Below are 121,896 nucleotides of genomic sequence, written 5' to 3'. Positions count from 1 at the left end.
GACCCCGCGATTCCCCCTCAGGTGGCGGCGTGGAAAGGGGGGCGACCGCCGCGCACCGACACCGTCCGGGGGCCGGCGGGCTCAACCGCCGCTCGTCTCAGCGGCGTGGGGCGAGCGGCCGGGGCCGGCAGCGGCGCCCGCCTCTGCCTCCTCCCCCTCGGTGCCCTGCCTCCTCCCTCCGCCGGGCGGCCGGCTGCGCGGGGAGGGAGGGAGAGAGGGAGCGCGGCCGAAAGGTGTTGCTGCAAGGGAAGTTTGAAGAAGGTCGTCGGGTTCCTGGGCGCTCTGACAGCATCATGGCGGAGCAGGGCGAGTCGCCGGTCCACGTCCAGCAGCCCCAGCCGGCGCCCGCGCCCGCTGCCCCGGCCGTCGGCTGGCCCATCTGCAGGGATGCCTACGAGCTGCAGGAGGTTATCGGTCAGTGGAGCTGGAGAGCGGGGAGGGCGGCGGGGGGGGGTGCCGCGGGGCGGAGGCAGGGGATGCCGCGGCGACTAACCGGCCGGCCGGCTCCGGGCCTACCGGCGTTCATCCTCCGGCAGGCTGGTGCTCGCTCACTGCGGCGGATGCGGCCGGCACTGCAGTGGCGCCGCTGCCGGCTGCTGCAAACTTTATCCGCCCGGCAGCGGGCGGGCGGGCGGCGCGGCCCCGGGGGGCGGCGGCTCCTTCTAGAACCCGCCGCGCCCCGCCCGGTGCGGTGCGGCCCGGCCCGGCCGAGGGTGCCGCGCCGCCGCTGCCGCTCCGCAGCCCTGCAGCGCACCGTCAGCCGCTGCATCGGTGGCAGCCGCCGCCCGAGCCCTGACCGGCTGGTGTATGCTGGGACCCCGGCAACTCCGCCAGTGCGCTCCCGGTGCTTTGTGTGTGTGTGTGTGTGTGGGGGTCCGCCTGTGGATGCGCACATGTGCGTGCATCCGCTTAGATTACTCTGCATTTTTCCGGTGGTTTCATGGGGGAGGTAAATCTCACCCCTAGATCTGCTACTATCGTGGTGACTTCCTTTTAAATTACTTTATATATAATCTATATTAAACCCTTTTCTTCTTCTCCCTCACTGTTTAATCTTGCCCCCCATCTCCTTGAGCCCCGCGGCCCAGCATCCTGTGCCCGCCGGTGGCACATAAGGCCAGCAGAGGATTACAGCTTCGTTTCACCCCAGGCGACCTGCTTTTCTCCTGGTTTGCCGTGTGGGGTTCAACCCGCCTGCCGCCCCCCTCCCCACGGCCCTGCATGTCAGGGGCTTTCGGGTAGTGCACTTCAGCGCTGTTCACGTGTCCGGCTAATGCAGATCAGATGTCTTCAGTCTCCATCCCCTATGCTTGGATTGGATTATTTTGAATTTTACTGTGTGAAAAGGTGACTGTCGTTAACAGTATGTGCGATGGAAAGTTTTTGGTCCCCTGTCCCAGGTGTTGCTTGTTGCTAATGAACTACTTTGGGAAAACTTGCTGTTATTTGTGTGTAACATTTTAAATCTCCAGCAAATACTGCAGATGGCAAAGGCCAGCTCTAAGACTGTGATTGCTATTCCTTGTGAACAAAAAAAATCCAGGAGTCTTGCCTGCTGATGCTGTTGGCTGTCTTCAGTATTACACGTTATTGCTAATTGTTCTCAGGATGATGACAGCCAGAACTATGTGTTATTGATCTGGGTTGCAAAGTTGTGTGTACTCAGCTTTGTCATTAAGCTTTTTATTTTCCGCAGGCAGAAACAAAATAGTTGAGAAAAGCAGTTCTTCCTTAAAATGGGGTGGCTCTGTGTTGACCCAGGTGGTGCCTTTGTGTTTCTGTTTGCACTTCCTAGTCTGTGAGAAGGAGGGATGAGGGTTCAGGTGTTCAGGTCCCTGGAGGTGGCTGGCCTGGACCAGACCGGTGCTCAGCATCAAGCAAGTGCTGCCAGTGAAGGGCCCCCACGTGGGCTGGATTTATGGAATCACGGAATTGTCAGAACTGGAAGGGACCTCTAGAGATCATCTAGTCCAACTTTCCTGCTAAAGGCCAGAGGACTTTGTCTTACTACATCTGGGGAATGGATCTAAATTAGCCAAGTGGAAGTGACTCTGTTAGCATAAGGTATATCTTTCCTGAGGAGTAAATCATCCTTCTAAGGTAAAAAAGGCGTCAAAGGTGTTGGATTAATCCTTGTCTAGGGTGTGACATGAGTCATATGAGTTATTTAAGTAGTAGTTATTTGCTGTTGCGGTACCTGTGCAATGCCTGGGTCAGAGTTTCATTTAGAAACTCCTCTCCACTTTCTATTTTCCACTTAAAAGCTTGTATCTTTTGATATGTAAAACGTATTTCTAATCATTTATATATAAGCATATATCCATTGTACAGGTGGATGCTAAATTGGAGTAGCAAATACCTATCTGTAGAGAAACCTACTAGTCCTATCTGTAGAGTTACCTACTAATGCCATTAAATGTTGATATTATTTCTTTAAAGTGCATGCCTAGTGAGGAAATTGAGGTCAGTTTGTATTGAATCAGATTCTTGGACACACTGAACTTGCCTGACTTCGGTTGACCTTTCACTAAGCTTAGGTTGCTTACATGACTTTCTCTCAAACTCACTGAGATTTATTTTGTACCACTTGACTTAAAAATATTGTGCTTAGTCAAATATGTCTTTTTTCATGAACACTTTATATTTGTTGTCTTAACTTTTAGGACACCCACTATGAGATTAAATTTAATTTCGATACTATTCAAAATAGTGAAAAAACTAAGCAAACACATGCCATCCCACCTCCTCAAAAAAAAAAGCCTTTATAAATTCTATGTATTTGATGAAATGTGGCCATAATTTTGGAGATGTTGGATGAATATTGTTGCTTTTAATAAACCTAGTAAGGGATGCTTAAAGCATCTTTTTTATACCTGAGGGGGGGGAGAATGATACAGTCTGAACTTGGTTCAGCAGCAGTTTATATCCCTTTCCATCAGCCATGCCAGGGTTAATTGCATTGTGAACGTGAGTAGTTCCCACTTGCTGAAACAGAGCCCTTCACCTCTGGAAAGCACTACATACCACTCCCTGAGGAGCTGGGTGGCATCTTAAGGGATGGATTCAGTTACAATAGCCCTTTGCCAGTTAAATGAGAAAAATAACAACATATTGAAGCATCTTTGTGGGCTTTGTGGGAGGAAAGGTGCACAGGGTAAGGTACACCAGAATGGTTTATCACACCACTTCCCAACTGAATAGGCTTTATATCGTATTGTAACTAAAACACAGATGCAGAATTACTTCAATGGCCCATTTTCAGGAGCATTTAGAAGTTTTGGTGGTGATCATAAAGTGAAATTAATTGTTGGTCACGTGGGCTGTCTTCAGCCTGTGACTTTAGCAAGTCAGAGAAGTTCTGCTCTTTTTCTGTGTGAGAACATGAACTTTTCTTATTGCTCATCTGTGTCTAGTCAAATGTTATTTTGAAAACTAAGGCCACATTATGGATTTCAAATGATACAGCTTTTTTTTTTTTTTTTTCTCCATCTCTGTTGCTTCCTTCATGATGGTTGACAGATTCAAGTGCCTGTTAAAGAGAAAATGCTGGCTTTAAGGAGTGCTTCTTATGAGATGTTATTCCATGTTTGCTTTATTTTTAAGGTGGCTAGCCAGTTCTTTGTAAACTCTTGGTGTGCGGTTTCATGATACATTTAATCTGCTCTAACAGGCAGCTGTTGAAAGGATCACATTGATCTGGCAGAGAACTAGTTCTTTCGCTGGGTTAGTTTTCTGTTGGATCAGGTTCCCTGTTTGACTTGCTGCATGGCTGCGTGATTGATAGATCTGATGCAAGGAAGAGGCTCTTCCTATTATTGCCTCTTTTCTGGAGCAGAAAGAAACAGTTCTGATTGCTGTCTGTAAATGTGTAGGTTAGAGAATGAAGAGGAAGTTCTTACATTAATTCAAATTGATACAGGCTGTCCATACATGTACCCGTTTGGAAGTTAGAAGGGGATTTCTAACTTAGGACATCCAAAGCAACCTTCCGGTAGGGGTTAGAGATAAGGACTGTGATTGCTTTTAAGGGAGAGCCAGATTTAATTTAGTGAAGACCTGGGAGATGTCCTTCTATGATTTTAATGTATTAAGTTAAAATGTGCAGTGGATTTTAATGTATGTGCTGAGGTTTTTTGTAAGCTGGGTATGACTTAGATTTTTAAAAAAGCTAATAAGAGCAATACTGTGAGAGATGTTCTTACTCAGTTTGGGTTTATAACCAAGTATTCTGGCTAAAATAACTGAAATAGATTTCTCTGAATTTGTCACTTATGTATGCGAGGTTTTTTCTCCTCATAAGCAATAGAAATCTTCACAGAACAAACATTTAGATGGTAATCAACTTAAAAATGTGAAAATTGAATAATGTTAAAATTCTGTTTGTGCCTTTCAAATTCTAATGAGTCTTACATCTCATGGGTGAGACAAAGCAGCATTAAATTTAGGTTGGTTTTTTGTTTGGGTTTTTTTTTGTGTGTGTTTTGGTTTTTTTTTTGTTGTTGTTTTGTTTTTAAAAATGTTTCTTAAATTGATATGAACAAGTGGCTTTGCCTTGTTTTTGGAAAACTGCATTGGAGTTGATGTTCTTCTGATGCAATTTAATGTTTGTCAGCCTGTGTTGATAATTATGGAAGAAAGAGTGCTATGAAGAAGCAGTGGATTATCTAGTGATTAGGCTGGGTGCTAGCTTTCATTATAAAATTATATTTTCATCTCTTCTGCTGCAACTGGCTTGGAAAATTAATTTGGCTAGAAACCAGCCAGAATTAATTGGAAAATAAAGGGTTACTGCTACCTGATGGATTATCTATATTGGCTGCAACTCATTAAAAAGTTACCTTAGTTGAACCGTGGCTTTCGTCTAGTTTTGCCTTTCTAACTTTGAGCTCAAAAATATCTTGTGGCTTGTTGCATCATAAGGTGCAGTGTGGCTAAGTCAAATGTGTTGGGATTTTGAGTAGAACAGGTTATCATTCGAGACTGTTCTGCTGATTTTATTGTTCTTATTGTGAGCAGCCTGTGAGCCACTCTCACATTAATGGTTCTGGAGTCGTTGGTATTTATGTGGAATGCTATTTACTTTTCTTTTCTTTTCTTTTCTTTTTTTTTTTTTTTCTTCTTCTCTCCCCTGCTGCATGTGTATTGCTAATGGCTCTTTGTCTGACAGAATAGATTCTCCTATATTTGTTGTTATCAGAATCTTTGTAGAGAGGTCTCTGATTATGATGCTCAGGAACTAATGTTCAAGTCTGTAAGAATGGTGTATGCTGTTGTGAAAAGCCTCTCTATAGTTAGAGGTAAAATTACACTTCTGTGGTGTTCTGTTAATCAGATGGTTGTGTCTTATTCACACTTTCCAAAATTTCTTACCCCTGTGCTTAATCAGGATTTTATTTTGGGGTTTTTTTGAGTGGAAAAACACCGTTGAAGGGCTTTCTTTTGCAGTAGTTTATATGCTGCAAATTAGGTTGGACTGTGCTCAGTGAAATACCCCACTGTAGCAACTAAAGCCATGGTAAACTTTGATATTTGCTCTTGCAGAGATTTATTCCAAACCCCCTGTGATTTTTGCATAAGAAGCTGCATAATTTGATAAGTAATACTTAACAGTACCTAAAATCTTTATACTAAAGCTTTGTGTAAGAAGAAAGGTGTGCCTGCCTTAATTCTGCTCCAAAGCAAATTCTATTCCTTACCAATCTTAAAAGTTAACACAGCAGCCTAAGCATATTGTACATGCACATCTTAAATATAGCCTTCATAACATAATACATCCATAGCTTGACAGGAAGAGTTTATTGTTTTTTAAATTAAAGTTTTATGTTTTGGGAAATAATTAGTCAAGATTTTCTGTTAGAAATGTTAAATCCCCATTTAATAGTTTTATAAGGAGTGGCTTCTAATTCAGTTGTCAGAGTAAAGATGGTCACGGTGCAATTTAAAAATACCTTGTAGAGCACTCAGAGTGCAGTGCTGCTAATGAGGCTGTGCAGAGCTCGTAGTTGTTAATTATTTGTCTTGTCTCTACATGATAGTAATAGTGTTGGGGAAGGAAGCTCTGTCCTGGCTTTTTTGAATGAAAATGGGCTTTCTGCACTAGAATTACTCAGATTGGAGACAAGACTGTAGTTTTCATTGCTTCAAAGATGTTAAGCTTAGTAAGTGATTCAGTGATCAAACTTTGTTATATAATTCATTGACTTTTAAAAAAAAATAACTTATGCAATTGGAATTCAGACTTGTCAGGAAGAATAATTACGTTTTACAAGAACCTGAATGGCATGAAAATAAAGACAATTAGGCGTTACTTGCTTTGGGGTTGTTGTGATTGCAAACAGCCAGCAAATAAAGCTTGTTTTAAAGTTAATTTGGTGACTGGAAGGGTAAAGGAGCATGCAATCAACACATCAGGCATTTGGCTGATGCTATGTGTAATGATAATTTACAGAAAGTATGCTATGCTTTCCTGCTCTTGGAATCTGCCTACTTCGTTTATGCTTGGACCTCCTGTCCCTATGCTTTCCCTCTCCCCCATCCAAGTTCTTCCTACAGATAAGGTCCAAAACTTCGGAGACCTGGGAAGTCCTGGCTCCGCAGGACTTGCTTGAATGCTAGAAGAGGAGCAGTTCCACTGGTGAGGGTGTGGAAATTTGAAGGGATTGCATGATTTTGATTCTCATTAAGCCTTAAAACAGCAAGGCTTTGCATCTTCAAAGTGGGATCACTGCTTGTGACCAGCATTGTAAGGGTACTGTGATAGCAGGGGCCAAGTTCAGACCTGGGAGAGCAATTTTGGGTTGGGTCATGTGTTGCTATGAAACAGCCTTAGAACTGTTTTACTTTGTTGTTGTTGTTTTGCTTTCAGTGAAGAATCACTTTCCCTTCCCTCAGAGACCAGTTGTTTTTTTTTCCAGAATCTGCTTGTCAAATGGAGCTTCTCTTTGTTAAACAGAAACAAAACCAAATCTGTTCTGACTGGCTTGAGGGCCAAACACAGTGAGCTCTCAATGCAAAGGAGATGTGGGTGACTGATATAGTGACTACACGTGTAGGCCATGTTTCATTTTGTGTGACCTTTTTGTTTCTCTTGCTGTTTCCCCTTCCTCTCTTCCAAAATAATTCAGAACTATAAGGCAGCAGTAGATAGAAGTTGGTTTTATTTCCAGTAATAATAGCAATTCTTGGCATTTAGAATGGACCTTAAAAATCAAGTTAAGTTAGTTACTCTTGTTAACTTCTTGGGTTTCCTGAAGTCACGGGAATACTGCTGAGCAACAGCAGCAGAGGAGCAATCTGCTTGCAGAACTTGGAAGATAAATATGTCACCAGGAAACTTACTGGTGCCCAAAATTAAAAGCAAGATTTTAAATTATTTTTTTTTCCCCTGAAGGAAGTAACACTTGACAGAAGTTGATACTGCTTACCCTGTGTAAATAAAGAATTAGTTTTTTTGAGTGATTGGATTTTTACTTACTGCTGCCTTTTGCAGCATAGCCTTGCTGGTGGGATGAAATCCTGACAGCTCTGTTAGATTTCACTGTCGCTTGCTAAGTTTGAAGGTCTTTTGGGTGTGCGTAAGGGTTGCACAGTTGAAGCTTGTGGGTGTAAGAACGTTATCATCCAGCAGTGGCAGAATGAAGCAATGCTGGTATGAAATCCTTGAGAGAAGAATTTGCTTTAAAGCTTTTCTTTTTCCTTCTTATATCAGTCTCTATACACACTGTACTAGGTTCTGTGGGGTTGTGCAGTCAATGCTATAATTGAACCAACCGGTACATGTTGAATGCTCATCCCTTACCGTCTTTGGTGGGGTTTGGCTGCTGTCCTCCCTTGCCTTCCCTAGGGTTGTGTGCTGGCAATGCAGCTCTTCCTTCTCTCTGCCACCTGTTTCCTCCTGCACTGTGCTTCTGGCTGGAGACCATGCTGTGGCTTTCAACATGTGCCTGGGGGACTAGGAGCTCTAGGCTAAAAAGATATGAAAGAAAACCACCCACCAAACTCTGCCCTGGGACAGAAAATGTAGTAATGAGAAAAAACAGGGAGAGTATACAGGGAGAAACAAGCAATTATGTGGTACCTGAGAGTGCAGGAGGAATCTAATTTTTCCTGAAACTGCTGTCAGTCAGTGTTACTTTATGAGAGTTGGTTGCCTTTCAGGAGAGAATAGATAGTTGGGGGATGGCAGTAAAGAGGAAGATTAATTTTCATGGAGAAGTGTGCATGCCTCCTGGCATTTAGGTAGACTTTAGTTGACTGGTGACTGTTTTGTAGAAAGTTTCCATGGCAGTGGTGAGATGCTGACAATGCTGATGAAGGTGGTGGGTTTTTAAAGAGCCCCTCTGATCAATTCTCAGGTGCAGTTTTTCAGGGTTACTGTTTGTGATGCTCCTGCAGCCTGCTCGCGAGAGAAGCTTGGTGAAAAGTCTGAACAGTGTCGTTCAGTGAACTTTGTTAGCTGAAGTATTAAGTTTGTGGCGTTGATGGAGTTAATATTTCCAGTCCTTTGCCCCTAGTTATTTGGCTAGGTATGTGACTTTACCCAACAGTTTGGTGAAACCCCAGTATGATAAATTAGCAGTTTCCATTAATCCTTTGTCTTTATGATTAACAATTTCTGAATCATTTTATTAGCCTAATTATTAATGTGGATGTCTAACTGCCTCTGAGGTATTCTGATCAGAAGTAAAATGCAGGTGAAACTGGAGGATGTTTTGTAAGGCTGATGTAATGATTGTTACACAGATTTTAAGTTGAACTATGCCAATACACTTAAAGAGAAAAATGGACTAGAAGCAGACTAAAAATTGGAAGATTTTCTGTGTTCCTAGTCATGCTTTCAGAAGTAGCGTGAACTTAAAACATGATCTCAGAGGTCAAAATCAATGTTGAATGTCTGAGGGTTTTCTTAATTGGAACAGATTCTTTTCATAGCTGTCAGTAAACTATGTGCCAAGTATACCTGCTTCAGGGTAGTGGGACAAAAACAGTTAATGTACCAGACCAAAAAAACATTGTGTATTTACTTACTGATCATGGTTTCTGTCCTGTAGGAGTAATACAGACAAGATCATAAGCTTGAGCTATTGCTTTAGACTTCTGAGAAGAAATGTACTCAGATTCAGAAGGATCACAATTCAGTTATAAGGTTGCTTTTCCCTTCTCATTTCTTTGGTTTGATGACATTTTATTGCAGGGACTGAATTTAAACTTATAATTTATTCTTGTTAGTGTCTTGTGCTTCCAGCCTCTGAGCCACTTAATACTAATGATAAGAACTTCATTAGAATTAGATTAGAATCACCTGATGAAAATTTAATGCTATGATAGCATTTATATTGTTCCAGGTCTTCCATTGTTTCTTGAGAAGCAGGATGAGAAATAGGTGTTTTGCTTGTAGTGTGTGACCACAACAGACTTAAATTCTAGCAGGCAGGTTCTATTGGGGTGAACTAGCTGAAGATGCTTTGTAGCTCAACATTGCAGTATTAATTAGAGATCTTCAAGACAGTGCAGTAGCAATACTGCCTTTGTTTTGGTAGGTTGCTGTTCTTCATTCTCGGAAGAGAATGATGCACTTTGTGGTGACATCCAGAAGACTTGGAAAACATTGCATTCATGGTATTAGAATTGTTCCAAGTGTTTACTTTCAAACTAAATGAGAAACAATAAAATACGCCAACTAAATCAACGCCAGCATTTGTTTATAGTGCTGCTTCAGAAATGAACAGTAGTTCTCTTTTTACAGTTTTTTTTTCTAGGCAGGATATCTGGTTCAGCACAGCAAATCTTCAATTTATCCTGCTTGCATAAGGTGAAGCGGAGTTAAGCAGATTTCTGTGGAGTTCAGATGATACCCTGGTAAGATAACCTTTGGTCCCACAGTGAATACCAGGTATCAAATTCTCGTGTAGTTATGCAGAACTGTTTCCAGTATGAGTTTGCCTTCCAAATGTCAGGATTTATATGTGTATTGAATAATGGTTTCTGTATTGATGATGAAACAACAGGAAGAATAAAATGATCACAGTCCATGTTTCTTTTTCTGAAAATATTTTAACTAAAAATTACATCTTGCAGTTTATCTTAGGGGGAAAATATCTGGCCATGTAACATAATAGAGCATTTAAAGACTAGTAGAACATATGATAGGAAAAGTGTTTTGTTTTTATTTTGTGTTTTTGTATTAGAAGAGTTTTGGACAAAGAAGTTGTTTTTCTTACATCTGTGAACTTTGAAGGAAAAATCTTTATTTCTGAGTCGGTGTCATGCACCCATATTTGGTATTATAAGATGCCATTGCTATTGTAGAGTATAATTCAAATTAACTGCTAGGTTAACTTTTTTCTTCCTTAATACAAGAAGGTAATTTATTTTGAATTTTTCTTCCTTACAGATTTTTGTTGTGTAGACAGCTGTAGCTCAAAATATCTGTTTCTTCCAGGTATGTTATTAGGAGTATGTTACCCTAGGGCTTTTCTTTGTGGTGTTCTGAAAACTCACAGCTGAATGAGGTTTGGGCAGGCAGGTAAGGAGGAGATTGGAAGCAGCAGAAAACTTAGCCCTGATGGTTGTGCCTCAGCTTGGACAAACTAAAGCTGTTTAAGGAGTCTCACTTAACAGAGATTTTCCTTAGCTTTGTACTTCGCGTGTGAGCCTGCAAAACTTCAGCTTGTCCCTGGCCACAGAAATGGTTAAGGGACTGGACTGTCTTTCATTTGAGGCTGAGAGCTGGAACTCCAGACCAGACAGTCTGAAGAGAAGGCTCAGGGGGATCTTATCAATATGTATAAATATGTGATGGGAGAGAATGAAGAAGAGGGAAACAGTTCTTCTCGGTAGTGCCCACTTAAAGGGCAAGAGGCAGTGGACAGAAATTAAAAACAATTAATCTCAACCTTAACACAAGAAAACTTTTACTGTGAGGGTGATCAAACACTACAACCGGAAAGGCTGTGGAATCTCCATCTGCGGAGATACTCAAAACCTGGCTGGGCAACCTGCTTTAGCTGGCCCTATTGGAGCAGGGGGATTGGATTTAGGTGATCTCTAGATCAGCCTTAATGATTCTATGATTCCATGGCTTGAAACAATTTTTGGTGGTATCTTTGTGTGAAACAGCAGATAGTTGGTTGTGGCTTTGTTCTTTCAAAGAGCATCTTAACTTTAGGAAGCAACTCTCACAAAAGTGTTCCTGCTAACAGAAAGGCAGATTTGGAGAATATTTGTGAATTACAAATTGGTTCCACATTGGAATGTCATTAGTATCTTAGTTGTGTCTATGTCTATAAGTTTCTGGTGAAATGGGAGCAGATAAAGGGAGTGAATCGGTTAATGTTGACACCTTTACAAAGTATTTGGGTTTGAAATTTTACTTTGAATAAGATACACACTAGTTCCATGGACAAAACGTCCTAGCTGTCCTTGGTTTTTTAAAATATCTGAAGATTGGTCTGAACCATTACATCTTTCATGGGTTAGAGCATGTTTCTGCTGGAGCAGAACTTCCAGTTCAGGTTCTCCAAAAGAAGTTTATTCTGCACGCTCAAGAGCCACTCTGCAAAGCAAACTAAAGCTCTGTGAGGAAGATCGAGAAGATATTCACTTAAAAACTGCAGTTTGCTCAAAACCAAAATGCAAACGTGTAGGCAACCAAATAGTAAGAAGTACAGGTTGGTGCTCTTTCTTGATTTTTCCCTCTAACCTCAATTACTTTATCCTCTGTCAGTTATTTCTCTATTTTTTTTCTACTTTCTGGAAATTCTTAGTTTCTCCTGTCTCTGATGGGAGGCTTTGCCCTTGAGTAAGAACCGCATCCAGATACATGTATTTCTAAATTTCATTGTTGGTCTTTTTAATACTTGAAGTATTACTGCTACAGTTTTCCTGTGAAACTCTTGTGCTGACCGTTCACTCTAGGATAAAACCCTAGACCTTTGAAACAACACATTTGGATACAAAAAAATTTAAGGGACGAATGATGTCAGCTTTCCCTTTCTCTTCTAGATAAGCTTCTTCAGTTTAAATTGAAATTTATTGCCCGATGTTCTTTTGTTGAGCAGCTGACTGAATGATAAGGAAGTTTATTCTAGCAGTTTTTCAACTGAATGTAGAAAAAAAGCTACTTCTTGTGGTGCATGTGTCTGAGTGAAGTGTTTATGCTTCTTCAGATCGATGAAGGAAAAATGAAATGCCCCTGCTGGTATGCTTTCTGGAGGGCTAATTAGGTAGAGGAAGATCTCCCAGATTTCTTGTAGAAATCCCCTATTCTACAAAAGCCCTTGAGACTTCGCTTTTTCTTTCTTATAGTGAATAGTTTGAAGTCTGTGATTTAATTCTTTTTAGAAAAGTGTTTTAAAAAGTATAATGTGAGCAACGATGTGAAAAATGCACTTTCGGATTAATCTGGTAAGAAGAAATTTATTATTCTCTCAAAGTTTGAGCAAAATTCACCTAGTTTTATAAAACGCTGTAAAAATAGAAACTGTCAAGACCTCGTACACGTATTTCAAGGTGGCTTTTTTTTCCTGTGTAACACTGAATGACAAGAAAAAGTTTAAATTTTAAAAAAAATAGTGAGACGTGTTAGGTCATCGATACAGTCTTTGACCTAACCACAGCATATTAAACCAGCAAGAAACTGTCTCTGTTTTACATAGATGTTCTTTTGTATGGCTTTTGGTTCTGTGAATTTGATTGCAAGTTTTTGGTACAAATGTAAGTTAAAGAAAAAAAATTAAAAAAAAAAAATCTGAATACAGAGGCTTACATTATTACCTGAAAATCTAACCTATATTGTGAGGACGAATGGAAAATAACATGACAAAATTCATTTTAGCGTTTCTAATAAATTCTTGAACCAAGTTGTATCCTTCCTTTCAACTCTTTTTCACGCCTTCTGTTGGGAAAATGCAGAATGAATAGGGATGGGTTAGATTGATTCACATCAAGTACAGCGCATCCGCATTTCTCCTTATCGCAGGACGGCCCCAGTGTAGCTGTACAAGCGGAGCCGGCTCCCGCTGCAGCGTGCCAGCCGGGCGGCTGTGCGGCACAGCTGTGCTGCCCATCAGCTGCCAGAGCAGCGGAAGCGTGGGTGAAAAAGCCTGCTGCAAGATCTTTGGCTGCTACTTTTTCTGTTTCTTCTTCCCCAACACATTTGCAGTGTGATTGAAGCTGGATTCTTTTGTGTTTTGCAGGAAGCCAGCGCAGATCTGATTACAAAACTAATGTTAACTGGAGAAGGGCTCAGGTGCTTCAGAGCTTTCCGTCCCCCTCTCTGTCTTGTGAACTAGTTTAACAGATAATAATACGTCTTACGTATGTGCCATTGTTACCTGTGGCTCAGTTCTTTGTTTTGGTCTTCTCAAGAGTCCTTTCAGAGAACCTTTAAAGATGGTCTATGCTCCTGCCAGCATATTCTTTTACATAACCTAACCTAATAACAACCTAACAGAGTAGATCTTCCCTTTTTTCCTCTATGTACTGGGCTCAATGGGATTTATTTAGTTAATTATTTTTCATATGCCCAAAGTAAACTATTTCTTTAAATCTCTTTAAGTAATGGACAGTTACGTCTAATGGTACTCATTGTTCAATGGCACAGGTGTCTTCTAGACCATAAGTTTGGTGAATTCACAAGTTACCTTTATGCACTGATATGAAAATGGGAGGCATTTTAGGCATTCATTATGTAAGTACAGCTAAGCAACCTCTTTGCTCTCTGATCCGATACATGCTATTTCTTGGTGGCATTGAATTCTCAATTCCTGTTCTGCAACTTTTGTAAATTTGAGTTAAATTAATATTGAAACAGAGTCTAGTATATTTTACTCTTGCGCATAATGCCTTATATCACTTTTTTTCCTTCTTAACAATGGCAGCTCTTACAGAGGGTAACATGATTGAGAGGAAAGATTGTTTTAGGTATAGAACTTGGCTTTTCGCTGCTCAATTCAGTTTCATACCCTTTAGTTCATTAAGCTCTTAATGAACTAAATTCATAATCACAATCTTGGAAAAATCATAGTGAAGGGACTATAAATGGATTAGGAATATAAAGTAATGATAAGATACCTCAAGCAGACCTGAAAGCCATGGGACTTGTGAGGAAAACGTAAGTTCCACAGACTGGAACAGAAATACTTTCTTTGCATTTCACATTTGATGACCATCCAAATTCATATATCGTAGGTTTTAAGTAGCATATTTTACTATGAGAGATTCAGTGTATTTTGGGTTCAGAACTGAATGGTTTTAGCTTGTTTACTTGTTTGGTTTAGAGTCAGCTGTATTTATTATGTTGTCTCTGGGTGTGGGTTGTTCCCCTCCATAGCCTTCTTTTTTAGCACATACGAGCAGGATAATTTTCTGGTGTGTAAGAAGTAAATTCTGCTAACAACATCTGTTTACTCCCAAAAATCAAGCTTACCAGTTGTCACCTGACAATGAGGGGAAAGATAGGTTAGTACAATTTTTAAGTAGCCTAATACAGAATTTATAACATAAATTATGATTTCTAATTACCTAAGTAATACAGAATTTATAATACAATTTAACTTATAATTTCTAATCACCTGGACCCTCTGCAGATTGGGTCAAATCTTAATACATGGTTTGCTGTATCAATATAACATCCGTAATCTAGACTGGAAAATTATGTAAAAGCATGTGAGTTGGTCAGTCTGCAGGGGAAGCAGATGATGGTGGAGGCATCCCTGGACACTGGGGGTGCAGCAGCTCTTGTGCAAGTTCCCTGCTTAAGACTTGTGACTACTTGATTTTACGGGCAGTGCTCTGTGTGCTGTTACGCTTCCCTGTTCTGTGATGGGGTCATCCCCACCACCAGCTTGGCTGGGTGCCTTGGCCTTCAAGGCCAGTAAGGAAGGGAGTAATCGGCCTGGCGCCAAGGAATCTTGAGGCCAGTCAGAGGTGGGGAGGGAAAGAAGAAATCTGCTTGATTTGTCTATTTGGTTCACATTCATAGGACTTTCAGGGCCTGATAATAAGGGGAAAAGGAATCAATATGTGACCTGCTCAGTCACAGAGAATGGCTGCTTGCATTATAAAATGGTGTTAGTTATGCTAACTACGTTACCAGAGGTCGGGAGCAGGAGTCTTGCCCTGACACCTCCACAAGGCAAATTCCAGTTCTGATGACTGCAAATTCTGAAATAGTAGTGATTGTGGATTTTTTCTATATAAACATTTTTCACTTATAAAAACACTTCTTACAAAGATTTTTGAGATGCGGAGCAGAACAAAAGAAATGTAATCTTAGGTAGTGTTAGTAATATAGGGTTTGCCTAGACAGTCTAATTTGAGTTGCTGTAGTTCCCTTTCAACTTCTTTATTTAGACAACTCATCTATTTTAAATGACAAGTCAGGGAGAAGATAACACCTGCTGAAAGTGGACTGCTTTTGTTTAGGTTTTCCTTACCTGCTGTGGTGCTGACATTTCCTTGATGTGTATTGTTAATGAATGGGAAGATGCTCTCATGCTGGATCTGGAAATGTACCAGGCTCCCTATGAGCTCTGTGACTAGCATGTAAGAGGACTCAAGGCCATGGAGTACTTAGTTAAATGATAATTTTGGTGATGACACACAGAGATGGGCATTAAGCTGACATCACTAAAGTGATGTTTGGCATCACTCCAATTTCCTTTCCAACACATCTACACCCCTCTTTCAGAGTCAAGTACCAAGGTGTTTTTGGAGTATGTGCAGCTTCCTATTCAAAGACAGGCAAAATCATAGAGTCATAGAATGGTTTGGGTTGGAAGGGACCTTAAAGACCTAGTTCCAACCCCCCTGCCATGGGCAGTGACACCTTTCACTAGACCAGGTTACTCAAAGGCCCTTCCAACCTGACCTTGAACACTTACAGGGATGAGGCATCTGTAGCTTCTCTGGGCAACCTGTTCCAGAGTCTTATCACCCTCACAGTAAAGAATTTCTTCTGAATAGGTAATCTAAATCTACTTTCTTTCAGTTTAAAACAGTTATCCCTTGTCCTATCACTAGACTCCCTGATGGGGAGAAGCATTGTGGTTACTGTCTGTTCCTGATACACTAAAAGTTGATCTTCATCTTTGGTAGCACCTTATCTTACCAAAAAGATTACCTTGGTAGGTACCCTTTTTTTAAAAAGGGTAGGAATGTGTTTTTGTCATGTGCCTTGTGTTATTTTTGTGATGGGTAGTGCTAAAAGTTTTCCAGTGTTGAAATGTGGGGCTGTCAAGGAGGTTGCTAACTGTGTCTCCTGCTGTGGTGTTGTTACTTAAAACACTAATCATGGTAGTGTGAGGGGATAAAACCATGTTCTGCATTATGTATAGTATATTGGATTGGAAAACTGGTAAGGGAGCTGGGTTATTGACTGTCTTACTACTGTAGCTTCAAAGGTAGGCAATACTCTGCAGTATGTGATGACTGCATGGGGTAACAATGCGTTTCTGTAGTGGGGAGGCATGGCTTTATTTCTACAAGGCTTCAACAGAATGTGTGGTCTTATCCACCTGTAAGTTATTGTTTTTCCCATATACTTAACAAACACAGCAACTATATTTTTCATGGTTCATTTATTTTACTTGTTTCAAAAGTTGCACTAAATAAAGCCTCTCTGACAAAGGAAAAAAAAAAGCTCTCTCATGCTGAGGTTTAACATCAGCACTTCTTGTCAGACTCTCTTGGGAGAGCTGGGATGGGAGCCAAGGGAGGGGACAGTCATGAGGTGGGAGGGGGTAGTGGGCATAGCCTCTGTTTTTTCTTTCCTCCCTTTCCAAACTGTGTGCTTGTTGCCAGGTTTACTTGAATACCCCAAACATAGTTAATGGTCATCCTTGGACCTTCTAATCTGATCTTGGTGTGTTGATGGCATTGTACCAAGCTGACAAGTGGTGAGCTCTTTATGGCCGTAGGCAGGATTCTCTTCACTGAGAAAGTGTCTGAAAGCAGAAAGCCATCACTTAGAATGGTACTTCATTTCAAAACTGAACACAGTCATTATTAAACAAACCTGTGTCTAATCTAAATACATCTGGTTTCACTCTCTAGCCACAGATTTCTTTAATGCCCTTGTTAGTCAGAGTAAAGTTCTTTTAAAATTCTTTGAACCGAGTGGTGGTGTTAGCTGATTATTCTTCAGATTAGACAGACATTTCAGGGGAGTTCCTTCAATATAGTGTGTCTGGGCTCATTGGTGGAGTGAAGGATGACTTTTACATTTTCCAGATCATCGGTATAGGTTCTCCACTTTCTTGTACAGTATTGATTTGTCTCATTTCCTGAATAATTAATTTGTGATTGATAGTTATTTGCTGTACTCTGATGCTAGAAACCTCTGTATTCAAGAGGGTAGATTCCTGTTATGTGTTTTGGCAGAAGAATTTCTTTATTCTGTTATACAGATTTGACAGAGAGGAAGTTGTAACATAGAAAACCTCTAAATAATTTCCTATAATTTATCTAGCCAAAACATCTGATGTAACCAGTCCTTTTACTATTTTAGTGAGGGTGGAGGGAAATGAAGAGGCTAGTTCAAAAAGTTTAATCATTTCCTTCTGCCCCTGTTTTTATGGTATGTGGTGTTTTATTGCTGATTGTGAATTCCCCTGACTTTTTTCTTCATGGAGAATATGATGTCTGATTAATGCTCGAGCTTGTTGTATCTTAGCTTTGATACAGGTTGGCTCAATGCTTGTATATGAATTCTATTGTATGTAGATTTTCTATAATGCATAATTATTTTGACATGGACATTTGGGATACTTCTCTAAGATTTCAGTGGGATCACAGAAGTATTTGTGGATCTTTATCATCTTTGGAGAGTTTGAAAAGTAGTATGGCATAAGCTAGACCTCATAGATTTAGTGTAAGCTCTTCTCCCACAAAAAGGTAAATACAGCAGTTGAATAACCCAGTGATTCTGTAGCCATAATGGGGATGTTTTTAGATGTCCAACTGCAGAACAAATTCATTTTGTATAGTTCCATGAAGAATTATTAAGATTATTATTGTTGAATGATGAAAATGCAGAAGTAGCAGTTCTATGTATGCACATAGATTTCATAGAACACTTAAAATATGCTAAGTGAATTATGTGATAATCCTAATGGCAAGGATAAACAAACTAGTATCCAAGTGTGTTATAAGGGGAGAGATTAAGAACATTAAGAGCACTAAGTGGGCAGGAATTGTTAGTAAATTGTATTTACATAGTTATCCTCAAGTTCTTAAGAATACATTTATGTCATGTGAAGATGGAGAGAAATCATGAGTTTATTTTCTGTGAAGAAGTTCAATTTCAGAAAGTTTTGGTGTTTAGTATGGTGGTCTACATGAGCTTTAATAAGCTGAATTATAACTTCTGTTTGAACAATGGAAGTAACATGAAAGAAAATGAATAACACCGAAAGATCTCTTGAGTATTGTGGGGTGAAAGCTAGAAACCAAAAGAAATTTAAGCTGCTTGTTTTCTGTTTCTTAACTGTAAGTATTGCTTTGCCACCAGCAGAATTGCTTCTTTTGAGGCTGAAAAGACTAGTTCTGCACAATGCTGCCATGGAATATGTTGAAGTACTGACAAGTTCATAGTGCATACATAGTAATTCTGGGAGTATGCTACACAATATTGCACGCAATATACAACATATGCAACATAGCTTTCAAAGCTTGCATATAAGCACAGCTGCTTTGTATGTTACGTAAAAAGCCCCACATGTTTTTATGAGTGCAAACCAAAGCTAGGTTGCATTTGTGCAGGCACAATTTGTATGCACAAGTGCATTCTGCTCTATGCAAAAGGAGTCCTTCCATTACACTGCATATGCGCTGTATTTAAGAATTACCTAGGTGACTCTGTTCTTCAGAACTGGACTGTTTGAGAAATTAAATAAAAATACTTTCATATCTGTTTCATCTATTTTCATAGATTTTATTCTGTTTAGTACTGGCTTCTTTTATAGACAGTTGCAACTTAGTCTTGGATTTGAGGCTTACTTAAAATCCATGTGTGCTAATCAGCTACATTTAATAGGAGGTTTCTATATGTTGGGGGAGGAGAAGAGCTGTGTGAAAATGCAGATGGTATAGGTCGGTATTTAAGAGTTCGTATAGATTCTGAGATAAGGTATTTAGTGTTCTCCAGTTATGTCTGCTGTCTAACTCTTCAGATACCTAGTCAACAGGAAAACTTACCATTACCAACAGACTACATCTTCCTCTTCAGAAATTAGGTAGAAGAACCATGGGAGGTGTCTTTGGGTAGAGTGAAGGGGCCTAGTGAATGCAGCAATTTTTAGAAGAGGTTTGTGTTGGAATACTGTAGAGTAACAATAAGCTACTTAAAAAAAGACTTGGTAAATCATTCTAGGGTAATGAGGTTACTGACTTGTTTTTGAGAAGAAGAAAATTGAAAGGAATACTTCTAGATATATTTTGAATAGAGTTACTGTGTAGTGATGAATGAGTGGAAAGTGTCAGACCTTCATATATAACAGGGAATCAATGAAGTGTCACATTCTTGTATGAAGAAGGATGTGTACATGTGTGATGTGTAAGTGATATGGTCCAGCCATCCCACCTTGCTGTCTGTCTTTTTGAGGCTTGGCTAGTGGTGGGTAGATAAACTGAAAATGTTTGTCAGTTGTTGATCACATTTGTTTAAAGATCCTTCTTTTCTTTGCCAGCTGGAGACAGGTTAAATTCCTGTTTGGTTTTGGTGGGTTTTTTTTGTTTTTTTAAAGGAGGAAAAGTACCTGTATGCCAGATTTAGAAAAACTTGAAGGAGCTTAATCAGATAATCTTAAATCCTGGATGAGTATTTGTTTGTGGGAGTTTCATGTGCTTTCTGTGGAGCATGTGCAAAATGGAATGCAGAGTACTACTTTTCGGTTATATTCTTTCAGAAGTGAAGCGTGGCCATATGTAGTAGCTCTTGCGAAGGCTTCTGTTGCATGAACCCAAATAGTTAAAAGCAATTCTACTGGCTCTGCTGCACTGAGGACAGGATAGTAGGGAGTGCATGGCATGGTTCATAGCGTGAAGGAACAGGTTGGCTGCAAGGGCATGCTCACACTAGAGAGAAGGATGGCAGCAAAAAACATGAGTACAAGATGAAACTGATTTGTTGCCTGCTGTGAAATGGGAATAGTAGGCATCTTCTTGTGGACTGAAATGGTGTTATTTCACTGCTAACTTTTGAAATTGGCAGAGAGTACGTGTCTGTATCAGGAGAACAACTTTTCCAGTAGTGGAAAAAACCCACCGTTCTTACAAAGCTGGTTGAGTCTGACCGCTTGGTAATCCTTTGTTTTGTTCTTCTGCAGGAGACAGCTGGATGTAAAGGCTTCATGGTTTATCCAACCTGAGCTTTCATTACACTAGATCAGTTTTCTGTACAGAGCATGGATGCTAAAACCAGTCTGTGCTTTAGTTGTGGTGTGGTTAGTATGTTCTCTGCTAGATTTCGGAAGACTATAGGTTTCGGAAGACTCATAAGGCTCAGCATACCTGAATAAGTCATGCCTTCTGACAAGGAAAGGTTGACTGTAATCTATTCTATGCAAGTATTTTCTGTGACCCTAATTTGTTATGCTAAATGGTTGTCTGTGACAATTTTGTTTCCCTGTATGATAGTGCATTACTTGTGGAGTCTGTTATCTCTCGACTGAAATGCTTATCTGGGTAGTCCTGTTTATAACAGCTACTCCTCTGGAACACTTCACATTTCTACTTGTTTAGTAGATTAGAGAAGGGCATCTCTTTATTGACACAAAAGGAGTTTTCTGACCAAATGGGAAAGCTGCAAATTTTCCGTATCTTTATCCCTGGTTGTTCACCTTGTGAGCCTGAGGAGGAGAGGGGAACATCTTTGAAGAGGAAGGGGGCGTATATCCACTAAGTGCCTGGCTCCTGCTTCAGTAATTGAAACTGCTTTTTCAAATGAGTTTTATATGTAGACCCATTGAGAATGCAGGCTGCACAGATTGCCTTCACTATCAAAATACTATATTGTGTTGAGTATTCAAAAGGCAGAAGAATGAAGAAACCTAGGTAGATTGGCTTTATTCTAAACGGAAAGCTTTTTGCATTGTCAGTGCATCATGTTCTTGTGGTGAAGAGTATCCCACTGCAAGTCATCTCTGTCTGAGGTGAAAACACAGGGAAACGCACTGAAACGCTTCTCATATAAATAACTCTAGTTTATGTCCTAAAATCTGCATCTCGTCCTCTTTCAGTAGGCAAAAGAGGAACAGATCTTCAACTTGTGCATAAGTATAACTCAGGATTAAAGAGATTTTAAATAGTAGTTAGCAAATAGTCTTTGGTTTGGGGTCTCACAAAACTTAAGCAAGTGATGGTGGGGTCAGGGATGTGACAGGACTTTTTTTTTTTTTTTTTTTTGAAGTGTTACTGTCATTAACTTGAGGAAGCAGTCAGGATTTCATCTTGGCATTGGCTGAATGATTTTTCTGTATGATTTTTCTGTTTGTCCTTTATCTGGCTTTTGTATATGAATCTGTTTTGAAAGTGGAGATCTGTTTTTATCCTGCAACTGGATAAAACTACTCGCATAGATGAAAAAGATACATCAAAGAAAATCTTTGTCTTTGTTCCTGTATCCCTAATAGCTAAAAATTTGGTTTCTTCCCCCTGACTCAACCTACAGTTGTGTATCCAAAGTAACAAGAGAATTTGTGTCTCAATACCTACTGGATGAGAACTTCATTAAAGTGATGTAAGTGAGTCTTACTTGAGCTGAATTGTGCTGACTTGGTGGTTCCTTCCTTGAGATGTCTTATTTAATTTTTAAAATCTTTCTTAATTCTTTTATTACTTACATTATTGGAATTTTTAAAGGCTTTGTTCTGTAAGCAGACTGAACAGGACATGTCAATATTTGTCTGTGACTGCATCCTGCAAAAACATGACTAGTTTGTCCTGTTGAGACTTCTCTTTTTTTTTTTTTTTTTTTTAAGATGAGCTCAGAATTTTGTAATGAAATTCATACACTGAGTTAAAAAGCTTTGTGATTTGAGCAAAAACTTCGTGTGAACAAACAGTATGTGAAAATAGCTAAGAAAATAGCAATTAAAACACGGACAATAACTTTCAGTCATGAGTTATTGTCGGTGCTCTTTTCAGATGTGCAGAGGGAAAAGCTCTCAATTGTTCTTAAGTCGGCTGGTAAATGAATCCACATTTGTAGAGCTTGACAACAAAAGGCTTTTTGTTCACAATTTGTATTCATCTAGGACATGCCAATTACTGAGCATAAATAGAACATGGTGTATGAGCAGGCCAATATAATGTGTTGCTCAATTCGTGACTTACCAGCAATCCATAATTTATATTAAAATAGTTAGAATTACAGGTATAAGCTACTCGTCAGGGGATTTTTAGATTTCTGCATGAATGAGCATGATGTAATTAGTTTGAGAAGCACACACTGCTGTATTTGATGTGGCAGCAAGAAGTGCAACCTGGGCAAAACTCTTTCTGAATATTACTTGCAATCATATAATTAATTTAGTGAGACCATACTGGCTGGGACAAAGCCAGTGGGTGCTTAATGAAACAAGCAACAAGACCTTTTTACTCCTGCTACTTGCAAATAAAGCATACTAAAGAAAATTATTCTAATACTTTCTCCAAAATTTGTGCAATTCCGCCAAGCTTTGTTGTCAGCGTAGTTGTATGACCGCATGTGATTTTTGTGTCAAGTAAGCACAACTGGCTTTCTTTGCTGGCACATTCAGCAACGTGCATCTTATTGTTGGTGTGATACTTGTGCCTCCTATGCTTTTTACAAGAATCAGCATGCTTTTTGTAGGATGTTACCCTAATCATGATGAATGAGCAGGAACACAGGTGAAACTGTAGGTTTGGCATGTACAGTTTTACCGATTCTTTTCTGTTCGTTGCACAGTAGGAACAAAAACCCGGTTAAAGAGGGACTGACATTAAAGAACAGAAAGAAATAACGTTTGATCAAGTACACATTCCCTGCTTCTCTGTATAATGTTTTTAATTGTGTTAACTGTGCAAGTCATGTTCTTGATTAAAACACGTGTCCGAAAACAAAAGTGTAATGGTTTCCAAACTATATGAAATGCATTGAGGTGGCAGATGTGACTTGATAAATGAGCATGTCATTTTAAGTTGTTGGCTTGGGAACTTTTTGTGTAGTATGGAACAGAAACTTTGAGGGTTTTCCTCTCCATTTGAGAGGTGTGCAAACGTTCTTGCTAGTGGAAAGGTATGCGTCTGGGGAAAGCACTGAAGAAGGTTAAACAGCAGATTTTATGTTCTTCATCAGTGTGTGGTTCTTATGTTCGTCACTGGTTTAAACTTCTATTATATTAAGACTGTCCTTTTTCTGCCCTTTTCCAGGTAGTGGTGCTACAGCAGTTGTCCAGGCAGCGCTATGCAAACCCAGGCAAGAACGTGTAGCAATAAAGAGGATCAACTTAGAAAAATGCCAAACCAGTATGGATGAATTACTTGTAAGTAAATCAGAGTGGAACATATTACATGGAGACTATCTTCTGTTTGGATTTTGGTTTTTCCTTGATCCAATAGTGAGGATAGAATTTTATGCAGGATAATAGTGAGAAAAGTATTTGAAAATAATCTGTAAAAAATATGCCCTTTCCCTAAAAATATATTTTACTAATGTATATTCTCTAATGCCACAAAACCAGGAATTGCAAATTTGAATCTTGAGATAACCAGCTGTTGTGAACTTTGGGAAGAGCCTTACCCCTTGCTTTCTGGAGACTCAATTTTCAAGAGGTTACTGTCTGGTTGTCTATCTTTTCTTAATAATGAGGAAAGATACATTTTCCTTTGGTTAAACACTGATTAAAAATATAAAGGTAAAATTTAGTAGGCCATCTTAAAATGTCTAAACATGGCAAAATCTAGTTGTTGGATCATTTTGTAATAATAACTTTTGAGGGGGAAAGTAGGAAGGGCTACACTGCCATCTACACAAGGAAACTCTTGTTAAAGCTAATAACATGCATTTATCTGATAGGCCAAAAGAAGCCATTTGAGGAATGCTGTTTGTGTGGGTCACTGATCAGAGGAGGACAGGCTCTTTTTAAAAGGGACTGCAGGAGTTTTTCCTCTGCACTGGTTATGGCAATCCAGACAAAGTTGCAAAGAGCTGTTAAAAAACAAAACCTGTTGCTTTCTAGTGCTCCTAGTCAGGTGTTTATAAGACTAATGCGTATTTATATATAGGCAGCATAACAAGAGTTGAAGGACACAAAACCATTCTAAAAGTGAGAACACTCTCTTCTGTTCCACAGGTTATACTACTGCCTAGAGACTGTGGGCTTTTTCTAATGCAGAAATTCCTGCCTCTGAAGGAAATGATCTCTTCAGCAGGGAATTACCAGTGCAAAAGATATCTTGAATTTGATACAGAGGGTATGGTCCATCCAGTTTCTTCAGATAAAATGACTCTCTTACAGTGGAGGACCCAAAATGCTCTTCCCCTGGTGATTGATGGCATTCACCTTCAGTTTATGTAACGGCTTGTATGGGACATTGTTGTTTTTTTTTAAAAAGAGGATTATGGTAGTGGAAGCTACTTCTGAGGTAGTGAGACTTCTGTCAACTAAAAACTCAAAAGATAAATTCTGAAATGTGTTTAGAAAGAGACCAGTCTGAGGTGAGATGCTGTGCATGATGTATTAACATCTACAGCCCATAAAGAACAGATCTATAAAATCAGAAATACTAATAATTGTAACATAAAATGGTCAAAAACTGATCTTTTTTGATTAGAATTTGAACTAGTAATGGAAATTAAGAATTAAAAAGTTGCAACGAATAAAACCAGACAAAACTGCCAAAAATCTGCAAGAGATATCCGGGTGGCCTAGAGAAATGACTGCAGTTTGTTACCAGCTTGTACAAAGTTACCTTAGCAAGTGCTTGAGTATCTTTACTGCTGATGTGTCTCCACTGGCTGCCAAATAACACAAAAGGTCTTGAATTTTTGGTCCCATATTGCTTTCTTTTGGTACAAAGATAACTGTCCATACCATCTTCTTTATTTTTTAACATAAGTCAATTTCTACTTTTCTCTGTTCAGATTTTGTGTTTCTTTTATTTGTTGATCTGAACATAAATTCTGGCTTTCCGAGTTCCTGGTTAGGAGGGGAAAGAAAAAAAAAAAAGGCCATGTATGTTTCCTTTTATATGGGCATGCACACATGGGCATGCATACACATACATAATTATTTTTCTGTGAGGAGAAGTATACTTGCTCTGACTCAGTTCTAATAGATTTTAAAATTTTGTTTAAAAAATAGGGATCTAATTCTGGAAAAGAGCATCATTAACCTTCAAAAGTCGTTACAACTGTACTAACATTTTTATTTCAGTTGATAATACTTAGAATGCTTTTGTGGTTTGGGTTTTTTAACATAATTTTTGAGTCTGCTCAGTTTTCAATCACTTGTTTTTCTGATCAAACAGTTTCCATTGGCACAGGGATGTTCTAAAACTCTGTCTGCCCTCTGAACATGCTGTTTTGTAAAATCCTGCTGCTGAGTGCTTACGGATGGTGTGCAAAGGCACCCTTTGGAAATTCTCAGCTGTGTGGCCTTCAGAGAAGTGGAAAATGCAGCAAGCCTGGTGCCCACGTAAGCAGACTTTGGGCCAGTGTCAATTAAAATAGAAAGGCAGTGGGGGAGGGAGTTTAAATAATACTAAGGTTACACAAACTGCCAAACTCCTGAAATTCAATACTCTGTTTCCTGCAATGTCCTGTGTTCTCACTATTGTAAGCTAAATGTAACTTAACCCCGTGAGCCCAGGAAAAAAGTTCCTGTCCTTAGGGTTGTCCTGACGTGGGTATCTTCCCCCATCCCCTTACCTTCGGTTTTTCAAAACAAACAAAAATCTCAGCACTGCAAACCAAAGAATATTATACAGAATGGCTTATTTGATTGAACAGTTGTTTGTTTGCATTTCTGCTGTGGATAGCCCTTTGAGGCAGGAGGAGCCCCTCGCGTGTTATGCCCAGCCCCTCAAACAGCCGTACCCTGGGGGAAGCACCCACAGAGCTGCGGCATCTGCCTGGTCACTGGGGTCTGGCCCCGGCCCTGCGGGCGCTGCAGCTGAGCACCAAAAGGAGCCGTCTCACAGTTGCTTATTAACTGTGTCACCCACCTGCCCTTAGGCCGACACACATTCCTGTGCAGCTGCTCAGTGAAACCAGATCGGGAATAACCTGGCTGAAAAGAAGTTAGCTTTTAACCTGGGCTTATTTCCTGATGCAATGCACAAACACTTGTGCCAGCACAGGGGAGGGGGAAGCAGAGGGATGAGGGAGAGACTTTTTAAATTTTAAGTGCCGTTAGGGCTTTGGTGCTGTCAAGTTGATGCAGGCAGACAAAATATTCAAAGCACTTGTCCAGTTAAGGATTATGAAGCTTACCACAGTCAAGTAGTTACGTTTTTGCAGTATTAATGTGTGAGTAAAATAGATGAGCTGTATTTTTGCCCAGCATTGGCAGGCAGGCTTCTTGAGCCATCATTGTACTACTAGCATAGGAAAACAATAAAACAATGTAGGAAATGAAATAGTAATAAAGAGAGCTACAGTTCAGATTTGGTATGGATAGCTGAATTAAGAACCTTAAACCTTGTGTTAAAGCTGACATGCCTACTGTGAAAGGGAGGTATGCCCCACATAAATTTCTTCTGTTTTTGACCTCCTGTCTATTGAGCAGGGGACGCTATTTTGCAAATTGCTCGGTTAATCAGGCTCATTGCATGATTATCCAGGTTTTCATCCTTCTGTGGTTCGGGGCTCAGAGGTTGTCTAGGGAGGAGGGCTTTTGACCACAGGACTAGCTGAAATGTGTGTCAAACTATAGCCTGACTTAATAGTCACCAACAGGTACCATGAGATTAAATCACAGTCTTTAATACATATAATTAACTTTTTGTTAGAAAGCGGCTGTGATCATGAGTGCATTGCAAATAACAACAGCAGAAAGACCCTCTTTCAAACACTTGCTGAATTAGAGGTTGAAAGTTGAAAATGGCATCTGTGGCAGCTTTAATCAATCTAAGTGGGACTGCCAAAGTGCCTGCCTTGCACCAGGGCTGGAGAGTCAGTGTGTAACATGAGTCCACCTGAAAGCAGTTGCTTTTCAGGGAGAGAGGGGAGATGGAAGAGTTTGGTTTCTAGCTGAATTTTGGTTCCCTGACTGGTTCTCCCTCCAGGACCATGTCCTTTAACACTAGGGATGGATCTATGTGGCCGGTAGCGGAGAGGGAGAAGTATGATTGTGGGAACTAAAGTTGATGTGAGGCCAAACCCTCTGGTACAAAGGAGGCCTAAAGGCTCCTACGTAAAGGATTTGCAGGATAATAAGAGCTGCCAGAAAGGTGTTACAGAACAATTATGTGAAAGAGTGAATAGAAAAAGACTCCATTTGAAATAACAGATACAAGGCAGTCATTCTTAATGTGTACAGCTGTGGCGTGTCATAGATAGTGTTACTTGGTAGTGCCATGTTGTGAATCTGGTGACTGTGTGCTCCTCTAGTCGATTGTTTCCTCTGACTTTTGGTCTGTAACATTGCTTTTTCCTCTTGCACTTCTATTTGATTGCGTGGCTCTGGTGTCCTCCTGTCCACCCCACCGTAGCCGAGTCAGTGGTGCTGTGTTCTTTGTCCAACAGCTTCCTTCCTCCTTTCTCAACTGCTCCAATTCTACTCTTTTCATATCCCTTTTGAACAGGAAAAGCAGTAGGTTTTGATCTTTCCTTGCATTTTGTTGTCTAGCCTGTACCCACGCTTTCAGTTCTTGGAGACTGCTCATTCTTTATTGCTCGCTCTGAATTCGGGACTCTAAAAGTAATTTCTTTGCTGCTTCCAGAAGAAAATTGATGTAGTTAGGCCTGTATCTCCTGGCCAAACCTCCCCTGTGTTCTTTGTAATAGTGTTTTGTCTTGCATGAAGATCTGTAGGTAAATTGAAATGTTTTGGTGCCTTGATGCATATCCTGTGTATACTTAAGTTCTGTTACACTATTTCACTTTGGAAATTAAACTTTCTCTCTATACAAGCAGAACTCATAGCCGGCTGTGTTATGTTGGGCTTTTGTATTTCTTACAGAAAGAAATTCAAGCAATGAGTCAATGCAATCACCCCAATGTGGTGACCTATTACACATCTTTTGTGGTGAAGGATGAACTTTGGCTGGTTATGAAGTTGTTAAGTGGGGGTAAGTTACTGCTTTCACTTGTTTAGCTGCAAGGGAGTTGTATGATTTATTTTTTCCTAATGTACATTCTTTGAGTTAATTGACCTAAACCAAATAAGGAGGGGGGAGAGAGACTACACAGGAGAACCTTGAGGTATAGGTTTGTTATAGCAGGAATGTGCAAGCTTAAAGAGTTTTTATGTGTATATTGATAGTACAGGCTAAGAATTACTCGAGATAAATTCTGTTGATCTAGCTACTGTAGTTTTTTATTCTGAATTAATACATTAAATTTCTCTATCAAGGCTGTGTAGGGAAAACTGATGAGAATTAAGTCACTTCTGTCAGTGTGGCCTTTTTTTGAGTTTCTCTAGAATCCACTCTATTTTTGTAAAAATGCATATATTTCTGATTTCATAATGAGAGATTTCTCATTCCTTATTCAAGGAAGATTCTTCCTAGAACAGGCATTATACATGTTACATCCCTTTTATTGCTTAAAGTAACCAAACACTCATTACAGTTTTTATGATGATGGTTAATGGTATAAAAATCTTACTTGGTTCTGGGAGAAGAAAAAGGGGCTGAGCTGAATGTGCTTGTGGCTTAGAAAAGCGAGGATCCGAAATAATATGTGGTGGTCCTGGTTGCTACATGATATTCTTCAAGATCAGTCTTGATGGCAGCAGACTGCTGCACCGTCATCCTAGAAAGCAAGGACAGGAAGTGCTCATAAAGTAACACTCACTACATCACGCTTGGCTGAATTATTCAGTGCAATCAAAAGCAACCATAGACCCTGAGAGAAACCAGTGATTCATGGCAGAATTTACTGTGAGCTGTTGAAAAAAGCTTGGATTGAAAGAAAATGTTGCTATTAGATTCCTTGAAATTTATAATAACCGAAGTTCAGCGTCAAGCTGGATGTCACTAGGGATGTCATCATCATTTGTTTGCAGAGAATATCTCCTTCCAGTCTTGCAGCTGCATGTTTATATTGTGAACACGTGAACTATAAACTAAGCTGGATAATAAACCAAAACATTTTCTACATGTCTGTTTAAGTGTGGGATACTCAATTTTTAATAAATGGTAGCTCTAGCTCAAGATCTGTTCACAGATCTTTCCAATGCATCACTGAGTGTTAGAGTATTCTTGACAAAAACCAGTCATTTGTTTTTTGTTTGAATGAGGTAGCGGTGTGCTTATTCAGAGACCTAGTTACATGTGGTCTTCATGCATACATGCAAATTGCAGTAGCAGAGAAAGAATAAAGAAATACAACTTTCTCAAGAATCTGATAAGATAATGCTGTATGTATGTTTTTTCTTCTTTTCTGGATCTGCAACATAGGTTCAATGCTTGATATAATAAAGTATATTGTCAACAGAGGAGAGCACAAAAATGGTGTTCTTGATGAACCGATAATAGCAACAATTCTAAAAGAAGTTTTGGAAGGCTTAGACTATCTGCACAGGAATGGGCAAATTCACAGGTAGGAGCATATACGCAGTGAAAAGCATTTTCAAAGTTGTGTGTGTAGTTTGTTGATATTGGTCAGCTGCGGTTGCTTGGCTAAGTGAATTGTATTGCCTCTTTCACATACTATTCAATAGTATAGTAATTATCAAATGATAATACTTAGGCAGATGCTGTAATCTTTACTGAAGTTTGTCACTAATAATTAGTACTTGCCTGGTCTTTATCCTGTCTGTCCCTCCTATAGTTAGGAAAGTCTGTGATGCACTAAGTATGCCAGAATATGGTCTATACTCTTTTGCCTGCTGCTACTCCCAAGTAGCTAATCTGAACCTAATTTATGTGATATGGTGTGTGACTTGGTTACTGCGTTGCACATTAAACCTGTAATTTTGGGCACTTGGGCATTGCTGTATAAATGTGAAATATTTTTTCATGGTAATCAGTAATGTGTATTACAACTCTACAGACCTCTCATAAATTTATGACAACACGTGAAGCTGGGTTTGGTGCTGTGGAAATGCACCTTGGTGTATCCGCATCTAGTGTTTGTTCTCTTCTTTATATTCTAACTCCATTGACTTCCTTGGTGTAAATTGTGTAGATCCTCTGGGGTGATCTATACATATCTGCTCTAGCAATCCACTGTTTGGATGTTGGAAATGCTGTACTCCGACCTCCCTAATTAATTTTACTGAGGTGAATTTGCCTTTTAAGGAAGGTGCCTACAACAGGCACTCTCTCTCTCTTTTCAAGCATTAGCCTCTTGTAAGGGAATCTTTTAAACAAAAAACAGATTCACTGCAGGCAGAACTCTGAGAATTCTGGAGGTAGTGCAGATGTAGCACAGTAATTGTTCTTTGTGTGTACTTCTTATGTCTCATCTCATAATGAACTGCCTCTGATGTAAATCAAGAACTATTTCCTCCTTTTGCAGAGAGAAAATTGAGATAAATGGAGAAATAAAGAACAATTATCTTGACTTCTGGTCTGGAATGCCAAAGATCTGCCTCAAACCTTAATTCATAGTCTTCAGTTAAACTGATATTGTTGCGGAAGGAACATTCATTAACTTTTTAAGGATAACAGGACCCTTTGAGGTCGCGTTTGGGAACTCCCTTTATCTATTCTGAAAGGACCTTAAAAACAATAAAAAAAAAAGAGATCAATTTGTTACATCTGAGATTCCTCCTTTTTTATAGCATCTAATTTGTAAACTGTGCAGTACCACAGAAGTCCTGTTCAACAAGATACAGTGTGTGTTCCTTTTCCCATGTGTGTTGAGGGTGAAAGTTGTGTAGTTCAGGGAATGCTGTATCAGATGTTATTTGCCAGTTGGAGATGTTTACAAAATTGTTCTGGGTTTTGTTCTGTTGTTTTGATACATTCTTGTTTATATATAAGGAAACAGGTTATGTTAACTGTCAGTAGCAGTGTGTTAGTTATTTTCAGTAAATCTTGGAATGAATGATTTGCTCAAATTCTTAATGTTTAGGATATACTCTGTATGAAAGATTTATCCTGTGCATTAAGAATGGGGTGCATATTTCTATCAAAAAAAAACCCCAACAAACAACTCAGACAGAAAGGTTTCTTCTTAACATTATATGTGAATAATGTGTTAAATGGATATAGCTGACTGTCAAGCACATGCTGAATTTTTGACAGATTCAGTGTCAAGTAACTTTTCATCATGGTAACCTATAGCAAAATATGGTTGCTATTCCCGAGCTTTAATAGCTTCGTTGGGGGAAATCTACAGTATATTTACCTTTTTTAAGATAGGTCTCTCTTCTGACGAGATCAAAGAGGAAAACTTTCAACTTTTCTTTTTCATGAGTGGTGCAATTGGATGTGAGAAAGCATTAATTCTTGTTTTAAAGCTCTGAAGGCTCTCAGTTTCTGGGATTTAGGCAGTAAAACAGACTTTGTACCTAAATATTTCTGTTCTCAAAATCTATACCTAAATTGTGCTTATTTTGTGCCAAAGCCGAATTTGGGTCCTTTTATACAAGAGAGCTAGAGTTTGTGAGAGTTTGAGTTCTGCACTCTGTTTTTTTGTAAATCAGTTATATTTTATATTCAGTTCCTGTTTCTGTCTTTTAATTTTAAAATGCTATCTTGTGAAACTAATTAGTATGCAATATTTATTTACATAAAATGTGCACATATGTACTTTTATACATAAAAGTAACCTCTATTTGTATATTCTAGAGATTTGAAGGCTGGCAACATTCTTCTGGGTGAAGATGGCTCTGTACAAATAGCAGGTAATGGCGGTGGTAGAATAATGGCTAAATAAAAGAAAAAGGTAATTACACCTGGATTACAGGCAACAGATACAAGTTTTCTGTTGGCTTTTAATTGTTCCTTTTAGAGTGCTGTAGCTGCAAATTGTCTGATTTCAGGATTCTTGGTTAAAGATACATGATTTAGAAATTATTCAATATATAAGGAGACTTTTTAATGTCCTCTTAATGTTTCCTTCTATATTTGATGGAACACAGAAAAATACTGATGAAACAGCTTGCAAACAGTAATAGCTTATATTTCTGTTCAAGTTTGTTTAATTTATTTCTGCAAGTGATTATAATAGTTCTTGGGGATTCAAAAATCTGTATGTACTGCCCTTCATGAGGACATTGGCTATAACTTAAGTAGCCAGTGATATGCATGAGATATATCTCACTGAGAATAACTTTTGGCATTTGTACCATTTGTCTTGCAATGGTATCAGTTGGATAGAGTTTAGCATCTTAAATACCCTCTGAACATATCGATTTTTCTTGAGTGGTAGTCTGTAACAATCAAATTATTTGGTCTTTAGAAGAGCTTAAGTACTGAGCAAGACTCCATATCCCATCTCTCAAGTTAATATCAGATACTTGGAAAATAGAACGAGCAGGTGGCGATACCTCATGACCCAGTGGTGAAAGGTTTGTGTTTAGTAGCCCTCAATAATAAAAATGGATATAGCCAGAAGTTCTTTTTTATATCAACAATGCTTTCAAAGTACCATGCTAACCTATATTTTGAGGACTTTAATATGCCAGTGTCTGAAGTAAATGAAACTGGACGGGAAAAGATTGGCTAGCAGACAAGCTATTTGCTAACTGGAGCAGTTTTAAGTCTTCTGTTTTGAGTTCAAGACTTTTAAGTGGGTAGTCAATTTTACAGACTTGAATTTTAAGAAGATACTTAATTTTTATTTATTCACTTGATTATATCCTACAGTTGTCTTCACTTTGTATAGCACTTTGGGCAACTGCTGAGGTTCTAGGTCTGCATTGTTCAAGTATTTTTCAGATTTTCTCATATTGTAAAGGAGTAGGTATCCAGACAACCAACTTAATTAAAAATAATAATAATAATGACTTGAAAGATAAATATCTATGAACCATCTGAAATAAAGCTGTTGACTTTAGATTATTACTTTCACACATAATCAAATCTACTCCCTCAGTAATCAGATAACATTCGAACAACAGCTTCATTTATCCCTTTCTAGTTCAATTCCAGGGCTTGGTTTCTTGACCTTTTCCTCCTTCTGGCTGTAGGCATCTTAGTGACTAAGGCTTTAATTGTGCTGCTAGGGCACTCAGTATGCAGGACTGAGGAAGTTCAGTGGCTGGATAGATATGTGGAATGTGTCTTTCTGTGATGCATTATTTCAATACCAGGTTATTTCCAATCCTGTGGTGAAAAGTGCAGCAGTGTCAAACTTGTTTCTTTGTTGGTGTGGGGCTGTTCTGTTTGGAACAGCTGAACACTGCACATTAACTGAAAGTCAGTTTTTAATGTCAAAGAGGCTGAAATTCATCGTTTTTACCTTGACAAAGTAAAAATCTCCTTTGATCTTTGGAGAACAGCTAACTGATAATTTTACTTCTTATTTATTGGAAGAACTTAGATTCTTTTGACTGCTCATTCTTCCGCTTACCATGCTTCTATAATGAAACGAAGTATCCCTAACACCCACTGCTAATATACATGAGAAGTAGTGTTTGAAGACATAGTTGTCCCTTAGCATTTCTGGGTTCTAAGGGGCTCACAAAGGTAGCTCAGCCTGTTGTTTTTCTGAGAAAAGATTTTGTGCAGATACAGAAGAGCATACATTCTTTAAAGAATTGAAATAGCTCTATAAAGACTTCTGATTAGGGACCTCAGGGGTGCTGCATAGAGAATCTGCTCAGTCTTTGGTGGGAAAGAGGAAAATACACATCTTTTTGTTTTGTTTAAATTGGGGAGATTTATTTTTAAAATGCAAAATTCCTCTGTACAGAGCAGGGGAAACTTATGACTTATTTACAAATATAATGTTAAATAGTCACTGGAGTTCCTCAGCCTCAACATTCTACTTAAAACTGTTGGGACTGTAACATCTGGTGCTTTGGGCAAACAAGATGATTGGTACTTCATCAGGGTTTCAGCCTTCTAAGCCTGAATTGCCTGGTGAAGTTCAAAATATCAGAGAAACAGAAAAGGAACAGATGTGTGAGATGAGGTAAGGAGCATTTAGCAAAAAGTAATCATACCTTCTACGCTACCACCAAATCCCTGTGTATGGGCTGCATGATGTGTTTAGTCCATCCAAGAAATGACGGTTTCAATAAAATTAGTCAGAAAAAGAATGTGCACTTTTAGGAGTCTCAGCAGAAGATCCTGCTTTTCAGTTTTGTGCATAGGTGGCTGTATGAACTTCCCCATTGCACCAGTGGTTTTCAGGATGTTCACTCCTGTGATAATCCATACCTGCAGAAAAGTTTGGAAAAGATCTGGTTAAAAACAGACAGAGCCTTTGTCTCAGATACTCAAGCCATATGAAGCAGAAAGATTTATCAGGGACAATTGTTCGGCAGCCCAGGCTTGGCCACCCCCATTCTCACAGGAGCTTGATGCTTTATTTCTCTCCCAGTCTTAACTGTAACCCTACACACGGCCTTGGTTGAGCCTTAGGCTGAAGGCTACAGCCACTGTCAAGGTGAAAAAGGGGAGAAGTGTTTTTGCAGCCTGTGTCTTCCCTTTGTAGGCTCCTTGTTGCCCAGGTCCCTTGGAGGCCACAGGCCTTGTCTCTTTCCCAACCCTATGCCTAACACTAACTCAGTGTTGGCCTTGGTTGAGGCTTGGCCTGAAAAAAGGCGTTAGGGAATAAACGATTTGTAGGCTATGCTTATTTGTGCAGCCCTGATTCCTTTAACTTTAAAATACTTTACTAATACATTTAAATCAGGCCTCTTCATTAAATTTGTTTTTTCTTTGCTAGTGGCTGTGACTTTTAGTGCTTAAAACTGTTGAATTGTTCAGCTCTTTCCTTGTAATACATTTCCCTTTCCTCTTTATGTAACTTGTTCTCAAGAATACTTTGTCTCCTATGCGATAGGAACCTTGTCACTGTAGGTCGTGTCTTCTTTTAAATAACCTGCATTTATGAAAGCTGTATCTGGGATGGGAAATTAAAGTCTTGCTTTTATTCAGTAGCTATCAAAGCATTCTTTCTCTCTGTAAACATACAACAGTGTTTCAGTAGTATTACAGTGAAACATTTGTTTAACTAAATGCTCACCACATCCTTCTCAGTGAGGTGTTGCAACATTTCATTTCGAAGTTTATGCAAGAAGAGATTTTACTTAGGTTTTGGGTTGGTTGTTTTTTTTTTCATTGTCCTCCCTCACCCATTTATAGTTCTTGTTTGTTGTCCTTTTCAAAATTAATGTTATGTCAATAGGGAAAACAGCAGCAGGGGAGCAAAGGTTAAATCAGGATTTTAGCTGTGTATATCAGTTCCTGAAAGGACCTGTAAAAAATTGTCCAATACAAACTATTTATCCTTGGTACTGAAAGAACACCAATTTTTTCCATAGCTCTCCTTTATTTATGCATTTATTTATTTATTTCTGCCTATTCAGCTTTTCTTTATATGTAATGGTTCCTCTTCAGAAAACTGTCACCAATGCAAACATTGATTTTTAGGGCATTAAAAACTTAGAAGCAGGTGTTTCTGAGGCTGTTCATGCTTTTCAGAAATACAAACAAAGCCTGTCTATCCTATAACTTATGGATTTGGGGGGAAAAATGATTTATTTTTTTTTTTTTTTATTAATCAGGCAAGCTGCAGGGAAAATTAAAGAATATTGCTTGAAGCTTGCTTCTTACTTGTCTACTGAATTTCTGTGTGTTTGTGATGTAGAAACGAGGTCCAGAATTTGAGTCTGTGATGTTTAATGGCAGTTTAGTGGAAAGTAATGATAAAACTACGTTTTATGTAATTACTAATTTTTTAAAAATTTTTTTCCCAACCTTAAAATCAGAGAACAACAGGAAAATAAAAATTGAAATAGGTCTATAGTTAACTACTTGATTTCAGTATAACTGGATTGTAAATAGCACAGTCTAAAATACGCTTCATAAAGCTCCATTCAAAATGACAGTATTTCTCCATAAATTGGTTGTCTGCTCTTCTTTCTTCCATTTATCCCCTACCTTTCCTGTAGCAGCTGTCACTGATGTGGTGGCAGGTTAACAGAACGCTAAGGTTTTTTGCTATTTTGGAATTGGGGAAAAAACTATTCATGCCATGGTCTCCTATTAAATATATGTTGTTGATCACTTTGCTGATTATCTTTCATTTGTCAAATCTCCATAAGTATTTAAGTTACATGTAGTATTCCCTCTTGTTCAAATTGCATTCAGATTTAGTAGATATACAGCAGTAGCTCCTTATCTTTGAATAACATCAGGTGCAAACCTTTCAAACGTGGGCTCAAAGTGCACATTTGAAAGCTTTAGGTGACAGACATACTGGAGTCTTTTGTAACCACATTCAGGAAGACACATACTAGGGAGCTGAGCTTGAGGGATTCCTAGTACAGGTCTCCCAGCTAAAACTATACTATCTATTCTGTACCGTTTCAAGAACTGTGTGTCATGAAACAAAGGTAAGCTCTGCAGTGGGGTGTTTCTATAAGTAGAGCTTTATGAACTGACTTAATTTCTAAAGTGTAAAACCTGCTTTTTTATTGGTAGTTTAACAGATTTCAACTCTTTTCCCCCCCTTTCCCAGATTTTGGTGTTAGTGCGTTTTTAGCAACGGGAGGTGATGTTACTCGTAACAAAGTAAGGAAAACATTTGTTGGTACTCCATGCTGGATGGCCCCTGAAGTAATGGAGCAGGTATTCCTAATGTTAAAAATAATAAAAAAATACTTATTTAGTCTCTAATTTCTGGAATTTGAGACATCACCACCTTGTTTTTCCTTTCTGGTTTCTATTCCAGGTGCGAGGTTACGACTTCAAGGCTGATATGTGGAGTTTTGGGATAACAGCCATTGAGTTAGCAACAGGAGCAGCACCTTATCACAAATACCCTCCTATGAAAGTAACAATCACTTTGTAGTACTTAATGCTGTTAGCTGTATTATTAATGCTGCTAGATAGTTAGCACTGCTTCATTTTCAATATCAACTTAAAATATCTAAATATATGTATTCTGTGGAATATTTATTCTCTTCTAATTTCTATATGTTTTGAATTGATTTCGCTTACAGTACCTCTTTTTTGGGTTTACTGTAGGTGTTAATGCTGACGCTTCAAAATGACCCTCCTACTTTAGAGACAGGTGTAGAAGACAAGGAGATGATGAAAAAGTATGGCAAATCCTTTAGAAAACTAATTTCGTTATGCCTTCAAAAAGATCCTTCCAAAAGGTAGGTCATTATTGCCATGTACAGTGGAATTATTTTTTTAAATATACAGACTACTTGAAGTTCCCGTGTTTAAACATTATCTTTAAGTGTATGATTTGAATTTTGTAAATAGCAGCCTTCAGTCATCTTCATCTGGGGAGAAGAAATTGCCTCTTAATTGTTGCTTAAGTTTTCTTCTTCTGGGTTGTTAACCTAATTTATTTATACTTAAATATACTGTTGAATTAAACTCTGATCAAACAAAAGTCCTTGCTCTACATCTTAATTTTTTATCTGAGGCAAGATATGAATCTGGATATTGTGCGTAAGTCTAACAAGACTCTTCAGATTGATCACACAGAACTGTTGGTAACCAAACATATCAGTCTCTTGGCCTTTAAAATAATTTTAAAACAAATAAATAATTTTATGTTTATTTTTCTCATTTTGTGCCATAAGCTTAGTATTGCCTTAACTTGGATATTTCCAAAGAAGATTACTTATTAAGAGGTATTTATTTTTTACTCTAGGGGCTCCAAGCTTGTTTAGAGTTTTTCTTGTATTTATATAGGCAATTTTATATCATAGTATCTTTGTGATTTGTTCTTTCTTGCTATGTTTTGTGAATGGGATAGCCAAGATGATGAAAATATCAAACTTCTATTCCAAAAATATTGCTGAGGTCCCAAGTTCCCAGAATGATTAATTTATTTATCCTTTATTCATTTTTATGCAGGCCCATTTTTGTAGGTTTTTTTGCTGACGAGTTGGAGGAGGCACATTCTAATTAACATTATTTCCTAAGGGTATTTAATATATCATTTTTTGAAGAGTTTCAGAGCTGGTATTTCTGGGAAAAAAATTGTTCTGAGAGAGCAATCCTGATTCAGTGTTGTGTAGGTCTTTTATGGTGTGTACTTGTCTTCGCTGATGTTACACTGCTTAAGTCCAGGATATTCTTGTAGGGAGTCAAGTTGTAAAGGTGACAGCAGCCATACTAATTCTACTAATACTAATAATTAAGAAAAAAGTTTACGTGGCCACCTGTTTATTCTTGAAATCCTTCAAATTCTTTTTTTTTCGCTGAGGGATCATTTGTGTAATGTTTTCAGATTCCAAAGCCCCTTACAATTGATGATCTTGATAGCAAGTCCTGATGCTTTAAGTTTAGCACTGCAGTTTTGCTGCTTACAGATAAGAATGAAATGTGTTCTGGATAATCAAGCTTCTTTTAGTTTCCAGTGTTGAGCAATTTTCAGGGCAAGGTTAAATTGGTATGAAAACATGAGAAAGAAAGTATTAAAATGCCTTCTCTCCTTGAATACAGAATGCTGAGTTACCTGATCTGTAGTTATGACATCAGTGTTAAAACACTAGTTTTTAAACTAATTACACTAATTCATTACACTGATATTTGAACACGTGCAATATTTTCATACTCAGGATTGCCTTGCATTGAACAATTAGAGCAGCAGATAGGTGATTAGATTTGTGTGCCAGTTAGTCTGAGGAGTGAGTGTCCCTGTATTGTGGGGTCATTGCTATTTTTTTGTGTTTCTCCCAAGCTAGGATTTAATTTTGCACAGAGATACCTCCATAGTCGTCGTGTCAGTTGTGGGAGAAATGCCTGGTCTTTGTGACACATTGTAGGACTGGCATTGCACTGTTTTTTGTCTCAAACCATGATGTTCTTCTTCTGGGGGTCTGTGTGTGGGTGTCTCTCTCTCTCTCCCAGTGCCAAGGATGCTGCTGACAGTCCTCGGCCACAATTCACTGCCTCGGCCTGTGTGGAAAACGGGCCCAGAAAGCATGTCCAGATCAGTGTGACAGAATTGTCTGGCATAATTAATGGTAGAGGAATGGAGAACACTATTTTGGATAAAAATTTAATAAGAATCTAGCTTTTAACTGTGCATATCCCTGTTATGAGATGTGATGGTGCTGGATCACTGATACTTGTCTTAAGAGTTAATTTGAGATAGAACTTTATAACTTTGACACAGAAATTAATTTTTCTTTTTTAAATTTTTTACTTTTTTAACCTTCCCCTTCCTTTTTGCACATCCAAGGTTTATTGTGCTAAGGCTGGTGGTCTCCAGTGTACCACCAAGAACTAGTTTATTGTAGAGTTTGGCCCTTTGGAGGGAAAGAAAAAATAAGTGCTCTGTGAACTACTGTGTCTAAATTGGATGCTTTTTGTTGATGGTATGAGTTGTTTCATTATTTCTAGCAGGAGTGAATATACACACTACTTACTACTCTTTTCTTCACTTACTCTTCGGATGTGTCCTCAAATAAACTACTTAGATTTTGGGTTTTTTTTTTTGAGACTGAAATTTTCCAAAGTGAACCTTTCCACGCTGTTATCTAGTTTGTGCTATATCCCATCTCTTGCTATAATTCAAATGGAAAACTACAGCAGATGTTGCTTGTGTTCATTTAGAAATGATGAATCTCAGAGATATCGTCTTCCCTAGACTTAGCTGTGTCAAAATTAGTCTTCGATAGTGGTATGGGCTAATGAAAAGGATGCAAGAAACCCGGAGGATATTATTTCATCCCAAGAGATGCTTTACTTCCTCTCCAGAGTCTGCTGTAGTACCTGAGTCTGGCTTTGGCTAGATAGGCTTTTTAGATCCCTGAAGCTAGGGGAGACAAATCCTTTTGCTGAAATCACTTTAGTAGCTGTGAGATTGTGATTATCTGTTGAAAACCTCAAAAATATAAACGATAGTGATGGGAAGAAAGAAGCTTGAACAGAACTGCAAGTAAAAGTGAAATGTCTATGTTTTGACCTTACAACAGTTGCTTTGATTTTTATTTGTCCGTTTCATTGCAAGATGCTCTGGATTACTCTTTTTGGTTTATGCATCATGTTAATAGTGTCAGTATAGTTTCTTGTGAATACCTACAGACATCAGTGAAACCAAAGAATGCTGGTAGCAGGTATTGATGCTACTGTTTGGAAAATATAATTATTCTTTTCTTGCTGTGGAGCAAAGTTCAGTTGCGTTCATAGAGTCACTTGGGGAAGAACATAATACCTGAGTTCTTTTTTTGTTTCAAGGGTAAAATGTGTTTGTGTTGAAAGAAAAAGGGGGAAAATTGGCAACTTAGAGACTGATTTTTTTTTTTTTTTGGGTGTTTTTGCCGTAGGGAGGCTTAATTTTTTCATGTGTGGTAAGTGAGTATGTGTGAATTAATTCAGTAGCTATTATCATTCATTCCCCATTCATACAGTACTAATTCAAAAGTATTAGAGACGTACCATTTAACTAACGTCTTGTACTGTATTCACTGAGAGGGGTCTTTGTTTTCTGTTCTAATTTATTATTGATCTTTCAGGCCCACAGCAGCAGAACTTTTAAAATGCAAATTTTTCCAGAAAGCCAAGGTAAAACGTTTAACCCTATGAGTAAATTTTGCTCTGCCTTAAAATCTACATGAAATTTCTTCTTTCTTAGTATTTATTTTTAACTTACCAAATGTTGGTTTTACAGAATAGAGAATACCTGATTGAAAAACTTCTCACTAGGACGCCTAATATAGCACAAAGAGCAAAAAAGGTGAGTGTATTCACATCTTTTTCTTGACTGGTACGCAATAGAAAGCATGGACTGTTCAGTTGCCTTACGTTTTAGCTGACTGAATGAGCCATTCTCTTATGCAGTCCTTCAAAGATGGTGACCATTGAATGAATGGTTTCTGCATCCTAGCTTTCTCCAGGAAGCCCTGGGGCATTTTGACTTCCTTTCTGGCCTTGCCAATATAATACATGGTATTTGTCATTGTACATCGTGCGATTTTTTTTTTTTAATTTTATTTTTTTTTCCCACTCCATTTTGGAGAGCTACAGGTGAAATGGCTGTGGAAATAAAAAGTAATCTTTGAGCATGTAGGTTTGTAAACTGCAGAACTCCTATTTTCATTGATCACCTAGAGAAAGATTGAAGATACTATAAATGGTATTTAGTGGGGACTGCCTGGTTCTTTCGATTCTTTCAAATGTGACACCCAGAAGTATGCAAGTTGGGTCCAAACTCTGCAAGAGTGCTGCTGAGTTATTCAGACCGGTGGAGCCTTATCTCACTGGTGCTGAAGTTAAACCTACAGCTATGGCATAGGCTGGTATTTCTGTGGTGCCTTTGGTGCTTCGTTTGCTTGTGTAAATGAACTGACCAGGTGACGTGCAGCAGAACGAAAAAAAAAATATAATTCTTAACAGGCAAGTATTTTAAAACTGAAGTATGAAGCAAGCTACTGTTCCAGCTACTGTTCATAAGAGCTAATAAGCAGGAACCAATGTAGACACCTGCTTGTTGTGTGTGAGAAATTATGGAACTCCCTTTCTGTGGTGACTGAACTCACCATGTGTCTTCAGTACGAGGAACCTGCTCAGAGATTGCTGAGTCTCTGCAGGTGACAGACAGGGTAGTGTGCCGAGTCCAACTTTCTAAAAACAGGCTTTCTGGGAGGAGGTTTTGAGAAGGGTGCTTTAGGAAAGGAACTGTTTCAGCCTTTGTTGGCACTCCAGTTAGGCTTCAGTTACCTGCACTGGTACTTGTAAGATTTTCTGTTGTTTCTGTGAATATCAGTTTGGCATAATTCTACAACACTGAAATGTTCCTACAGGTAATGGCTTATGCTTGGAAGAGACTGTCAGCAAGATCTGAATGCTTTAAGTTCCTTCTAATCTTCTTTTAGTTGGAAGTAATTTGGGAGATCAGTGGCAATGATGGAGCTTTGTGAGGTTGGAGTAGAAAGCTGGAATGAGAGGGCTTGTGGAATGGCAGGCTGCTGAGCAGGTTAGAATCTGCAAGGTGCAGAGGAAGGGTGGGAGTAGTTCAGCTGTTTTGCCATGTGGTGGCAGCAATGCCCACATGAAAAATTCTCTAAGCAGGGGAAAAAGTCATAGTCATTTGTCGTTCATATTAAATCTTGGGCCATACAGGAGTAATTTAAACATGTTCTAGTACCAGCTAGGTTTCTGATAGAGCATGTGCCTCGTGAGATTTGTCTCCCAGCTGTGCCCTTAGGTCAATTTAGAGACTGCATGTTAACTCATACATATATGTACCTGTACTTAGTTCTTTAAATAACATTGCATCTGGATTTGCAAAATGAATGCAGGGTAGTCTCCCATACACTGCCAGAAATAGATTTCTGAATGACTTTTTGGACAGTTCTTTCTTATTTGGAAGGGGAGTGATTCTTAAGAAATCAAAGCTGTACAGTGCTAGAACAAATTAATAGATTTTTTTTTAAATTACAGTATAGATGGAAAAAAATCAAGATTTTAGCTAGTCAAAATGTTAAATTGTTTATATTTTAAAAGGACACTATTAAAATTCATATGGGATTTAAAGTGTAATTTGCTTGTTACAACTTTGCATGTAGCTGCTGTTTTAAGATACCATAAAATATAAATGTATTTTAATATTAAAACTGTGTGGTTTTATTTAAAAAAGCTTGGGTAAGTAGAGTTTGGTTGCTCAAACATTAATATGTAAAAAGTCTAAGAGGTCATGCTTGGAAGAAGTAACGCCTGTAATGGAAAAGAGAATGTCACTAGGGCAAGAGATGGGAAGGAGCTGGTTTCCTCACTGCTCAAATTATCTTCTGTAGCACTTGGTATGAAAAGCCTGTAACTAATGATCTGTAGCACCACTGCTAGCTCAGATGTCAGATCTGCCCTGCAGTAATTTAATTTTTCTTGCATTTACCACATGTGTAATTACTTAGCATTGTTGCCCAGAACTCCAGCTTTAGTTTAGTTTAAATTCTTTTCTCTTGACATACTGTTCTCATATTTTCTTCTGCCTCTACAGCTTATACTTGGTAACTCTTTTGACTAAATATGAGTTCAGGTCTGTTTGTGAAATCCTGAAAGCAGGTACACATGCTCTTGTATGTGTGAGGAAAACATTCGATGCCGTAAAGATGTGTCCTGTTTTAAAACCCAGTTAGATGATTAAACACCACCTACGTTGTTTGTTTAAAATACTGTTTAACATCAGAGTTGTAAACTACATCTTTGTGCACATATTCCCCCTGTCCAAATGTTTCTTTACTTGTTTTTAATTCTACTAATTTTGAAATTATGCCCTTTTTCCTAGTAATTAAGGCTAACACTGAAACACTTCTGGAATTGACTGGCCCAGGAAGAACATGTCTTCCCCTTCCTGTGCAGAACTTTCTTAAATATATGCTGGTACTGATCCACAGAAACGAGTGTTACACTGTGCAACTTCTTCCTGGCAATTCTGGGTTTCATTAATGTGACTACTCACTTACAAGAGCATTGCCGGTGTCAAGATGAACTGGAAAAAAGGCTGTGATGAGTAGTCCCAGCTTAGTGCGTTCTGGTGAGCAAGAACATGCTCTGACGTTTGTCATTGGTAGAACTGTGGAGCCCTGATTGCAGCCTCTGCCTTGTGAGGTGGTGTGATGGCAGAGTAGCCTGTCCTGTCCTGCTTGGATCAGGGCTGTCTACACCCCTGTTATACAACAGCTTAGCAAGAGTTTAGATACACTACTTATTAACACATGTTGCAGTAGTTTTAATTTTGAACAGAATGCTAAGTCATTTCATTTGTGATGAGAATTGCTGTACTGGAATAGAGGAAATTGGAAACGGCTTCCAGTTCCACAGTCAGTTTTGAAATCTTGTCACACTAAAAAATTAATTATAACTGTTAAGTACTCTGTATGCCCAAAGGCCCTGGGTCAATTTTGTGGTTTCTTTAATTTTGAAATTCTTCTGCACGACTGCCACTTTTACAAAGTGAACAGGGAAAAACGTGTATCTGCATTTCATTTTATTGCTGTCTGAAGTGCTGCTAATAAAAAAAAAAATAAAATCTGAGTAATAATTGGGCTTGAATTCTATTTTTGGGAAGGTGGCATTGCTCTGCACTGCTAACAGAAGCTCTTTAGAGCTCAGAGTTGTAAGTTACTCAGAAAAACCTGCGACAGCATAAAGAGGTGATTAGTGTGAGTGATAGTAGTTTTTATTAAAACTCCAGTAGATACACCCTTACTGATAGGCTGGAATTCTAGCTATGTGGTACAGCTAATTCAGGGAAATGATCACGTTACCCTATAGAAGAAATTAAAATTCCCCTGCATTTAATGGAGAAAATGTCATTAGATCCTAGATTTCTTAAACAGCTCTAACAGTATGATTGCACCTCAGCAAGACATACATATGCCACATTTCCTTCTTTCAGTAGTGGATTTAATCTGATAGATACACCTCACCAATGATGGGTGTAAGTACAGTTGGACTCTAGACCTTTCGAAAAGCAGAGAGCAACGTTAGTTTGAGCTCAGATTATTAACAAAAATGTATATTCATTGCTATGATTCTTTACACTAATAAATACTTATTTCATTAATTCTGATGTATAAAGAGAAGAGACAGGTGCTATACTGGAACACTTTTTCTGGAAAACAGCAGCTGAACTGTAAGTATGTATTTGGCAAGACTTTGTGTGTGGGAGACCCTTCTATCGCAGAGAATTAATTGTTCAGTTTACCCAGAACACTGCTACAAATGACAAAAATAGTGCAACTGATTTTATATTGTTGAATATTACTAGAAAAAATAGAGGAGAAATTGGCATTCAGACCATGTTGGGTTTTTTGTTTATTTTCAAGAAGTTGTTGGAAGTAAAAAGCAATGAAAACACGTTTTCCATAAAACGTAAATTTGACAAAAAGTTTATGTAATCAGCAAGTAGTGCCTGCGTTAGTGGGTAGTAGAAGTGGAAGGTGTTTTAAGGGGCAGATAAATGCAGTTGCATCAGCTTTGTTTTAACATTTTGGGTAAAGGAAAAAGACTGCTATCAGCATTTCTGCCAGGTATGCTTAAATGCAGTTGTGCTGTAAGATACGCGGAACTTCATACAGTATATGGGTTTGTCCATCCTTTCTTGCATACAGTGCTTTTATCATCTGTATAAAGTTTGTGAGACAGGATTTTGTGCTTTTTCAAGTGGGGCTAATCTGGTACAGAATAGATGAGCTTTAAAACAAACTATGGAATAGTTGACTCAGTTGACTGTCTTTTGTACTTCAGAGGGCCAAAAGCATCTCTGCAATAACTTGTATTACTTGTTTTAGCAGGGTTTAAACCTTGCACGTAATTAATCATTATAAATTAATGCTCTCCTGTATTGGATAGTGTTATCCAGGTCATGGGCTGTCATGGTCCAACTTCAGAATTCATTCATGCGTGGAATGAGTCACCCTCTCTTATGTAATATCATTCATCTGCTCATTAGCTAATGTTGTGTTGGTGACCTGTTGACTTGTTCAAAAATGTCTAGAATGTGGACTAATATGAGGTTGGTGTGTAATGAGACAACTTTTCTGATTAGACAGAAAGCTTTAAATATTTGACATTTATCTAGCTGTTAAGACTTCTGGTACTGAAGGAGGGTTTCATTGTTGTGAAATGCAAAGTATAGTGTATTCTTAAAGGTGCTGTTGAAGGAGTCTTGGTTAAAGAGTCAAGACAGGATAAAGGAGCTGCAGGCATACATGATGCTAGTGGTAGATTCTTTGACCAGGAAGTAAGCCTTGTAACTAACCAGAAGATAAACCCATTTTATTTTCCTGTTTTTTAATGATTGAGTTTTCTGTCCCTTGCTGAGAATGTGCAGGAAGGTCCTGGCTACACCTGTTTCCTTTCTGAGAAATGAAGCCTCAAACACTTCTCTTGCATGACATCCAAAACCAGATTGCTTCTCTTGGATTTGAAATGGTGTCCTAAGTGGAAAGTGACTCAATTGAATTAGTTGTTATTAAATCTGTTCCCAGTCTATAGGCCAAATCAGTATTTAGTCAATGCAGGCAGCCACAGCTGGCTTGCTGGGGTCACCTTAGTGTCACAAGGTTTCCCACTGTGCTGTGTTGAGCAAGGTGGTAGAAGAAGCCTTTCTGCCTGTCCTCGTTCATAAAAGTAATGATGAGTTCTGGGAGGATGTGGAAGTGTGTGTTACTTGTGATCTTGTACATTTTTGGGAAGTTTGTCAGGAAGGTCATGCGGGGAGATGAATTACAAAGAGGATTCTGTACGTGGCTCAGAAGCAGTGTAGCCATCTGTTACCATTTCCTGAAAGACTAATGGAATAGATCTGTGAGAATTTTTGCTTTTGTATGGAGAAGTTAAATCTTTAGCCGCCTTAGTTCTAAAAAAAATAAATTGAAGGGTGGAGAAAAAAAAGAAAAAGGAGTCCAGACTCAACACTCTGAAAAGTAAATATGTTTTCCTGGTTAGACCTTGTAAAGCTTTTACGAGTACAACACAAAAATATTGTGTGCCGTTTGTTGTGACAATTGTGCCTGCCCTTCTCCCCCCTTCCTCCCTGCCCAGTCTTGATAGCGGTGATATTCTTGGTATTCCTGGGGAGAACTGCAAGGGAAGTATGGGTGAAGCAGAACAACCTTGAGACTGTGCTGCCCGGTGGTCTTACAGGGCACTTAATTTTGCTGAAAGTGCTCTTGGCTCAAGAAGTTTAAAATTATGGCTGAAGCTGAAAACTTGAAGATTTTAATCGGAACAGGTAGTTTAATGCTAGCAGAGCAGAAAGATGGACTGGAATACTAATAGTTTGTATGCAGAATCCGTTTTCTGTTTAGCACTGAGAAGCTGCTCCACGAGATTATTTGAAGTGTGCATCTGCAGGTAAAGTATATGAAGTGAAAGGGGAACTAGTCAGTGGGATGACAGGTACGTGCATCCCAGCTGTGCTGAGTGGGAGTCACAGGCAGCAGAGGGCAGCTGCATCTCGCGTGCAGGGCAGCCAGTGGGGTTCCGTCCTTCCTGGGCTGTAAAGTCACGCAGGCTGGGACAGTGTTGCTCAGGAGCAGCTCTAGGTTTGTGATTTTAAATGCTGTAGCCTGGTTGAATGCATGCTGCTTCTTGATATTTAACTGAAATATAAACAAAATTTGATTTTATAAAAACGGCAGATTTATGTTTGTTAATTCCATGTTCATTTATAACTTTTTTGGAGAACTACACTCAAATTTTCATTTTGATTGTCTTTTTTTTTTAATGTCTTGAATAAGCATAGGTCTCTTTTAAATCTGTGTGGAATGCAGAATGTATATTACAGTAATTTCTCTTATGTGCATAAATAAATGGAAACCTTGTAGAAAATAGAAAAGGGGAAGAAATCAGAATTTCACCTTGAAGTGGTATTTTCAGTCCTTTGAGCTTGAAAGTAAGGGAAAATCATAGTAAATTCTTCTTTGGATTCTACAGTAGTAGACTATTCTCCTAAGTATTCTTTAATGTGACCATATTGCTGACAGCAAAACCCACCTTATAGGAAGTCTTCTACTGCTGAGTAATGAAAGCTCTACACGAGGCTGTATTTGTATTCTTTCCTTTTCCCTCTGGTCATTTTAAGCAAATAAACAGCCTGGATGATAGAAAAGGATGGTGGAACTGGAAAATGCTGATCATAAAAGGAGGATCCAGTGATCCCTCTAACAGAGATAGCCTTTTAGTAGTGATTCACCATTGTGGTGCCCATTCATCTGAGCAGCCAGGAAAGATAACCAGAAGCTCTAAAGATCTGGATCTCTGTCTTCTTCACCTTTCAGAGTATCAAGTCACTTTGCCAATTTGCTGTATTTTTTTATTAGTTTCCTTTGATTCCTTCAGGCATCTTCTTCGCCATAGCACCTTAATTTGGATAGGAGGGGGAGGAGGAGGCCAGGCATGGAAAAGAAAGAAGTTATAAAAGAGCCTCTCTCTGCATGTATGAATTAGCCGTCAGGTCATGCCTGATAGCCCGTTTGGGATTCCTTGGTTTTGAGGTGAAGTGTTACTTTTGAGAAACAATGCAGCTCCTCTGCATGATTAATTGAAAACATCCTCCTCAGCACAGGTACACATTCATGCCTGAAAGGACTATGGTTAAAATGTGAATTAAAGAATTACTTGCAGTTAATAACATTCAGTAATGAAATTTATGTAGTGGAACTAATAAATGGAGAAATAATGTCTGAAAAACAAAAATCATACTTAATTACTAAACTTACACATTCACTATGTTATTGGGATTTCTGCAAGACACTGCAATTTTTCAAAACAAAATCAGGTTCAGATTTTGGAGCAGAGATAATAAGTATGTTGCAGTGCTTATGTAAAACCTCATGGTTTTGGGAAGCAGAATTAGGAGTGCAGGGAGTTACCTGCACTTGTAAACAAGATGTTTAAGTGACAAAATAGTGTCTCTAGTTTGAGCCACTACATTTTGCTATCTGAGCAATGTTATCCCTGAGGCACAAGAAGCCTCAGTGAGAGTGAAAGGAGGAGGGCTTTGGACAAGGAATCCCCCAGGGTGGGGGGTTGGTATGCTGAGCATCTGTACCCATTTTTCAGTATTTCCTCTAGAGATGTAGGAATGTACTCCCTCCTCCTTTCTGCTTTTAATGGCTTTATTTTCCTTTTACTGATTGCTCCACTGTATTCCACTTCTAAACTGTGAACATAGGTAAGATTTCATGGCAGTCTTCTAAAGTGATGGCCCTGCCCTTGGGTGTCACACTTAATCATCATGTAAGCATGATGCTCTTTGTGTTTGGATATAGAAACAAACCAGCATCATAAATATTTTAAGCAAATGGTCTTCTGTGTTGTTTTTTTTTTAAAACAAATTTCTATTCTTAGTTGATTTGTGTTATCTTTTAAAAAAGGGGTGCTCTTCAAGAACATGATTTATGAAAAGCTTGTCCCCAAAGTAAATTAAATATTTTTGGCCATTATTCTAATGCAAATTTTAAATCAGATAACATTTTCTCTCAGTGTTGCCATGTTTTGCAGACACCGTTTGCATTTGACTTGGAATTGAAGAATTCAGTTGAAATTGGCTTGGAATTCAAAGATTTGATGTTTCTATGTCTTTCTAGTGAGATAACAGATATATATGCAAGAATATTCTCTGCTCTTGCGTTTACTGACTCGGGACATACCACCTGAAGTGCTAATGACACCTCATGTCCTCCCACAGTAAGATCACCTTGGAATACTCAAATTCAGACCCTTCAGACTGGGACTTTAGGCTATGAGAGATGTATACGTCAAATAATGTGTTTGCTTCCTAGGAGCTTCCCTGTGTCTTTCAGTCAAAAAGTTTTGTTTCATGTAGGAAATACACATACCAGAAATGTCTAGAGACGTTTTTCAGGAACTGCAAAGCTTTAAATCATCTGTGTCCTTTCAGTCTGCGATTTGGACAAAACCTAAGCATGGTTGTACAATGTAGAGAAGCAATAACAATTTGATGCGGAGTATGAATGGTAACTTTTGCAAATTTTCAGGGTTTGGGACTAGCCTTGCCTATCCTTTTCTGCATACATGAGTTTTTTCCCCCAGGAATTTTCTGTGGCATGTGGTTGTGCGCAGTGAAGTTGAGGACTTGGATCTCTTCATACCATGACAGTTGTAATGCAACAAACCTACACAGTTCTTGCAAAGGGAAGGGGCTTATATTGTCCTTAGTGATTGGCTGCACATCTCAATTTTTATACTGAGACCTGAAAGGCCAGTTGCAGTTATCCCAGAATTAATTTCTATGCCAGATTAAATTCTTGCGCTCAAAGCAGTGTCTTCTTTTCTAAGGAGAAAAACAAAGAAAGACTAAGAGGAAGGTTTGGTTTTTTTTCCCATTTTATTTGCAATATACAGAGTGGCTTAAGAGGAGGAGATCCTAACACCAAATTACTGTGATGTCTTAACACCTTTTGAGCCCTACAAAGCAGAAATGCCAGGGTGTTATTTTAGAAAGGTAGTAGTACATCCCATTAATAATTATAGTGGTGAGAAAAAATAAGCTTCCCAGTTGCATAAAGCACATTCCGGTTTGCAGAATTTTTGTGGCTTGCCTCAGAATAAAAGTGAGACTTCACATTGTAGTGAACTCAGGGGAATTTAAGAATAGCCAGCAGTGAAGGGATTAGGATGTTCACATGACCTGTGAGACTGGGTTGGATGGGGACTCTTGAGGAAGAGCCTCGACTCTTGAACAAAGGATGGTATGTATATGTGGGCATTCATGCTCTGTCATGGACCTCAGATTTTTTTTATTATTATATTTTTTTATTTTTGCACAAATGTGATTACAGGGTAGGTGTTCTTATGCAAAAAAAAAAAATAATGGTGTTTTTTTCCATGAAAATATATTGTAGCAAGTGACTTCTCCGTGGCCTGCCTTTTGCTTCAAGTGCTAAGCTGTGATTAAATGTGTAACTGTTTTAAGCAAAACACTTGTGCCATGATTGGATAAATGTGATGATAGGTTGATTTCCTTCATTGCATTGGAATGCAAATAAATGCATAGGTTTCGGGATTGAAATTTGGTTTCAGACAATTTTATCTCCAGAAAAAGCTAAGCTAGTTGATTCATTGGTGATTTGTTGGACTGCAGTATTTCCAGAAGAATATGTGGTTTGTTTTTGTTTTGTTTTTTAAAGGAAAAAAGATACAGATTGCCTTCTGTAGATATGCAAGTGCTAAAAATGAAGAACAGCACTGACTGTTCTATAGTTAGAAATAAATAGGTAGCAGTGTCAGGGTTCCACAAAGACTTTTGCAGATGTGGTTCAAATGGATGGGGTCAACACACTTACCCCTTTCCTATATATGGAGGGCAGCAAGGCACTTTCCATGTTACTGAAATGTTTAATGCTAATTAATGCCATCGTTTTTGCTTACACAAATGCATCATATTTACTATACCTTCACGTCACCATACTCTTATGAGGAGCAGAGTTTAAAATGTTTTAAATTGATCCAAGACTCTGTCCCAAATATTCAGTTGCTGGAGACTTTAACAGAAATAGCTTAAATAATTGAGATGGGGGGGGAAAATCAAGATTACTAGTTGTCATCTTCCTGTAGAATGAGGAAAAAAGCAATAGATGCATGATGTCATTCTTGCTGAAAGAATGGATTTTTAATGTGCTCTAGGTCATGTGCTGTACCATGTATGAATTGCAGTTATGTTTTATGTGTGTATGCATTGGTATCATGCAGTGTGTCCTTTTAATGCTTTTTTTTGTAAAATTAGCCAGTGAAATAAAATACTAAATCGGTAAGTGGGCCTAGTTCTTTGCTGTTTTGAGTAGTTGTGAATAAGGAAGTAGAAAGATCTTAATATTCAGAAAATGTTCATTCCCTTCCCTGTCACCCTACAAAAATAAACTTGTAAAGAGATTGCAGAAGCAAAAGAATCAGTGATGAATAATAGATTCTTCTTTCCCCAGTCTCTAACATCTACGTATAGCAAGCACATCAGTGCCTAGAAGACAACAATTTATGTTTTGCTTCCTTATGCTGCAGCCTGCTTTTCATCAGGCTTTGGGAAACATGGGCAGCTTGTGCATTCTGATGCTGGAGTTCTCTCTCTGTCAGGCTGGCTAGGGCTGACCTTCAGTGGATGGGATTTACAGTTGCCCTGTTCAGCTGGTTAAGCAGACATTCTCCTGGAAAGCTGAAAATTGTTGGCTGAAAATGTTAACTTACCTGTATCCTTTAAAAGGGTGAGAACAAATAGTTCTGTCAGTAGCTTAATTTGTTCTTAAATCTTTGACTCCGGTGTATACTGGAATAAGCTTTAACCAGCAACAACATATACAACAATAATAATATAATGCTTAATATTTTTGTGATAGTCATGTTGTTTTCATTCACTAAATTGCCCAAGCATTCTCTGTTGCAGCTGATGTTCATAATGTCTTTCTCCCACAGCTGTGGTAATGTTGTCAGTGGCTTGTTAAGTTTTTCATCCTACAAACAGCTTTTGGTTGTAGATTACAATGTTCTGAGCTGCTTTTGTGTTGGGTGCAGTTTAAATGCCAGTCATTCAAAATCATTTTTTATTCCCTGTGTGCTCTTCTGATTTATGTGAAATATGTTTTCTGTTATGTGCTAATTTGTCTTTGTAAGGCTGAAGGCTTTCATTGTTTTCTTTATTAGCTAGAGTTATGATTCAGTTTAGGTCCTATTATGGAAGGAACATTTAGGTTTTTAAAACAATAAAACCCAAATTAGAATTGAGCATGTTTTAACTTGTTTCTCTTTCCTTCTGAAATATTTACTGAGAGAGATATAATCCTAGCATAAAGAACTATCGATGCTATGTATTTTGACTAAAGCTGTTGGAGAAATTGCATTTGTATAGCTACCACATACAATGTAAAAGAACTTCCTCCTTATTTTTGTAGAGATACAAGAAGTTTGTTTCAGTTCCATGCTCTGTCTTGGATTTGCCTTGTGGCCTTGGATGAATCACTTCATTTGTCTACTTCCTTATTTCCTTCTGTAAAATGGGAGGCCTGTGGAATGGTATCAGGAGAAATATGTAGAGTATTTTCAACTGCTGTAATGCTGTAATCATTGGGGTGAAATGCAAGCATCCTGCCTTTTATATCAGTCTTATAGTAGTATTTCAAATGGTAACCAGTAATGAAACTCCAAATATTTACAATATTCCAAATACAACCCCTATGGTATATTCTTGCTAGGAACGGTGTCAAGACTGTTGTTCTTCTCACCTTCCATTTGCGTTTTCTTCCCTGTTCATCCAGCACTTCAGAAATTAATTTTTGTCCTAGGCTAGTACTGCTCAAGACAACCCTTCTTACAATAGCTTGTAAGAAAAATAATGGCAGGGCATTTATAATTTGGTTGGAAAAAGTCAACCTGAAACAAACTGGATATGAACAAGAATATGGAATTAAAACTACCTATAGAACCAATTGCTAATGTCATTTGAGGATGAGCATCTGTTCTCATGTTGCTGGACTTTCTTGCCAATTTCAACACTGGCAAAAGAGAGATCAGGAAGTTGGACTGAAGTCCACTGACAGTTTTAGGCTTGCATATAAAGGTCTTTAGGGATGTCTTCCCTCCAGCAGGTTGAATCATGAATTTGCAATCAATGTGTCATTGTGATGGAAACCATGGATGTAGTCGCCAAATGTTTACAGTCCTAAAAATCCCCCCATAGAAAGAAAAGGGGGATATAGAAAGGAGACACTTTAACTGTCTATACATAAACAACAGGAGTTCAAGATAGCATGAATCAGGAAGAACGTAGTGCATTCTTTGAAGGACAGTTCATATAAAGGAAATGCTACACTTGACTGTAAAATAAAATCATAAGAAAAAAGAGAGGTTTATCTGTTCTCTCAAGGGTAAAGCATCATAAATAGGGCACAAAGTTTCTCGATCACTGTATGGCATTCTTTGAGGACTATGCAGTACTTGTTCCTAAGTTATGTCTTCAAGTCTTCAAGATAAGCATGGTTTGAACTTCCTTCCTTCTTGTCTTCATTTAATTCTTTTCTCTCCCAGGGTAATACTAGAAGTTGGATGAATGGTTTGTCTTGCATATGCTTGACATTGTTCATTCACATTAGTTTCCTTTAGCACTTTATTTTGAGGGTAGAAAAACTCTTAATGTCCGTATTTGTGAAGTGTATCTTCAACATACATTTCGAAAAACACTTGTGGAGCAGAGATGCTGGGTCTTGAGTTGCCCTTGGAGGTGTTCATCATGTTGTGTATTGTCTCTATGAATTTGGGTAGAAATATCTTTATATCTTTACTGTTTGAAAATATCTTGATGGTGGTTTTGATGTCTGTTTGTGTGATCTGTTCAGATCTGCTGCTGTTTCTATCAGCTTTTCCACGGGTTCCTGCAGTTACCAGTGAGGCTGAGATTATTGGTAAAGCACAGATGAATACTCTGTGCAGTAGTGAACACAGCTTTCTGTAACCTTCCATCAGTTGCTATCTAATTTAGTTTTTAGATAACAGTTGAATGTTATGTGCCCATGAAGTCTCTTAATCATTTTTATGTAGTGATTTTTGTGTTGGCCCGTTGCAGTGTTTTTGTTAACTTCTCCAAGCTGCAGCATTTCAAAGAGTAGCTTAAGCTGCCCACCACCAAAGGAAAGAATTTGTAAGCTTTGCCATAGGGGACTACGGTTTGATGGGAGAAAATGGGATAATCATTTTCCTCCCTCTCCCCTGATGGGCATACCATAATGTTTTTTGCTACAAATGCCTGACACCCGAGGCATAGATTCCTGTTGCGTTGAGCAATGCGAGTGCTTAACAGGCTACAGTTCAGTATGTGTATGTATATAACTATTTTTCAGCAAAATAATTCTGTGTATTGCACACCTGTTCTTGTAAACTGAAAGGAAATAAGTAAAGTATGCGAGAATGTCATCTATAGAAACACTCTCTTTGTTTTCACTCTGATGAAGGTGCATTTCTAACAGAACAATTCTGGCTCCAGTACCACTCAGTGATTGCGTATCTTTATTCCTTTTACTTTTTTCTTCTCTCCTCACAGGCCTGTTACAACAGCCCTTAGTGTGCTTGCTGGGAAAGGTTTTTCCTGAGTTGAAGGTTGTTTAGGCCTGTAAGGACAAAAGGGATATAGAGCTTTACCTCACTCTGTGACAAACACTTCAAGAGTAATCCAAAAGGTCGGAAAGACTTGTTTGTGATTAAGTGAAAGTCTTCTGAAGATTTTGGTGTAGAGACTTGCCATACCTTTATAAAAATGTGCTCGCTTTTAATTCTGCGATGTTTTGAGACGGCATGGAAAAAAGGGTTAGAGCAGAAGGTAGATTGTATCCTAGCAAACTGGGACTTGGGGTAGCACAAAAGACAGGTGTTTAGTGGTCAAAGCCAAGTATTTAAGAAGAATGTGTTTCTTTAAGCCATAAAATTGCTTTAATTTGATCCTGCGGTTATTAAAGGTCTTAAGACTTTTGACGTTATTTAAATCGTCTTTGTCTTGATAAAGCAAACTTGGTATGAAAAGAGGATTACTAGAAACTGGGGGAATACATAAAGTGCTGAAGGGTTGCCTTCACGCTTACTTTTTCTTTTCTAAGCAAAGATACAAGCGGTCAATGCTGGAGCCTATTGGTTGGATTGGTTATGACTGTTCTTAAACTCTAACAGATGATCATAGTCTAATACACTTTATGAACATTGCAAGGGGTGCTGATCCCTACAGCTGATTCATATCTCATGTGGTGCTACTGTGGTCTCCAGACTTCGCAGTTGTCATTACAATGCTTAAATGCTTATCCTAGATGCAACCCTTCTGAAAGTAGAAATAATATGTTGATAGGAGAAAATACCAAATTAGTTTTTCCTCAGGTAAAATTGTCCTTTTTAGTTAAATATTTGATACCAATGATATTCACACTGTAAAATGTTTTTCTATGCTACTGTTCCTGTTTCAGAACATAAAATAACAGCATTATGCTATGCATGTTTTTTTCATGAAGAAAAGAGGTACTTGCATGAAAAAGTAGCATATAAAAAAAGATACTTGAAGCAGGTAGTTTGACTTTTTTTTTTCTTCTTTTTCTCTAGGAAAATGTGTACTGATATGTAATGTTGATTGCATAAATTAATTCATGATGAAAAAGTTGCAAGGATACTTAGGAAAAGGCTTTTTATACTGAAAAGCCAACAACATGTTTATGGTGTTTGCATGTAGCAAGGGAAGAAAAAATACTGAGCCTAATACTGAAAGCCTAGTATTTGTGCTGTATAAAACAAGAAGGAATGACAAAAGATTGTGTGACAGTTTTAAAGAACTTAAACTAGCATGCCCACGAAAGGGAATGGAGAAAAATGCTGTGTCTGGGTATATTTGCTCCCTGTTCATATTTATTTCTATCACTTTTGGGGAATTTACAATGCTCTCTTACTATGGGTGGTTGGGGCTGCTACTGAAAATGATATTCCAGCTCCTCCACTTGTGCAAGCTCATGATCAGCTAAATGAAAAAGCTGGTTTGGCTGCTAGCTAACTGTGTTCCATGACTGCACAGCTGTAGGAGCACAAATGAAAGCTTGAGGAGAGTTGGTGTGGCAGATTGTGCACTCCAGTCATGTTGCTGCATTGTAGGCGTCTTGGAGTATGTGATTTTGAGGATCCCGAGGGATTGCTGCTGCCAAAACAAGATGATCCAACTTCCCTTTCACTGCCCTTCTTGTTTCTGCCTCTTTGCTTACAGTCTTTGCTATTTCACCTCAAGATGGGCTGATTTATCCCACGAATCTGGCAAAAAAACTTGTTCAGAAAAGAAAAAAAAGACTAGTTTTTCTCCCAGGCCGGTGGGTTGAATCTGCTCACTGTACAACCAGCTAAATTGTGGTGCAGCCCTGCTGAACATCTCGGGATTGACTCTTTCCACAATAGCAAACTACTAGATTGTCTCAGTTGCCTTTATTTTAGCCCTTAGCCCTGGTTCTCTGGCTGTTCCAAATCCAAAGCCTTAAAACGCTTTAGCTGTACAACGTAGGTTTTATTCCTTTACTTCTTCTGGTGTATTTTTATTAATTTTTATTAATATGAGCTTTTTATTAACGTGACCTGAATATGGTAAAATGCTAGCCATGTCCTGAAATACTTCATGTGTGTTACTACCAATATGCATTTTAATGAATGTGCTCTGGAAGAGACACAGAAAAATTTGAAGAGAAGCAACACTGTACTAGCATCAAGTCTGTTGTAAGTTTTTATTACAACAGAAATTGAAGCTACTATATTTCCATCCTATATGTGATGTTAGTTATACAGGTTTATGATGAATGAAAAGACGATTAATTTCTTTGCAGCTGTGGTGCACAGCTCTTCCTCTGTCCTGCACCCAGGGTACGTGCCCTCCCTATGTGACTGAGTCTTTGTGGCTTTACCCAGAACTGAGCCTGAGCAAAGCCACTGCTAATCAAAAATTGTGCAAATTAATTTGCTATGTAATGCAAATGTTAAGCAGACCCACCAATAAAAAAATGTCATAGGCAAAACTTCACATTTTTGAAGGTTGAATAGGTTGGGTACTTTTCTGAAGTTATGATTTCTTTCCTGTGAATATGTGTGCTGGTGGTAATCAGTCTGATTGAAGCAGAGTAGAAGTCTAAACTTTTTTGTTTTTCTGCTTCAGACACCTTTCAAGAAAATCGTTTAACATGGTATTTTATTTTGCGGTAACTTATTTTCTATTCCTTAAGCTGGTTTTTTTTATTGCTTATTAAAAGGCAATCTATTTAAAAACTTGAAATGCACTCCATCTTCATCAGTAAAGCTTTCTCCCATAACTCTCTGCCAGCATCATTAAGCCCCATTAAAATCATTCTAGTTAGAATAAGTTTTCAGAAAATTGAAAATGGATGCAGAAGAGATTTTGATTAGTGCATGATGTAGTGTGTGAATGTATCTGTAAACCATTCTATTCTATTCTGTTTGAAAAGCATGTTTTTGGTTGTGGTTGATGTCCTCTCTTAAGTCTGTGTGTAGGTGTTGGGAAAATGCTTATGCTGTTAAACAGAAGTCTGTCAGGACTGTTCGTTGAAGGATAATAAATTATATCCACAAGCACCAGGCAAATCGTCTGCCACATTACTTTGTATCTGTCCTAATCCCTGATGATGTAGACAATAAGAGCCCACTGATTGTGCCCGGGCTGATTGCAGCTGAGTAAGAAATTGCTGTGCTGCTGCTTCTGTTGACTTTTGCTTGGTCCTCCCCCTGAAGCATGCATGAGCTTTTCGAGGCAGCTAGAGCTGCTCACTTGGTGCATTAGGAGCCTGGTATGGGAAATGGCAAAAAAAGTGCAGAATTTGTTCCTGTAATGATGGACTAGGATATTCCCGTGGTGTCCTGCATAGGTTTCCCCTCTTCTCAGTTTCAAATGAGTACAAAGTACAGAGAACCCGAGTAATGCGCTCTTACTCGGTTGTGCAGGGAAGAAACATAAAGAAGGAATATCATGAGGACTGAAAAAAGTATAGAAATGTGCTTAGGTCCTGGAAACTTTACTTTTTCCTCTGGTTTAGTCTTATATGTGCAAAAGGGAAGGGAGAGGAGCAGATGAGTGCTGGAGAGCTTACATGTACGAGCATTTGAAGTTGTGCAGTGGGAACTGTATCTTGGTTCAGAAATGTGAAACAATTGGAGAAACTGGTTCTAATCTAAACACTAGTGGGGCTGCTGCTTCTGGTACTGTGCTTTCAGCCATCTCATGGGTCTCATAAATGCATACCAAGGTGTGGGAAGAATTCTTCAATGCTCTTTGTTTTGCTCAAATAGGCTGAACATGATTCAGGGAAAACAAGTGTGTTGTCAGGCTCTGAAAAAAACAAGATGGCATCGGAAGAGTATTTGATTTTCAGATTTAGCTGCTGCATACTCCTATTAGGCTTGTTAGGCTCCTGGCAGTTTGCGCAATTAGTTTGGTGTGGTGCATGCCTGCCTACCTTCTCAGTCTACATATAGCTGCTTTTTTTGTTTGTTGTTTAATAAGGATAATTTTACTTTTAAAGTATCCCTAACACCTTTACATGTTTTAAAGCTTTTTAGCAGAACAACTAAATTTTTAAGACTTGTTTCCCAAGAACAACGTTGTCTGTGTAATTTCTGCTTCCTCGAATAGCCTCCTTTCATTTCAAGGGTTAGTTCATAGTAAGCAGTTGTCATCTATTTGAGCTTGTTCCTAAGAAGTTGTGAAATATATTCAAACCCCATTTCCCTATATGAATTTTGTATAGCTTAGCTGTTCCCATTGGCTCAAGGATGACCCCCGAGGTCAGGTATTATTCCAGTATGCTAGTGATTCCTCCAGCAAACAAATGAAAGCATACAGAACAAAAATAACAAAGAATTGCTGATTAACCATAACACCAATAAAGGCTAAAGATGTCTGTGTAATGCTGAACACAATATTTTGGTAGGTCAGGCGAGTACCAGGTTCCAGTGGTCACCTCCATAAAACAGAAGATGGGGACTGGGAATGGAGTGATGACGAAATGGATGAGAAGAGCGAGGAAGGCAAAGCTGCTGTTTCTCAGGAAAAGGTAACTTTTGTTTGTGCCAAAGCATTTATGCTCTGCAAGAGACTCTGTCTTGAAGTTAATTGTTAGTATTTCTAGATCTTTAATGTATAAAGCTGCATAGCTCATATCTCACTGCATTTGTTTTCTAGTCACGAAGAGTAAAAGAGGAGGAGAACACAGAGGTAAAAACATCTTTATCAATTTTTTTTTCTTCCAAGTGTTCTAGCGAAGGGATTTCTTTTTCATTTCTGTTGTTAAAAATGTGAATTGAGGTGGGAGTGTTGTTCTGCAGCCTTGTCTGGCAAGTACTTGTGAGGATAGAGTTGTATGCAGTTGGGCCTGTAACAATTAATTTGAGCACACACTGGATAAAATGGATAGGAAATTTAAAGTCATGTTATGTTTGTGCCCAGAAGAATTGGTTAAAATAGGTAATTTGGCTGTTTTTAATGAATCTTCATAACTGGTTTATGCTAATTGCTGTCTTTTTGTCAGTGTAATGATAGTTGTTTTGGAGTAGCCAGAAAATCTCCAAATAATTTTTCATTCTTAGGATTTGTATCACGACATGTAGCTTGTAATTAAAATGCTTCATCCCATATACAGTAAAGTAGTTCAGTACTGTGGTATAGCAAATTAATTCAGAGGAATAAAATACAATATTGGGTTTCATGGCCCTGTGGTGAGAGTGTGGGAAGCATCGGTGCTATAAATAATTGCTTAATAGGATTACTGGCTTACAGCCAAAGTGCTCTTTTAAAAATGTCTATTCCTTGGGTGGGTGACCCTTGCCACTTCACCTGCAATTTTAGATTCTCTGATTTTCATTGGTGTCGTAGAAATCTTCTAAAAGACTAACAGCTTCCTGTCAGGTTTCTTCCTGTTATCTCCTGTGATGACCCCAGTCTTTCTGTTGCAGAGCTAGTTTACGTAGTGCTTCAGCATCTGAGATGTCTTATGTAAGTTGAATATAGAAAAAAAAAAAAAAAAAAAGGACAGTAGACAGTCTTTTTATGTCTTAGAAATTGAGAGTTCTGCAGTTTGTGACTTAGTTTGTACAGGTAACTTTTGTTATGAGTTACTTAGTTTATGATGGATAAAAAAGCTTCTGCTTGAAGTCTTCTGCTGATTTTTGTTTTCCTAAATGCTCCAGAAGTTGACTTGGAACTGAGACTAGTGCAGCTTGTCATTGTTGGTGTGCACCTGTTGGTCTTTTGGCTTGTTGGAAAAAAATCAAATTAGATTTGTGGAGCAAGTCTTTATTTTGGGCGGACTTGACTAACCTTTGAACAGGCTTCTGTCAGTGGTCACAATATGCCAAGTTGGATATGAAACCATAGTAGGGTAGAGGACATAGTAGGGAGGAGGGGACAGAGTGTATCCTCAGCAAGTTCGCTGATGATACCAAACTGGGAGGGCTGTCTGACACTCCAGAGGGCTGTGCTGCCACCCAGCGTGACCTGGACAGGCTGGAGAGCTGGGCAGAGAAGAACCTAATGAGGTTCAACAAGGGCAAGCGTAGGGTCCTGCACCTGGGGAGGAAGAACCCCAGGCACCAATGTAGGTTAGGGATAGATCTTCTGGAAAGCACTACTGAGGAGAACGATCTGGGAGTCCTGGTGGACAGCAAACTTTCCATGAGCCAGCAATGTGCCCTTGTTGCCAAGAGGGCCAATGGGATCTTGGGCTGCATAGGGAAGAGTGTGGCCAGTAGGTCGAGGGAGGTCATTCTCCCCCTCTACTCTGCACTGGTGAGGCCACAACTGGCATACTGCATCCAGTTCTGGGCTCCCCAGTTCAAGAGAGACAGGAAGCTACTGGAGAGAGTCCAGCATAGGGCAACTAAGATGATCAAGGGATTGGAGCACTTCCCTTACGAGGAAAGGCTCAAAGAGCTGGGGCTCTCTAGCCTGGAGAAGAGAAGGCTGAGGGGAGACTTTATCTATGTTTACAAGTACCTAAACGAGGGTGGGTTGAAGGATGATGGAGCTGGACTCTTTTCAGTGGTTCCCAGTGATAGGACGACGGGCAACGGGCACAAGCTGGAACATAGGAAGTTCCATTCAAATATGAGGAAAAACTTCTTTCCGGTGAGGGTGACAAAGCCCTGGAACAGGCTGCCCAGGGAGGTCGTGGAGTCCCCTTCTCCGGAGATTTTCAAGACCTGCCTGGATGCAGTCCTGAGTAACGTGCTCTAGGCAATCCTGCTTCAGCAGGGGAGTTGGACTAGACGTTCTCTAGACGTCCTTTCCAACTCTGACAATTCCGTGATTCCATGATTCTGTGACCCTGAGATACTCTGTATGTAGGATATACTTTTGCTTGAGACTTCATATAAATGTTAGTTGAGGGCTGGGGAGGGTTTCATAGTGTGAGGAAGGAGCGATAGTGTGAAAGATATCCGTATTCCTGATTTTTCTCTGTGAAAGACACTCTGCGAGCTGTGATGCCAGCTTTGACATGCTACTAGTTCTTTGCAGATGGGTAAACGCAAGACTTCTGTAACAACCAAAGCTGTTACACAAAAATAATGTGAGTAGTAGCTTGGTATTCTCACTGTGTGCATACTATTTAATAGGTTATTGGAGCTTTGATGCAAGGTGGATTAAAAGCTATTACACTCAGTGCTTTATGCAGGCCTTATCATTTGTATCTCTGTAATTGAAATATGGCAGTTTTACTGGTATCAGCTATATTTTAGACTGTCTTACTGAAAGTGTTTAAAAGGTTTTTGAGAGTTAGAGAATGTGTAAAATATTCTGTGCTAACTTCAAACTGTTAGCATGGCAAGTATTTCGGGATATTTTTTTTTTTCCATTGGCATTCATTATAAGACTTTTTACTTTTTTCTTTAATAGTCTCAGCCTGCTGTTAGCGACGAATATAGTGAAGTTCCATGTGCCGTGAATCTTGTCTTAAGATTAAGGTAAGAGATTCTTCTATTTTTTTTTAGCATTCCTTTTAGTTTGCTGTATTATTCTTGATCTCCATCATTACTTCCATAATATTAACATAAAATAAGTGTTAACCTCTTTAATCTCTCGGTATGACCAGTATGAATAGTGTTTCTGTGACTAATTGCTGTCTTTTAATTGCTTACTGAAGTAGTGTAAAATGAAAAGCAGAATATGAATGTGGCTTCAGGCTAAGTGTACCCTTCATTAAGTATTTTCTTTCTTTTTTTCCTTGCAATGCAGGATCACAGTGAGAGATTTTTAATGAGTTTCTTTCACACTTCAGCAGTCAGCCTCTGACAGAAATAAACCATAGCTGTATTACAAGTTGCCTACTCAAAACGTTTTTCACTGGCAAGTTTGATCAGCCACTGTGGAGAAGTCACAGAGATTTTAGAGAATGGATACAAATATGTTGTCTGACTTAAATTTATACAAAGCTAAAATAAGTCAGATTACCTTTAATTAAAATCAGTGTATAACTAAGATTTGAATTGTTTAATTATGCAGTCTAGTTCATGGATAAAAGTATTTTTTCATGGGAAGCTTTGATAACTTTTTATATATTTACAACCATTTTCCTTAAATGGTTAACTTAGTTAAAAAACTTACTGCCACTCACTGTAAAACTTGTTTACATCCAGTTTGTATTGACATGATGTCTATGAGAGGTTGTAAACTCTTAATTATTGCTATGTGGGAAAGTTAAATGTTAAGGGCTTTTTATGCTGACAAAAAGATAAAAAGTCAAATAGAGAAATATTTACAAAATTACAACCAGTGTGTTAGACACAAATAGCAGATTTATGCATAACAAGTAGCTTTAAAACAGTAACATCAAAAACTGGTAGTAATCAGAAAAAAAATCTACACAGAATGAGTACCAAGTTCCAAAATCTATTATCTTCCATTTTCTTTGACTACTTTTCTAGTGACAGCTGCAAAAAATTGCATGGCTGCCAAAGGTTGTTTACTGAAGGGAGGAGTAATAAATTTTATTGTGGGGAGAGAAAAGACTTAGAGATTATTTGGAATCGGTTTAGTTGTCCAATTTACATAACTGCCCAGTTATGCTATCAATATTCTTTTTCATCTCTCTGCTGACAGACAGGTAGATGAAACCATTTACAAAACAGACGAATTTATACGGCTTTGTGGATGTTCTGGTGAGCTGCTCTGGGTATTTTTAAATTACGATGAAACCTATAGAGTGATTAGCTTCTACCCAGTTGCTTGCAGTGTTGGTATATCCACAGGGCAAACATTTTAGTCCTGCAAGTACAGTGAAATGTCAGGGATTATGCTTTCAGTTTTCTGCAGCTCTTAAAACAGAAGTGAAGGAAGATTGACCCTAGGAGACTTGAGTTTCCAAACTCCTATTTGCACGATGAACTTCTGTTCTTGTTAAGAATCCTCTTAATTGATGGGTGAAAAAAGTTCTCTCCCTCTCGCCTCACTAAAAGCAAGTCTGTAGTAATTAGATTAATGTGTTACAATTATGAAGGTTTAGATGGTTACTGATAGAGAGGAAAGAAACAATAATTTCAATTTTAGGAACCAGAAAGTTTTCCTTTAAACAAAACAAGATAGTCTTGAACAGCAGATACACTCCGGGGCCTGGGAGCACTGTTGGCAGTGTCTTGGAAAAAAACAAAAATCGATGCATAGTTTCGCAGAATGAATTTTGTTAATTTAAACTGACCTACATTCAAGGGAAGAATGCTCCACGGTGCAAACCCCTGGCCTCGTGCAAGCTCTGGCTGTGCCCTGCCTCAGTGGTAGGAGGTGGGCTGAGTTGCACATCTTCGCACTCTGTGTCTGGGTTTCCTCTGATGGGAACCTGAGCATGTGAGTAGGGTCAGAGCTAGCACATAATCATCGTGCGTGTGGAATATAGGAGTGCGGGGTATACCAAGCAGCACCCTTTTCCTTTAGTTGGGACTTTGTGAAGTGTCTGTCTCGGAACGAGGGCTACAAGCTCCCCATACCTCTGCCCAGTGGTGTAGATTCAGAGTTAATGCTTAAGCATTTCTTTATATTTGTGACTGTAAAGGCAAAAGCTATTTGTTTATGGAACCTTCACAGAAATTCAGGGCAGCTGCTGGCTGGCTGCTATGATACCTTGCTAAACACAACGTACTCTGATGGCATTTGAACAGTTGTGCTTCCCCTCCACTGTTGACCACAGGAGGCGAACATGTGAGGCTGCTGTGGGCATGGCAGGGCTGTGCAGTCTGCAAGATACTTGTCAAGAATTATATTCGAGTGTCTTGTTCTTCAGTAAGTTAACAGAAGCCTTATTTGGGGAAAGGAGCTGATGATTATTTGTTAACTTTTAACAAAATACTTATGTTTTTTCCATTATCGGATTACCTGTGGGGAGTTATCTCAGTTCATTCTCCAGTCAGTGTCAAGTATCTGTCAGTATATTCTGTTAAAAGCTTTTCATCTTTGACCTTACTGTAGGCACATTAATACTGGCCCTGGTCTGGCAGTGAGTGGTTGTACCGGAGAGTAGAGTGTTCTGCACCTTTTGGGTCTAGGCCTAGCTGCAGCATGCAAATTCAGAAAACACAGAACTGGAGAAATAGTGACTATGGTAACAGTACAGTGCTGCTTTATGGGCATTGGATTAGGAGTCTCCCTCCCCAGCCCCAGGGAGTCTTGATGCTTGGACCTTACCACTCTGCTAAACAAAGCCAGAGTAGGTTTGAGCTGGCTTTCCAATGGTGTATTGACAAGCTTGTACCACAGCAGGTGATATAAGTGACAAATGACAGAGATGCTGTTTTGGAAAGACAGTAGCGTTCAGAATATTAAAGTGTTAGTGCTTTAACTGTTGCTGTAATCTGTTTTGCACTAATTCAGCTGTTTTTCCTGTTTTGTTAGAAGAAGGGCAGTTGAATGGGGGTTCCTTCATGAAAGTCTGAAAAATAAATTACATCCTGTATCATAGAATGTAAACCTGAAGGCGCTCAGTCACTCGTGGCCAGTCCTGGGTTACAAAGGAAGCCACCTTCTGCATTCCAGACGTATCCAACTGTCCTTACGCTGGGAGCTTTGTAGGGTGAATGAGCTTACATTTAGGGCAGGAGAAAGAAAGAGCCCCTAACTGCTGTTTTGTTGTAATTAACTTGCTGAGAAAACATTTATTGAGCATCTAAAAGTAAAAATACTGCTAGTTTTTCCATTTGTAGTGAATAAAAGTGGTGCAGATTTCTTGCTTTCTGTCGTGTATCATTCCCTTGGGATTGTAAGGTAGTAAACAGCTAATATCCTCAAAGGGGTTTCTGCATTTATCCACCTCCACAGCAGATTTTAAACTATTCCATTGATGTCTTTTGATGAATTGATCATTAAGTCATATAGCTGATGGAGACTTGAGCACATCAGAGGATTTTTATGGGATTTGTTAAAATGAACCATAAGTTGTGAACCATATTATTATGGAGCAAGTTAGCTACAGTATGAGGATAGAAACAATTTCCTCTGATGCTTCATCTACTACTATTATATAGCTTTTAAAGTATGGCTTGATATTCAGATAAACATTGTGAACATTAGATGCCAGAAATGAAGACTCAAAGCTCAGTATATTATCTAAAATGTTGGAAGCTTTTTCTTTTAAAATAATTCACTTGAGGCAATCAAATTATATAAAGTGCAGTAGTTTGTGTTCAGAACACACTGGTTTTAGATGCTGAGAATTACTGTTTAAAAAAAAGATTCAGTACTGATGTGGGTAAAAATGTAAATACCGGCAAAATACAAAAGAAATGAATTGACTCATGGGGAGGATGAGAGGGGAAGGGAAGTAAACACATCAAGAGAAGGCTCAGGAAGGTCTCATCTCTTCATTGCTTTCCTTTTACTTCCCCAGAGAGGGGCCATAGGGTAAGGTGACAGCAAAAGGTGAGCATCTCAGAAGGGAATGAGCCCTGTCTGTGTGATGGAGGCTGGCTGGGATAGGACCTGAGGGGAGAAGGCACTTGCCCGGAGCCCTCAGGCAAGAGGGGTGGTGGAGAGAAAACTCTGATGGCACTTGCGGTACTGCTGAGTCTTTGGCTGGGGAACTACTTTGGTTGCAGAGAGTTTGTCATGAAAGTTGCTGCAAATACTTAAAATCATAGAATAGTTTGGGTTGAATGGGACCTTTAAAGGTCATCTAGTCCAACCCCCTCTGCAGTGAGCAGGGACATTTTCAACTAGATCCGGCTGCTCAGAGCCCCGTCCAACCTGACCCTTAACGTTTCCAGGGATGGATCTACCACCTCTCTGGGCAACCGGTTCCAGTGTTTCACCATCCTCATTGTAAAAAATGTATTCCTTATATCTAGTCTAAATATACCCTCTTTTAATTTAAAACCATTACCTCTTGTCCTTTCACAACAGGGCCTGCTAAAAAGTTTGTCCCTGTCTTTCTTCTAAGCCCCCTTTAAGTACTGGAAGGCTGTTATAAGGTCTCCCCAGAGCCTTCTTTTTTCCAGGCTGAACAACCCCAGCTCTCTCAGCCTGTCTTCGTAGGAGAGGTGCTCCAGCCCTCTGATGATTTTTGTGGCCCTCTTCTGGACCTGCTCCAACAGGTCTATGCCGTTCCTGTGCTGTGGGCTCCGGAACTGGATGTGGTACTCCAGGTGGGGTCCCAGGAGAATGGAACAGATGGGCAGAATCACCTCCCTCAACCTGCTGGTCACACTGCTTTTGATGCAGCTTGGGATACATTTGGCATTTAGAGCCTGATGGGTAGAAATAACTTAATATGAGGCTTGGGAGTGTGGGCCAAAAGGTTTGAAGAGTAGTAGTGTCTGGAGATTTGGGACAGAGAAAAGCCTAGGAAGATGGGCAACCTTTAACAGGAGCAAGGACTGGGTGTGTGGGGAAGTAAGTGTTCCTCTGGCTCGGGTTTTTTCCTCTTTTATAATGAGGCTGTGCTACACCAAAACCCATCAAATTTTAGATGATAGTTTGCATTTTTTTCCTACTATTGTGTTCCAAAAAAGGTTCACAGTACCCATAAAAATTAAAAATTACCTTCCCAAAGGAGGAATTCTGGCAGAAGAATCAATGTGTTTCAGTAATTCTTTCACTGGGTCGTCAGGTTCTGTTATTTTTCCCAAGCAGAGCAGGGTTGAACTCATTCAGTAATTGAGTAGGGAACGCCAAATTAACATCAGACTCTGTTTAGTGTAAATTCCTTGTTGTGGATGAGAAGGACAACTCACATTCTGAAATAATCTTTAAAGAATCCCAAGGCGGTCTTTATGCAAGTGCTGGTATTTAACTCGGTTAGCCTGGACTGTTTCCAACTTGAGTATCTGATTTTTCTGTCCTTAACTTGTATTTAATATCTTTTTGTTTTAGTAGTTTTCTCAGTGAGTCTAACTTGTAAAAGTATGCCTGCTGTCAGAGTTGCTTCTTCAGTTGGAGATGGCAATTTCCAATTTATTTTCTATCTTTTCCACTGGTGTGTCTTGGAGTATTTTGCCCCAGAAGTGAAATTAGCAGCAGTGCATTTTAGGTAAATCCATGCAAAGCTTTTGAAAGGCTCTAGTATTAAGTACTTAGTACAGACCATTAGTATTTTAAAGCTCAAGTTTAATTAAGAGTCTGTGCTTGAATTTTGCAATGAATTGAAAATGCTGGTTCTCTGTTGCCATGGCATGTGGCTGTTACCCAGTCTGACTGAGCAATCGTGTTGAAATATACTGATGCTTCTGTGTCCTCAGCCTCAACAGTGGAAGAGGAATTTGAGAGTGGGGAGGAATGAAATCTATATTCCAGATTTTCTCCTGTGAGGCAGTGCACACCGTGTGTCTTGGCAGAGGACCCTCGCAGGAGCTCTGCAAACAGAGGTTTAAGGCAATTATCTGTGATTGAGTCCTCCGACAGGACTGTTCATACTACCAGGGAAAGGAGGTGGGGAGGAATTACCACCCTTGATTTGAAATTTCCAGTCTAGCCACCAAGTTGTTATAGTTACAGATTTGAGAAGGTCACTGTCAGAGAGTTTGACTATTTAGATTAATAACAGAGACATTTCATGTTAAATTAGGAGACTTGTTAATGGTTAATAGTTAAGAATTGCAAATTATCTGAAGCAATCTAAGATGGTTAAATTAGCTCCTATGACAGGAAGATAATTTACTGACAGTAATTTGGAATGTCCCAGGACCTAATTTAATACAGTTCCTGCGCACTAGATGAATTAAGGCTGTGGAAGAACAAAAGGGGCAAATGGAAAATTTTTACTTGATGCACTGGCAAATGGGATGCTTCTACTACATTATTGCATATCTTATTGAAAATAGCATGTAGAGAAAATGCTATGGCAGAATTGTATGTAATGTCACTGCGCTATTTACAGCTAAAAGTTTGTGCGTGTCTGTATTTCTTACAAAAAACATTTCTTCAGCTAATACAGCTGGAAACTGTGTCGTTTGATCCTTTCTGAGGAATCTGTCTTCTGGGGAGCTGGACAGACAGATACAAATCAGAATGACAAGTCCGAGGAGTAGCTGGCAGCAGCAGGCAGTTGTCTATGCCATGCTACAGCAGGAGAGTTGTTAGAACTTAAGCGAAATGTGATTTCCTCTGTGTGCCAGAACATAGACAGTGAGGTATCACCCACTAGTCTGAGCTGAAGCTCAAGGGCTAGTTTTCCTGCTTTCCTGTAGGGCTGTTTTCTTGACTTCTTTCTTACAAAATTCATTACATGTAAAGTTATAGAAAAAGTGTACTTGGCTGGAGGTACCCAGTAGACCTACTCTAGTGCTGTTAATATTTAAGTTTGAGGCTTAGTTTTTTAGGAGAAACAAACCCCTTAAACAGGCAAACCCCAAAATCAGAACAGGCTAGAGGCAGAATGAGCTTGATAATTGGCTCAGTACCATAACCCAGAGCTCTTGATTCTCTTGCTCTCGATTCTCTTTTTTTTCTTCTTTTTCTTTTTTTTTTTTTCTTAAAAAACTTCTATTGTTCCAGTCTTATTTTTTGAGAAGTGGGGATGATGTGTATACTTCACCAAGGGCAGTTATTTCTCATAACTTTTGCTATTTAGAATGGCTTCTATTGTCCAGTGTATTTAATGATAAAATCTACAAACTTCCAGCTGAGGGGTAGATTTACAACTGGAAAGTAACAGGACTTCTCCATAAGCTGGGAATTGATCCAGTAACGAACATCATAAACAAAATCATTTGCAGAATTCTTGAAATAAATGTACCTGTGATTACAGTATTGAGCACTGTGCTATATTTTATTTTGCCATCACTTCTAAGGCTTTGCCCTGGGAATTGAGGAGGTGTGGGGACATGGTTACCAAACTGAATTTTATTTTCACAGCATGGAGATTTGATTTAAATAACCTGTTTAATCATGATTAAATCATGACTGAAATCAGTAAGGAGGAACCCATGATTAAGCTATTGATTCTAATCCTGTTTTCCTTTTGTACCTCTATTATTTCCTTCAAAGCTTGCTCTTTTAAAATGGTAAATTATGCATTTCTTTTTCACTATTTAAGGATGTTTTTATGCCTTGCTGTATTTTTATTGAAAATAAATTGAACATTTAAAAATTTATTTTAATTATTACCTAAATAATCCTGGATGCAATTGCCACACCATCACTTATTTAATAGAGAACTGGTATATTTGTTTATCAAAACTTTTGTATCTAATGTTGATAATTATTGAGCCAAGGAATCAATATATTGTTTCTGCTCATTAAATTTAGGTTATCAAGAATATTTGAACGTCTAAATGTTTAGATGGCAAGGAATTAGGCATTTAACCTGCGTAGCTGTGGCTGTAAATTAAGCAGGCAATTGCATTTGGAGATGTTGCTGATACTGAAATTTTAAAATCACTAGAGTAATTTTATTCCATTATGACTTTTTATTGTAGCATCTACAAAAGAGAGAAAAAAAGAAGGGGGACAAAAAAATGACAAAGAAACCCAAGCACCTATCCCCAATCTCGTTTATGTTAAAGGAAATAGTTTAAAACTTGAGTTGACCTCAGTGTTAAAAGTAATTTTATTTGTATTATTAATGGCATGTATGTTAATGGTCAACTGTAATATGGTTCACATTTGATAATACAAAATTTAGTTCCAATTAGATATTTTTCTAGTGGTTTTAAAGTAATAGCATTTACCTTGAGAGGCCACACTGTTTCATCCATTTGAATGTGGTGGGGTTGAAACCATTTTAAATAATTTTGTCTGTTCTGGCTGCTTGTTCCCACTTAGTGTTGTGGTGCTCTATTTTTCCACTTTGCACTGGTGTGGATGTTTCTGGGACTGTGTTGGATCACTATAAAGCAGTCAGGTGCTGGTTGGTTGGTTTGTGACTTCTGATATTTTTGAGGGGAAGGCAGAATTTTAACTGAACTCACTTCATTGATCCTGTTTCAAAGCAATTGTCGCTGCTGCTGGAGTGACGCCAGTAAACGGCCACAAGAGGTGCACTGGGACACAGGTGGGACAAGAACTTAACATATGTGCAGGCTTTGATGGTGAAGCCTATTTATTGTAAAGCTACTTTTGTCAAAACTTTGGCTTATGGCAGGAAAACTAGATTAAACCTTTGAAGATTTTTAAAGCAAAGCTTAGACTTTTTGCCATGCTTCTCACTCTTCTTAATAAGCTCATCAAGATCTATGAGTTTTAGAGGGATGATATGCAGATTGTCATGACTTTCTGGTGGATCAGATGTCTTTCTGGTTTACCTGCGAGTCTCCTTTGGTTGTGATGGTAATGTATTGATAGATCATCAGGAGTGAAAAACTCAGAGCCAGTGGTATAGAAATGATGCACACATCCAGGGAGTTTTTAATTCCATTTATTTAAAACATCCTTTGCTTTGGATAAGGCAAAAGGTTTCTCTGAGCCTTCCCTCTGAGACTGTTTTGTGCATATGGGGACTTACACATCTCTATTAAAAAACGTGTATTTCTGTAAAACTTGTTGCAAGTCTTTTGTCTTGATTTTATAATTTCACTTTTCTAGAGCTCTATTCTGAAGTACCCAGACCCTCCTGGCAACGATCTGCCCTTCACAATTTCTGATTTAAAGAACTGAAATTTTGTTTTAAGCATTTTGGCCATTTTACAATGCTGTACTTGGAGAATTTGTCACTGGATTAACAGGTTATAATCTCTCTTCTTGTGCACCAGGCATGCAGAAGCATACAAAGTAGGCATTTGTATGTTTAATCTGTTAGTTGCTCTGGTATCTCTCATCAGTCAGGCACATGGTGCATTGTTTCAGTCATGCAGCTATTACAGATTTGACTTCTTTAAACTGTGCGCTGATCAGTAATTTTTGGTATCAAGAAATACAAAGATCTTTCAGAGATATGCTTGGAGGGGGTAATTTAAGCTATTGGCAAATCCGAGAAAGGCAACTATAACCACTGTGTGCTGTAACGTTTAACAAAGTGATCAGACTATGTGCATGGCAGTTGTCCTCTCTGTTATTGAAATGCTCCCACTGATTACTTTAACGGTATCGATGTCATCTCTCCTTATCTCCAGTTCTTTCCAGGAATGAGTCAGTTTTAGATCACTTCTGGTTTTGACCAAGTATTGAGATTTTACCACATTAATAAATTCTCAGTATAGCTGCATACTACCCTTCATTGTATTTCAAGTACTTGTTAAAAATACTGGTGCTTTTCACAAGTTAAATCTTTACCACTGCTTTTTAAAAATCTTTTGTGCTGATTCAGGAATAATTTTAGGGAAAACTGATTATTAATATGGCCTTCTCTGCAGCAACAAAACTGAGCTCTTTGTCTAAGTTATTTCCACCTGCCGATATATGAGAGCAAGTAGGAAGTGTGACCCTCCAAAAAGATAATGCAAGTGAATACTGCTTTTCACTGCCTATGCAGAGAAATGGGTCACTGAGAATTGAGGTTAAAAAAATATTGTTTGTTCCAGAGTTTGATGTTTGAATTAGCTGGGAATGAATGTAACAAGAAAAAAAATTGAAGTGCTGGTAACATTCTTTTGATTTGGCTTCTAGCATCAGTAGCTGGTGAAAGAGAGAAGACCCCATTTAAAAGCATGTTTAGGTGTAGATATATCTAAAATGTCTCTAGTTCTAACACCATTATGTCAAGGAATGATGACTTGGCGCTGTAAACCGGTGGATGGAGAGAATGGCTTAATGTTCATATGTCACTTCTAAAATGATAAACACAGTTTTGCAGACTTGCCTGGTGGTACTTCCATTATCAGCTAGTTTTCTTGTGTTTCTTCTATCACGCAACTTGTGCATTTTCTTAGTTTTACTGTTATATCTCATCCATTTTTTACTAGATTGGAAGCATTTTTTTTCTGTTAAGTCTTAAACAACTTGGATCTGGTCAGCTGTGGGTAGAACTGTTGTAAAGTCCCTTGCTGCTGGAGGAGCTGCGGGCTACCCTGGAGCTGCAGACAGCTGATCCAATTGTGGCTGTAACAATTCACTTGGCTGCTTTCTGTAAGGTAGACTTCCCTTTTTTGTATGGTAGGTGGCATACAGATAGTAGATCTTTAACAGGTAACTGCTGTCTCATTCCAACAGCTTAAAAGCCAAATGACAGTGTTTCATTGTGACACTGGCTGTTTTTCAGCCTTGAAAGCATCATTTGGCTGTGTTTTGCCATTAGTATTACTGCTACCTCTTGAAGTATAGTGATTAACAAGTGATTCCTGCATCATTTCAGGGATCTGCTTTTTACCAAAGAATGTGTAAAAATTAAATGGTAGTGACAGTGTTTTGTATATTTAACTTTTGAGTCCTATAACTTGATCTTGAACCACCATAGAATCATAGAATCTTCATGGTTGGAAGGGACCTTTGAGATCGAGTCCAACCACAAAAAAAACCAAAAAAACCCAAATCAAAAAAACTCAAACAAACAAAACCAAAATCCACACACCAAAAAATCCCACAAACAGACACAAACCAACAATCTCGGGCACTAGAGCATGCCCTGAATTGCCATGTCTACATGTTTCTTAAACACCTCCAGGGATGGCGACTCCACCACCTCCCTGGGCAGGCTGTTCCAGTGCCTGACCACTCTCTCAGTAAAGTAATTCTTCCTAATATCTAATCTAAACCTCCCCTGCCGCAACTTCAGACCATTTCCTCTGGTCCTGTCACTATTCGCTTGGGAGAAGAGGCCAACAGCCACCTCTCTACAACCTCCTTTCAGGTAGTTGTAGAGGGCAATGAGGTCTCCCCTCAGCCTCCTCTTCTCCAAACTAAACATGCCCAGTTCCCTCAGTGTCTCCTGATATGACTTGTTCTCTAGACCCCTCACCAGCTTGGTGGCTCTCCTCTGGACACGCTCCAGCAGCTCAATGTCCTTCCTGTAGTGAGGGGCCCAGAGCTGAACACAGTACTCGAGGTGAGGCCTCACCAGGGCCGAGTACAGAGGCACCATCACTTCCCTTCATATGTTAAAAACATTTCCTTCTTCCAGTAATGATATGGAGGCCGATAAGTTGTAAACCCATGGAGTTTTTTCAGAACGACTGAAGTAAATGGTAAAGTTCTTATGGACTTCAAAGAACTGTATATTTCAGGACTATATGGTACTAATACAGGGGGATTTTAGTCCCATTCTATTTGGTGGCAATCTGGAAGCAGGGCAGATTTCAAACGTCTGTTTTGCTCCTACCAAAAGTTAGCCAAAAATGCCCTTCCATTTAATCTGGAATTGACCTGAAGTTAAAAATAAATTGAGAAGAACCATCTCTCTCCACAATGTTGAGCAGACATGATCTGCTCTTGATAGTATGGAAGTGTGTAATGGAGGAGGCTGGATATTGATTGGTAAATGACAACTGAGGATGGAAGTGTTAGAGAGAAAAGGATTTACATAAACATGTGGTGAATCCTCAGGAGACTAATGGTTCTTTACAGTAATTGCGCTCTTCTGTTGTGTTTAAGTGATCCAAAAGGAGCTTTAAAGTTCTGTTTCATAAAATTACTTTAATAAACAGGCATCTTCTTATTACTGCTTGGGTTCTTCTGCGTGCAAGGTACCATGACTTCAGAAGGGGAAAAAAAAAAGGGGAGGCAGTATTCAGTAAATCATTGGAGTGGGCAACAGCCGTGAGTTTACTTTCTCAGTGGACAATAATTTACTGATTATTGCCCACTGAGAAAGTAAACTCAGTTGTTTTCATGGAGTGGTGCTGTCTCCATCTCTTTCAGTGCTATTGTGACCAGTTTTCTCCATGTGTAATACAGAGCATTGACTGAAAAATATGACACCTGTGGAGTAAACTAATGCTATAAAAGCCAGATTACAAAGGGAGCCATGTTTAACTTGTGTGTTAAGCCTTAGCACGTGAAAGTGAGAAATGGGTAACAAGTTATTGTGAGAAGGAAAATGACCTTTTGAATTTGAATAACATTTGATATGGCCAAATAACATTTGTCCTTCCAGCATTTGAATAGCAAGGGAAAAAAAAAAAGCAAGCAAAATTTCTTTTAAAAAAACCCAACACAACCACCCTAGTGTTCTGTGGTTTTCCCTTAATTATATTTCTTGCAGTGTGCACACAAAGATCTTGCCCCAGAGATGTAGAATGGAAGTTGGATGAGTACAGCTCTAGGATGTACAACCTACCTATCACTCTGATTAGTCCACTCCATTTTGATGTGAACCTCTGCTTTCTCTGCAGTCTAAATGAGCAAGTCATTTAAATGCTTCTGTGGTTTTAATTACACCAGCAACTGCAGTGATGCAGTGCAAATACCATACTGCTCGCCCTCGTTTCTTAAGCTATGCTGTCTTGTTTTTTCCATTCTAACTTAGTTTTTTTTTCTGTGGTAGTTTCAATGCAGTTCAAATTTTGGAGGGGAGGAGCATCTGTGAGACCTAAATTTTGCAAAAGTGTGATAAGTGTGATGTTTATTTCCAGTGTATGTTTTTTGTTAAAGCACACTGACTTTTAGACTTGTCTGGTGTCACTAGTCCCTGATGGTGGGGGAAATTCTGTTCTGGTGGGAAGAGGGCTTGTAGGAATATGGGGAGAGGAAGGGCTGGTTGGTGAACGGTGCTATGTGGCACCGTGTATTATGGTGGCATTCATAATAAAGTTTTAAAGTTTTAATTGAAGACTAATTTATTTCTGGTTCCAGAGAATAATACATATTCTGCTGTAGTCTCTTCTGCTACCCAGGCTTGTTAGGGTTTGACAAAACTAGCCACTGACATTCTAGGAAGCACACGCTTGATGCACTTTTTTTAACCTGTAGATCAGTTCTGGTGCTGAGTTATAACCAGTCATGATCTGAAAAGTGGATGGAAGGAATAAATATCTCTCTCTTCTGAGAATGCTGTCTTGCTTACAATTTGGTTAATTGGACCATGGCCCTCCTTGGTGCTCGTCAGGCCCTGAAATTGCAGGTGCCCCTTTTACCAGGCGACCTGTTGTTTACAAATGGTGCAGATGGTCTGGCCTCTTAACTACCTCCCCACATGGGCAAACCAAGGACCCTTGCCTGGTCGGAGCTTGTATTTTGTTGACTATACCATAAAGCATAGCTTTTGGGTTGGTTTGGTTTTGTTTTGTTGGAGGGGAGAGGGGGGAAGTGTTTTGGTTTGGTTTGGAGGTTTTTTGATTTTGTTTTTTTTTTGTTGGTTTTGTTTTGTTTTTTTGAAATGTTTTCACTTCTTGAGTGGCAACGTCCTATGTTCAACTGGAGCTCAGTAAAAAGAGAATGAAAGAAGGAAGATACATATATATAAATACATCTTCCTTCTATCTATATAGATAAAAGATACATAGATCTATTGCTGTCTATGTCTTCTTTCATATATATATATATATTTATTTTAATCATGCAGAAATATGGAAAAATAAGTGAAGAGAAGGTAGAATGTGCCCTAGACCAGAGCCGCAGCATCTGTTAAAATACATTTAGCGGTGAGAAAATGGGCTAATAAGAGTGAACTCATTGCTCCAGGAAAGCTCTATCTTTTGCTAATTCCACTCATCAGTCCATAGAAATAGGAGGGAAAATTCCTATGCCTTGTTAGGACTGGATAACCATAATAAAGAAAAATCTTATACTATTGAAAAGAATTGTTAGCATCCAAGATGGATAATGTTAGTGTTTAGGTAGATTAAGATCATGTATGCAAGTGGACAAGAATGGGGATGATGGGAACTAAGATTCTGGATGGTTTTTTCCATTGCAGGGATGGGAAAGGATGATTAAACAGTTGCATTAAAAAGTAGCACTTGATTAAGAAAATAAATAAAATTTCATGGAAAGGGATGTATTTGTGAAATGCCAATGGAAGTGACCAATGATTGAAAGCATGGATATCTATAGCGCCTGTAGTATAGTCTAGCCAGTGCTCGCTGTCTACATGACATAGTGATGGGACAGGTGATGATGGGGGAGTGTTTGTAATTTATGGTTTCTGACTTCATCTGAAATAAGAGAATGAAAAAAATCAGGGCATCTTGCTTCTGCTGTAACTAATCAAAAGCCATAAGTGATGAAGTTTCCATGCGATGCACGTGTTCTCTTTACTGTTTCACAAGTCAGTTTTGTTGATTACCATTCTGTTATCACCTGCATTCTTGGGCACTCAGCTCTGTGTATCGGTCTTTATAAACCATGTGTGATGATTGAGTAGCTAAAGTCTGAAAATTCAGCAAGTGGTGCAGAGATAAAACCTGTGTGTTCTTACACACATGCACACACCCTTCTTCTGGCTTGCCATATTTGAGATTTTTTTTTCTTATTTTGGGAAGGAAGAATATACTGTTACTTAGGTATGGTAAGATGCATCTCATTCAGGAATACAGACTCTCCCTGCGGGCTATGTGGAAGATGCTGAAGCTTGGCGGAATAGAAGCTGATGGTTCAGATAACTCTGCATAAGAAGTGGTGGATAAATTTGGGGAAAAAAGAAAAGTAGTAGTAAAAAATTAAAATCTGCTGCTTGATGTATATTCAAACTATCCTAGCATGATTTAGACCTGAAATTTAATTCCAAGACATCTAATTGTCTTGAATCTTACTTACATGATAGACATTCTGCATTTAAGGACAAAAGAAATAATGACATTTAATGTCTCCAATTTACAGTTGCATCGTTGCACAAACATGATTTCCTATTTTAACAATATAGGTCTTTTATCAAGAGTGTGGAACATAGTTAATTGACTATAGCAGGAATTACACTATTGTTAGGTAATTATTTGAAAGGCTTTTTCTTTAAATGTGAATGCCTGAAATCTCTTTCATGATTTAGGATTTTTTCAGTAGAACCGTGTCAATCTGAACAGCTGCATAATTTGTTTATTCTCTAACCCTGATTTTTGTAAATACCAGTATTGTTCTGCAAATAATTTCCTTCAAAACAGAGCATCTTTGTTTCGTATCCTAATGACAGGATGGTCTAAGTTTATAGGCAGGGGGCTAAGTGATGAAGTTGGCCCATGTGCTTTTTCTGGTTCTTGGAGGAAGCATTGTTCCCTAGAAAATCAGATCTAGCAATCTTAGTGTGCACATCAAGTGGTCCTGATAAAAACAAAATAATAATGGAGATTTGCAAAATATGTTTTCATAAAGTGTAAAGCTGTAAATTCTGAAATTATTTTGCAAGAAAGATGGCTGCCAAAAGTCTTAGCATGGCATGCTTTGGTATCACTCACCCTTATTCAAAGCAGTTTTGTGGAATTCCTCCTGTTTGAGGTGACAGCATAATGAGAAGCAACCTGCAGGAAATGAATAAACTTTAGTGTGCTAAAATGCACAAAGTATTTAAAATTTACTACTTTCTAGAAGAGATGAGCTGTTTTTATCCATGATAATCAAGGTCTATTAGTCTGTAATGGCACCAAGCAAGAAGGAAATAAGAGGTATTACAAGAGATGGCAAAAAAGTCTGAGCTTGCATTTTAAAATAGAAATAACTTTTTCACAAATGCATTAGAGAAACTGGGGACCATTAAGAAATGATGAAGAAGATAAAATTATTAATCACAGAGATACTAAGTGCCTCTCTTCAAATCCTATTTCTATTTAGCAGAAATAAAGTCTGTGTGTGGTGCTGCATGATAGGAATGTAATGGATGTAAGTAAAAAGAGAACTCCAGTGGAACAAATGAAATGCTGCTTGGAAACTCTGCCTACAAATAAATCAACAAGTCCAAACAGTTGTCACCAAAGTGTATCAAGGGAACTAGCAAACTAATGTGCAGTAACAGTGACACTAACTAGAACCAGGGAAGCGTCTGAAGACTGGGAAAGAGCAAGAGCCACTTTTAGGGGAGAACTCTAGTGTGTCTTCTATTTGGTGGAATATATAATGGAATAAATAATTTATGGAAATCAATAAACGTCTGGAAGGTAATGGAACTATAAGCAAAAGCACTTACAGGCTTCTAGCAAATTAATCTTGCCAAATTTCCTTTGTTTTGCTTCTCTCTCTGAATAGTAGTGTACCATTAAAGAGAAAACAACAGTGTCCTAAGTTCACAGTAGTTTGAGAATGTAACAATTCCAGATAGCAGAGTTGGATGGCTGAATACATATCAACCTTCCTTGAATTTTCACCTTCACTTAAACAAACAGATTTGACTTATTATCTTTCTATTTGGGACATTCTGCAGTTTGGAGACAAAGTAAAACACACCCCATTTGCATCCTGCTCAAGGAAAGAGTCTGTATCAGGAGCAGCTGGTCTTTCACATAGCTGTATCAGTCTGTTAGGAAGCTGGTTAATTTTGATGGGAGTTCATAATTACTTAGTGCCTTTTTATATGGTGGATGTTCTACTTATGGAAGGTCTGTGGAAAGATAGAATCTGACAGCCTAATGTATTAGTTTCTAGATAAATAACTCTAAGAGCACAAAATCTACAGAATTACTTCTCAGCTGGTTTTAGCGTTGGGCTGTGTGTGGAAAAGATATGCAGGCTGGGGCAAATCAGCACAGCTGCTAATAAGAAGCAAAACTTTCTGGTTTACCTCTGCAAAGGTGTGAGATAAAGTTTTTATTCCCTGGATTTGCTTCTTCAAGAACGTGTGCAGGAAATGAGTATCTAAGTCCGAGCTGCATTCCACATTCAGTCAAAACATATCTTACTTAAGAAGAATGCTAAACATCTTTGCAACTTCCCTTTTGGGAAAGCGGCACTTTTAACAAGCTTATTAGATATCATAAATTTCAGCAAAGGGAAGCGGATTGTCAAAAGGGAACTCAGAGATGGGTCATATGTTGATTTTTTTTTTTTTTTTTTTTTGACAGCAAAAAAAAAAAATCCAGGTTTTTCTAAGGGAGGGTGGGAGAAAGAACCAAGATTCCTACTAATTCTCTGTTGAATAAAAATAGACAGTACAATATTGCATATAGTGGCAGCAGATTTCTACAACAGAAGGAAATGAGCGTCATAAAGCTGTACCTGGCTGGCTGCATTATCTGCAGCTTTGTATTAGTGATCTGAAACTCCTATTGTTTATTTAGCGTAGAATTTTGGGAACATGAAACTTCTTCAGCTTTGAAGCATTCAGTGTATTCAGTAAATGAGTACTTTTCATTTTAAGCACTGCATGCAGCATGCTTATTTTTCAGGGTTTGCTATCTTGCTTTTGTCTGTGTTGCCAATCATTTTGGTTTTTTGTGTTCCAGTATGTGGCTGGTTTTTGACTTTGTAATATTTTTATAAGTATTTAGCAAGTGATAATAGCTGTAAGTCACAGCTGAGTATGCCTGCCTATTGGATTTAGTTTTCCCACAGCAAGACTTCATGGCCTAGTACACTGAAATATGAGCTTGCATACAGTTTCCTTGCTGAGGAGAAGAATAATGGACTGCAAAACACATTCTGTTGCTATTGGCTTTTCAAGTGGATTGAGCTATTCATTGGAAAAAGAGCATGCTACAGCAATTAAGTTCATCCCTGTGCTCAGTCGGCTTGCCGTTTCCGAAAATGAGATGGACATCTATTTTGCAAAGAGGCTAATGTTTTACTGGTAGTAGAAATTATTAACTAAAACTGAAGCTGGAAACGTGCAAGGAATGGAGGCTTGGAGCACAGTATGCGACTATAATGGAGTTCTTTAACATAGGTGTTAGGTTCCTTATGACTGTGTCATACGCTGAACTGGTTAAAGCACTTCGTGGCAAACAGGAAGGTGGAAAACCTTTGGCTTTCATGCTCCGCTGCTTATTTTATGCATAGATAGAACCTTACTGTGGAGACAATGGTGGTCAGTGAAAGGAGTTGCTCGTTTCAAAACAGATTTATAAACACTGTACATCAAACACTGCTTTTCAGCATTTAACGTTTACTAGATGGTTTGTCTCTTCAATGAGCATCTCTGTATACATGTCATCTGTTAGGGAGCTTTAAGTCCATGTACATATTTTGTTACCCTTGGAGGAGAATCTCAGATTTTGTTACCCATGAGAGAATCCCAGAATCTCCAACCCTGAAGATTCTGAGAAGGGGTAATACGTACTATTCAGACTATGTTGAACTAGTAGAGTCAGTATGGCAGAATGTCTTTTGAACATGCAAAGGAAAATATTTATCAGAGGACTTTATTTAATTCTTTAGGTTACCCAAAGCACTTTTCAGCTTAAGCATATCTTTCTGTTAGTTTTCCCCAAAATACTGGCATGAAAATGCAGTGGAGTCTTCAGTCTGGGTTCTTTGGGAGAGCAACGTTTTTCAAGTTGAGGAAATTCACCCAACAAAAATGCAGTTGTCAATGCCATAAGTATTCTTTGTGTATAGGAACTGAATAGTTCTTCTGTTTTGTTCTTCATTACATTTTAATGTATATACTGAATGTTTTTCAGGAACTCCAGGAAAGAGCTTAATGACATACGGTTTGAGTTTACTCCAGGTAGAGGTAAGGCTCCTTCAATTGAATTATGCTTTTATTGCTCAAAAAGGTATTTCAGAAATTGGTTACTGCTTATAGTTAATACAAACTACCTCTCTGGAATGTTTCCTACTGTTTAGAGATTTATATTGAACTTCACTTGAACAAGAATGGCAGATGTATGTAAATTCTAGTGGCAAGTTTGCATAACGTATAGTATATATAGTAGAAGACTTCATCCACGATATACTTTATCAATTTCATGTCTTGTTGAAATGATGTATGTGGCATATAAGATGTTGCATAGCAATATTTACAGAATTGGAATTTCCATTTTCACATTTGGAAAACATCGTAGGAAACAGAATATAGTAGCCATAAAGGTGTATGTGGTGATGGTGGTAATATTCGAGTTACTTTCCCGTTTGTAATAAAAGAAGATCTGTTAACAGTTATGAAGTGCACACCATTTTTCAAATGCTGACTTCAGCTGAAAGTTGAGTTGCATCTCTAGATTTGATATCATCACCAGAAATAAAGTCTGGCATGGAAACTGTAAGCTATACTGCGTGCTTGTAGGACTGTATTGTCTTTCCAGTGCTATGAGTTGTAAGAATTTGTAAAATTTACTTTTTTTTTTTAATAAAACCAAGGATTAATGGGATAAAAAGCACAGGAGACAGATATATTGAGTAAGAAGGTATCATCTTTGTTACATAGCAACCCTTTGAACTATGAACACATTTCATATTTCTCAGAAGTCAGTATTCACTATATTTAGAATTGCCTTCAAAGAGCTTCCACTTAAAAATTAATCCAGATTGGAAGAGGTGACTCTTTTCCTCTAAATCATAGTACTTTTCCTGTGCAGTAGTTCCATGCATGGATATACACTCTGATTTGGCAATGGGTAATAACGAAAGAGATCTCTTACTTAATTGGGCACATAGCACCCTGGTTTATTCAGTCATCAAAAGAATTACTTAAATACTCTCTAAGCAGTTACATAACCCATTCGAGAGTTCTTACTTGGTCAGAAACAGAGGACACAACGTAATACAGTAGACCAGGACTGTTCCTAGTAGTCAGTCACTGAGGCAGCCAGGTGGCGGCTATGATTCTCATCTTCAGAGCTGTCCAGAAATTGCAGCTAGCTTAGCTATAGTGGTTTCTCACCTGTGTGTTTTTCACCTGTGCTTTCGAGTCAGATGTGTAACTGACTCGAAAGCATGTGCTCCATGCAGGTATTTGGTGTTGAGGCCATATTACAGTTGAGACTTAGCTGGCATTTAGGCTTGTTCCTGCTCTTTCCTCCTCCTTACCTCTAAAGCTTTCTAAAGTCTTTATTCAGGAGCACAGTATGTGCTAGTCACAGGAACTTGGGAATTAACCCACTCAGGTACAGCAATTGATACAAAGTTGATCCAAAGCTCTGAATTTCATGGGTCGCGATACTTGAAAGCTATTTCAAGCCTAAAGCTCAAAATAGTGACTGTTCATGTAACTCCTTTGCCCCCCTGGTAAAAACAAGAAAGCCTATATTGCACATCTCTCTCTAGATAGGCAGAACAATGGAGGGGATAAAGAAAACAGTGAAAACCACAGCAAAACATAGTTCGTTTTCGTGGTTGTGAAGATACTGAATTTGGAAACTGTGTAGGAGTACATAGTTAGGAGATAGAGGAGAAATGCTAGTGGCCAGGAAAGGTCTGTAGGGGGTTTGCAATGAATGAAATGCTCACCTCATGTGATTTGCTGTATAGAGGCTGATAATTATCTTCTTTCCTCCCAATTAAAGATAAGTTTGAATTCAAGCCTGCCTCCATGGGTTTTTTGGAACTAAAATATATTTTTGTTAAATTGCATTGGATGACTGATACTTTTTGTTGTTTTTGTGGACTCTCATACTTGTTCATTTCACCTTTTGGACAGACACAGCAGATGGCGTTTCTCAGGAGCTGTTCTCTGCAGGCCTGGTTGATGGCCATGATGTAGTTATAGGTAAATTACATTTTTGTTTGCAATTATGCTCTAGTGACAAGTTTGTGTTAAATGGATGTGAAAAATGCTTTCTCTAATGCTGGTTTTCACAAAATCCTTTTCGTCCTAATTTTGCTTTCATGTATGCATAGTTCAATCAACAAGCCAATTTTGATACCAGTCCAAGGATTGCTTTTGGAAGTCAGAACTCTTTAGTGGTTTGAGAAGGTGATATAATGTAGGTCTCCTAAAGGATTATTTACAATTCAATGATTGATAATTTTTATGCTAACTAAATTTTTTTGTTTAATGATAAAATGATTTTTCGGTTGGATTTTGCAAAGTGTCCTTTGGCAGCTCTGAAGTTAATAAGTATTCTGCTAGGGTTCATGGAAGTAGAAGCAAGTCAGAGTTTGGGATCTGTGGAAATTGCACCTAGAGATAGTATTTCTATGGTAAAAAAAAAGATAATAAGAAATGTCTTCTAGCTGCTGATACTTCTGGCTGAAAGATACTTCTCTGTTTTTCTGTTCTGTGCTTCAGTAATTTATTTTTTTTTGAATGGACTTCAGTGCCTGGCAAAGATGATTAATTTGGAAGTGCGTATTTCCTGCAGCTCCTTTTCTTCTGGTTGCCTAAGACCATGAGATACATAGTTACCAAAATCACAGGGGAGCTAGTAGATGATAAATGTGTGAGAATTGAATCGATGAATACTAGCAAATCAATCTTTGTGATGCAGTCAAAGAAGTTCTTATAATTGGTTCAGATACCATTACCAAATTCCTCAATGATATGGAGAGCACTTTACAAATCTGTGAATTCATATGACTTTCCTGGAAGATTATCTAAATAGTTCTCAGCGCCTTTGTCAGGTAGCTAAAGTATTTCAGAGAGAAGCCAATACCTTTTGCTTTTGTATGTTGAGAATACAGGTTGATTCTAGCTGATAGAAGAAACGAGCCCTACCTATGATTTTATTTTAACTTCTAAAGAAAGTATTGAGGGGAGGTTCGCAGACAGCACAGGCTAGCAGGCACTCTCCTCTGAAAGTCACTCCTACTACGCTGCTACTGTAAGGGTTCAGGGGAGAGGGGTAACCTGGCCTTAGGTTGTTGCCTTTTAAACACCCAGTATGAAAAATGTCATTGCTATACTGCTGATTATGGTTTTGTTGGAATTTTAATTGCCAAAAGATACTTTTCTTCATTTAGAAATAATAAATAAATAATTTTGGGGGGCTAGGAGAAGAATTGTTATCTGTTGGCTATCCCACCTGCCTGGGCAGTCAGCTGGCGCTCTGTGTTGCACAGAAGTCAGAATCAGAACTTCAGAACTGGCAGTGCTGCAGTGCAAGTCCTGCTGGGACCCAGTAAAACCCCTTTTACCTTCCTCACTCTTCCCTTTTCCTTTTGCTGCAAAGTTCTCTTCCAGTGTAAAGCGCTAGTACTTCTATGGAAACAGCACCATGAATGGGATTTGTTATCATCTTTTGGGGGAGTGATGGGGAAAGGCAAATGAAGATAGATATCCCTCATAACTGTAGTGATGGGTCTTTGATCCTTGAAAAAGCACAAATATTTAAATAAGTATGGTTTCCCCTAGCAGACTTGGTTAGAGACACTGTGTAGTTAATAAAAGTTTATTTCCTTGCTTAGTTCCTGTTTTGAATTGCATCAGACTTTGATTTTTAGCACTGTGATGATGGTCCTTTCTGTTCTTTCCTGTTTTTAAAAAAATGTAAGGAAACGAAATTTCTTGTATATAATTTAAAGCATTCAACTTAAATTTCATTTTGTTAATTATAATCAGTATACATTAATTTTTCTGTGATGTTGTAACTTACATTCCACGGGCACAAATTCTGGCTTGATTTTGTACTATAATTTTCACTTTTCTGTCTGCGTCACCTGTGATGTTGTTCAAGTTTTCAAATACGTGTGAACATTGTTATCTTCGTAAAAAATGACTTCAGAATTCATGTTTTACTGAAAGACAAGTTCTGCTATATGCTATTTCACTTTTAATTAAAAAAAAATAAAGTTGGACTTAAGTTAGAAAATGTTTGTGATTTGCTTTTAGAAAACTGGTTAAATATTGTATGGGCTTGGAATGAAACAACTTGCATGCAAGCAGATTGTTGCAGATTTCAGAATTTCACTATAGCAGTGCAGTCCTAAGAAATATTTCAGTCCCTTAGTTTAAAGCAATAGGTCATATAAGAGAGCAGATGGTGCTGAAAATGTAAATCTGCTTACAAAACTAATTTTCTGTGTAAAACGATTTTGCCACCTTGTTCACTCAAAATTAAAAGGTTTAAAATCTTCGTATATAGAAAGAGGGGAATAATATAGAAGAGCTTGCTTCACCTTCTGACCGTAAGAACTGGTTCCATTAGCTTCCAGATTGAAAGCAGCTGATAAATTACCTTTCACTGTTCAGCTGAAGCATGCAGAAATTCAGCCTGTATAACATGAATGAAAACGAAGTTCTGAGTCTCATAAAAGTTGTTCCTGTAGTTTCTTTTAATGGATGTTGGAGTGTGTAGAGGCTGGGAGAAAAAAGAAAGGTGAAAATACCTGTGCTTGTGTTGAACTCAACAACTTGTTGGTGTAACAGTGTCTGAAAGGACAGCTTGAATAGGAGTCAGCAAAAGCTGTTGTGGAAATATGTGAGCAGAAGCTGTTAGTGGGGACCAGCTGACGTGTAAGTTTTATAGAATTTGCTGCTAAGCATCAGCACGCTTCACCTTTTGAATCTTGCTGGATTTGCTTCACTTAACACAGGCTTCCCAGGAAGATTTCCATTCTGATAAGCAATAAGTTCAGCTACCTGTTCTGCAGAGAAGCAAAAATCCCATCTTGCATGTTCAGTTCTGGCTATGAATGACTGGTTTCTGTTCTTATTGACAGTAGTATTGTTTCATAGGAGGTCCCTAGATCAAGGGAATCAGTGCAGAGAATTTCATTTAAAAGCAGACTAGAGTTTGCGTTTGCAGAGGGGAATGAGTCTTGGGAGCTTATATGTAGGCATTGGTGTCTAGCTGATGAGGTATTTTTCTGCAGTACTGAAACAGCTGTGTTAAATCATATGAAAGATCTGGAATATTTTCAAAATACATTTTGAGATGAAATCTGTCTCGGTGTGTATATGCAATATACATATATTAGCTAGTAAACATTCATCTAGTAATCCTTTATTATATTTTTGATACCATAAAGGAAACTCAAATCATATCAACAGTCAGTTCTGGTGAAGATCACATAGTTGCAATCCTTCTTCACTGGTGTGTACAATGGGCATATAATATCAGTGAAGCCTTAGGCTGTAGTTAATCTTCTAGAGGTGTTGCTTAAATTTCAGAAACTAAAGGTGTATTTACAGTTATTAAGGTGGAGTGCGTTAAAAAACAAACCTTCCCTTCCTGAACAATGCTTAAACAAAAGCCTTGATATCCATGCCATCAAGAAATGTGCAGTCACCCTTCACTCTATTAATGTACCTTTATTTTGTGTATTCTTGTCAAAAAGTACCTGTGAATACTTTGAGCATCATAGCAGATGTATCTTCACTTCTAAATACATCAGACATTAACTACTGGTAAATGGGTATCTTTTTGGTGCTGGAGCCAGACCCAAGTATCCACTTAGTAACCAGGGAAACAGTTTTCAGTCAGTCAAAACAAATGCTTCCTGCTGAAAGGCCTAATGTCTTTAGAAGAACCAACTGAAAACCCGATAGATCATATTTTGAAATGAGATCATATTTTGAAAGTAGCAAGCTTTTTCATCAACATCTTGAATATTTTCTTAGAAGTGTGAATACAGTAGATGCCATAATAGTTGACTAAGGGATTTGGGATTGTGAGAAACACCGGCTCACACTTAAAATTTTAAAGAGGACGAAGTCACTGGAGCAAAGGTTTATTGTACGAAGCAGCGCTGAATCGGGTGCATCTCAAAGTAGAGGCACACACATCTTTAGTTTTTTAGATATTTTATACCTTTCTTTCCCGGCTGCCTGAATACCTGCCTCTCTTCTCATTGGCTGAGAAGTTGGAGCTCACATTCTTCCCGACCGCCTAAAGACACAAACCTTTAATTAACAATACATTGTTTCACAGTTTCTGCTAATATCTACTGTCTAATGTTAGTAGTTCTGCTAATATCTACTGTCTAATGTTAGTAGTTACAAACATCCTGGTGGTCATCTTCTTGATCTAGTGTCCATATCCTTCTTTTCTTCAGTCACCCCCCAGGTGGCCTTTATCCACTTATCACCTTCCACTGTCCTTTGTTCGCTTATCAGTCTACCATCAATTCGGTTCTCCTTACCTAAATGGCTTCTTGTAAACCAGAGTCTCTGGGCCATTCCAGGGTACTTGTAAGGATTAGTTAGATGCTATAACCGAGCACACAAATAGAAATATACCAAGTAGCTGAAGCAAAATTCAGCTCATTTCTCACAGGATTGTTGGATTGGATTTTTTTAAATTTTTTTTTTGGGGGGGGGGAAATAGCCTTTTTATTTGGTACAGTTACTGTGGTAAGTAGACAAGACATAAATTGGGATCTAGAATAAAAAAAAAATAATGACTGTGGATGGGTTATTTGGACATGTGTGCAGAGAACGTGTATTGGACCAAATCCAGAATTATGTTATTTCAAGGGATGTTAAACAGTAAGTAACATATATGGTTCCCAATTAATCACAGTATTAAAGCATTTGAAATTGAAACAGCCGATTGTCTTACAGTATCGTGTCTGCTGATGCTGAAGGTGCTTTCATACTAAAATGGAAAGATGAAAAAGCAGAATCTCAGTTTGTTAATATACTGTCTGTAACAGCAACTTAACTCATAGTGGCACTGATAATCCATTTCATTAAAAAGCCATAGGCAGTGAATATCCTTTTGCTTTCCATGTTTTGCTGTGCATTTGCTTATACTGAGTTTACTTTGCTGTTTTGCTAATCATCTTTAAAACTGAATCAAGTGATGCCTCTTGTTCAACTAATTCCAGCTTATCATCTTACTGTAATCGGAAAATTGGATAGGGCTGCAAGAGTAGAAAACATACTGCATTAATTTATGTTGTCAAAGAGCAGTAACGTTGCTATGGGTAGGTGTCTTGTATAGCACTACCATTTGAAGGGAGCATGTTTGTCATTTAACGTTCATAATGTTTTGAGATGCACTGATTTTTGTAAGCTTTGAGGGAATTTGGTAGAAGTTCTGTTTTTTCTTGTCTGTTTATTCTTGTGGTTCAAACTGAGTGAAACAACTGAATTTTTAGTTCAGTGTGTGTCCTGGTGATAAGGCCTTGTTTATAATTGATACCTAGTAATTGTATGCAGAGAGGCTCCTGTTTATATTTATTGCTGGAACAGCCCAGGTCAGCTCACTTTGTTGTGTGCCGCGGTGGAGGGTTGGAAGTGGAAAGGCGTAGAGGGGTTGCACCTGTGGGGAGGAGTGGACAGGACGGGTGACCCAAAACTGACCCATGGGGTATTCCATCCCTTCTGCCCCATGCTCAGTATAAAAGCTGAGGGATCAAAGGGGTCAGCCTCTTTCTTCAATGGCCGGCGTCTGAGGATGCCTCTGGCTGTTTGTCTGCCTTTGATCCCAATCCGCGCGTTCTGGAATCCAGTTCTCATCCATTGCTGAGTCCAGTCTGGGACTTTCCCAGTGCCTGCCAGTGATGTGATCATCATCCTGGGAGCTTGATATGGTTTTGTATATATTGTATATATTTAATTATTTTATTTTTATTAATATTTCCATTAAAGTAATTTAGTTTAAAAGAAAACTTGTAAGTCTCTCTCTCTCTCTCCCTCCTTGGGGAGAGCATCTGTCATTTATTTCAGTGGCCAGTATGGCCCAAACCTCAACAGTGTATCACGTTTTTATATGTTCCAAAGCTCAATGTATCCATAAAATTTCTAATGAGAAAATGCCTTTAGAGACCATAACAACTAATTTAAAAGGATAGATTAAATACTTTATGTTCAGTTTTTAATATATTATCCAGAAAGGAAACTTACAGGTTTAATGAAAACCTGACTGTATTTTGTAGAATACAAACCTGACTGTGTTTTGTAGAAACTCTTGTGCTTTCAACATGTGCTCATAACTCCATATCTCTCTAGCAAGATATGCTCATGCATTACAGATAGGAGACTATCTCTAAAATCCCCAGGGTTTAACTTGGGACTTAAATATTTCAACACATCTGGCTCATTTAGGGCTAATGCATTGAAGGGTGACTCATAATGACTAGACTGCTGGGAGTTCTGGAAGCTTGAGGTACACCCGCAGGTAATCAAGCTTTGCATCTAATTGTGCCTTCAAAGTTATTTGAGCTATATGTGTTGTACCTAAAAGGTGCACTTGAGAAAGTATATTGTGTGAAACTGTCTGGTTTCATGCAAGTTCTCACCTTGCTGAATTTTCAGTGTGGTAGAACCTTAAAAGATTCAAGGTTAAAAAAAATAACACTGTGTTAGCTGAATAATTACTACTGCTGTAATGGTGGTTGTGGTAGAACTATAAATACGTGATGTTAGAAGTTCTCCAAGTGTGTGACTTATTCTCTACACATGTGCGTTTATATATCATAGTAAATGTGTTTACCTTATAGCCATGATCAAGTAAACAATAATTTTTATTTACTTTAAGAAAAAAAAAAAAGGTGGGATTGGCAGTTGCCTTCAAAGACAGGTTTTTTGGTTTTTAGGGTTTTTTTTTTTCAGCATGCAGTCTATCAGTTCCTACTTAACTGTGTAAATGAGGAATAAATCCATCTGTTTATTAATGGAATTAGCTTGATTTTAGCCTGATACAGTAAGTGATAAACTCCTAGGCCTGAAGTGTGTTCCCATCCCTCATAAATCTGAATTGTAGTTTCAAGGCCTTTCTAGTTTAAAAAACAAAAAAAAAGACGACAACTGTGAATTTGAATCAGAAATTGCAAAGACAGCAATGTAAGTAATGTTCCTATTTTCAGTAGTAATTTAGTTGCTGTTATTTGTTTCCTTGGCATTCACTTCTCTGCAAGTGGTTACTGTGTCAAAATAAGGATTTATTGAGGTTCTTCAAACTAGAGGTAGTCCATTTCAGAACCTAACTCCTGCACACCAGGGAGTCTTTTCTAAATATATTTTTCCTTGTTTCAAGTTTCAGATATAAGGTATTGAAATAGCCCGGCAGCTATTTCATCTTCTTAATAGTTTTGTCAGAACAATATCTATAATTCATAGCAGAAGTCAGGACAGGAGGAGTTGTGAAGATCTGATTGGGAGAGGAGATTACCAAGTAATAATATGCATAGCAGAATGTGACCTGCCTTATTTCTGCATAGACCTAAATTTCAACTCTAATCCAGCATGATGAAGGTATTTGTTAGAGCTGTCTTCAATATCTTGATGACTGTCAAACTGTTGTCAAAACCTTTGTCTGAAAGCTAGTGCTTGCTTTCTGCATTCAGGCACTGGCAAACAATTTTTTCAGCCTTGTACTCTGACTCATTCTTCTGTATGGAGAATTTATGAGCACAGTTTACTGTAATATCTAAGGCTTGTTAAATATCCCTACTAGCAATTGTTGTACAGCAGGTCTAAATTTTTATTTTAAATGTTCATTTGAGACTAGATTGAGGTTTAGAATGCTCAGGATCATCAAAGTGCTTTTCTCAAAATGAAGGGAAAATTGTGAAACCTGTACATACTCCTCCCTCATCTTCCTGGATAATCTACCCCAGTAGACACATGCAGAATCAAGGTCTGAAATAGATAAATATTTAAATATCCAAATATATCCTACTTATCTTCTACAGCACTTTTTTAAAATGTGCAGTGGTTTGCCTAAGTGTTCTTCACAGACTTTGGGGGTGGAAAAATCAATCTGAAGTATCAACCTTCTATTTTTTTCATAAGTTTCTGGGAAAAGGTATAATTTGCCAGTTATATTAATATTTTAATTTAATCAATAAAAACAGTTATCACAATATCAGTAATTTTTCCTTTGGTTTTTTTTTTTTTTCTCATCGATTGTAGAATGTAAACGTTACCTTGTGATCAGATACTCATACTAAATAATTGAGAATTTGGGAGTTTAGTAACATGTTATTGGAACTGAAATAGGTAGATTTCTAGCACTAACTTATTTCACTTTCCATTTTGTTACAGTGCTCCTGTTTCATAAAATATACTGCTTCTGTTGGGTGGAGATTTTTCCATCAACTACCTAAAGAAAAATGAAATCTTATGTATTACTTTCAGTCCTTCATTTTCCAGTTTTTGTCTGTGACCCCTGAGTATTAATACCCCATGTTAATGGATCTTAATGTGAAGACGTTTGAGGTCTAATATTATTCTATAAACTCTTTTATTTTTTCAGTTTGAGCAAGGATAAATGTTTAAGGTCTTTATTTGTCTGTAGAGGTCAATCAGGAATATGTATCTCTTGATGTCTCTTCCATGCCTTTGCCTGTTCTACTCTTGAATAACGGCATAACTGGTTGGTTGTTAAAGCTTTGGTCCCACTTTCTCCCCCTCCTCCTATTTTGGAACAAGATACCCTGATGCCAACTACTAGTTAACCTACTTAAAAATGTCTAAAAAGATGTGTACTAGCCTAAACCTTGGTTGTCTGTATAGAACAAATGAATTAAAACCCAAGTTAAATCAGCACAGATTTTGGTACTCACTAGGCGTAGCACACTCTGCACCTGTGAGTATTGTGTGCATAATTTGAAGTATTGCTTGCCTCTTTTCTGTTGCTGTATGTTGGGCTGTTCTTCAGGATGTGAGGATCGTTTTATTGGTACAGTTCTTCCTTGTGCCTGGTACCTTATACACACATGAAACAGCATACATTCCTGGGTTTACAATGTTTATATATAGTAATGGGGCTCAGAACCCATATGAACCACAGGGCTCAAGTGGTTTTAATAATTACTTTAAGCTGTGGGAATTGCACTGTGAAATTGTAGTCCTGTTCGTAAGGATGCTGTAGGGGGCCTTTTACAGTCTCCCAGTGTTCGTTTCAAGTGAGATCTGCTGTGGCCTTTCATTGTCCTGTAGCTGTCCTCTTCAAGCTGTGTTTTGTGATTGCAAGGCTGCAAATCAAGCTGTTGGATATTAAAATATCAAAAGTTGAAATGGAGGTAGTTTCCACTGTCTTTATCTATATCTACTGATTCGGCAATGTACTTTGAGAATTCAGACAAATTTGTGAGCCTTAATCTCTCTTTGATAAATTCCTAATGACAGCCTCTTCATAAATAATACATTTCTAAATGTTTTTAATGTTTTTCCCTTATCAGTGTCCAGTAGCTTCTTCGGAAGAGAAGCCAGGCTTGTTGATCTTTCTATTCTCTTTTATTTCTTTTTTATAAGAATCATGTCTAGCTCCTTGCAGTCCTCTAGCAATAAACACTTGTTAGTTAGCTGTCACAGATCTCAAAATGCTTTAATATTTCCCTTGCTACTGTTCTCAAGCAATATAAACAAAAAAAGGGATTTTGACTAGCATCCTGAATGTGTGAACTAATGGAATCACGCTGCACTTAAAGACCTTTTTGACCTCTCTTTTAAAAAGCCTTTTAATCTTTCATGCAGACAGTTCGTGAGCTTTAAGATAATATTAGTTAATAATAAGAAAGTCAGAGATCTGGAGGAATTGTTACCAAAAGTTCTAAAGGTTGATTGCTTTGACAGTTTGCATAATATGCTATAATCCAGTGCTAGCTAGGGTTTAAAACTTAGTTTTGATTTTATTATGAACTTACAAATGCATGGAAACCACTGTGCAGTATGAAATGTAAGTGAATGTATATATATTGCAGTGAACCTCTTGCAATATGTGAAACCTCCTCAAGACCGTGCATAATAAATTCAGCCCTTTAGAGGAAAACCCTACCAGCAGCTAAATTTTCAGGAGTGATGATTCCATTGAAAAGTATTCCCTGTCATTCAGGCATCCTGCTTCCTAAGACCCGTACAGGAGAATACAGCATTAATCCACAAATCAGCAGACTCCCAGGGCAGTTAATTATGTAGAACTCCATGTATCAGATGAAAATGGCAAAATAACTGCCTACAGTTGGGGAACAGGTAATATTTGAAACAATCAGGAGAAAAGCCAATAAATCTGTGAAGCTTTGATTTTGGCCTCTAACAGCAATACTGTTGATGAAGTAAGGAGCGGTTGAAGGTGGCTATTTCTTATAGACCGAGTTGTGGACTACATAAAAATTATATCACTTTTCACTTATTAAAAATATTTTTTCATTTTCTCAGAGCTTACAATTTTTCAGGTTTTTTTGGACAGTAATTTGGTGCCTGAATAATGTTTTCACTTTCCTCATATCTGAATTTCAGGATTAGAATATGCAATAGCTTTGCAAACTGTTGAACCTAAGCATACTGTTCGAGGTTCCCCATCCACTCTTTTCAAAATGGAAAAGCAGATGAATCATTATTCTTTTGAGAGCATCCCAGAAATATCATCTCAAGCTTTACATTCTGCTTGTGTCTGTGTTTATGCCAGATGGCTCCAGCTCAGTTAGCTGGGTCCGCATTGTGCTGGAAATAGTTCTACTGTACTTCATATAGCTTTATTTACTGTCTCATTAATTTCAACTTTTCCAGAAGTTTTTCCTGTTCAGAAACCATTAGGGTTAGGTTTCATGCTGTGTTAAGAATTTTAAATAACCAGGCAGAGTCCTGTCTCGTTATAGGAGCAAAACAGCTACTTAAGACTGCCCAAAATATGGTTATTCTCTTATATTATATTTTTTTTGTGATCTTGAAGATGGCCTTTTTTCTTCTGTTACCTCAGCTTATATTGATCATTTATTTGAAAATTATAATTGATGTGGTTGGCCAAAATTGTCATATAGCGGAATGATTTGTAGTATATTCTACATAAATATGCATGCTAGAGGACTGTATTTATGGGGGGGGGTTGTCTGTTTATTACATGTGGAATTAGCAGCCCATGTTGTGTATATTTATATGCTGGGTTTGGCTTTTTATCCTATTGCATGTTCCACAAGTGCTGACACTTATTTTGACAGAGTGGCACAACCATTTGTCACTGAGCAAAACCTGCAAAAGAACCTGGAATGATTTGTGGTACAGAGGTTGATTATATGTCCTTCGGAAGCCTTCTGAAGAAAGCAGAACGGCACCTCAATTATTGTTGTAAACAACAAAAAGCCTATTGTGCTAACTGCTGCTAACATTTGAAGAGGGCTTTTCCTCCAAGGCATGATTTGAAATGTATTTTATTTACTTGAGGTTACTGCTGGCAAAGGTTTTTCCATCACCACTTAATTTTTTCCTGCAGTGGTCTTGTTCATGTTTCTTCTGACTTTTATAGGAGCATGGCCATAAGATCTTGAGATAACACTGTGCAAAATAAAGTTTAGTCTAGTATATCCGGGCCGTGTAGAAACAGTGAATTCCCAACAGGATTTGAAATTGTCAATTAGGGCTGCTTGCAGGCAAACTAATCTACTATGAATTTCAGGAATACAACATCCGAGGCGTGACTTCAGAGCACTTCAAAGAAAAATGGCTTTGTCAATAGGAACTGTAGTATACTTAACTTAGAGATAAGGTGTAAAGTAGAATCCAGAGACATATATTTTACAACGCTCTCACTTTTCCAAATAGTTTTAAGTATCAGCAGAGAGAACGGTTCCTGCCTCTCTAGAAACTCGTAATGTGAAACTCCTTTTCACTTCAAAATACATTACTGTATTAAATTGACTTTCTTCACTGAGTTGCAATAGAAGAATTGTTGGGAGCATGGGGGAGGGAGAGGTGGTGAGACTGGGTGGTTATTTTCCTCCTTAGTGTTTGCAGATGTGGTTGGGTTCATCTGCATTTAGAAACTTTATGCTCATTTTTTGTATTTTAGCCAAATTAAAACTTTGTATGTCAACTGTACTAGCAGGTTAGTGAATCTCAACCTAGTAAATCATTTTCCTTGATGAAAAGAGCCTACATTTAGTAGCTGGGGGAGGTGTTCATCAGTAAAGCCTAATAGCAGTTCCACTTAATTGTTTTTCTTGCTTGCCTGATGTGATCAATAATTCTGAATGTGGCTGAACAGTAGCAGCAACTGCTTGTATGTGAGAACATTGTTTAGTCTTGTGAACATACGTCTGGCATGTATTTCTCTGTCTTTCAAGGAGACTTTGCATACTTAGTGGTCAACACTGTAGATTTTAGTAATAGTCCTACATTTTTAGAAGTATATTCATAAGAGTGGTAAGTCAGCTATATTTAATGCAACTGATAGCTTAATTTAATTGCATTTAAAGTAGGATGAGTATTCCACTCTAGAGTATGTTGTTCTGCTTGTAATTTTGAGGATCTCTTAACTGTAGTTAAGACGGGATCCCCAAACTTTCTGGAGAAATAGTTGGAAGGCACTGCAGGCTGGTTTTCAGGTAGGACTTTCAACTGCTTGGATGGCTTCTGCCTATGCTGCAGGCTCTATTTCTAAAGGAAGTTAACTAAACTAGAGATGCCATGGACACCTGCAGTTCATGGGTTACTGCTGTTTTTCCTAGCTGACTATATGAGGACCCAGAAGATTTCTGTTACCAGTTGAGCCCAGATCTTCAAGGTGTTTAAGTGGAAGGAGACATACCCAGTGCTATGTAATTGTTGAGGTCCTAGAACCTTTGGCTTGCACTAAGGTGAAAAGGATAATGATTGTCTCATACCTAAAAACAAAACAAACAAACAAAAAAACCCCAACACCAAAAAAACCCCAAAAACCGACCAACCAAAAATCCAGCCAACCAAACCATATTTTAAGTGGTTTCCTGAAACGCAGACTTAGGTATCCAAATTCAGACAGTTGCCTCTAGTCGTTGGCCTTGCAGTCTAAATAAGGACAAGACCTAGCCAAAAAAAAAAGGCAAGGAGTAAGAAAAAGGAAAAAGATACCAACAGGACTGTATGGTTTTGCTAGGTAATTATGCACACACATTTGATTCATAGTTGATGTTAATTACTTTTGCTTTCAGATATTGCAGAAAGAGCAGGCCTTTGGGGGAATTCACATTCACAGTGGCTTGATTGAATGGGATTAATGACATTATTTTGGCAAAATCATTTTCATTGCCATTCTGTAAAGACCAGAAAATGTAAGAGTGCCAAAAGTCACAGGTGAAATGCTAGTTTTGCTTGAAAAATGCTAAATGTGAGTAATTCAAATTGAAAATTCTGTAGGAAAAAACTCTGTAGGGAACTGCAGGTGTGACTATTTTTTATGTAAACTTTTATTCTTCTGTTATGGACTCTGTGCAGGTCTGCTTTCTCATTTTCAGCATAGCCTGAAAACGTCTGGCATTACTCCCTTAAATCCTCCTAATCTTCTGTTTGATTAAACATGTCTCACTCTAGTTATGACCTGTCAGAGAAGCAAAAATAAAGCATATTTCATATGCTTGCTTCAGATGCTTCTCTAGCATTTTATATGTAAAAGTTTTTGGCTTTTTTTGTATTAAAAGTAAAGACAAGTGAACAAATAAAACTGTGTCCCTGTAGCCTTTTAATGAGAACTGTTCTTTGAAAGCATCTTCTTAAAGAATGATATCCATCTAAAATATCGTTCCTTTCTGTTATGTTGTTTAATCAGCCAAAACAAAAAAAAAGTCATTAGAATGAACTACTTGCATATAGTGCTGGTTTATCTTTTGCTATTTTTGCTTTGAAAATTCTAATTTCTTCCCTGGTAAAGAATCAGCAGGAAGGTTAGCGTTTTTTTAAGATTTCGATACTACTTGTGAAGTCCTCAGTGCTGCTTTCCACTATATGATAGTTCATTAAAACGATTACTGATAATGGGCTGCTGTTTGCAAGTGCAGGACTAGTAACTTTGCCTAAGGACAGCTGGAAGTTTTTGCATTCAGGTGAAATAGCCAAGCAGTTATGCTGACTTGCCTTAGTTGTTCTACTGCTGCTTAGCATTAAATGAAAGGCAGCCCCTCTTGAAAATGTATGCATTTGAAGTTCATCTTTTTGTAACATTGTATAATAGGTGAGGTTCAAATCTTTGGATTTAGGACCCAACTCCTTTGTGGTTTTGTAGCACTGTGTCTCCATTTCAGTGAAGCCAGCTAACACTAGCTGGAGAACTTGTTCTTTCTTTTTTATTTTTTTTTTTTAAAGACATGTTTTACAGGGATTTGGATAACCCAGAGCTGCTGTTGAGTGCCTGATCCTATTTTATAGATTTTTTAAGACATAAAAAATTGAAGCTATTCTATCCTGGCTTCAGGAGCTGTGAGGTTAAACACTCCTTTTTGCCTACGAATGAGGTTCTAAGTATTAATTGTAATGAAAAGGATTATCTATATATGCATGTATTTTATCAGGTAGGAGGTATTGCAATACAATTGACTATTGATTGTGAAAGTGAATCATGATTAAAATAAAAGTTTGTAATGACTAGAACAAAGAAGATTATGAATAATGAAGCTTTAAAAACTGAAAGACTTCCTATTTTAGTGCTTGTAATTCAGTTCATTTAACTGTGAAGGTTAATTTTTTTTCTCTCCAAAAAGTGTACTCTACAAAATGTTCCTTGTTCTTGCTTTTTAAGGCTTGTTTTTAGTTTCAAACACCCTTTCATCCACGGTCAAACTTGTTACAGGTGTATAAACAATCCTTGGTGCCATTTCAGTCGTATAAAGAAAATGAGACCCCCAAAAATTTAATTTGCATTTAACAGTGGTAGATTGGCCTAATTGTTTACTTCTCTAAATTCATTTGCCAAATACTGTACTTCCCCCTGTGAGGCCACTTTCTATTACTACACAGGGAATCATATATGATCAGACACGGTAGGAGTGAAAATTTTATCATCGTGATGTTAGAAAATGGAGGAAGTAAGAACCTGAGTTTGTAGCAGTAGGACATTCAACATGTAAATGTTTGCTCTATATCTTCCACCTTATGAAGTCTGTGGAAAGTATTATTTATGGAGAACATCTGGTTTCTTTTTTCTCTGCTTTACGGTACTTACTTAGTGAATTAAGAAATGTTTGCTACTTGTTTATTTCCTTTTAAAATTCTTTGACTGTCAGCTCTGCCAAGTGCAGAGTCTTTTATCTCATGCTGATGTCCTGTTGATGACGTCTTGTGCTCATAAGTCAGTCTTGAACAAAGGCTCTTAATGGTTCGGTCACAGTTAGCTGTGCAAAGCTGGGGAGCAAGTTTAATAAACATACAAAGCTGAAAGCAGCCAATTGTTTGGTCAAGACTAATGGTAGCAATATTGTTAAAAGTATACAAATTAAAAGTGTGACTTTGGTGTTTTGACAGAAAAAGGGTTTATTATTTTCCTGCCTCCCATGTTTTCAAGGAGTAAATTATTCCATTCCTGCTACTTCTGTTATGGCATACAGCTTCCTTCTCTGGACACTCGGGCTCTGTAGATCTAGCGAAACTATTGCTCTTACATCACAAATCTTGGTCACACTTACTGAGAGAGTAGTTTGAAGATCAGCTCCTAGCTCCTTTTGTATCACTCCTTTATTTTTGCTCATTTTATTTTTGGTAGTGAGCTGTAACAGATCACTGAGAGTCTGTGTGGTACTAATGCCAGGCCAAAAAAGGGAAAGAAGCACATACATAAAGCCTAACAGAAGTTAGAGTGAGCTGAGCTTTCTCCTAGAAACTTGTGGTGGTGGCCCTAGCTATAGTAGAATCATGACAGCCGTCAGCTTATCCTTGGCTATGTGACTCTCCTATTTTTCTTGCACTTGCATTTGTGTGATTGTTTATGGAATAGACTAAGCTGAAAATTAGTAGTTTGGTTTTTTTAATGATTTTGTGTTTGGGCAGATTTTCCTCCTGAATCAGTTCACATAGTCACAGAGTATCAGTGACTGCAAAAGAAAGGAGGCAGGATTTATGGCGGCCCAACCACCCTGTGACTTTCAAATGACAGCTAGAGAGTGATTAAATGATTCAGGCAGTAATTTGCATCTATGTGTGTAGAATTAAGTAGAAGATTCAATATGAGGCTTGATGTCATATTGAGTGCGATTTCTGTAAATCATATTTTTTCATATTTTATTTTACAGTTGCTGCTAACTTACAGAAGATAGTAGATGATCCAAAGGCCTTGAAAACATTGACTTTTAAGTTGGTAAGTAAAAGCGTGAAGGGAAGAAACAAACTAATTATTACAGTATTCACACAGAGGCTGGATTTTATCTCATTTACAGCTACTTTGCTGAATATAAATGTGTTGAGAGATAAGATGATTGAACCTGCCACATGTGAGAGAAGAAACCTAACCCCTGTTTTGACAGGACACTAGGGGTGTTTACAGTCATGCTGCTCCATAAGTCTGCAGGGGAAGGAGGTTAAAACAAGTAAAGCAGAGAAAACTAGTTGTTAGGTTAACTCCCCCCGCCTCCACTCCCTCAGATCTGTCCTGACTGAAGTGTCCACTGCTAATGGACATCTTGTTCCAATCCCAATATGTTATTTCCAACGCCTGCCACCATTTTTCTTGCATTCAGGTCTCCCTCTCCACTGCTTCCTTCTCCTTAGTTTTTTCTTTTAACCTTCTTTCAATTGACCGTCTGCACTTGCAAGTTGATCTTGCTCCCACTGTATTACTGTTTCTTCCTCCCCACTTCTGTCTGTCTCCTGTATATACAACATAAGACCATGGTTTTGGGCCTGGGACTGTTTTCTGTGTGGCATTTTGTGCCCTGGACCATGGGTCTTACTTCTGGTCGATTATGATGCTATCATGATAGATCTAATTTAATATTAATAACTTTACACAGCAAAAACTTAATTCAGAGTTCTGTATTTGTTTTTATTTTTTGCTAAAATGAAGTTGAAAAATGTACATACCTAAAGCTATTGAATGATGAGTTATGTAAATGCCAAACTCTCACCAATTAGCTTTCAGCACCCCTTGCGGAGAGTGACTCAGCCGCATATGAAAGACTAGATTGAATGTCTGTTAGATAAGTAGGACTCCAGAATCATAGCTTTGTTTATAAAAGCAGCTGCTTCATATGGGCTGTATAGAACCATTTTTAGAGAGTACGTGACCTAGTTGATGATAATGTATCAATTCAGGATTGTTCTTCCCATGTCATTTTTTAAAATACAGATTTGAGTAGTTTAAACCGACCAAATAATTTGGACTAATTTTTCCTCTACAGTCTTACACATTTCTTTTGGGAGGGGGCTGGGGTGGGGGAATAAGGACATGTAACTCAAATTGTTTTGTTTCTGTGGCTCGTACTATCTAAATTTAGCCTAAAGGCTTCTCTCTTTGCAGCTGATCTGTGTTCTTGCTGTCTAAACATCTGACTTAGCTTTATTGTATAGTCAATGGCATCTCACCAAAAGCATTTAGATATATAGATACTCCAGAGGCTCTGTAGAAGTCTGGGTTTCTAGTTCACACACTTAAAATAGAGGCTTGAAATTCCAAAATGTAATATCCCATAGCATCCAGTTAATGTTTAAATATGTTGAAAACAATCCACTTGAAAATTTAAGTTGGGGTATTTCTGTGATTCAGTTTGATTTATGGCTGGTATGCAGTCAATGTCACATGGTATTTCTGATTCCAGCAAGTGAATGCTGTTATAAACCTACTCCTTACCATAATCAGAATTAACAGACAATCCCAAATCAATGTCTTGGTGACTTCTACCTTGACTTCAGCAAGGCTTTTGACACTGTCTCCCATAACATCCTCATTGGAAAACTAAGGAAGTGTGGGCTGGATGAGGGGACAGTGAGGTGGATTGAGAACTGGCTATGTGACAGGACCCAAAGGGTAATGGTTAATGGAACAGGTTCAAGCTGGAGTTCTGTAACCAGTGGTGTCCCCCAGGGGTCAATACTTGGTCCAGTCCTGTTCAACATATTCATCAGTGACCTGGACGAGGGGACAGAGTGTATCCTCAGCAAGTTTGCTGATGATACCAAGTTGGGTGGGGTGGCTGACACCCCGGAGGGCCGTGCTGCCATCCAGAGAGACCTGGACAGGCTGGAGAGCTGGGCAAGGAAGAACCTCATGAGGTTCAACAGGGAAAAGTGTAAGGTGCTACACCTGGGCAAGAAGAATGTCAGGCACCAATACAGGTTAGGCGTGGACCTGCTGGACCCAAGCTCCGAAGAGAAAGATCTGGGGGTCCTGGTAGACAGCAAAATGACAATGAGCAAGCAATGTGCTCTTGTGGCCAGGAAGGCCAACGGAATCCTGGGCTGCATAGGGAAGAGTGTGGCTAGTAGGTCGAGGGAAGTCATTCTCCCCCTCTACTCTGCACTGGTGAGGCCACAACTGGAGTATTGCATCCAGTTCTGGGCTCCTCAATTCAAGAGGGATAGGGAACTACTGGAAAGAGTCCAGTGAAGGGCAACAAAGATGATTAAGGGATTGGAGCATCTCCCTTATGAGGAAAGGCTAAGAGAGCTGGGACTCTTTAGTCTGGAGAAGAGAAGGCTGAGGGGAGACCTTATTAATGCCTATAAGTATCTCAAGGGTGGGTTGAAGGAGGAGGGAGCCAGACTCTTTTCAGTGGTTCCCAGTGACAGGACGAGGGGCAATGGGCACAAGTTGGAACATAGGAGGTTCCACTCGAATATGAGAAAGAATTTCTTCACGGTGAGGGTGACAGAGCCCTGGAACAGGCTGCCCAGGGAGGTTGTGGAGTCCCCTTCTTTGGAGATTTTCAAGACCCGCCTGGATGCAGTCCTGAGTAGCATTCTCTAAGCAATCCTGCTTCATCAGGGGAGTTGGACTAGGTGATCTATATGGTCCCTTCCAACTCTAAAAAAATTCAGTGAAATTCAGTGAAATTCTCAAGGTAAGTTACATTGGCTAGGTAACAATTCCTGAGGTTAATTTTTAACCTAAGTTTCTTCCTAATATTTTTAACATAGGCTTCCTGCATTAGTTCCTTACTTCCAGGCAAAAGAATGTAACAACAAGAAGTATCCTCATTTATTGTTATCCTTGGATTAATTAAATATATGTTCTGTTTCTGCCTGTGTCTATATTGTGTAGTGGAGTTCCTAAATGAATTGTTGCCTAGGAGAACTCTGTCACTTGTTTGTATGCTCTACTGAGTCTTTGTTACCTCTTAGCAAGGTCTCACTGAATTTGAGAGCACTTGTATACAACTTGATTAAAACACATTTTGTTGGTAAATATTTCATGGGGATTCAAAGTCTAAATGTAGCTAATCCTATATCCAGTCAGAGAATTCAATTGGAAAGTGCTCTTTAGTCTAGGATTAGTTACTACTATTTGCGGACAGGGAATCTGGTTAATATCCTGCTGCTTGCAGATTGTTTTTGCTGGTATATAATATTTCCATTCAAACAGCAAGCATTTTCATCTTTGGGGAGAAAAGAACAGCAACTTATGTCTTAACCATTTTTGTCTTTAATTATTACCAAAATGGTAACGAAAGTTATTGAAGTGAGGTGTCTTGATGAATCTGTCTTTAGGGTTTGATCTCCTTCTTGCATATTTTTTTAACAGTGTGTCCCGGTTTGAGGACAGTGTATTTTTGATCTTACAATGATGTCATTCTACAGAACATAACATAGTATTAAACCTCCCTTAGTTGTCTTGGCTAACACAGAGTAATGACTTCCCTGCAGGATCCAGCTGTCCACACTTTGGGAAAGAAGCTGCTTTAATACACAAGTAATCTTGGCAACACTCAAGGAAACACAAAATTATTGTGCAGCATAATTTGCATTTTATGTAAGGATTTTTTCATATAAAAAAAGGAATGCATTCAGTCACTAAACAGTGAATTGTAAATACTAAGAGCTTCACTTGTACACTGCAGTTTGTGTATAAGTAGTTGTACTTATGCTAAGCACAAAATATAAGCTAATAGGTTCCAGGTGCATTAAATATTAGACAATATTTATTGATAGGGAAGGCATGTAAAAATCTATATGCATCTAGATCTGTTACTTAGCATGGCTTTGAGGAAACTGATAGCTAGCTAGAGTGTAAAATGATGTTAATAATATTAGCTTTTTTAATCATGGTGTTTCAAGTGCAAAATTCAAACTCCATTTATTTAGTAAATTGCCAATCCAAAACCCATTGAGATAACTTAATAGTAACCGATGGTGATGATCTCGGGCCTTTAAATTGCTGCTTCAGTGGGATAAGACATGTGAGATACTCTCTAAAGACAGAACTTCTGTTCTCTATGTCTGATCAAAGTAAATTTGAAGGAGCAGCCTGATATAATGCTTCCACAAGTATCAAATGAGTTTATTTTTTGTCATGAAAACTCAGTGGATAATGTCACTTGGTGCATCTTTTGTGCACAATCCGAGAGTTCTTTCCCTTGTAGTGCATATACACAAACCAGTTCTACTAAAGGGTTCAACTGCTGCTAACGGATAAAAGGATCAAGAGCATTTTTATAGGGTTAACCAGTTGTTCTGATGTTTTTTGTGGGGATATGCCAAAGAGTCTGAAGGCATCTGTGATAAGTAATTTACCATTACACACCATTCATCCAATTGTATTATTATTTTGATTTAAAGGTGAAGGTGAAATATGCATGGTGACGAATGCATAAAAACTTTACTAAAAATGTAGTCACTTCTGTCCTACAAAAGCAAGCTTTGTATTTAAAAACCAAAATATCAAAATATTTTGCTTACAGCATGTATAATTTTTTGAAGCAGACCTAAAGAAACAGTTCAGTCCTGAGCCAAGGTGGTTTTATATTTTTACCGTTATTTGTGTAAACGGAACTGATTGCCAGTTTGTACTGGCATAGACTTTGCTGGAGAATCTCAACTATACAATTTTAAGTACTAGATTGTACTGTCAGAATGGAGCTGTCCTTTTGCAAATATTATGACTCTTCATAGACTGCTTCAGTCTCTTGTTTAAAAATTCAGCTGGTTGGTATTCCAAACAGACTTGATAGCTGGACTCATGAGACCTTTGATGTCTACAGCACAATGTTAAAAGGTGGATTTTATACATGTAGATTATTATTCACTTCACAAGTGAAAACAGCATGCTCACATGAAAAAGAAAATTTGGCTCCAGTCTGGAAAGTTTTGGTTAAAGAATTTGGGTCTTCAGGTGTTAATTTCCCGGTATTTTTTTCATAATTTTTAATATCGATTGAACGAGTTTGCTAAAATTAAGGATGCCGTTGGCTGACTCTGGCAGAGGATACGCCAAGCAGCCTGAAAGCTTTCCTTCAAGTAAGCTGTTTGCTGACTAGGTGTTAACAGGGAAAATTTATAACCTGGCTGTCAAACCCTGCTTTGTAGCTTGATATACTAAACATTTCTGTTTGTACTTGCAGGCCTCTGGCTGTGATGGCACTGAGATTCCTGATGAAGTGAAACTGATTGGGTTTGCTCAGTTAAGTGTCAGCTGATGTCTGTCCCTTGACCCCAAGCTGAATTGTGAGATTGCGAAGAGTCCGGCTTAGATGCAAAGGAAAATTAATGCACCACACACTGAGTTCTGCTTCATTCTCTAGCAATTCACAAAGTCAGAACAAGCAAAGCCCACAGCTACACCGCTGCTGCTAACATTCAAAATGCTACTAAATGTCTCTTAGCAGTTGATTTGGATTCCCCCTAAGTGAAAAGCCTGTGGAAATGCACTCAGGTGGCTGTATTTATTGGTTACAAAAGGAATTTTCTATCAAGCTTACTTCTTTCATAAACTTTGAGTGATACTATTTTACCTGTACTTGTGGTTGATAATACTGCCTCTGTTCTGTTATATTTAGAAATTAACATAAATATAAAAGTTAAGAATTATTAGCCAAACTTGAATTCTAGTTTTAAAACTGTGAATTTTATTTTTCATATACTTATGCATTACACATCCTAGTAATAAGAAAATGATTTGACTTGATTATGTGCTATTTGCAGTTAATCTCCCATTATTTAAAAAAAATTCAGGTATATCTTTGAAGTATTTGGTAACTTCTAGGTTGGTTTTTTTTTTTAAATTAATTAGGCATTAGCAAGCTTTTGTTGGTTGTGTGTCTAAAAACCAGTCCACAAACTGATTGTCAAGGGAGTGGGAGGTGCCTTGCAGACAATGTTTTAAGAATGTGCCTGAGGCTGCTTAAATAAATAATCTCCATTTTCTAGAAGTACCATACATATGGTACAATATATATAAATATATATAGTTATGTGAGCAAGGAGGAGATCTACAGTAGCAAAGGTGTTAAGAGTATTTTGACTGTGCTTTATTGGGGAGTCTGTGAGCTAGAACTACTTTGAACTGTTGTTGTTAAGGTAGACTGCTTACTGTGTCCATCTCCGACCTGACTTATCCTTAATGATAGAAACCGGTTTCATACAGGTGATAAAAACTTGAAGAATGGAACTGAAGCCTTACTTGAAGTTCTGCAAAATACGAAGGTGGAGTGAAAATAATAGGGCTTTGTGCAATGATCAAGTAAAACTCTGTTACAAAGAAAACACTTCTGACCCAAGTAGTCTTATGCTTAACCTGTGACATAGATGTTATGGAGCTAGCGAACCTTAGAAAGACTTTCAAATCTGGAGACATGTTTCTCAGAGGTTACAGCTTAAACTACTTCCTAGCTAGTCCTAGATAAACGGCAGCTCTTTAATGTACTGAAAACGGCAAATATATATTATTAAGAGAAGTTATTTATAATGCCTTGTCATAATCGTTGAGGTGTTCTAGAGCCATTTGCGTACGACTCAATGTAATCCCATCCCATCCTACTGTTTACATGATGATTACTCCAAGATGACTGCAAAGGTTAAAAAAATAAAATAAAAATAAAAGTGTATTGCACAAACAAATTTGTATTTTGAATTTGCATGCTCTGTGTGTGTTTTGATGGCTGTGTGGCAGGGTGATGTTATAAATGTCTGCTGCCCTTATTTCGTTTATGAGTGACACCAGCACAAGGGGCCTGGTTCCTTGTGTTGGGGAGGAGAAGGGGAGAAAACACCATTTGCTCGTTCACGGGAGAGGGTTGCTCTTGACCGCTTGCATTCCAGTACTTTGCATAAGCCATTTTTAAGACTACTGAGGTGTTTGTATTGCAAGAAATCACTCGGTTATTTGGGGCAGGACTTAAAAGCCTTCGGTTGCTGGTTTGTGTGGAGAGGAGTGTGAGAGGGGCCTGGGGCAGCTAGTGCCGGCCCCGGCCCTGCCCTGGGCCCAGGTGTGGGGCTGGTGGCCACAGCTGAGGCTCGTTGGGGTGGTTCAGGCCTTCCTAGGGGGACTGGTGGCCTCAGGCTCATTATTGTGGGGAGCCCCAGCCCTGGGGAGGGTTTTGGCATTGTGGCGGGGGCTGGAAGGGCCCTGTGTGCTGGTGGGGCTGGGCTTGCAGCTGGCTGAGAGCAGTGAACAGAAATGGTAAGTGTGCCTTTCCTCAATGACAAAAAATGGTGTGTCTTTCCTTCGCTTTGGGGTGTCTTTGCAAGTGTGGGTGTGGTATTATTGATAATCTGCTCCGTTTCCCTTCCACATCAAGGGTATCTCACCTCAAGCAGCTGGTGACAGGGCACTATCTCTTGCCTTAATTTGGTAAATGCTTTGCCTCGGTCAGCTTGTGCGGGCTCCCCAGGGCCAGCCAGAGGAGGAGCCTGACAGGGGACCTGGGGCAGCCACCAGCGGTGGCCCAGCAAAGGCTGGTCCTTGGGCACCCACCGATCTGTGCCCAGAGAGCTTCTGCCTGGGCTGTGTTGGGGGAGGACAGAGGGCACAGCATCCTGTCTGGTCTGGGGGGCAGGCTGCAGTTTGGCAGCTAATTATTCATTGGCAACCTTTGTGTTGGAGTAAGAGTAAATTTAAAAGGTACCTTAAATGTGCATTTACTGGTGAAACAGTTGATAACCTGCAATGCTGTGATGGGCTGGCTACTGAGCAGGACCCAAAGGAGTTAAGCATTGCTATTAGATTATTTTTGCTATGTACATTAACGTTTGCTTCTCAAACTATTGCAGCAGTATTGACTAATCCACCTGCAAAGTAGTTAGCTGGTTAGCTTTCTTTTTCAGGCACAGAAATGAACGTTCAGGGAAGCTTGTTGTTTTCACAGATCTATAAAAGAAGTGGGAATACATAATTGGATGAAAATCGTGTTCCACATGCTATACGCCTCCCGAAAGACTGGGGAAAAGGTGTTGGGGTACGAGTAGCAACTGTCAAAAGTGCTCATCTGCAGTACTGGTTGGGGCTGCAGGAGGTATCTAAATAAAGAATGTAATACTTTAATTAAAGCAGTCAGCAGTATTGTACGAAGATAAAGCTGTAACAGTTGTTGCTCACTTGCAGTCAGATGCAGAAACATGCCAATGCTTCACTGAGCTTCCTTGGTTCAGTGAGAGCAAATTCATGCAACAGTGTTATTTATCACAGCTGTGCTGTTTTTTTTTAAATTATTTTTTTGCTGCTGCTAAGGTATTGTGAATAAATACAGTGTAAGCAAAATGAGTTCAAAGGACAGTGAACTGAAAGAAAAGGTAGTTAAAGCTTTAGCGTCTGTTAAAATGAAGTAGTTTATTCTTGTAGCTATCTATATACAGGAGAAAAAAGGTAAAAATATACAGTAGGTTGCAGTAGAAAGGAGTGTGCAAGTGTTGATAAAGTAGAAATATAGACACCAAATGTAATAGGAATTTGCTTCCTGAGTACTGTATTTGCATCCTCTGTTGAATAACAAAGGAAAAGAGAAAACCAGCAACTATTCATTTATTCGTGTTGATATGAAAAGCATTTAGGAGATGAGTATGGTTCTCATATGTATGACACGACTTGCCCCAAAGCAGTTGTGTTGCTCCTGTTAGAAAGGTGTTGCTGGACAATACCTTGGGCCTGTTGCTGACTGGCACACCTGGTTATGTTTGAAGGAAGAGGTCTCTAATTAACGAGGTGAAGCTAGAACAGGTGAGCTACCATATAGCTGTCTCTGAGGCCAGGCAAATAGGGCTTAATTAGATGTTTCTAAAAATATAGTCATCTGTAGCAATGATTATATGCCAGTGCTTGCAGCTGGGCACTTGAGGCTCTGCAGGCTGATGAATGTCAGTGTCCATGGAGCCAGCCCTGCCAGCATGCTCTGCTTTGGTGTGCTGAAAGTAGCTCTGTGCTGTGGACTGAGATGGAAGACAGTCGATGAAACACAGTTCTGTCATTTATTATTTTCAGAGTGTTAAAAAGGATGACTGTAAGCATAGAGTTTAGCTCGGCACAAAACCAGGTATGGAGACTAACTGGTCTGTGTGTGTGGGAGAGGAGGGGACATTTCCAGCCTTTTATCTCCTGTGATTTCAGCGTGGGCTTTGGGCCAGGAAAGCTGTCTCCTGCTCTGGCAACGTATGCTTTCCACGTCAAGAGAACAGGAGCAAATGTCTCTTTCCTGACAACTGCTGACCTCAGATACTCCCACCAACGCTGCAATGCAGCTAGCGAGTTGGGATAAATATTTTTGCTTTCTAGAAATACTATCCTATGTGCTACCACAATTTCCTATATAGACCTCCCTGCCCCAGAGCACACTTCTGCTCTGTGCATGGAGGTGGAAGGGGGAGCAGGGAAATAAGCCAGGAAACGTCATTGAATTTTTGCTCCCCCAAGTTGTCTCCTGAGATAAAGATGAATGTGTGCCTTTTCAGCGAGCTTGGTCTAATTTAAGATCTCCAATTTGGGGGCTTCCAAAGCAGTTTTATAAAATCTGATTGCGGGGCACCCCTTCAGAATGTGTTTAAACACCATTATTTCTCTGAGAGGGAATGCTATGTGCAGCTTGTAAATGGTGTGCTTCCCCCTCATGCTTTTCTTAATCAGAGATTTGTTTTCCTTTTTACCACCTACCTCTGCATAATGATGTTGGATGGTGAGATTGGCCTATGTCTGAAATCAATTAGCTCTGATGATGAATCTGACACAGACCTAAAACACTGCTAATTGAGTGCATTGAAAATGCTGATTTTTGTTTAGCAGGGAGCAGAGGATGCTCCCCACCCCCTCAGTGTTTTTTCAGTGCAGCAAAAAAATGAGACCTTGATGATAACAAATAGCAGTTGGTATATTTTTTTTTTCCTCTGGATCAATTGCGATATAACTTCTATTCAGTGAATTGCTGTGGGTTTTCCCACTGCATCAAGTGGGCAGCCTTTTCACCCTCTTGCAATGTACTCATGCATGTGCATGCACTAAGAATGCTAATTACTTTAAAATGAGAAGTTGGAAGAGCAGCAGGAGCCTACATCTTCAAGTTCCCTGTGCGTGGCTCTGCTAATAAGCTGGCGGAGCAGCTGGATTTACTCAAACCATGAAAACTCCAATGAAGTCCGTTTTACTTGTGTTTTATTACATAGTGGTTCAACTGATGAAATATCTAGGCATATTAGTTGAGCATTGTGACATTTAGGTATTCATTTTCCCCTCAATGACTAAGAGTAACATTACAGTGAGCATAAAAATGTGGTTTTATAGCTGCTTCATGACTATTAGATTGATGCTCGTCGAACTGCTTGCACAGTCATTGTAATTTGAGATGTTGAATTAAACTCAGTAGTTGAGAAGTTGTCTGCTTCTAATCATGTTCAGAATATGGGCAATGATGGATCAATGAGCAATTACAGGGACTTGGAAGGGGAAATATTTAATTTTCACTGCATAAACAAATAGGGAGGCAATCTTGTCCTTCTCAGGCCATCTAATTTTCAAATGTGAATTTGAAAGGCTATGCTTGTTCATTGTCTCAGTAGGGTGTAGAAAATCAGTTACACAAGTGGATGCGTTTATGTAAAGGAACAGCTATGAGAAATAGAATTGGAGTAGGTGGAAAATACATGCCTCTCCTTTTTACTTCTTCTGCATAGGTACAAATTTTAAGAATTAATGAAACCCAGCTATCTTTCAAATTATGGAACTTTTTTTCTTCTGGCAAGAAACTGAACAGTTATTTGATTCTTTTTCATCTATGTAACAACTCGGATTCATTAAGAGAAGGTGCTGCTCACACATAGTGCTGGGATTCTTTAGATTTACTTTGAGCAAAAGGCTTTTCTAGTTTTCTGCAACTGTAGATTCTCTAGATCTAGCTTTATTTCCTTTGAGGACAATTGAGGTATGACATCTCAAAACGTAAAGGAATTTAAGGTTTTTTTGGTAACACAATTGTCTCTTCACATAAAGGTAGTGTGTGTGACTGTCATCAACAGGCAATTATAAATAAACCAGAAGAACCAGAGTGTGTCCAGTGGATTTGAGGAGGTGAACTCTGAGCTATTCATGTCATATAAAAACACATAACTAGGCAAAAAGATTATATTTCCCAGTAGTGAACTTCTGTATTGCGGAAGATGGACGGTGTAGTGCTAAATTGGAAAGCCTCTTTATGGGAGAAGCCTGCATCTCTGTTTTTGAAAGCTTGGAATTGGTTTTAAAATGCATTCTGGTTTTGGGGGGGAGTGGGAGGAAGGAAAGAAAAAAAGTGGGAGGAAGAGAAAAAACCCAACCGAAATCGCTGATGCTGAGGTATTTTGATGTTAGAGTCTGTACCTGTGCTATTTCATAATGTAAAGGGCAAGGAATGCTTTTTTGCAGACTTTTTCCAGGAAATCTCCTTACATCTCTAACGGTTACTATTCTATCCAGTACATCAAAGAAGGTTGAGGAACCCAAGTATGCCATTTTCATTTTAACTTTAACCTGTTGGTATTTGTATTATTAAGATTCCTGAAAGTTTGGTTGTTTTGTTCTGGCAAATTAGTATCTTTTGCTAATGCCCTGCATTGTTCTAGTACTCTATTATTGACCAAGAAAGAACAAGCTACTAAATTAAAGAATGAAGTATAAAATCAAATGGTCAGCAAACAAGCTTGTTCAGAACCAGGGAGGTGTGGATGACAACGTCCCTCTTTACCCAACTTTCCCTGTGGTTTAATCAGTCCCGTTGGGCAGTGCTCCCTTCCTACCCTGCCTGGTGGGATGCGGTTTCCCTGCGATAGCCCAGCAGGGCATCACAGCCTCAGTAAGGCTCTCGCAGCGAACAGTGAGCCATGCCTTTGGCCCTGAACGTGCCAAGCAAGAAGTTAGCGGTGCCCTATTCTGGTGCAAAAAGTACCTTCTTAAAGGTAAACTTTCTATGCGTCTTTTTGCAATAGCGATAAAGGACTTTCTCCTTAGACCAAGGGATATATTTGATGGTTTTCTAGGTTGCTTTGGTTACAGAGTTTTGAGCATATGCTGAAAGATGAATCTTTCTGACAGCACAAGATGTGCAATTTGTGAAATTAAATAAAATTCCTAACCTTTTTTCAGCTCTATGGAAAGGTTTTTGTGGTTGTGGCTTTTGTGAAGTAAGCATTCACATTGAGGAAAAGCATAATAGATATGTGATTGGGGTTGTTAAACCTGGAACTATTCCCAGTATCTCAGAATCGGCTGAGAATCCTGTTGAATTCAGGATCTTTTTTTTTTTTTTTTTTTTCTTGTTAGAGCACCTCTAATTAAAACAAACTTTGACTTCGCTGGAGCATTTGCTCTATATTATGAGAAATAGGAAGAAGGTGGAGAAAAACACCTTAAATTAGAACAGAGAATCCAGAGGGAAGGACCATTATTGAAATCTCGGCCCCATGAATTAAAAATACTTTACAATAGCTTCAGTGGGACTAAAATTTCACTCCCTATCTGTGTTGATTATGAGCTCCTCAGTTTACTCCTGGGGCTATAAAATGGAAACGGATCCAATCGTGATTAAAGAGTGGGTGTGATTTGAATGGAAGGTGATTACTAAAATCTCCCTGAAGTCTTCCACCCTGCTTGTGCTGCAAGCTTTTCCTATTTATAATAGCATAGCAGAGCCATCCAAGCAGAAAATGACACCAGAGAGAAAGAGTTTTCTGATTGTTTCTGATTAGGTTCAGTGCTAACCTTGTAAATCTGTCTGTCAGGCAGGGCACAGTCAAGTCATCTGTAAACCTGATGCTTCACTAAAGATTGAAAGGGTGAGGAAACTCCTGTACTTGTGTGTTGCTTGATACTTTTTTTTTATCATCCAGAAGGATTTTCAGAAAGATAAATGTAGACTCTTGGATGAGAGCTATGGAGCTACAATTTAGCATTATATAAATTACTGTACTTGCTTAAAACTACTTTGTGTTTGCAGATTTGTGTGTACTGTGTAACAGTGCTTCCTCATTGGATTTATAAGGCCGACAAAGGTCTGTATCTCTGAGGTCTGAAGGTAGCGTAGCTTGGATTGCCCTGCAGAAATCAAAGCAGGGCTGTGTTTAAGAAAATGAGTGAGTGTTACCTTTTTTTTAATTGTTATCTTCATATTCCGTTGTCAGCATAGTCGAGCAGGGTCTTTTTCATAGGCAAAGATTTTAATTTTTAATAAAGTAATTGCAGAGAATGTCTTATAGTAAGGCTATGTGTATTTAAATCCAAAGACGACTGGGGCTGTTACATTTGCATGTGCCCTATAAATTGTTCTAGGCAACATAAGAGCTTATGCGAAGACTAACAGTGCTGAGGTAAATTTAATATTCTTCCCCTCTTCTGGTATAAGCCAAAGGCCTAAAAATACCTTTTGGAAGAGTACTCCAGTGACCTTGTGGCAAATCAAATTGACGTCAGTTTAAATTGAAGACAGCTGTTGGATGCAAAAAATTACAACAAAGTGAATTAAACATTCGGTTTCAGTCCAGGAGAGTAAACAGATTTGTTTTCCAATTTATGGTGTGTTAGATGTATGCTTTCAGTGTTACAGAAAAGTGACAGTGTTTTACTTGCTGTGAAATTGGCATCCTGATACTGGAACATGCAGATAATACATTCTCAAATTCAGTTGAGGCAAAAAGTGTTCTTTAGCATAAGATGCAATTGTTAACCAGTCAAAATTTTAAAAGACCTGTTTTGTTGCGTATGCCAGGTATCTGTGGGTCTACCACTTATCAAATATACCTTTTTATGTATTTATTTATGCTAATTACTGCCAAGGCAATGCATAGAAAAAATGATTTATACCATAATATTTTGTAGTTCTGTATGTCCCCATACATTTATCTTTGATAGTTTTTTTTCTATGCTGAACAGTCATCATCATTCATGTTTACCTGGAAGTAAACTTGTATTAACCAGATAGTATGTTACCTTATGTTAATTTGTGTTTACCAGAAAAATCTCATCTAAAACAGAGTCTCCAAATGCTATTAGAAGTCAGCATGGTCTTGTAGAAGCTCCACTTCTTGTGGAGAATCAGCTTATTTTAGTGCTGCGATCCTTGCACATGTGAAACAGCTGGAACCCTGCTAGCTGGCTGGGATACGGACAAAGCTGTGCCGAGGTCCTCCTGGAGCAGGGAGCTGGGTGCTGCCAAGGGATGGGGATGGCCCCACGCTTCTCCTGTGCTCGGCTTGTGCTGCTGGAGCTGGAATTGTGCTGGCTCTGGTGTGTCCCCCCTAGGTACCACTGGAAGAACAAAGCAACTTTACAAAAATAATCCATGAAAACAATTTTTTTTTTCCCCAAAAATGTTTTTTGAATTTTTTTTTTTAAACCATACTGGAAGTTGGGAAGTGACGCTTGCCCTGCCCCACTGTGTTTGGGAAGCAAGTGCACTCTGCACATTCCCCTTCCAAGGCAGTGTGGTGGTTAGTGAAGGTGCCTGGAAACCACCATCAGGGAGTGGTGCAAAAAAGCCACAGACCAGGGGAGCAGACGGTGATGGTAGGCAGTTCTGCTATGATTTATTGTCCTTGTGGCTGGAAATGTCTTTTCCTGTGGAGACCAGGTCAGTTTTTGGTGACTGCGGAGCACAGAGGGTGCAAGTCTGTGTGTATACGTGGAATGCAAGCAGGATGGGCAATCCAAAACATTGCCTGTATGTAGTCTCCATGCTCAGTCTGTGCTCATTATTTATACCTATCATATAGCCAAAGAGAAGAGGAGGAAGTTCTGTGGAGCAGGGTGGTAAGAGCAGCATTGCCAGAAGATACAGTGCATTTTGTTTTTTATTGTAGTATATGTGTAGATTATAAGTGCCTGAAAGAAAGTACCTCACATGCTGGTGCAGGGCAAGAGAACCAGAGCTATCTCTTGTAAATTCAGTTATGGTGGTTTTAGTGCTCACTTTGTACTGAGCTACATGATTATAAAAAATTCAGGATGAGGACAGAGTTCCTGATGAAGTATTTAATCTCTCCTGGAGGTGTGCACACGCTTCTGTGCTGCTTTTCTTTGTTTATATGCTGCCCTTGCTTATCTAGAAAGTACATGGTAGCAATTTCTTAAACAAACAAAACTCTGCTATCTCACATACCAATTTAATTTTACTAGTGGCATTTGATTTTTCCAAATATTCATTGATAACTGTTCAGCTCTCCAAAGTATTTATTTTTCATTCCCAGTTTATATATATATACAGATGTATATTTATATAAAACAGTTGTGAACCTTGCAGTTCACAAACTAATTTATTTTCCTTTCCCTGTGTTCTGAAATTTTATTTTTTACGAGGCGATTTATCTCTTCAGGTGGGTCCCAGCATCACAGCACTTAACTCGGCATGAGAGAAATGGGAGCTCTCGGGCCCCTCGTTCTGTCTCCCTCCTCCTTCCTCCCCTTTGCCCTTTCCATGGACAACTCACTGTCTAACGAGGAGATCTCTGGGACCCACAGAAGGAGTGTTGTGGTTCCTGCGGAGGTGCATGCTGTCTGTGCGGACTCTCTTCAGAAGTTATAACTGCTGTTGCTTGGGAACTGCCCCTTCCAAGAAACCATTTCTGCTCAGGCTTCCTCACAGCTTTCTGTCATTTAGTTCTTGACAGTCAGCACTGGAGACCGAGATGCAGCTGCACTAACTGTTGAGCAATTTCTAAATGTTCTGTAATACGGGGTTTGATTTACTCCGGCAGCCATTTGTGGTTTTTAAAAGCTGGCACCATAATTGCAAACAAAACCAAACCAGAGCTTTGATGTCTGCACAGTTATGTGTAATGTGGGGGAAAAATCCAAACCTGTTTTGTAGCTGGTACTTCAGGTACATACCTAACTGGTCCTTTCTTACAATATTGAGCTTTTGGTATGTACGTACCATGTTTTTCTTTGATTGTCACCTGTGAACTTGTGTTTTTCTGACTAGTCCTGGGTTCTGTTTGTATGTCAACACAAATTAATCTAATGGAGCATTACTAATGCTTGACAAAATAAATTTATGCAATTAACAATTTGTTAAAGGCATTTAAAAAAAAACCAAACCATTTCAACTGCTTACATGCTCAGATCTCAATGAGAACTCTTTAAAAAGCGTCTGTTGGAGACAAATATGCGTGCATGTTAACACTAATATAAATCCGTAACAAACAGCAGAAATTATGTCTTCTACTGCTTATCTAACAAAGATCATAATCCTTGTCTTAGTCACAAAAGAAATCTCTTATCTCTGAAAATAATTTTTATAATTAAAGGCAAAATTATTACCTTCTGGAGAGGATTTAAAAGATTATTTGTTCTTGTAGAACTGAACTATATTGCTGTCTGAACTTATGGCGAGTTCATACAAAGAAAAATTATTTGTTTGTAATGTCCTCTTAGTACAGATATTGGCAAATTTAGAACAAGGATATAAATGCACTTACTTTGCAACATATAAAATAGTACCTATGTAATTTTCATTTTAACAGTCAGGCAGGGAAGCTAAGTAAATTCTTGTTGTATACCATTTATGTGTATATTACCAACTTCTTTCTGGTTTAGGTGTTCTTTCAACTAGCATGGAAGAAATCTTTCCAAAATAAAAAAAAAAAAATTACATTGAAATAAGTTTTAGTAATTTTACCTATTTGTGACATATTACATTGAGGAAATGGAACATGTGGTTTATAGTTAGATTAAGTCTATGTTCTAATTTAAGTTATTAAAATTCTATCAAATACATATTTTTGGCTTAAAATGCACTGTTAGAACTGAATTTATTGGAAGGCATGTTAGAATGAGTTGTGAGAAGAAGACATAGTGCATACTACTCCTCTTGAAAATGCTGCTTTTCATCATGATGTAGGTACTGATACGATTAAAAGTGCAGTTTTACAAATATGTACTTTAAGAACTGTTAAGGTAAATCCATTGGCAATCGTCTGATGTGTTCCAGGCAGCTGCTAGTCCCACAGATGATGTTGCCTCACCCATTGTGAATTAACTGCTTAAGGCAAATGCATGTCTCAGCATTACAGCAAACTGAGAATAAACTTATGGATCAGAGACAGTAGTGTACATGAAATTTCAGAACACATCTGTCTTTCTAAAGCTTTGCTATTATCTGACACATGCTTCAAAGATATGAGCAGTTTTGTCACCTATAGTGTATCACTTCCACTAAAATTTTTGCATTTCCCAAGTTTTTTGTGTCCAGTCCCTGTATGTAAGGCTCCCTCTCCTGTGCAGTTTCTTCACCGATGGATGGTGATGTTTTCACTTCCTTTCATAGAATGGCTTGGATTTGAAGGGACCTTTAAAAGCTCATCTAGTCCAACCCCCCACAATGATCGGCAACATAGAACCATAGAATAGTCTGGCTTGGAAGAGACCTTTAAAGGTCATCTAGTTCAAGCCCCATCTTTGACTAGATCACATTTTCTTGCTCTCAAACAATGGCATGATTAGTAAAAGTAAAACCTGGGAAAGGACAGTCCTGTTTGCTCTAATCTCTCCTTGTGAGCTGTCACCCAGCCTCATAGCACATGTCAAGGAACAACAAAACATTTCTCATTTTGTTTCTTTATTTCGTGTGCATGTTGCCAGTCAGTGTGCACATGCAAGTACAGCTTTCCAGGTGCAATTTTTTCCATTTTTCTTTAAAAATCTCTGTGTTACATTAAGCATTTTTTTCCCTCAACAAAATGCAGCCTTACTGAAATTGTAATGCATTTAAAAAAAACCCCATGAGCTATATTAGGTACTTTTGAAATGAAGGGCATGGAAAAGAATGAACTATGATTGATGATCAGAACTGGAAAGGGAAAAACATGGGCAGGTGGTAGTATTAACACTGACAATCCATATGGTTTTTAGTTTAGTTACTGATATGGCTGTCCCAGCATTCAAATGAAATGTAATATACTCCTCTGAAGTGGTATTTCTCTTGGGTTTAGCAGAAGATAAAAGTGCAAGCTTGTTTTCAATGATATTTCCAGCACAGTAATTTCAAAACCATAAAAAAATTTAAAGCATTTAATCATCTAAAATGCCCAGGAAATAGATGATCTATCAAAAAATGAGACAATTTTATCTGGTAAGAATTCACTTTCCTGACAGCCTAGACATCCTAAAATGTAATGTTTGGGGGCACCGTGATTTATTCTGCAAGGTAAAATGAGCTGTTCCCCAGTGGAAGCTTTCTGCCAGCTGTAACCAAGGATCCTGCAAGGTTTCTGCCTGGTTATGGTAGAAGGCACCCAGACCTGGGGCTGATGTGAGTCTTCAGGATGTAGGATCTCAGTGGGTCTGGATATTATTCATTTGTGTTCTTTAGTAGCCATACTATGAGGGCAGCCCTTTTTCTTAGAGGTGGGAAGGACCTCACAGGCTCATCAGTCAGAAAGGACCTTCCTTGCCAAACTCTGCCTTCCTAATATTGCACCCAGGGAGTTTAATAACCATTCTTGCCCTACAAATTTTGTTTGGTTATCTAGTTGTACTCTTGTGTGGTACTTAGTAGGTAAGACGTTTTTCTACTTGTCTACTTAGACTTATGCATTGTTCTTGTTTGTAACTTATTTTCACAGAGTTGGCATTTCTTGGGCATGAAGGTTTTTGTTACAGGATATCCCTGGAGTTCAAGACAAGAAGCAACATCTGAATAGAGTAGAGGTCTAGATATTTTATAGGCTAATACCTCTTCAGATTAATTTGGGGACTGTCTTCCACATGACTCATGTTTTTAGCAAACGACTTTGCCTTAAAACAAGGACAACAGTAGTAATCCCACACTAGCTACCTCAATTCCATACTTAACTAGTGGGTTTTTTTGGGGGAGAATAAGGGTAATTGGTTTGCATTTACTCAGCTTGATCATTCTTCTAAACATACAGATGGGTATGTTGTCTACATGTTATTACTGATGTTCACCTATCTCTGAGGTGCAAACATACAGCAATGTATGAACGGTGGGATTTTTTTGACCTCGTTTCTGTATTGATAAAACAAATAGCCAATAACTTTTTTTTTTTCAAATACCAGCTTGCAAGGTTCAGTTTATTTTCCTATTGATACTACCTGTTCAAAACCCTTTTTAAGAGAATCTGTGAACTATTGTGTAATTTATTGCACCTAATTTAACACAAGCCAATACTTTTACAAGTAATTAAATCAGTTTAAAAATGTTGCACAACTCGCCCATCTGTTTGAAGTAACAGCTAAATTGCAGTAAAATACAAATTAAAATGTACACTTCCATAACCTTTACTTCTAAGTATATGCCAGCACTTGCATTGTGTGCATGTATGTTCCTCTATTAAAAAAATGTAATTTTAATTACATGCTGTATATATTCTTTATTCTAGCCCATTAGTTTTATCCCCATGTGTAAAAATGTTGAATCCAAGTAACAAGGCAGTAAATAATACTGGTTTTAATGACCAATTAAAGCAGCCTATCATCAAACTTGGCATCAGCTGAGTTTGTAATTCAAAGTACAGATATGCTGTAATTGGTTGGAATAAAATAGTGCTCGGCAAGTACCTAGACGGCCTTGTCAGAGGCTTCATTTTGCCACTCCCCAGAGGCAGCAATACAACTAAAACTTGATAAAACTGGAAGGTAAGTAAGTCGTTCCAAAGTGATGGCAGACATAATACAAAGCCTCAGTGCACCTTGATGATTTTATCCTGAATGATCTGGACTTTTTGTGGCCTGAGGGGAAATGGTGTTCTATATAAAGAAAGTTCATTAACTAGGCACTTTTGGGTATGTTGACACGTTGATAGCTACTCTAGCCCTGTAGGCTTGCTGTCTGTTCCAGATGCTAGTAAAAGTTAATTTTCTGCTTTAAATATGATAATATAAGACAAACTGTCCTGTCTGGTGAAACTAATCCAATAACTCAGTCATTGATACCTCAAAAATAGGGACAGAGAGAAGTACTGAGGAGGAACTTCTTTACTTTGAGGGTGGCAGAGCACTGGAACAGGCTGCCCAGGGAAGTGGTGGAAACATTCAAAACCCACCTGGACACGTTCCTGTGCAACCTGCTCTAGGTTGACCTGCTCTGGCAGGGGGGTTGGACTAGATGATCTCCAGAGGTCCCTTCTAACCCCATGTGATTCTGTGATACTGCTGTGCTCAGACTTGATGCAAATGCACTTGTAATAGATTCAGTGCTGGATGTCCGAATGTTAGAAAGATATGAGGAAAGTGGAGGCAACATAGGGAGCAGAAGCAGATAAAAAGATTCAAACATTGAAATTATGGAATAAGGTATACTTGATTAAATGGTAGTTAAAATGAAATGTGAAAAAATGATGGTTTGGATTCTGATGAACTATTCAAGGTTATGTGAGGAAAGGTAAAAGGAATAAGAAAAAAAAACCAAACGTGAAGAAAGTGTGTGATAGCCAAATCTGTTGGGTTGTGCAATGATCTCTGGAGGCAGAGGCACAAGATGAAAGGCAATGGACCTATGGTTTCCCTACACCTAAAACTAGATCATGCAATACCAAAGAAAAGATTCTTGAAGGAACTACTTCAAGGGCTACTTGTTCTCTGAAACTCACTGAATTCACTTTGCCAGGCATTGGACAGTGTAGGACTGTAAACCCTTCAGGTAGGGACCATCTCTTTATAAAAGTCTCTGTGGTTTTGTGGGGTTTTTTTGTAGCTGGTTTGGATGGATACATTAGATGTGGGAGGATGCTGTGCTATGTAAAATCACATTACGAAAATGGAAAGAGTGATGGAAACAACAGGGCAATGTACCAGACTGAAGTGGATTAAAAGTGCAGAAGAATGGAGTGAGGCTAAAGAGATTTTTGTAAATCAAGCAAAAAGCTGAAGTGGGGAAAAGAGAGAGAGGAGAAAAACGTGCTGGAAAGTCAAGGTGTCCGTCCTATCTTATGGTGACAGGTTTAAGTTGGGACTGGCAAACCATGCACGAGTCTCAGTTTTGTATGAAACTAGTAATGGAGAGAAGCAAACAGTTCTATAAGGAGAAGAAAGAACAGTAGGAAAGCAGGCAGGTGACAGCTTTCCAGGGCTTGCTGGTGGAAGGAGATAGGGAGGAGGAATCTGTTGATGGTTAAGCCACAGCTGCAGGACACGCTGGTGACTGGAGTTTGTGTGAGAAGGGGCAGCTCTGGTGATGGCAAGGGCATGTGAGTATGAGCTCTTTGGGTGGTGGAACTAGACTAAATAAAGAGCTAGCTAAGCACTGGGGAAAGGGAGGAGGTTTAGTGTTGCTTTAAGGTAAGAGACTAGAGTCCGAAGGGTTCCATGCCAAAAGCTTTAAGTGTAGTGACTGGTCTAATAAATGGAGGAGAGGAACTGCAGGGACACTAGCAAGTCCTGATGCCAACTTGAAAAGACCATCTATACTTGTCTTATTATCGAGGGGGAAGAAAATTATCCTAAATTAGATTGTTGGGATTCTTCCAGATGAATGAAATTTGGGAAAGGCATCATTGTACCACCATTTTTTCTCCAATGCAATGACTGCAAACATAAAAGCTGTATAGGGAATGAAAAAGGAGTGATTGCAAGAAGTAGGTATGGCCCTGCGGGGCTCTTGCTCTCATCAGTGCCATTTGTTAGTGCTGCCAAACAGACTTGTTATGAGCAGAATATAACATATTAGTGAACTGGCAGAGAGCCAGGTGACAAGTAACTCAGCACAGAGTCCTCTCCTGTCAAGAGGACGTTCTTTAAAGAGGTCATGCTTTCGTTGCACAGGTTACAAACCCATAGGTCTCATGTTCTCCTTTGTCTTCTTAAGGAGTAGGCTTAACGTGAAATTGGAGAGGTTGCTACTTGCCTTGTTTTCCTGCTTGCATTTGATAAGAGTTGGTTTCTGGTGAGTGAAGTACCATCTGGAATACAGTGTTCTTCCCAGGAAACATTGATGATATCCCAGTTGACTTCACTATGAGTGGGAGTAAGAACCAAGCTGGACACAAAGAATAAAATTCAGCACTTCGTAAATAGGCATAAATCCCATTGAAAACTGATGAGGCTTGTGACTTGAATCAAAGCTGATTTGCCTCACACAGCTCAATCCAAACGCAGTCTGCAAGACAGCAGATAATGGAGACCAACGTTTTATTTCATTGTCCCTGAATATGTATGAGGATAAGATCTGATGGATAATGGGTAACTGTTGGATTTTCTCACAATAGAAGATTCTTTTTGAGGAGGGAATTTGATGAAGTTTAATAAATAATCAATCATTTTAGATTGTTTCAAAACATTTTATCCCTTGCTGCTCTTGCTACACTTTGGCACTGCTTTTTGTTTAAGATGCTCCTATAATTGTCTTATGCTAAGCAAGAACTGATGTGTGATCTGAGCATGATGCATTTAGAGCCCAATGGCTACTGTATCAAGATGGATAAATCCAAGCACTGGTTGTGGTGTATCTCACTTATATGGCTGCTATCTTTATTGCCAAAAGAGGATGGATGTCATGCTAAATGATTTTGTACTATGGGCCTGCTAGCACTTCTCTAATGATACTGGTGGGAGCTCTCTGTTTCTCCCCTTGCTTTTACTGCTATACTAAGGTGCCTTAAGAGG

The 121,896-nt window shown here is 38.6% G+C and overlaps 1 protein-coding gene across 1 annotated transcript; it reads left to right on the top strand.

Annotated features, from left to right (window-relative positions):
• Positions 1–293: 293 nt before the first annotated feature.
• Positions 294–104,530, top strand: STK39 (serine/threonine kinase 39). The gene is made up of 18 exons (XM_074145126.1): positions 294–414; positions 23,395–23,507; positions 24,318–24,509; positions 28,149–28,257; positions 29,590–29,731; positions 31,930–31,985; positions 36,776–36,885; positions 36,989–37,090; positions 37,285–37,418; positions 40,743–40,791; positions 40,898–40,963; positions 59,187–59,309; positions 59,438–59,470; positions 62,147–62,214; positions 81,079–81,131; positions 83,037–83,105; positions 99,197–99,261; positions 104,456–104,530. Exons 1-18 carry the CDS (start codon positions 294–296, stop codon positions 104,528–104,530), a joined length of 1,680 nt encoding a protein of 559 aa, XP_074001227.1.
• The last annotated feature ends 17,366 nt before the right edge of the window (positions 104,531–121,896 follow it).

Source organism: Numenius arquata, chromosome 3 (assembly GCF_964106895.1).
Source record: "Numenius arquata chromosome 3, bNumArq3.hap1.1, whole genome shotgun sequence".
NCBI classification, from domain to species: Eukaryota; Metazoa; Chordata; class Aves; order Charadriiformes; family Scolopacidae; genus Numenius; species Numenius arquata.
The sequence above is the reverse complement of the archived record's forward strand: the minus strand, read 5'-3'. Positions and strand labels throughout refer to the sequence as shown.

Excerpts from the sequence above, each read along its gene's own strand:
- STK39 (XM_074145126.1), top strand. The coding sequence starts at position 294 with ATGGCGGAGCAGGGCGAGTCGCCGGTCCACGTCCAGCAGCCCCAGCCG. Across the intron at positions 40,792-40,897 it reads AATTTTTCCAGAAAGCCAAG|AATAGAGAATACCTGATTGA; the intron begins GTAAAACGTTTA and ends TTGGTTTTACAG. Across the intron at positions 59,310-59,437 it reads CTGCTGTTTCTCAGGAAAAG|TCACGAAGAGTAAAAGAGGA; the intron begins GTAACTTTTGTT and ends TTTGTTTTCTAG.